We start from the raw sequence: 144,179 nt of genomic DNA on the forward strand, positions 1-144,179 counted from the left end.
CTCAGTAACCTCAGATTTGCTGATGACGTTGCCTTGCTAAGTAACACGGGGGACGAATTGCAAAGCATGCTTTCCGCACTGGGCGAACAGAGTAGAACCGTGGGCCTGAAAATTAATATGCAGAAAACTAAAGTAATGATCAATAACCTCGGGAAAGCACAGCAGTTTGAGATAGGTTGCGAGGCAGTGGAAGTGGTAAGCGAATATATCTACTTAGGCCAAGTTGTGACCCCAGATCCCAACCATGAGGCAGAGATAATTAGAAGGATCAGAATGGGGTGGGGTGCATATGGCAGACATTCTCAGATAATGAATAGCAGCCTACCATTGTCGCTGAAGAAGAAAGTGTATGACAGCTGCATCTTACCGGTACTCACCTACGGGGCAGAAACTTGGAGGCTCACTGAGAGGGTTCAACTTAAATTGAGAACGACTAAGCGGGCAATGGAGCGGAAAATGATAGGTGTAACATTAAGGGACAAGAAGAGAGCGGAGTGGGTCAGGGAGCAAACTGGTGTTAAAGACACATTAGTAGAAATTAAGAAGAAGAAATGGACGTGGGCAGGGCATGTAATTTGAAGGCAAGATAACCGCTGGTCATTAAGGGTAACAGAGTGGATCCCTAGAGAAGGCAAGCGTTGCAGGGGGCGGCAGAAAGTTAGATGGCCAGATGAGATCAAGAAGTTTGCGGGGATAAATTGGTCACAGTTGGCACAGGACCGAGGTAATTGGAGAATAATGGGAGAGGCCTTTGCCCTGCAGTGGGCGTAGATAGGCTGGTGATGATGATGATGATGACCATAAGTGCGCGATATCATACGTAGACCGGAGAACGGCAGATCACACAGTACGGTAAGAATACAAGATTAAACGCATGCGATTTTCTTTAATAAACATCGTGTTATCGCATAATTATAAAAAATCTTCCCCAGATTTTCTAACAGAGCCGGAGTCGCAAACTGAACGTCACGTTTCTGTAGGCGGCGTCACAGACCCGAAACGAGGCTTAAGCACAAAATATGCATGAGGTTCGCAGCCAAAGCTGCCACATATGTTCATTGAAATTAAACTCGATTTATGGTTTTGAGCATTTTTTTTCCACAGATCCGCGCCTGCATTGTCCTGGCTCTCGCCACCAGCGCCTTCGCTGGCTACACCGGCTTCGGTGGTTACGGCCTTGGCTACGGCCTTGGCTATGGTGGCCTCGCCTACGGTGGCCTCGGCTATGCCGGATACGGCCTGTCCCACTACGGGCTGGCCCACGGTGTCGGATACTCTGGTCTCGGCCTCGGCTACAGCTACGCCCCAGCTGTCTCCAAGACCGTGTCCACCTACCACGCTGCTCCAGCCGTAACGGCCGTCCACCACGCCCCAGCCGTGGCCACCGTCGCTCACGCTGCCCCAGTCGCCACCTACGCCGCTGCCCCAGTCGCCACCTACGCCGCTGCCCCAGTTGTCAGCCGTGTCGCCACCTACCACGCTGCTCCCGCCGTGACCAGCGTTGTGCGTGCCGCCCCAGTCGTGGCTGCTGCCCCAGTCGCCACCTACCCCGCTGCCCCAGCCGTGACTCGCGTCGCCACTTACCACGCCGCCCCAGTCGCCACCGCTGTCGCTGCCCCTGTCGCCACCTACGCCACTGCCGTCCACGCCGCCCCAGCTGTCGCCACCACCACCGTCCACCACGCCCCAGCTGTGGCCACCGTCGCCCACGCTGCCCCAGTCGTCGCCTCCTACGGCGTCGCCCACGCTGCTCCAGTCTACGGTTACGGTGTTGGCTCCCTCGGCTACGGTGTCGGCCACTACGGTTTCGGCCACGGTCTCGGTTCCTACGGCCTGAACTACGGCTACGGCCTTGGCTCTCCCTTCGACTACACCACCCTCCTCCGCAAGAAGAAGTGTGAGTAATTTGTGCCTTCTCTTACCTGCTGGTAGAACAAGCGCGTCAATGGAAACAGTACCGTGGATGTTATGGCAGCCCCTCATGATTGGTAGTTTTTAATTTTTCCTGATTTTACTGAAGCTTATTCAGGAGATTTACTATTCATAGTCGGGTATTTCGTGAAGGCGGTTTAATATTGCTTATTGCTATCAGCTTGTGTGTGAACTTGCTGTGAAAAGAGCCCATCAGAACAAAACAATTCGGCATTTCTCCTCGAGTCGAACGCAGGGGTAAAAGTAACGGCGTCTGATGTCACATAACCGTTCTCCTTCACATTAGCGTACCAAAGAGCACGGCAAAAGTCCGTATTTTGATGTCAGTTCTGTTATTGTGAGACTTGATTACTGCGCTGTCCTTGATTCTTTCTTCAATTGTTTTCCTAAAGAATCTGTCTTCAAAATTAAGTCGGGCATTCTCAGAAACAATTGGCTCACTTTTTACTTATAAGGATTAGCGGCTTTTTTAAGCAAGTAAACATAAAGGGAAATGATTGAACTCTGTTAAAAAACAAGGAGTAACCCTTATATTCACGTTCTTTTTTCAGAAACACCTTTTCCAAGAATCACCACCATAATCCCCTAGGATCAACACGTTCAACAAATCTAGACGGATGCATCTTCACGCATGCAGCGATTGCGGCGTGCCAGAAGAAATGCGTCAATAAAGTATACGAATTCGCTATGGTGCCCATTGTTTTCAACCTGGCTGATGTTGTACGTGGCTGATTCAATTTGAACTCGGCATTTTCCTTGAACCTGCCTTTCCGTGAAAATAGAAAAAATTGTTTATAAGCTACCCATTTGCTCACCAACTTAATTTATGAAATATTGAGCGAAGTAGTAGCGAGGTAGTTAAATTTTTTTATGTGTGAAACAACTAACACACGATAAATATCATTTGGTATACCCACAAAGAACAAATTTATTCCTCCATACTACTATCCAGCCATTCTTTATATTAAACCTCCTCCCCCGCCAGCGTGGTTGGTCTGACATTTCTATGTAGAAATACCGGGAGACAACTTCGCGGGGCAAGCGTCTAAAGTGGCCTTAAGACGTGGTTCAGAATGTTGCCGAAACATTCGTATGAACTTTAACTAATGACGTCACTTCTTGTCGCAGGCATTCGAACTGCGTGACACGCCGTTCTTTCACATCCATTGATCACGATATGGCTTTTGCGTTGGTTATCTGAACATAGCATAACTTATGGCTGTGTGGCACGATTACTGTAGCAAAAAGAACAAAGGAGGCATGTCGGCAAAATTTTGTCAGCTCTATCTTTAATATGGCGCCTCTTTGTAACCCGATAGAGAACTATCGAGGAATAGACGACAAAAAAAAACGCTTCAAGAGCCCTGGTAACGCTGGCCATGTTGCCATTGTTAAACACTGCAAGCGCAGACAGGCAGCTTACATTTCCTTTGCGGGTCTGCCAAACCACGATGTAAACAAAAAAGATTTTCACCCAATGGCGAAAATCCACAACTTGAGGTTCAAGTAATTGTTTATAAGAAGCTGGATAGCCACCCACAGGTAGTTTCAATGCATGCCACTTTATAGTTAGTGTCGTCATCAGTATGAAGGTGCGTGGCCACTGTCTGTGTCATAATAATAATGGCTTCCACAAAAATGCGCGTTACCAAATAGCAACTTTATTGCGAACTGTTGTGAAAAGCTATGAGGTGAAACTACTTGCGGTGTGGTTGCAGCAAAGGTGAAAAAAATTTGAATAGCTGTCCGTACAAAAACCTGCTCGTTATAAAAGGTTCGAGTGGACCGATGTATGAGGCTGTGCCTTAAGTGAACGCTGACCTCAATGAGTCACAGTACTGTGTATCGTTCTGAGAGGAAATAACCCACCACCACGCAGTTGCTGCTTCTGGCTTGGATGCCTCATAGCATCCTCTGCGTAGAGTTTACCCCTTGAACCAAAGGTTTAGAACGAAATGTCGAACCGGAGCCGGAACCGAACCTAGAACCGCGCCAGAATTTTTGCCCGGAAGCGGAACCGAAAGGAACCCACTTTTTCCCGCCATTTTAGAACTGAACCCGAACCGGAGCCAATCGAAGGAACCGATCCAAATTGGTTCCGGGATCAATTAGTGAATACGTTATGTGAATGGTTAGACTGAACGTAAAAATATCGAGTTGGTTGTACAGCCTGAATAGTTTTAGGGTACTTAGATTGTAAAATTCTGTAGTGCTTTCCCTTTCAAAGGAAAAAAAATTACTTTCACACAAAAAATCCAGAAAGATTTTGGGCGAGGACACTATAAATAATATACAAGATCTTTCTTTATACACGTATTGCGTTGTTTTGCGGTTTATAGCGTAACATTGACATCTCACATTGAAGATAGCCAACATTGCCTAATGGATGTTTTGTATTCATCCAGGTGTTTTCGAAACATATATTTATATAAGCTTACAGTGTAGGAAACAACTAAACTGAAAGAAAAAATCGATCAGCTGGTTTGATGCGAAGGAAATTCCATAGCGTTTTTCAATACCTTCTCTCGTTCTGGGCTACCGTTTTACCGCCTGGAAGTACGAACGGCCAGAACCTCTGCATGTGAATTTACTAATGCCCAATTGCTGTTACCAGTCGCCGAAGTGCCATTAGCAAGTTTATATTTCCGGTGTTTATTAGAGTCCGTGAGTCATTATGGCCGTTCCTTCTTTCTATCCCGTCTGTCAGCACGTGGAAGGTGGGGAGAATGTTGAAATTTTTCTGACGCCACGTGCCACACTTGACAGGTGGAGACTGACACCGGTGCCGGACAATTTTCAACTTCTAGCAACTGCTAACATTCCTGTGTTAAGGATAGAACGCCATTCAAACTTGAGGTAGTGAAAAAGCGTAGCAAACCAACCCATTTCCTTTTTAAGGCAAAATCATTACTTCCCTCATTGAGCAAAAGTGCCTATTGTGCGTGCGCGTGTGTGTGTGTTCGTGTGTGTGCGTGCTTGTGTGTGTGCGCGTGTGTGTTTGTGTGTGTGCGTGTTCGTGTGCGAGCGCATGCGTGCGCGTGCGTGCGTGCGCGTGTGTGGGTGTCAGTGTGTATGTGTGTGTGCAACGTGTGTGTGCTTGTGTGTGTGTGCGTTCGTGCGTGCGCATGGGTGTGTGCGTGTGTGCGTGTGTGTGTGTGTGGGAGAGAGAGAGATAGCGTGTGTGTGCGTGTGTGAGCATGTATGTGCATGTGTGTGCATCTGCGTGTGCGCATGCGTGCGCATGTGTGCGTGTGCGTGTGAGAGAGATATAGCGTGTTTGTGTGCGCGCCCGTGTGTCTGTGCGTGTGTGTGTGGGTGTGGGTGTGGGTGTGTGTGAGCGTGTGTGTGCGTGTGAGCGTGTGTGTGTCTGTTCGTGTGAGTGTGTGTGTTTGAGTGCGTGTGAGTGTGATCGTGTGTGCGTGTGTGTGTGAGCGTGTTTGTGCGTGTGTGTGTGCATGTGTGTGTGTGCGTGTGTGTGTTTGTGTAAGTGTGTGCGCGCGTGCGTGCGTGCGTGCACGCGCGCGTTATGTTGCCGAGATACCACTCCGGAATTTGGATGATTCCGGGTTTATTCCACTTGTCGGCGACCCCGGAGTTGAATAGGAATTGAATGCCGACAAGGCTTCGAGATATGGAATGGGAATGGCTCTAATCGCATTTTGCCAGGAAGGCAATGGGCTGCACCAAGATGGCAAGCTGGGCGAGTTGGTATTGGTTCATGGTGATAGAAAATAGCCAGCGCAAGGAAGACGAGGACGAGGAAGGTAACAACAGACACAGCGCGGCTGTGTCTGTGTCTGTGCCGCGCTGTGTCTGTTGTTACCTTGCTCGTCCTCGTCTTCCTTGCGCTGGCTATTTTCTATCACCATGAAGGCAATGGGAAATACATGTGGTTAGTTTTTAAACTAGCGGTGTCGGTCTTAAGCTGCGACCCACAGCCATGCAGAATCACTGCCACACAGGCGTCCAATTTCTGTCTTTAGTGTTTCGGTGGCTGCGGTGAACTCGTGAATGAAAGTAGTGACTCCCAGTGTTCCTGCCAAGGGAGAACCTCCAGACAGGGAAAATGTTTCTGGAACCAAAGGTGAGCTAAAATGACTGCTCCGCGCGGCTACCATCACCCTTTTCAGCCGCGCAATAGTCAATACTCAGAGCAGCTAGCGCGGCCACCATCCCCCGGCATAAACATTCCAACCTCTGCTCTCGTAACTTCGGCTTACTGGGTAGCCAAAAGGAGCAATTTTCTAAATTCGGATTGCCAGCGTCAGATAAAACAAACGTAAAATGCAGAAATGTATTACGACATTTCAAAAAAATTGGGAGAGATTGATATTGTAACACCCTCAAATTCCTGGGCGGCCACATAATTTTTAAACAATGACAAAACATGCCGTGCTAGCATTTGTCACCCCTTCGCGCTCTAACATTGCAGTTCAGGATTTCGCTTTCAATTCAACGCTGGCAAGTTTTACTTCGCGCACAGAAGGTGCGCTATCAGGTGTGTGAAGAGGACTGGTGACAGCCGGTGTAGTGGGAAGGGTGGCACGCATGGGGAATATGTTAAAGAGTGATACTCGCTGACCCATTACGTGGCTCTGCTGGCGAAAAACGCGATTTTACCTAATGTGCATGACACCAGAAACGCGGCCTCTAAATGTAAATTTGCTTCGACTGTCGGCCTGCATTAGCGCCGAAAGCGGGTATGTGTCACCCAGCGGGTATGCTTTGGCCGAACGTCTTTATCGGCTTCGAACGCGAGTACGCGCTGGTTTGAAGACCCTACTTGCCGGTAGACGAGATGTGGTTGAATAGAAATCTCCTGATGTATGAAGATCATTTTGGGGCAAGGAGTGTCCGGTGCCCTAGAAAAGATGTAAAAATGTCGAAATGTAACCAGCCGAACGGCTGGCGAGGAGGAGGTGGACCCGGGTACGACACGGCCCGACGTCAGTCCTAACGTGCACACTTTGAGGTCAAACGTTTTGAACCGAAACTCGCAGCTTGACGTACAATGAGTTTGGCGTTGCTTGGTACGTAGTTGAGCTGAACGATAGCGTTTGCTGACGTTAAGCCTGAACATAGGTCTCTACACATAGGTTACGCGTGAACATAGGAGCGATTGGCTAAGGCTCTTGACCATAACCGCGAATAGAAGATAGAAAATCTTAAAGAAGAAACTGGAAACAACGAAAAGATGAAAATATTGTCTGTTAGTGGTATCGCATGTTTCGCGACATCATACACCTGGCAACGCTAAACTCAACGAGCACAAAACTCTGCGACAATACATTTAGCGACACAACTACGTGATCTTACTCAAAGAGCACTCATGTTCATTATCACACCACAAGAGAAAACACCGATACCACGATATTTTGTTATATATTTATTTCTGCACGAGATGTCAGCAAGCTGCGGCCAGACCTCAAGGTTGGCGACGTGAATGCACATTTATGCACTTCTCAACACATTCGATAAACTTCATTGTTATATGTTGCGTTGGTAATCCGATACAACCACCAAAAAGTAAATTCTACGTAATGAACTTCCCAGCCATTCCAGAAGAGGGAATGGGCAAAATTTCGGATTCTGAGGAATCTAATGAAATCAAATCGCTGAAAGTTTTATTTCGTCCGCATGAAATTGAAATGGAATGGGCTGCGCATTGCGCAACACAGGTGTGTGCTTGTGCGTGCGCCTGTGGGTGTCTCTGTGTGTGCGAGCGTGTCTATAGGTGTGTGCGTGTGCGTAAGTGTCTGCGAGTGTACGTGTGCGCGTGTGTGGTGACATTTGATCGAACCAAAAAGTATGGCGGACGGGCAGGATCTGTGCTTAAAAAAATTGGCTCCAATCCACTTTGCGAAGGTTGTTGGAAAGGAAAGCCTTGAACGACACCCACAACAATCACCCATGAGACTTCACGTGAATTCCAAACCGTGGCTCTAAAAAGAGTGAAACCAGACATTTTGCCAGCCGTTACGTGGAATTCGCTGGGGTGGCGTGCCGAACGCGGCAGCAGCGTCAACCACGGCCAGGCTAGCGCGGCGGACGCCGCCGCTGTATCCCGGCCGTGAGTCGGGAGAAAGAAAATGGAGAGGAGCGTCTTTCAGTAGGCTGAGACAGCGGAACCTAGCCATCCTGATATGCTAGCTCGGGGCTACACCACAGCGCGACATAAGCGGAAAAACCGAAATAATTCGCATGGGAGCTTAGTGATTCCCATTTATGCCCATTTAAACTAGTTAGTTTAGTAAGTTTGAGAATTGCGATAAAGCTTAGGAAACTTTTATAATCGCTGTTTATCAGAACCCGTTGCTCCTTAAGCCGTCTGTAATACCTCTTCAAACACAACCGAAGTGGTATTCACAAATTTAGAAAACGAGTCCCATTCCTGGCAAGCATTGCCCAAAAATTGGCGTATCTCGAGCATCCAGATGTCTGTCAGTGGTTTGTACATTTTGTCTGCTCGCCGTGCAAACCATTCCTTCACGTATCTTTGCCGTGCGACCACTCAGTTCCGTTTGGCAATGGTTACCCATGAGGTGCTGGCGAAGAAGTTAAGCCGTGGGAAGGAAGCGAGCAATGGACGCGAAACTGCGCCAAAACAGGCCCAAAACAAGCGACGCTAATGCAGACGACAAAGCAGTCCTACTGACTCACCCGGTGCTGTCAGAACGCATCTGCGCGCGGGGAACGCTTGCTAACCATTCGCCCCGCCATCTGCACTGTGCTCCGTGAGTGTAAAACAGCCCTCTTCTTCCCCCTGCTGCGTTGGGAGTTTCTTGTCGCGCACGCCACGAAGGAACCGTTGGCTGGTAGAGGTAGACAGTTTTGGTTTAAAAAAATGCGTGCCCCCCAAAGTGGCTGCACCAGACTGCATTATTTGGAGACAACGCGGGGCCAGTCACTGGTAGGCGATGAAAGTGGAGCAGAAGGCGACACCGAGGCGGCTACGTAGAGCCGTTCTTGTTGTTTTCCTAAAAATAGCAACTGCGGTTTATGAAGCTCCGAATTTATGAGCCAAGAATAAAATTAAGCTTAATTGTATAATTAAACTAAAAGCAAATTATAAAAAATCCTGAACCACTAACGTAAGACTTCGGGAGGGGCGAAGCATACATTGTATAAATGTATTCTTGGCGCCTAGCGTTTTGGCCAAAGGAGATGAAACCTTTGGGGTGTAGATTGTTGTTGTCGCTCCTGATAAAAACGTAATGCCATAAAGAGTACTGCTTTTGCACTCACGCACGTGAGGCACCTCAAATGTTCATGCAACCTTTTGTTTCGCCTTGTGATGTAGTTGTTGGCCTCCCATGGGAAAACTTTTGCAGCTGATTGTACAGTCACTTTGGCCAAATCTTCGTTTACAAAAAGTAACCTACATTATGCACTTGTTTTTATACCGATCTGACAGAGAGACGAGGAAATTGCTTCTCGGGACACGTTTGAACCCCTTTGAACCTGCTCTAACCGTTCTGAACAGGAACAGTATGGCGATCAGAAACCGAACCCGGAACCGAACCGAAAACCTAACCCGAAAATTTCAGGCTCGACAACCTTGGTATGAACTCCCAGAGCTTGACTTCACTGTGTGCATAACTGTCAGTTAGGCAAGTTAGTGCTGCCTCATGTTGTTGAAACAGTGCAAAGAAGACGGACGTAAACAAAGCGCAAGAAAGGATTTGTGTAATAGGCAAAAATTTATAACACAGGTAATAAACATGTAAAAAGAAAGAAATGGTAATTCACCCGGAGGTTTGTTTTGGGACATAGTGGAAGTATATAAAAATTAAGGGTCTGATGCAAGGAGCTTCAAAGGTTTCTGGATGCAATGCTACTACCGGGCAGACGGACGCTGCAGAGTATATGCTCTCATGAATACCATGAAAGCTGTGGTCAGCACAGGCCGCGCACGTGTTTAATAAAATTGTTACTTTTCATGCGAGTTAATCATGTGTTCAGTTTTATAGAAATGTGCAAAATGCCAATTCCGGCAACGAAATACTTCGAAAGAATCAGCACCGGCGCCCCTGCCATGAGGTCACCCCCGAAGTAGTCAGTGCGACAATGAATAACGGGAAGATAAGGGATCCGAAATGTATGCCCGGTGTACTCAGCGACACTGTGTGATTTCAAGTAAATTTCTGTCGTGGCATAGCTACAGGTGCCGTTACAAGTAATTGGAGCACGGGAATTGTGGCCGATCCGCATGGGAGCGCCGTGTAGCTCCACCGGCGGTAAACGAAATGACGAGAACACGCCTGTTCGCCTGGCGACTACGATAGCCCCTCTATACATCTCAAAACACTTCTTTTAACCTGTACTCAAGAATTATTCTAACCATACTGGACTCGGCCATGGCGCTGATAGCATACACACCTAAAAATATTTAAAGAAAAAAAACTGTCACTGCATATCTCCGTGAGAGCTCCGCTTCTCAGGCAGCTCGCGTGCGCTGGAAGTGTACCAAATACGTTGTCAGATGTGTATCTACTAACAGCGCCATCGCCGAGACCATTATGCTGCGAAAAATGCTCGCAGCCAGGTTAAAAGAAGTGGTTTGAGATGTATAGGTGGGCTATCGTCGTCGGCAGGTGCGCATGCATGTTCTCGTCCTTTCGTTCGCCGCCGATGCACATACACGGTGCTCCCATGCGGTCCGGCCACAGCTCCCGTGCTCCAATTACTTCTGACGGCACCTGTACAACTTCTTTCCAACAGCGACTTCCAGGCAAAGTGGTGGCATGACATTGCTGTCGCTGTTGCACAAATAAATACAACCATTTAAGCTAAGTGCAGCGGAGAGTTCGATACACTGCGATCTTAATTCAGCTGGTGGGTGGTCCATGTTGGTCTAAATCCTTGTACGCTACGCTATCGTTGAAACGGTTGCATCACGTTGGAACCGACACTGGAAAAAAGCAGAATACAAAATATCGGTAATTCGATGCATAGGAGCCACCACGCTGTCTGACCAGTACCTGCCCTTCTCAGCCATCTGGCAGTAAGTCAACTCCATGCGCCACAGGAGCCATTTCTTCTTGCGAAGTGCGCATGCACCTCACAAACGTCCTTGACTTGTCCACCGAGCGAGCGGCTCCACCCCATATTTAGCTATCGGAGTGCGTAACCCGCTGGCTTTCTACAGACGAAGGCGAACGCGGCCGTCTTCTCTAGTGCGGCATCGTGACGCAAGCTATATTGCATCTTTAAAACCGACAAAGTTACTGGGATCAGTGTAGGGAACATCAGTTTACATTGAAACTGGAAAAGTGAGCTATAATACGCTTTGTGCCGTTGTTAGAACCCCCTTACGACCGGCTCATCGTCTTTATTGAGTTCGGCAATAAAGGCAATGACTATGCGCAGGCAAGCAGCGCGTTCTGTTGAAGAATGCCATAAAATAATGGGCGTGCCCTTTGTGCTGACGCTGCTCCGGGCTTTATAAATACTACCGGAGCGTATTGCCGCCTTACTCTTTAAAATGTCATAGATGTCGTCCCTGCAGCATCGAGAACACTGCAGATAAAAGAAGACAATTCTATGCTAGTGGCGTTAGGGCGGAAAATTCTACGTATCAAATGAGATAATGCGTGCGCCATAACAAAGATAGAAAGAATGACACATGCGCTCTATTCATGACACAGATAACACAGCCCGGCGCGGCCTGCCCGAAAAAGCAAAAGCAAAACCAATGCATGGAAAACCAAAAACAAAACCAAGAACAAATCCAATTCATGGTTCGCGGCAATATGACCAATAAATCAGAACGAGGGCTGACAAGGGCAGCCCTTGTTGTGATGGTGATGTTTACGATGATTAGTTGATGTTATTTTGTATCGGTACGTCGGTTGTCAATGCCGGACTTGTCTGTTGGACCACCTCTAACAAAGATTATCGAATTGCATCCCCTCGCATACTCCACACAGTTCTAAACTTCATTCTCTTCTAATCGCGGTTCTAATCTTCTCCTGCAGAAATTATGAAACTCCGTTCACTATCACCGAAACCCCGAACATAGGCGCAATGAGAAATCGCACATCATTGTTCCCTGTCAATTACGCCACGAAAGCTGCGCCCTCTCTCCCGGACAGGGGAGCGGCTCGGGAGTTCTCTTCGGCGGCCTTCCACATATCACAGGCCAGGAAGTTTTCTTCTTTTCTCCGATGCGTGTAGAGGTCTATTACCGATCTGTTGTCACAAAAAAACAAGCATGGCTGCCTGCTTGCAAGCAAGTGCTCAGACTGGTAGGGCGTTTTTGAATCAATAAAAGTTTGTTGTTGAGTGGTCTCGTTGAAAGGGGAGTATTGAGTTCGTTGTTCAAACTTCGCGGGCATATAAAACACAAAAGAAACGCCAAAACTGTGCGCACAGGTTCACGCATTGAAGAGGTCGGTGCACAGCGCGGACGACGGCGGATCGTCACAGGAATTGCCAGAAACAAGCCGCCCAGTTGACTAGTGACTGCCAATAGGGCACCCCAAGGAGGTTAAAAAAAATTTCTGGAATGGAAGGGGTGCCCGTAAAGTGAAGCCGCCGCGTCCCCATCTTGCTAGGGGGGAAGACGCGTAGTTGTTGCAGCGCGCGTTCCTTGCGTGCACGAAAAAGTGTTGTTGATTCGTGTGCGCGCCATGTAACGAGATCAAAACAAGTACGGTTGGTTCGTGTGTGGCTTACGGTTGTACAAACAGTGTGAACACAGCCCCTGGAGTCGCATTGCGCACGTAACTTGCACGCGTGCAAGTTTATTCCAAACTGCGGTCATGCTCGTTGCATTGTGTCGCGTAGTATGGGCCTTCAATGTTTAATTTCTTTGCTACTAGGCTTCCGAAAGATGTTGAGTCACTGTCCTTAGTCAGTGTCTTTTGTTTGCATTTGATAGTATGTTTTAGCAGTTTAACTGACGTCTGGTATCATAAATCTGTCTTCTTTCAAAAAATAAACACTTTGTTTCCAAAAATACAAATTGGTTCATCTTTTTTCGGTATTTCATATTACTGGCAATGTAACCTCATGATGTGATTTACCAGAAAGATTGTTTTTTTTTGCAGTTTAGTTGTGTGTTAGGTTGGGCAGCAATGCAATGAACGTAATAGCATTGGTTGCTATCATACACTCATGAAAGTTTTCTGTATCGGTTTTTTGTCACTCCATTATGTCTATTATCACAATAATTCTGGGTGTTTCCTGTTGTTTTTCGGAAAATGCTGCATTTTCTGGTCATGACTGCTGTTTTTTCTCATTAGAGTTGTAACTCTATTGCTTTTTTTTTGTTCTTAGAACTTTCACGATCAATTTCTGCATTTGAACAGTTTAGAATAAAGAAGATAAACGAGTTCTTATGTATTTTTTACATTGTGGCAGCTGCATATCCGAGCCATAAGGTGAAAAAAACAATGTCCCTGTACTCGGAGATCTGACTTTTAACGAAATTTCTGTGGTAGAAATCAATACGAAAACGTCGGACATGGCTCGCCGTGTTGAATTAGAGCATGAGCATCCGTTACGTAATTTAAAACCGCTGGGAAAGTCGGCAAATACTGCTGCAAAGCAATCGCCATATGGTTTCTTTCCCCGAGCAAGATGGCCGCCGGCGGCTTCAGCCAAGCCCATTGGTCTGTATAGGTGACTTCCAATCCAGCAATTTTTTTTAACCTCCTTGGGGCACCCATACCTGCAATGACGTCGTTTAGGCCATGCCGGGGTTGCATATCGGGGAAATTGAAGAGAGCGCAGTTGGTTCTACCGCGTGTTTCAGAGCGATTTGCGCGCTCACTCCTTCACATGCACGTGTAATATTTGGCTAAGGAATTCCTGGCAGTGTATTCTAAACGTCCCGCAGGTTTACATTCACTGCTAAAATTGTGTTGCAGGCTCCTTTTAAGTCTTTCCCGGAGAAACAAGCCTAATTTTTGAAATAATGAAGTGAGGTAGGCCGCAGTGTAAGTGAAATCAGCCGTAGATTTACCGTCTTAATTATCTGGGCAGCCGTGAATTAAATGCAGAAATTTTGTTGGTTTCTTCTGTTTTCGCATTTCTGCGTGATCGAATTCTATACGAAAACTTCTGTAGTTTCTTCTGGCAGTGAAAGTTTTTCTTATTAAATCCAAACTCTTTTTCCTAGGTGTTTGCCTTTTTAAGAATTTTAACCTGAAGCGGATCAATTATTAAAGAAATGCTCTACAAATTGGTGTAACGGCCTGGTAGACTTCCCCGTTCTGCCTACAATGTGAACTGTCTGCAGGGTGCACTATTTTCAGTGTGAACCGCATTGTCTACAGTGTGAACTGTATATTGAAGTGTTAAGTGTGCATTTTGGTGCCACTGACGAACTTTATTGAGTTCATTTTGCGATTAGGACCCCAAGACTGCAACTGTGTGCATTGTGATTGTTGTGACCTCCCCTTTTTCTTCTCATCCTTGCTTCCCCCAGGCCCCCATGGCCTCTCGTTTAATAAAGTGTTTCCCTCACTCACAAGCACATACCCGTTGCATTTCCCCAGTTAACCCAAGGAAGATTCTTTGCGATCAAATTACGCGATTTCTCATCTTCTCTGTGCTCTTAAATTACCGTCTTAAGGCAGAATATTGTTACGGGGCATTAATAAAGTTTCCCGCATGGAGGACGCTAGATGTACTGCGCTAGCCGGGATTATCATGAAGGAGGGAGATGAAAAAGACGCTGACTGTGAAGCGCGTGACATTCGTTTTCTGGCTTGCGCGGTGCTCTCTTCCACCGTGCATTTTGTAATAACTAGCCTCTAAATAAGTATTGTAAATACACCATTGTAAATACCACTTTAACTTCTATCATTTGGCGGAGGTCCCTGCCGCGATGGCTTAGTGGCTAAGACGTTGTGCTTCTTTGCACCAGGACGCCGGTTGAATTCTCGGCTGCGGCGGCCAATTTTCTGGAGGGTAAAAGCAAAAACGCCCGCGTGTACAGCCGTGAGCTGAAGTAAACGGACCACGGGAGCGGTGGCCAAAACTAATCGCTGCACCGTCTGTTTGCGCGGCGTCTGCTGTCGAGACCGCGCACAGCGCAGGCGCAACCTAGCAGTACAGCACACATGCCGCTATCGCTCGCTCCTTCGCGACTGCTTCTTGCTTCCATAAACAGAGCCAGGGGAATCACGCCGCGCTGTTAGAGGAACACTGCCGGGCACCGCCCTATCATTGAAAACGATGCGACTCACCTGATATGCGGCAGTGGTGCTTCGCTGCCACACACAGCGTACTGTGTCTGCGTTGGGCTCGTAGCCTTTTTTTTTTGCACTTTATAAGCGACCCCAAACCATCCACCGCCGGCGGCGGCGGCGGCGGCGGCGTCCGCAGTGCTCCTCTATATTTAAAAAAAGAAACAGCATCCGGCGCCAGGTTTCGATCCGAGGACTTTGCGGCCGCAGCGCGACGCTCTACCGATCAAGCCACGGACACTTTTTTTTTTTCTTTATTGCCTGCTTGGCGACAACACAACACGCACTGTACAGTACACAAATTACTAGCTCCAGCCACCAATCGGCTGAAGGGAGTGGCTTAAAACATCTTAAATTGCGCTAGAACATCCAGAATGGGTAACCACTCGGGCTCTTCCGGCATCACTCGATAAACTTCTCTTATATAAGCAACGCTTTCAATGAAGTACTCTCGCACTGTGCGAGCATCCTCTTCGGCATTTTGAACCGCCATGCGAGTTTTCCACATAGAAGGCAGACTAAGTGCCATGAACATATCATAGGGCACGCCTCCATCGTTGTTTACGGGCAAAAAGCGAATGCCATGAGGCGTTAATGGTAAGTCTTTTTTCAGGGTTCGTTGGAGGATGTCCCAGTGAAACACCGCATCCCAACAGTCCAGAAAGATGTGCTCAATTGTTTCCAGCTTTTGGCATAGTCTACAGTTAAGTGCCCATGGGTGTACATATAGTCCTTTTTCCTGCAGCCAGGGTTTTACTGGAAGCGTGCCGCTATGAAGTTTAAAGAAGAAAGATTTAACAGATGAACGTACTGGCATTCGTTTCACTCTTTTTAGAACATCTTTTCCTGAACCCACTGCATATAACTGACGATAAACCGGAACAGGCAGACACACATCAATCATATCTTTGTACAAACGTTTTCGCGGTACACTACTCAAATACTCCAAGGAAAACCTAACCCTTAAAATCCTAAAGACGGTGATATCAGTGTTAGTGACGCGCCTTATATCTTTAACGCATTCAAACTGCGTCGTCAGCGGCGTGCGTTGGCGACTCAGCGGCGTTATAGCGGCTTGATAACTGCGTGGTGTACACGTGATACTACAAACCCGATGGAAGAGATGGAAGAGAAGGCGGCGAGGCGGTGGGCTGCGGGGGCCGAGCGCAAGCGCCGCAAGCGGGCCGACAACCGTGCATTCGCACTTTCACATTCTCCCCCTCGGGGAAATGCGGGGGAATTTTTATTTTTCGGTATCACAAGGTCGCAGCGGGAAAGCATTGCAGTAAATACATCCGAAAAAAACTGGCCAACCAACGTGGGTGCTTTCTCTTAGCTCAAGATGGTGTACCGACTATTTTGCTTGTTTTCATATATTTGCGGAGTGAGTGATGGCGCTTTTGTAATGCGTGTTCAGCCGGTCTTCGTAGAATACTAGCGCCCGCAATCAAAGAAGGTAATCTTCTGCGCAGAGCTTAATTTTAGGCGTGCATTGCATGACTGGGGATTTATACGGAGCACCCGAGGTTTTTTTGTTAAGTAATGGAGTTTCTCAGTTGAGATTTGTTGTCTTGTTGTTTGTTCGGTAGCGTGATATTGATAAACGCCTTCAAATTTCCGCATAAGAGAGACAGAGTTGGGTCCCATGGCTATTTGTGTACACCCTAATTTACTCCCTTTGTGGCCGCTCAGCAGCCTAGTATGGACTAATTGATGTGTCCTCGTCACTCCTTGCTGTGACGTGTCTTTGGGAGGGGGGACTTTTGTAATTAAATTTAAGGTTATGGCGTTGAAGGAAATAGGGCTAGCTGCCCGAAGGACTAGGGATTTGTGACCTCTGATTTTTTATGCTAGTGGTGCTCGGCCGGTAGCGCGCCGAAGACTCCTTCTGGGCTTGTAAAAGTGGTGGGGGACCCCACGATGAAATACTGTGATACGTGTCCTATTGTCCCACAAGTAACCCTTGCAGCCAAAGTAGCTCATACACATATCTCCATGCCCGCCTTTTGAGTGTGGCTTTTCTGCATAATTGATACGGTGTTAAAAAAGTCAGCTTTAAAGTTTGTTATGTGCGGAGGCATTATTCAAACACGTCATGCGGCAAATCCGGTTATTTTAGTTCGCGGCAGGGTTTGGGAAAAAAAATCGAATTTGGGAGTATTGCGGAGGGACCCACGGAGTGCGAAGTGTCTTCACGTTCCTCTTTTTGTCTGCGGACCCCCATCTGAGAACGACGGCCCTCCCTGTGCAATGCTTTGTAAGATAATACGTGTAAATAAACTTGGCTGTTTCGAAGTGTACTGTCGTTTGTTTGCCGCATACCGTACACCATAAGCTAGTAATTTTTTATCTTCAATCATCGACGAAACGATCACCCTTTGGATCAAATCCTTCAATTTCAACTCGTGTCACAGAAGTGCCCAAGAATTGTCAATGACGTTTTCAAGTGCAAATAAGTCTAATAGTTAAATGTAGTTTGCATGCGCTTCGATAGTCGCTGGGCATGCAAGGCGTGGTTCAATAGGTATCTCGAATCGCAATGTAGTTTTTGAACATAAATGTATGTGTCGGTGCCTCGAGCTTGAAAAAATGTCAGTCTGGATTTTCCCGAGCAATTGCGAAATGGCAGATATGCCGCATACGGCAAGCCAAGTTTCATAAAGCAATGCAGTACATACCTAAACACCGCAGTATTTGTCAAAACCTTAGCATGTAAGGTTAGCATCAATAATTTTTCGAGTTCGCTACATTCTCGGGACGCTATAATTTATCATCTATCCTCAAAACCGACAAAGATGGTGTTTAGTTTTATTTTCTTCGACTGGCCAGTGATTTTTTTTTCTGCCTCATTTTTTGCTTCAATATACGACGCGGGGGTGGGGTGGGATGAAAAAAAACATCTTCAAGCACGAGGTAATCACTAACTCTGCCAGCGGAGCCGCGTTGGCGCCAATTGCGCCAGCATGCCATTTCCACAGCGTGCCATTTCCACCAGCAGACAGCAAAAAGGCAGCGCGGTTCCCCTGGCGTCATTTTATCGGAGCGTGAGACAATTGCGAAGAAGCGAGTGATAGCGGCATGCGTACTGTACTGCTAGGCCGCGCCCGCGCTGTACGTTGGCTCGACAGCAGACACCGCGTAACTAGTCGGCGCAGCGATTAGTTTGGGAGCGGTCCGTTTACTTCAGCTCACGGCTGTACGTGATTTCGGCGCACGTTAGAGATCCCCAGGTGGTCCAAATGTTTCCGGCGCCCTGCACTACGGCGCGAATCATCGCCTGCGTTGCGTCCGCGCGTTAAATTCTAAAATCACTTAAAATCAATGAATCATTTGGTCACGGTGCCGGGTAGCTCACGTGCAGACTGGTTGCACGCCCATGCTCACAGTTTTGTCGCAAAACAACAGCTTGTAATCTCTAGATCACCTGAAGATTCGCAACAGCTATGGAGTGGTGGCCAGTGACTAGTGTCATCGCCACGATCTGGCGGCGAACAATGCGTGTAACTGCACAGTAGTCGCCAAGGATGGTTGGCGAGAAGGAGCCAACGATGCTTCTCACGAAGGAATGGCGGCAGTATTAGGAAGGCGATTGACCTGATTTGTACTTCCACGGCGTTTAGCCTGCTCGAAACGCTCGCATTCGCTCAAAATGGAGTTCACGGTAGAGCCGTCCTTGCACTCGAGCAGGTGAAAGGCATCATTACCTTTGCCTTTCAGGAAGTGGCCGACTTTATCTTGCTCGCGCATCTGGTCATCAACTTCGTGGTAAAGGGCCAGGACGTCTTGGATGTAGCTGACGTACGACTCGGTTGACGTCTGCGCTCGCGACGCATGCTCCTTTTTCGCCGTGAGCTGGAGACCGGTCGGCTTGCCAAAAATGGTAATAATCTCCGCCTTGCTGCTATCCCAGCTAGTAAATTTGGTTTCGCTCGTGTCACACCACGTCTACGCCGAACCTTTCAGGTGGAACACAAGGTGCGCCAGCAAAACCGGGGATCCCAGCGATCGTATGCACTCACACGCTCGTAGAGGCTGATCCAGTCCTCCACGTCGACATCGTCGGTTCCGTAGAAGAAGCCAGTATCTCGAGCCTGGCTCACGATGACCAGTGGCGTAGCGGCGCTCGATGGTTCGGAAAGCGGGGTCATTGTGGGGCTTCGGAGGTCACGTCCGCTTCGGAGATCCGTAATCAGCACCTCCGAGTCATCGGTGTCCACGGCTCACTTGGACCAAGGAATAGGTGGATGTAGCGCAGGACGGGGCCGATGCAGCGCTCTCCACCAAATGATGCAAGGTCCAATACCAATTACTACACCAGAGAGAAAACGTTTATGGCGCTGCGTTACTGCCACTGACCGCAGATTGGGAAGACTGAATCTTGCACTAAACACTTCAATGTGGCCTGCACCTACTGCACCTACTGGGAAATAAGTCACGTCTCCTCATTCTTGTTATTGCAGCCTTCGATTCCGTTCATGCTCGACAACACGAACCAATTCTGATCATTCAAAATGTCAGGCTTTTGTCGAAAGGCAGAAGCCAAAACAGCCACGACAGTGTAGAGAGTTCGTGGTTTTACTGGTAAATTTGCAGCTAACGTGAGGCGCTGAGTGGAACACCACAGGTGAAGGAAAATTTTCTTTTGACTTCGCCCAAAGTAGACAAATTGTATTCTCGTCTTGCCTGCAGCAGTGCATGACCAGACAAAGTAGGTAATTTGAGCATGTGTCATCTTTTAAATCATAAAGATGTTTTGTTCTCCCCCTTATTTCAGAAATAAATTCTCTGAAGGCCACCCAGCGGTCGTTTCCCCATGCCACCCGAGAGGTTCCCTGTCCTATTTTTGATTTATCTGCAATTGGCAGCGATGTAATTAAACACATTTTCAGTTTTCCTATTTCGGATAATTTAAAAGAACTTATCGGGGAAGGTTGAAATCTACTCTTTTGTACGCAGAGCTTGAAAATAGATTTTCCCGATCATTTCTGACTGCACAATCTTCAGGGAAGCGTTTAGCATCAGTCTTTGTTATGGCTGTTGTTATCTGAAGTACCCAAGAAAATATATGCCTCCTACTATATGTTTTCCTTCCCCAAAAACATCTGAAAATTACGGAACGAATAATATTACGAATAACACTCACGGACGAGAAACGAGCTACCTGGACCAGAGAACAAACGCGAGTAGATGATATCATGGTTAAAATTAAGAAAAAGAAATGGACTTCTGCTGGCCATGTAGTAAGACAAACCGGCACCTGGTGGACAATTAGGGTAACTCAGTGGATGCCATGAGATTGGTCCAGAAGTAGTGGAATACCAATAACACGATGAAAGGATGAAATACAAAACTTCCGGGGTAAACTGTGGCGTTGAGCAGCGCAGGACGGGAGCGGTTTCAGGTCAATGGGGAAGGCCTTGGTCCTGCATTGGACCTGAGCGGGCTGCTGCTGCTGATGATGAAAAAGAAGAATGTGCAGCCAACTGCGTGCTATAATCATACGCGAAGAAGTACAGAACATCAAAAGCGCGCTTTGGATCACGTTGTGAACGCGAAAACACTAGCATTCAACTGTAAAGCTCGACTGGTCGAGGGGGCCGTCTGGCTGTCAAAGCATGGCAATAAAAAGAAATCGAGGGTTATCGGAGTTTTGTATTCGCGTCTAGTCGGAAAACCAAGGTTTACACCACATCTAGCGCGAAATTTACCGAATGATCTTCTCAAATCATTGTTCCCGTTGTTTATACATGCTGCTTTAAGAAATTTGGAGTTATTCCAAGTATTCATTGACAAGTTAGACCTATGTGTAGTAGGCCATTTTTTGCATATCCTGCTTTGGCATTTTGAGTGCCATGTACCGGCCATACTTTGTGGGCCGTGTACATCGGGTTTGTGACGAGCAGCGCTGGTGTCAAAATTATTGCAGAAACGGCGACCGTTTCATGCTAATTCCCAGGAGTTCGCTGCGAAAATTCTGTGAAAATCTCGCTGCCATTCAGGAGACATACGAATCGGGACATTTTCTTATAATTCAGAAGCGATTACGCCATGCAACTATTCCCATCTATCAAACATGAGGCTAAACGACGGATTACGTTGCCTCTTCAAACTAGCTGCCTCTTCAAAGATAAGTACACGTAACTTTGTGTTTACGCATAAAACGTTCCTCTCCGTTTTTCCCGCCGCTAAATACATGTATATTCAAGCAAATCGACGTGCCCATACTCACACAGTTGGGATAAGATGTAGAATTTCATTGGTGTGTGCGATATTTGTATGCCTGAAGAGGTTGTTCTTTTGACCAGGAGGATAAGTGACCCGGCGGACAAGAACGAGGTTTGTTGGCAACGCACAAGAAAGACAACAACGATATATGGTAATGTTGGGCAGGGAAACGAACCATTTACAAGTTATGTACTTGAGAATTATCTATTGGCAAATGATTTACAAGGCAGTTCCAGGCACGGTCGCCTAGGTCGTTTGAATAGTGCGGTGGTGGTTGTGGTTTGCGACAGGAAAATGAAAGGAAATGTACTGGGGATATTTTGAGATCGGCAGGATGCTCACCTACATACAACCCAGTGCAGGGGAAGGGAAGTAGAGGGGGAGTGATAGGATAAAGAAGAGAGCGAGAGAGAGAAATAACGGTATAAATAGAGCTGTCTCTCCTAGAAAGCTGTCAGTCCGGGCACATCAGTCAATCACTGCACTCCGGGCTACAGCCGCTGCGCAAGGCCGGTCGTGACCAGGAAATGAATCAGATAAGCGACGACTTCCGGTTGGGTTGCCGCAGGCCCCTTCGCGAACAGAAGGTCCTCCATGCCGGCGCTGGGAAGTCCTCGACGCTGGAGCGCTCGGTGGAGCTCTGCTCTCGGCCCCACGTTGGGCGAGGTGGGGGGTGGGGGGCAGGTGCGAGAAAGCATAGTAGGTGTTCCAGCGTCTCAGTTTCCGGGAAGTCCACACATGAAAAGAAGTCCTTGCGCCCGTGTCGGTGCATATGCTCCGCCACATTGCAGCCACCGAACCGCATGTGTAGAAGCTAGCAGCGCGTACCCCTGCTGATGCGAGCCGGCAACGGTCGGGGCGCCAGGCCACTCATGGCCTGAGGGTCGGGGTGCATCGTCTGCAGCATGCGGGCCAGGGCGGTGCCGGTCTCGTCGAAGGCGGTGACGTCTTGGGAAACTAGGGTGCCCTCCTGGTAGGCCTTCCTGGCGCGTTTGTCGGCGTCCTAGTTTCCCTGGATGCCACTGTGGCCCGGCAGCCAGTGGAGCCGCAGGTCGCAGCCTCGGAAGGCCAAAGTGTGCATCTTGGTTACAAGGAAGCGCTACGGGTAGCCGCTGCTGTTGGTGGGCTGATCAGCTCCGTGGAGCCGCAGCAGGGCAGTCCTAGAGTCCGTGAGGATGACCCGCCCGGGGCGTGGCTATGGGGCCTAATCTCGAGGAGGTCAGTGGCCAGGTGCAGCACTGCCAGCTGCCCCCGTGTTGAGGAAGTGGGCATGCGCTAGTCCGCCGGTGTATCGTCCTCTTCGACGGCTGGCTAGGGTAGGTACAGCCCCACACAACTACGGCCCATAACCGTAAGGGGGGATTGCCCCCTTCGCATAAGGATCTCACGACCCGCACCGATGATCTCGTTTTTCTGGTAACTGTTGTCCTAGAGCAATAATAAAAGAACAAGTAAATAACAAGTAAATGAAATAACAAAGTATTTTTGGCAGGCGATCCCTTATAAAAGGCCTCATCCTAAAAACGTTCTGGCTCATGTAGGGTTGGGGGATTGGTCGATGACTTCAGTGCCCTGGAGTAGATGCACTGAGGTGGTAACTTTGCCGTTGCGCTGTCGTGGCCGAGCAATCACGCGGCGCTTCGGATCCTGCGCTCGCCGGTCAGTAAAGAAGGGGCGTTGCGGACGCTGCCAAGTAGTCGGCAGTCTTGCGGGCTAAAAGGAAGAAGCGGTAGGGTCCGTGGTCACTCTGGCGTTGCGTCCAACCCAGAGTTCGCCCATCCCTTCCTTGCTTCTGCCTGCAACTTATTACCTCTCTACATCTTCACTGCCTCTTTTTCTTCTTTTCCTTTTTTCCCGCGTAATTTCTGCCGATATAAGGGCTCACTTCAACCTGTTAACTTCTGTTCGCAGACTGTATTGAAGAACTAGACCCACGCCATGGCTCTGCTGAGAACACCTCTTTAATCCGTCCCTGTAAACAAAGGGACGAGCCACCGAAGACCCCTCCTGATGATTCTTTTAATCCTGTGAACTGATGATGATGATTGTGGGGCACGAGAGGGACATTGCTACTTCTTTTACCACATCCTCCCCCCGCGCGACAAGGAATGAGCAGAGTCCGCAGCCAAAAATTGTTTAGTCCATGGAAAGTTCCTTTCCAGTCCGTGTAAGCCAAAAGAGTCCGGCACCTCGCGCCTTCCATCTCCAACGGTGGTACCGATGTCTTGCCGTTGGTGGACCCACGAACCGAGCACCTGCGGCAACTAGAGGAAGTCTTATGTGGAGACTAGCTGAACTTTTTTTGTCCATCTTGGCAGCAGGTATTACTTGCTGTTTCCGCCTCATATCATTCTTCCTAGTGGCAGCCGGGTACATGTGGGACATATTCGAAGAAGGCTTCGCTTTCCAGGAGATTATGGGTGTTGAATTCCTGGGGGCTAATTCAGCTCTGTGCCTTGACATGAGGCGCACTGTACGCTCTTTCGCTGAACACTGCCGGTGCACACGGATATCCTTCCCTTCCGAAAACTTTAGTTTGCAGCGCCGACTTTTTGGGAATGGTGGGAAAGTACTATCCAACCCAGTTCCCAGCTTCTGTGCCTTCGGACGTTTCCTCTTAGCAGTTTTCACCTTGCTTTGGTTGCACTGTTTCCTCCCTTTTACCATACATGTTAAGTGTGAAAGACAAACTAGGTCGCGCCTTAACAAACATTTCCTTCCGTCTTCTACCGGCGAATTGTCCGAAATCACCTTGGGTTCTCTACTCCTGCACATTTCTTCCGTGGTCACTTGAGGTGCTCGAAGACTATAAGGGGCTCCTTGGGTGTTGCATGTGATGGCAGGTTGTCTATGGTCGATTTGTTGCTGATGTCATTCGCTTGCGCTTGTCCAACCATGGAAGAAATCAGTGCCCCTTGATCTGATACCTTACTGCTAAGGGTAACGTCGTTGGATTCAGTCTCTTCTCGATTAGACACGAAATGGCCGGTTTCCAGCAGCGTTACACCGCACGAATTCATATTCGATTTTGTCGTAAGTTGGCTGTTGTCATCTAACAACGTATGGGTACGAGCTAGTTGGTACTCCATCTAAACACCGTATAGCGCAGTAGGCAAGACACAGGACGAAGGGGACACGGACGAGCGCTAACTTACAACTGAATTTTATTAACACCACGAAAACATATAAATAGGAAAGATTATCACGCTCATGTGATCACGAAAGGTTGCGAAGCCACCTCGTCATGCAGGCATAGTCAGCAGCGCCCATCCAAGAAAGCCAGCTCCTTCGAGGTCAAAGATATGGACGTCGTGCTTACGCAGTCACCAATCTTCTGCATTTCCGCTGCTTCAATAATCTCCCGCGTGCGCTGATCAGAATCTCGAAATAGCACAGTGCATGCATCGAACAAGGGTTCACAATCGCCGCATTCGTGGAAATGAATTGCCAGATTGCCCTCCTTTCCTTTCTGCACTTTGTTGTGGTGCTCCCGCAGGCGCGTGTTGAGGCATCGACCCGTTTGACCAATGTACGCTCTTTTACAGGAGAGGGGTAACTTGTAGACAACACCTTCCGCGCAATGCACGTACTGGTTTTTGTGGTTGACGGAGCACTTAGTCTTTCCCTTCCTCACGGGGCACGTTCTGCTGCAGAGACTGGACAGCTTGTCAGGGGCGGACATGACAACTTTCACGCCGGCCTTACCACCAATCCTTTTCATGTTGTGTGATAAGCCGTGCATGTACGGGATGACCGCTACCTGTTGGTCCTTTTCAGCCACCTGATCACCGTCCTGTCTCAGATCAGTCTGCGCTCGTTTTTCTTTCCTACGGATGGAGTCAGCCACTGCCACGATCAGATTCTCAGGGTAACCTGCTGAGGTGAGGCGACATACTTGCGCGTGAAAACTGCTGTCCGAGAGGTGATGGCATGATTTCTTAGGCGCATTTGTCAGACATGTACTGGCAATGCCTCTCTTTACGAGCTTCGTATGCGCAGACGCAAACGGTAATATGGGTTTTTTGCTTCGGGGTTCGTAACGCCAGCACACATGGGATGGTGAGAATTTCAGGCATAAATCCAAAAACTTCAGGAGGTCCTGTTGAGGCATCTCGTGAGTAACCTCAAGTGGCCTGAGGCATTCTTTAAAAATCCCCAGAGTGCTTGCCACGTCCTGATGAAAGGCTCCCACGTTACTCTTCAGTACCACCAAAAAATGGTCGACATAGCGAAACACTTTTATCACACATGTGCCTTTCAACTTGTCTGCAACAGAAGAAAGGGGTGTGTATTGGATCCTGCGTTGCTCCGGCACTAAGTAACCTCGTCATGGCCCATTTGGACAGGATTGTTGCAGACAAGTTGAAAGGCACATGTGTGATAAAAGTGTTTCGCTATGTCGACGATTTTTTGGTGGTACTGAAGAGTAACGTGGGAGCCTTTCATCAGGACGTGGCAAGCACTCTGGGGATTTTTAAAGAATGCCTCAGGCCACTTGAGGTTACTCACGAGATGCCTCAACAGGACCTCCTGAAGTTTTTGGATTTATGCCTGAAATTCTCACCATCCCATGTGTGCTGGCGTTACGAACCCCGAAGCAAAAAACCCATATTACCGTTTGCGTCTGCGCATACGAAGCTCGTAAAGAGAGGCATTGCCAGTACATGTCTGACAAATGCGCTTAAGAAATCATGCCATCACCTCTCGGACAGCAGTTTTCACGCGCAAGTATGTCGCCTCACCTCAGCAGGTTACCCTGAGAATCTGATCGTGGCAGTGGCTGACTCCATCCGTAGGAAAGAAAAACGAGCGCAGACTGATCTGAGACAGGACGGTGATCAGGTGGCTGAAAAGGACCAACAGGTAGCGGTCATCCCGTACATGCACGGCTTATCACACAACCTGAAAAGGATTGGTGGTAAGGCCGGCGTGAAAGTTGTCATGTCCGCCCCTGACAAGCTGTCCAGTCTCTGCAGCAGAACGTGCCCCGTGAGGAAGGGAAAGACTAAGTGCTCCGTCAACCACAAAAACCAGTACGTGCATTGCGCGGAAGGTGTTGTCTACAAGTTACCCCTCTCCTGTAAAAGAGCGTACATTGGTCAAACGGGTCGATGCCTCAACACGCGCCTGCGGGAGCACCACAACAAAGTGCAGAAAGGAAAGGAGGGCAATCTGGCAATTCATTGCCACGAATGCGGCGATTGTGAACCCTTGTTCGATGCATGCACTGTGCTATTTCGAGACTCTGATCAGCGCACGCGGGAGATTATTGAAGCAGCGGAAATGCAGAAGATTGGTGACTGCGTAAGCACGACGTCCATATCTTTGACCTCGAAGGAGCTGGCTTTCTTGGATGGGCGCTGCTGACTATGCCTGCATGACGAGGTGGCTTCGCAACCTTTCGTGATCACATGAGCGTGATAATCTTTCCTATTTATATGTTTTCGTGGTGTTAATAAAATTCAGTTGTAAGTTAGCGCTCGTCCGTGTCCCCTTCGTCCTGTGTCTTGCCTACTGCGCTATACGGTGTTTAGATGTCATCCACTGCTGCATTACGTTGGTTCGCGTATGAAGTATCGGTACTCTTCCAGTATTCTCTTATGTGATGTCGGTGTTCCTGCAGCTCTGCGTATATTCGACCTCTGTAAGACGCAATTAGGCTTTGTCGGGCTCTCTGTGCGTCGAACATTTTAAACTCAGCCCTTGCCTTTGCCATACAAACTAATTCGTAAACTTTAGCGCATCTTCAACCTCGGCCTCTAATTCCTCGATGTCCACGGTGTCTTGAACGTCTCGGTAAATCACTTTCAGTTTGTGACGATATTCAACCAAATTAAGAAGAAGTTCCTTCACCTCACTTATTGATGGTCTTTCGATTGGGAGGAGGTCTTCAATCTTTCCGATGATGGTCGTGATACCTTGACGGACGATGCGCCGCCTTTCAAGTAGGGCCTCCATAGTCCGGTCCAGCGTCGCAAATTCCGTAAGAGCTGGCGACCGGGCTCAGAGGGCACTAGTCGGCATCGTCTCCGCGTCAGTATCGGCCCCGCATATGATCATCATGTCTTGCATCGTGCAGATATCTCCTAAGGCTCCGCTTGTTCCATCTTCTTCTTATGCTGCTCCGATGTTCCTCGAATCAGCCTCTTACAACTGCGGCTTCATTCTGGCTCCCGAGAGGTGAGAGGGTGGCCGAAGAGAAGCAAAATCCGCTCAGTGTGGCTCACCTCTCGAGGTCTCTTGTCCCGGGTTTCGGCACCAAAAATATTCAGGAACTAGACCCGCGCAATGGCTCTGCTGAGAACACCGCTTTAATCCTCTTCTTTTCTCCTCATGATGATGATCTCTACCTTGGCAAGTGGTCTTCCTTCTTTTCGCAACAGACTGCACGCTCCGCAAAGAGCGCGTTATCGCAGCAACCTCTTTTGTACCGACTTGGTAAATTCCGGACACAAGCACTGATAACTCGCAATTGTGCGGCCTCCCACAGGGGCAGATAATAAACCGAAATCTTCTTTTGTCAACGCGAAGTTAGAAGAACGCAACTTATGTTGACAAATCTCGGCTGTTTTATTTTAGCTTTCGTCACATAACAAGCAGCATAGTTTGAAAACAAGGCTGTAGCAATAATCATGTTCCATGACAAACTACTGTGGTCACACATAACTCATTTAGGGTATTTTGTGGTGATTGGTATGGTGTTGCGTCAGCTAAAAGTTGTCCCTACGAAAAAGAATGTTCTGCGGGGACATTGAAAATGTTTATATTGAATATTTTGAATGTTTACTCTGACAACAGAATGTGTATTCATTGGTACAATTGGAAATCAATGATGTAATGAAAGAATAAAAATGTTCCCATCCGCTCCACAAAAAATGTGAAGTACAAGTTTCAAAGATACTCCTTTAACTAAGATGCTTGCGACCAGCATATGCAAATCTTTAAGCTGAAAAAACTATTATTTCCGTTTATTTATCCCTGCTGAAAGTAGCACTTAAACACCTTGGATTCGAACAGACAAGCTGAAAACAGGTGGTTATATGCATGTTTTCCCTTTCCTAAACCGAAAGTCCCGCATTATTCGTATGCAAGAGACACCCTTTTTTCAACCGCGCGGTAAACCTCTAATAAAACAAAACATTTATCCAATATTCCTATCCCATTACTGCACGTGGAAAAGTAAAACAAACCGGGCTTAGCATTTCAGCTGGTGATATAGAGGTGCTGGGTGTAACAATTTATACTTATAATCTTGATATAGCTATTTCTGCACGTTCATTATATTTCACGCGTATACACCAAACGCTTTTCGCTGAATAATTCATTCCCGCACTTTGCATGTTCTTTGCAAATGAAGTTTCATGCAATAAGTTTTCCCTCACAAATCAACAATATTACATGCACAGATAGGATCTGATATCAGCGAAATTGTCGTTGCCCATCTTTTGAATCACTCGGTAACTCCAAAAAGGCCTACATGTGCATTTTCTAATCACCCATTGTCTGCAAGTACGCGCGCTCTGCAAATCCCTCTCACTGTGAAAAAAGCTCAGCTTCCCTTGGGAACACGTCTCCATCTCATTCACTTCGTCAGTCTCCAAATACAACTTGTTCCTAATAGGTATAACTCTGCAGCGCGCCGTTTACTATGATACGTTGATTTCTAGATATCTGTTTCGATTAAAACGAATAAGAGAGTTTCGCCACAAAAAAACGGAGTTTGCTTGAATTTGCGTGACCGCAAGCGGCCTCAAGCCGGTTTCGTACGTGCCACACTAAAGCATTCATGCCTGCCAAGTCCAATCTCACCCGTTTCTTTATCTACTAGGTTTTAAGGGCTTCATTAAAATAGCTCCTCACACAGGCGATTGGGAGTCATTAGCGGACAAAAGATGTTGCAAGACCACATTTATGGCTCTGAAGGTCAGTCGACGAAGTCCTCCTTTCTCACAGCCACCTGAACCCAACGATCTTTGCGTTGCATTGCCCCTTATTTCTCATGCAGTTCAAGTACAGGGTGGGACTCGCCCTGCGCAGTACTTACACTCAAGACACGCTCACTTGTTTCCCTCTCCCTGCACTTTCTCCAATATCTCGAATAAGAGGGTATTGGGGACGGCGGAGACATTTCGTATATAAAGGAGACAAACCCGTAGCGAAATCAGCAGTTGGACCGACAGCAGCTGAAAGACACCATGGTAAGAACATGTCTTGACGCCCTTTTACCGGTCTATTTCTGCAAAGATCGCCACAGATGTCCTATGCTGCCTTAAGTCTTTTAGTATGAAGTCTGGAAGACAGAGTGAAAATAATATAGGCCAACTTGAATACTTTGAAATTATAGCAGCCCTAAATCGCATAGACACTCTTTTTCTACACTAAGACGCCTTATAAGATATAAAAAATACGTAAGACGCATGTAAAAAATATGTTACAGTAACGCAAAAGATCGCGTGCGCATACCTGCTTGCTAGACGTGATGGTAGAAAGGACATTCAGTTAATGAAAGCGAAGGATTGACGCTCCGTAGATGCGCAAAGTTAAAACACAGGACCATCAAAATACTTCGATGAAGCCCGTAATAAGGACCAATTTTATTATATATAAGGGGTGCGGTTCGCCAGGGATTTATAAAAATCTGCTGAATATGTAAAGCAGCTGTTTACTTTACTAGCTCATTTTGGAAATTTCATTTTATTTTTCTAAATTCAAGGTAGCAATACCGACTGTATGCATAGCCATGGAGTACTACTCAAGACATGGCCGCACCTGGAAAAATGTATCTCATTACGATATCCGCACGATATCAAACGCATACAGAGGAACGCCAGATCACACTATTCAGTAAGAATCCAGGATTAACCGTATACAATTTTGTTTCTTAAATATCGGGATACAGAAAAGCCTAAAAATTCTAGCCCAGATTTACTAACAAGGAAGGAGTCGGAAATCGAACATCTCGTTTTTGTAGGTGACGTGACATGTCCGAAACAAGGCTTAAGCACAAAATGTGCATGAGGTTCGCACCCAAATCTTCCACATATGTTCGTTTAAAATAAAATTTATTTATACTATTCAACATTTTTGCGCAGATCCGCGCCTGCATTGTCCTGGCTCTGGCCACCAGCGCTTTCGCTGGCTACACCGGCTTCGGTGGTTACGGCCTTGGCTACGGCCTTGGCTATGGTGGCCTCGGCTACGCCGGATACGGCCTGTCCAACTACGGCCTGGCCCACGGTGTCGGATACTCTGGTCTCGGCCTCGGATACAGCTACGCCCCAGCCGCTAGCGTCGCCGTCGCCGCCCCTGCTGTCACCAAGACCGTGTCCACCTATCACGCTGCTCCAGCTGTGACCGCTGTCCACCACGCCCCAGCCGTGGCCACCTACGCTGCTGCTCCAGTTGCCACCTACGCCGCTGCCCCAGTCGCTACCTACGCCGCTGCCCCAGTTGTCAGCCGTGTCGCCACCTACCACGCTGCTCCCGCCGTGACCAGCGTTGTGCGTGCCGCCCCAGTCGTGGCTGCTGCCCCCGTCGCCACCTACGCCGCTGCTCCAGCCGTGACCCGCGTCGCCACCTACCACGCCGCCCCAGTCGCCACCGCTGTCGCTGCCCCAGTCGCCACCTACGCCACTGCCGTCCACGCCGCCCCCGCTGTCGCCACCACCACCGTCCACCACGCCCCAGCTGTGGCCACCGTCGCCCACGCTGCCCCAGTCGTCGCCTCGTACGGCGTCGCCCACGCTGCCCCAGTCGTCGCCTCCTACGGCGTCGCCCACGCTGCTCCAGTCTACGGATATGGTGTTGGCTCCCTCGGCTACGGTGTTGGCCACTACGGTTTCGGCCACGGCCTCGGCTCTTACGGCCTGAACTACGGCTACGGCCTTGGCTCTCCCTTCGACTACACCACCCTCCTCCGCAAGAAGAAGTGTAAGTAATTTGTGCATTCTCGTATTTGCTGGTAGAACAAGCGCGTCAATGGAAACAGTACCGGGGGTATTACAGCGGCCCGTCGGGATTGGTAGTTTTTAAATTTTTCTGATTCCATTGAAGATTTTTTAGGACATCTACTTTTTATAGTCTGGTATTTCTGGAAAGCAGTGTGATATCGCAAAAAACCTTTTGTTTCATTGAGTGTGAACTTGCACTGATAAGAAGCTATCAGAAGAAAACAGCTCTGAGTCTCCTTCTCGAGTGATACAAGGCAGCAGCAGTGGCGTCCGATGTTACATTACCGGAACCCTTCATGTTCGCGTAGCAAAAAAAAGGGCAAATGCCATATTTTGAGGTCAGTTTAGTTAGTCCGAGACCTCATTACTGTGCTGATATTGATTGTTTTTTTACTCGTTTCCTTAAACAAGCTGCCGTTCTAATCAATTTAGAAGTCCTTAAAAACAGTTCGCGCTACTCGCATTTTTAGGGAGATGCACTGTTTGAGGCGAGTAAAAAAACGGGTATATGATTCAACATTGCTAAAATACAAGGAGTAATCATTATATTTACTTTCGTTTTTTCAGAAACACCTCTTCCAAGAATCACCACCATAATCGCCTAGGACCAACATATTCAACAAATCAAGACGGATGCATTTTCTCCCTAGGGGTGATTACTGCGTTCCGAAAGAGATGCGATAATAAAGTATACGATTTCGCTATGGTCTTCATCATTATCAATCTGGCCGCTGTTGTTGGCAGCTCAGTCACTTTCAACTCGGCATTTTTCTTCAACCCGTCTTTCCATCAAAATTAAGAAATTAGTTAAAGAATACCACCTTCTTTACCAACTTACTTTGGCAAATTTGGGCCAGTAGCTATAAGGAAAATAACTCTTTTTTATGTATGAAACAGGTAACGGAGAACAAAACTACACTTTCCATACTCACTAAGAAAGAACAAATTTATTCCTCCACATCGAATAGCTACAACTACTCTCTTTCGCTACTGTATACCATTCCCCCCCCCCCCCCCCCCCGCCATGACGGTTTGTCTGGCATTTCTACGTAGAAAAACCGGGAGACATCTTAGTGGATCTAGCGTCTATAGTGCACTTAGGTTATCGCCGCTTGGCGCAATTACTGTAGCACTAAGAACCAAGAAGGCAAGTCGACACAATTTTTTACAGCACTATGTTCATTATCGCGTCGCTGTGCAACCAGACACAGAGCGATCGAGGAACAGAAAATGACAAACAGGACTCACCGCTTTAAGAGCCCTGGGAACGCCAGCCATGTTGCAATTGAGACAATTTGTAGTGCAGACAGGCACCTTTCGCCGCCTTGGCGGGTGTGGCAACTCACTCGACCACATTACACACGTTTAAAACCACATTTGTAACCTTCGTAGGTGGCAAAAGGGAAATGATTGATTCAAAGGCGTGCACAAGTGGGCATGAAAATGAACGACAGTTAGCCGATGCTGCTGCTAAAGCGAGCACGAGTGAGTACTGCTACGATTAGAAGGATAAGCACAGTTGGCACGGTACAAGGGAAGGGTGAGAAACGCTTTGTTGGACCTTCCGAATTCGGAACAAGGCGTGCACGGAAGGGGAGCCTCAAATGCACAAGTTAAGAGGATAAACGTTTCATGCAATCATAGAAATCCACCAATTGAGGTTCACGTAATTGTTTATAGGTAGCCACATAGCTACACATGCGTATTTTCAGCGCATGGCACTTTATGTACAGTTCGTGGCGCTCTCATTATAAGCCTGCGTGACCACTGTCTGTGTCATCCCAATATTGATGTCAAGATGTTCATAAAAATGTACATGTCATCAAATAGCCACTTTATTGCCAATTGGTGTGGTAAAACTACTTGTGGCCTTGTTGCAGCGCCAGTCAGAACATTTTGAATAGCTGTCTGAACGTACACCTTCTCGTTATAAGTGGATCGAGTCGACGGATGTATGAGCCTGTATCTTGCACAAATTAGCGGAAACACAAGGGCAACCATTTCTGATAGCGTTTTACACGCCATTCTAGCACAATGGTAGATCCACACTAAGGTGTGATTTGGTATTTAAAAAGTCCTCATTTTGTGCTTTCTTCTCTCACCGTCAAACGTCAGTTCGTAGGGCTTCTCCCAGACGGTCCCTCACTACTCTGTGTCCTCTTCGTCTGCTAACTTTTGCCCTGCAGTTTTAGAAAAAGGCGGCCGTCTTTCCCCGCTTCCATCACCAAGGAAAAATTCTTTGGCTCTTATTGACCGTCGTCCTTAGTACTAAGCACACCTGTGTTTAGGGAGATAATAGGAGGCTAGTAAATTAAAGCAAGGCCCAAATGCATCAGCACAAAATCATTGACACTTATTGATAAAGAGATGCAATTCTTAGACGGGTTTCTGTAATCAAAAACATGTGTATGATTGTTTTTTGCCGTCCGTATATTCATGTCTTAGAAGCTTGTTCTGTTTTGGTGTAAATTTGCTTGCTTGCGCGCTCGAAACCTAAACAACTCGTAATCAACTCCTGTTTGTATACTACGTCTTTCTATTCCTTATTGGAGTTTAGTTCGTGCTGTTCCGTCTCTTATTGCACCTGTTTCCGCCTTGTCATTAGCACCTCTTATGTTGCGTACGAACCGGTAAACCTTTACCACGCGGTAGGAATAGTGCACAGGTATTGCCAGTGCAAGCAATAAAATTTCCGCGCAAATAAGCTTCGCGGAAAATTTTAAACCTAACACTTGCAGTACACTCTAAAAAAAGTTAGAGGCATTTACTAGCACAAGAAAAACCAGTTTCTTGTCACAGTATCCACAACGTACTTCGTGCTTTTAATAACCGCCCATGCATAACCTGGTAACATGCTACGCGTGACAATGCTGATCGGCTGAGCTCGAAGCACGACAAATAGACACACTGGACAAGCAGATATCACACTGAAAAAAAAAACAACAAACAAGTTGAGCAAGCACACCAACGGTGTCCACGGAGAGAGCAAGTTTAACGTAGTTACCTTAGAAATCCATCTGCTCTTGCTTCTCTAGCCAGCAACAGAAAATCCTCTGAAAGTGTCAGTGGTCCTGTAGCAAAATAAAAAAAAAGATTTTAGCGAATACTTCGGATTTACGCATTTTAATGTGAGCTTTTCCAAGTAAGCATTCGGATTGTCGAAAACGTTTACATCAATATTTGCAATAGTAAGGGTGCTGTAGTAATTATGTTCATTTATTCATACAATTTTGTTACTACCAGCGGATGTAAGTATCAAACAAGCAGCAGTTACTGAGTGCGCACACTAGTAACGATAGCATTAAAGTTCCATACTTAGTAGCACGACCTACGTAACGTTGTATAGGTATTGACGGCCCTATTTCGTAGAGAGTTAGTAAATACAACCTATTACTACTATTTACTAACATTCATTTTAGGAGTGCAGATTTCACTTATTTCAACCTTACATGTAATCCTGATCACATTTCGGCTCTCCAAGCCGTGCCTTCTCCGCTTCATCTTTACATGACCTATATTATCAATATTATGATTGTTATCACCTGTATATGATCAATATTATCGTAGGTTTCCCGTTCGGCTGTTTGTGCGTTGGCTGAAATAAAGGCTGCTATCTCTAGCGCTGTACAAGGCACCAACGACGGTCACTCAAGACGCCATACACTATTTTAAAACCTGATAATTTTATCACCCGATATGTGTGCGCAGTTGCAGCAAACCAATATGGCTGCACGTACTTGCGTACGTGCGTGCATAACAATGATCCTACCTTGAAACCTCTTACGCTTACATTCTCTACCTATTAAGGTATGGCTAGACGTAGCACGTTGAGAAGTATCGTGCTCCTGCTCATGTATTTCCTGAATATCGGTGATGCCGCTTCTGTACACAATTTAGTGACTATAGTTATATCGGAACACACTCGGTTGTATTACTAATTTTAATACAAGAGGAATTAACCTCGACAATGTCCCTTGTGCCACGCGCAGGAAGTTTGACTTCAGCTTTTCATGGAGTTTTCTTTCACCCAGTTCTACATGCCGATGGTTACATAAACCATACATGTTTTTTTTTTTAATTTTCACACTAAGTGACGGAACTCACAATTTGAGTTGTATCTTGTATCCCCAGAATATCTCACTGCAGATAAACACTCATTCCATCTGCCACCGTGTGAAGCGGTTCATTACAGTAGAATTGCAATTCCTTTCATCCCTTATCCCCTAGAGGGCCTAGTGGTCTACACCATGGAAAACACCTAGAAACACGCTGCTTCGTGGTATTTCGAGTCGCCGCCGGACAAATCGTAAAGATAAAAAACAACAAATTCCTAAAAAATTTGTCAATGCACTACGTGCTAATGGTTAACCGGCGAAGCTGCAACGTGCTGCCTATGCTCTCCCGTGTATCAGTCTCTATTGTTTATTAAATTAAATCGTTTTGCACGGGCTGCAGGATCGACACAGTGTAGACGAACCCGTTCCAGCTTACGGCGTCGCTGATGGTAAGCTGCCTACTTTTCAGGCGTACGAATGTAGCCCACTATTTTATCAGCCGAGCTGTTGTTACTGGCCGCACGTTCGGGGTTCGTGCACGGCGAAAACTACACGCGAGGAACGTTATCGCGTAGGCGTCGCGCAGATGGCGCATTACCCACTCTACAACGGAAATACGCGTGATAGCGGACGCCGCAACATTCGAGAGGAGCGTGCGTATGCGCTCAGCATCGTACAAGAGACCTCGCGCGCAACGTCTTCGCAGTTCTCGGCATGGCCCGGCCCGGATAATACGCATGGCCGAGGAAGAGGCCGCGAACCGAAGGCAGGGCGTGCTACTGAAACTATGTGTCCATCAATGCTCACCTACGACAGCTTGGCGATTCAAGCCTTGCACATGAGTGCACGCTTTCCTAGAGTTTTTTTTTAAGTAACATATATGGCCGGTGTTTGCCATGGCCAAGTTCACGCTGCTTCACCCTCACCACCGCAGCCCCTACATTTCCTTATTGTTTTATTAGCGCCTCACTCAGTAGCTCACTGCGCGGGGGAGTCTGTTTATTTGTCCCTGTGAACTCCCTATTTTTATATCCCCTCCAACTTATTTTTCTCGCGCATGCGCATGAGGTTTCCCCCGATGACTTTTCTTCATACACCGGACCACTAGTGTTTAGGGGCAGAGCCCCTTACGGTCCCAGGCAGTTGGCGTCTCCTGTCGTCGTCGCCGCAGTCGTCCGATATAGTCACGGTACCAAAACTCCGGGACACGCGTTTACGCCTCGCGCTAAAACGTAACGGGTATTAAAAAAGCACCGGGACGCCCGTTTACGCCTCGCGCCGGAACGCTTGGTAATGGTAACTAAAGAAACAGCGGGACACTCATTTACGCCTCGCATTATAAAATTTCCTTCCTCACATACACGAGGCATTTACAGCAAAGCTCTCTACCTCTACGACAACGCTTTCATCTCCGTTGGCAAAAACGCTAAGGCGATAAGAGTACACTCATACATTGGATTCTTCGCGCTCCCCGAGTTTCACGTTTGTGAAGATGGCCCGGGATTTTTTTCTCGCTCCTAGACACGTAAATCTTCGTTTTAAAAGCGGCAAACAAAAATAACTTTGTTCAAAATGTTCGAAAACTGGGTCATACTTCAGTTGAGCTGTTCCAAGTATACGGGAGTTTAGTTATTGAAAGAAATATATGACAATAACTTGGCGTCTTTCCTAAAATGCTGCGGCAAAGCAGCACGACATCCCCGGAGCAACCGATAAGGAAAAGGAATTTTTTTCAGCAACTCAATGGGGCTTAAGCAGCTTAATTCTTCTGCCTCAGCGCAGGTTTTCACCAAGGTAACTAAAGACAGAAGTTCTGTTGTCTTTTATGCACTACAACGCTGTTGTAGATGGAGGTTTTGTTTGCTGTCTGATTATGAGGGTTAACGCGCCGACGGTACGCAGGCGATGAGGCGCGCTGTAGTGGAGGCCTCCGGAAGAATTTTGACGACCTGGGGATCTGAAATGTACGCCGAAATCTCCAACAGGCTGGCGTTTTCGCTTTTTGCCTCCATCAGAAAAGCGGCCGCCACGGCCGATGTTTACCTCACTTTCTGACTTTTAGCCGCGTGTCGTTCAATGCGAAAACAGAGAAAATGGTGAACTGAGTCACCATTTTGATAAACCGCAAACCTAATGATAATTGACAGATAAAAAATGCAATACATCACTAAAACTTTCCTGTGCATCATAAAGTTAACCACATGACTCGATTCCGGCAATTATAAAATATCGCTGAAAGGCGGCTCACATTCGTGAACATCGAACATGTTAGGATGCGGTACTGCGGAAATAGGCTATTCCGAGGCAATGAACTCTTTGCGAATTTTCTGAACTTGCAGCTATGATTCCAGGTACGGATACAATTCTTGTAGTCGACTTGTGGCGCTTAATATATAAGTATTTGATTTATTTATTTATTCATTGAGTTCTTTGTGCATACCACAGTACGTAGCCTTTGTGGCTGCATTTGGGGCAGCGTAAGCAGTTGTAATAAATAGTTCTGCTTTTAAATCGTTTTTCACTACACCAGTGAAGTTATTGGATGCTCAGCGAATATGTATTAGTTTGCTGGAACAGTAGCAGCTAACTTCGGGTATTTGGCCGTGCTCAGGCTCAACAGTAATATTTTACTTTGAAGTCTTACAGCACCAAACGTTCTTCAGAGCTTGGCGTACGAAGAATAAAACGAGTAATTTCTGATATGGGAAGGGGTTGGCGAGTTTAAACCTGAAAGCGTGACCTTAGGCCAGCTACGTTTTAAACAATGACGTGGAGCTTCGAGACATGCCAGGCAACGCTACGCGCATTCTACGTCGGCATGCAATACCTGAAGAAATGATGTAAGGCTTATCCCCCGACCGGCGGGCGCTTGCATCGCCCTGCCTCTGCTGCTGAGCAATCTGTACCAACGTTCATCTACACTGGAAAGATCACTATAGCTTCACTGAGCCAACGACGCCCTTCAGTAGCAAAGGCAGAGAAATAGGGTCCTGGTGCGCTAACACAAGAACAAATCATTATAAAAATACTAACCTGGTCTCACAAATATTGCGAAAGCATTTTTCACTTGAAATCATGCCCCCAGTGGGGCAGTTTCCTAAAAGTGACCTGGGAAGCTTTTCTAAGAGAGACAGAGAGAGAAATAACTTTTTTGCATGGGAGCCAGTTATCCTAGACGTCGGTCAAGAGCCCTTGGGCTCTGGCAGCGTCTTCGGACAGCTGAATAGCCCAGACTTGATCCGCTGGGTCCGAGCTAAGCAATACGGTCTCCCATTGCTCTACACTAGCGATTTCGCGACCTAACGAGAAACCTTTGTTTTGGTGCTCTTTGACCTAGAAGCCCTTGCACCATTTAACATAATCATCATCATCATTATCCTAAAAGAAACCTTATTGGAAAATATAAATTACGTCTTCGTCACTGTGACAGCATAAACTGACGCAGTACTACCATCTCACCATCAAATGACGGCCAAGCTGGTTGTCCCAACCCCGACATTGGCCGCGTCGACAAGATACGCCCAAACGTAATGGCTCACACAGTCTTTGTTCTTACCGACGACACCACTGATGACGTGGCATTCCCTACCGCGAACACTAAATAGTATTGCTCACTTGATTGCAAGCTCTCCGTGCGTGCGTGAGGGCGTGCGCGCATGCCATAAACGTTCCCTCGCCATAAACGTTCCATTAACGTTGCAAGCTCTGCTGCCATGGATCTCATCTTACTGGGTAGCATAAAGGAGCAATTTTCTATATTGCGGTTGTTGGGCTCAGATAAAAGATAACGTAAAGTGCTGAAATATAATATTTTTCAGCGAATTGGCAGCCATTATGACATTGTAACGCTCTCCAGTCTCTGTGCAGCCATATAACGTCTAAACATTGACACACCCGTACCATTATGGCATTTGTCACCCCTTCACGCCCCACATTGCAGTTAAGGAGTTTGCTTTCAATTTAAAGCTTACAAGCTTTACTTCGCGCACAGAACGTGCGCTATCAGGCGTGGGACGCTGACTGGTGACAGGCGGTATAGTGGGAAGAGACAGAGAGTAAACGTGTTTATTGCCAAAAGCCATGGGGCGGAGTTCTCAGTCCAAGACCCCTTCAGCTTTCCCAGCCTCAACAGCTCTAAACACCAACAGGCGCTGGTATTTAAGGTCGGAGCTGGCCAGGGCTCTGTCCCAAAGCTCGTGAGAAGAAATGGAGGGATTTCGTGAATGTGGTGGGGCGTGGGCGCAGCCCCCTAGAATATGAAAGAGCGAGGGTGGAACGCATGGGGAACCTGTTGAAGGGTGAACTTCGCTGGCCCATTACTTGACTCAAGTGGCGAAAAACCCGCCTTTACCGTATATGCGTGTCGCCAGAAACGTGGGCGCAGATTTTCAACTAGCTGCGACTGGTGGCCGGCATTAGAACTTAAAGCGAGTATGTGTCAGCTGGCGGGTATGCGTTGGCCTGACGTCTGTATTGGCTGCGAAATCGACTCGTGCACGCGGCGGTCTGACGTCCCCACTGGCTTGTACGGCAGATGTGGTTGAACAAAAAATCTTATGATGTATTTAAAATCGTTGTAAAGCAAGGGGTGGCCAGTGGCGCAAGAAAAAGTGTAAAATTTCTAAATGTACCTAGCCGAACGGCTGCTGAGGCAGAAGTGGGGCATGGGTGGGCCATCCCATGGCCCAACATTAACCCTAACACCTTCAACTGGAACTCGCAGACGTACAATAAGTTTGGCGTTGTTTGATACGCAGTTAGAATGAACAATAAGGTTTGCTGACGTTAAGCCTGAACACAAGTCTCTAAACATAGGTTAGGCCTTACTACAGGAGCAATTGGCAAAGGCTCTAGGTCAAAACAACGAATAGAAGATGGAAAACCTCAAGAAAGAAACTGGTAACAATAAAATTCCCCGCATTTCCCCGAGGGGAAGAATGTGAAAGTGCGAATGCACGAGTTGAATTTGCGCGGTTCGGTAATGTTCGCGAAAGAGAGATCACACACACACACACACACAATTACAAAGAAAGAAAGATGCATTTATTTTTGTGTTGTCGTTGTACTTGATTGCTAGAGCGGATCTCAGCTTTGAAATTTCGTGTCAGTACTCCTTTAAGCAGGTGCATTAGCCCTTCTCACGCCCGATTCTTGGCCAATCCCCCACGTGGGTATGTGCCATGTCAGCGGCCAGGCAGCGCGCGCCCATCTCCCCCCGTTGCCAAGGAAGACGAGGAGATTCCTGGCCAATCCCCCACGTGGGTATGTGCTATGTCAGCGGCCAGGCTGCGCGCGCCCATCTCCACGTGCGCGGACATCGCCGGTGGACGCAGGTTCAGGGTCGCTTAAGAAGTGCATTGCACTTAAAAAGACCAACATATAGTCTGCAAGTGGCGTGCCATGTTTCACGGTATAATGCACTTAGCAACGCTAAAGTCAGCCAGCACGAAACTTAGCAACATCATATTTAGGGGCATAACTCCGTGACATAACTCAAAGAGCACTCGTGCGCATTCTCACACCACAAGAGAGAGCATCGTTATCGCGAGAGTTTTTTAAATATATTTCTCCGCACGACATCTCAGCACGCTGCGGCTACCCCCGACCTCGGCGACTTGCCTGCATATTTTAAGTGCAGATCACTTTAGGGGCTTGCCTTGTTGTCGTAGCTCGCTAGCTGGACCCAAGTAGAGCCCCGCGGCGTTCTTTCGTAGCTTTTGTCATCTCGGGGTCCTACAGAGGCTTCGAAAGCCAAGCGTTTAATATAGTCGTACGCGTTCGAAACTCATCAAACGCGCGCGTTTGTCATACATCTCCCCGTTGTTTAGCGCAAAAAAAAAAAAAACTGCGGCTACATTTCAGGCAAAATAGACGTAATTAACCGGCAGCGCTCGCGGTCATTTAGTTAGGGGCGCTCTTTGGTTGGTTTTTACGTAGTAAGCGAGAAAAACTGGCAGTGCAATGCCGTCACGTGCGGGAAGAACAGCGAGCACAAAAACAACAGAACTCCACCTGGCGCAGTTTCATATAAAGGGCACGTGAACACTGCACAGGCGCGAAATTTGAAATGCGTTGGACAAACTTTTGTTCAATTTATCAAGAGAGGAATGAGACAGGGCGGCGAATCGCCTGATGGGTGGTAAGAGTGAGCGGACAACGGAACCACAGACAATTATGACGAATGATTGCTCTGCACTTCCGACGTCTTGCACATTGAGCGGAGCCGTTTTATTTTTTTGCGCTTCTCAACACGTCTGATAAAAGCCAGCGTTATGTTGCGTTCGTAAACCTATACAACCACCTAGAACGAAGTTGTGCGTATGGAGCTTCCCAGCCATTCCAGGTGTGCGAATTGGCAAGAGAGAGAGAGAACAACATCTTTACTGGCCAGCTAAATTAGTCGCAGATACCAGCCTCCTGTAGGGGAGGCAGCATCAATGACTGCTGGCGTTGGAGCGCCTCCATCGCGAACTGGACGGCTCCCCGTTGAGAGTCTAAGTCTTCCTTGCCCACCACACGAGCAAGATGGGGTGGAAGCACGTCTGTTGGGTCCGGAGTCACAGCACATGTCCATAGCATGTGCGCCATAGTAGCGCGACTAGCACTGCACAGCACACACACATCACACGGCTGTAGTTTGGGGTTGGACGTGTTTCTCCCATACAGGGGTCCACGTCGCACGCATTTGCAATTGTCTGAACAGTACTGCCTCTGGAAGAATTGGCAAAATTTTGACGTTCCGAGGTATTGAGGGAAATGGAATTGCAGGAAGTTTTAATTCATCCGCATGAAATTGGAATAAAATGGGGCTACCTATTTCATCACACTGGTGTGTGCTTGTGCGTGCGTGCGTGCGTGCGTGCGTGTGTGCGTGTCTCTGTGTGCGTGTGTCTGTGTGTGCGTGCGAGCGTGCGTGCGTGCGTGGGGATGCGTGTGGGCGCACCGTGCGTGTGCGCGCGTGCGTGTCCGCGTGTGTGGCGACATTTAAGGGTACCAAAAAACATGGCGGACGGGCATGCTCTGTGCTGCCAAAAAAGTTGCCTCCCGCCAAATAGGCTGCCCAGCAATGCATTATTTGGAGACATGTCGCAGTCCGTCACTGGTCGGCGATGGCAGGGGAGCACACGGTGACACCGAGGCGGCTACGTAGAGCCATTGTTGTTGTTTTTCTCAGAAAAGCAAGTGCGGTTTATGAAACTCCGAGTTTATGAGCCAAGAATGAAACGAAACTTAATCGTAATATTGAAATAAATCAAATAATAAATAAAAACCTAAGGTCATAAAGCTTAATGCTTTTGCACTCACACACGTAAGCCACCTTAAATGTCCATGCAAAGGTTTTGTTTCGCACCCTGCTGTAATCTTTGGCCTCGTATGCAAGAGTTCTTCCAGTGGATTGTACTATCAAGTTGGCCAAGTTATCATTTACAAAAGAAGAACCTACATGATGAATTTCTTTTTATACCGAGCTGACAGAGAAAACGAGATTTTTTTTCCCTCAACCCGTTTGAACCGAATTGAACTGTTTCCAACCGGAACGGAATGATGCACAGAGACCGAACACGGAACCGAAGAGGAAAGGCTGGATACCGAATCCAAACTGAACCCGAAAAATTCAGGTTCGACAACCTGGTTTCGAAGCCACGAGCTTGATTTCACTGTGCGCGTAACTGTCAATTAAGCGATTGGTGCTGCCTTATTCTGTTTAAGCAGTGCCAACAAGACGGACGTAAACAAAGCAAAACACTGGATGTGTGGTAATAGCGGGAAATTGAAAACAACGGGAATACCTGTATAAGAAACAAGGAATGACAATTCACAAGGAGAGTTTTTTCTGGGTATAGCGGCAGTACATAAAAATCAAGTGTCTTGTGAACGGAGTTTGAGAGGTTTAGGGGTGCAATGCCTCTAAAGGGCACACCAACATTGCTGCGCATACGTTTACAGTAATAGTGGTCACCACAAGCTGCGTGCGTATTTCGTGTGCTTGATTTTTGATGCGAGTACAACGTGCGTTAAGGTTTATAAAAAATGGACGCATTGAAGAAAGCCAGATATGGCAGAGGTTCACGACTTCATGCGTGGTCACCGCAAGATTAACCCAAGTGACAGGGATGTCATGCGCAGTAAAAAAAAGTATCTTTTGATTTTGCGCATTTCTGCTCCACAAAGTGCTGGGTAATAATCTAGAAACGCAAATGCTTGCGGAGTTGTTAACAAACTGACTGACTGACTGACTGACTGACTGATTGCAACGGCTTACTTGCACGAATGCTTTGCTCTGTGGACAGCCAATGCACTCGCCATTTGTACAAGTGCGGCACGCACACACACAGCTGGCTGGCGCCGCATCTTTTCAAAGTGCTACGAGTTGTGCCGCGCCTCCGCCAGATGGCGCCACGGGTCCCATGACCGAGAGAAGACGCAGTGAAACATCTCCCTCGCGAGGGGCACTATCAAATGCAGAGCATTTCCGGGGGCGCACGACGTTAAGTAGTTTGCGTTACGTTAATGTTGTTGCACTTGTGGCAACTGCTGACGAGAGAGCGCTCGTCAGTACTAATTTGAATGAGTCAACGATATAAGGCGCTTTCGCAGCGTCCCATTCTGTGTCGGCTTTGTGGCGCAGTGGGTAGAGCACCATGTACATTGCGTTCCACCCGCAGGGTTGAGGGATCGAATCCGGGCGCCGGATAGTATTTTTTTTTAAATGCAGAGCATTTCAGTAACTCACGATGTCACCCGCGTTGACGTCCGTAGTCCGCACCATCGTTGTCCCTACTATATAAAAAAAAATACTATCCGGCGCCCGGATTCGATCCTTCGACCCTGCTTGCGGAACGCAATGTACATGGTGCTCTACCCACTGCTCCACAAAGCCGACACAGACTGGGACGCTACGAACGCACCTTATATCGTTGACCCATTCAAATTACTGCTGACGAGCGCTCTCTCGTCAGCAGTTGCCACAAGTGCAACAACATTAACGTAACGCAAACTACTTAACGTCGTGCGCCCCCGGAAATTCTCTGCATTTGATCGTGCCCCTCGCGAGGGAGATGTTTCACTGCGTCTTCTCTCGGTCGCGGGACCCGTGGCGCAATCTGGCGGAGGCGCGGCACAACTCGTAGCACTTTGAAAAGATGCGGCGCCAGCCAGCTGTGTGTGTGCGTGCCGCACTTGTACAAATGGCGAGTGCATTGGCTGTCCACAGAGCAAAGCATTCGTGCAAGTAAGCCGTTGCAGTCAGTCAGTTAGTCAGTCAGTCAGTTAGTTAGTTAGTTAGTTAGTTAACAACTCCGCAAGCATTTGCGTTTCTAGATTATTACCCAGCACTTTGTGGAGCAGAAATGCGCAAAATCAAAAAAGATATTTTTTTTACTGCGCATGACATCCCTGTCACTTGGGTTAATCTTGCGGTGACCACGCACGAAGTCGTGAACCTTTGCCATATCTGGCTTTCTTCAATGCGCCCATTTTTTATAAACCTTAACGCACGTTGTACTCGCATCAAGAATCAAGCACACGAAATACGCACGCAGCTTGTGGTGACCACTATTACTGTAAAAGTATGCGCTGCAATGTTGGTGCGCCCTTTACAGGCATTGCACCCCTAAACCTCTCAAACTCCGTTCACAAGACACTTGATTTTTATATACTGCCCTATACCCAGAAAAAAACCCTCCTTGTGAATTGTCATTCCTTGTTTCTTATACAGGTATTCCCGTTGTTTTAAATTTCCCGCTATTGCCGCACATCCAGTGTTTTCCTTTGTTTACGTCCGTCTTGTTGGCACTGCTTAAACAGAATAAGGCAGCACCAGTCGCCTAATTGACAGTTACGCGCACAGTGAAATCAAGCTCGTGGCTTCGAAACCACGTTGTCGAACCTGATTTTTTTATATAGTAGGGACAACGACGGTGCGGACTACGGACGTCAACGCGGGTGACATTGTGAGTTACTGAAATGCTCTGCATTTAAAATGTGAAAAATTCCAAGTCGGGACGCGAAAATCTTCCAAGGAAACTGCGCCAGCGCCCCTGCCATGGGGCCATCCCGGAAGAGGTCAGTGGGGAATAGAAACGGGTACTAAATATACGCCACGTATTACAAGCAACACTATATGATTTGTAGTAAACGTCTGTCGTGGGACACGTAAAACTTTTTTCAAACAACTGTTTGCCTCCGTTGTACAATTAAATACAACCGTTAAGGCAGGTGTCAGTTAAGATCTGCGCAGACCAGAATACAATGCAATATTCACTGAGTGGGCGGGTGATACATCTTGGTCTTTAGACTTGCACGTCACACTATCGTTGAAACAGTTCCTTTACGTTTGAAGACACCGGGAAAAGCGAGAGTATAAGCTACCGGTAATGCGATGCAGAGAGCCACCACGCAGTCTGGCCAACACCTGGCCTTCTGGCTTATCTGGCAGTAAGTCAACTGTATGCGCCGCAGGAGCCATTTTTTCGTGCACAATGCTTATGCACCTCACGTTTGTCCTTCACTTCTCCAGCGAGCGAGTGTCTGGCCCCAGATTTAGCTATCGGAGCGCGTAACCGGCTGACCTCCAACAAAGATACCCACGGCGAAGGCGAACGCCGCCGTATTCTCTAGTGAGACGGTGCTATGCAATCTATATTGCACCACCCTAAAACCAACAAAGTTACATGGATCAGTGTAGGGAGCGTCAGTTTATATTGTCACTGAAAAAATAAACTATGCTGCGCTCATTGCAGTTGTTAGGAACCTCTTCCAACACGCGCATCAGCTTTATTGAATTCGGCTATAAAGACGATGATGGCGCGCATGCTAGCGGCGCATTCTGTTGAAGAGTTCCATGTAGTAATGGGCGTCCCCCTTGTGCGCACGCTACTCCTGGTTTCATAAATACGACAGCAGCGTATTCCCGCATTAAACTTGAACATGTCATAGTTGTCGTCCCTGCAGCACAGCGCCAAACACCACCCGATCCTGTTTTTTGCATTTTGTTTTGTTTCTCTGTCTCCTGAACAAAATGTATTATTTAAATTTAAGAAATTTAGAGGAGCCATGAAGACAAAATACAAGTTGGATTTATTAGAAAGACTGCTTAGTTCCGATAACAATGATACCAATATAATCGGAATCCCCGAACAAATAACGGAGATATTGAAGAAAACGTGTGAAGCAGTCGCGACCCCTAGCCAATTTCCCGCAACTTTTCTATGACGTCACGGAACCTTGTTCGTGCAATTTTCGGCCGCCTAACTGACCTGTCGCGACGACACATGACTGGACGTCTGTAATAGTCCTCTATTTCCATTTGCACGTATCACTTGAATGCTAACGCGCAGTTTCCGCACTGAAAATTGTTTTATTGTTGGCCCGTATGACGTCATTCTTGCTTATAACACGTCACTCTGGAGCAAAATTTGAAAGCTTTTAAATACTTCTTGCTTTATTTGCGTTCACAAACATCTTTTGTGGCTGTAGTGGAGCTGAGTGAGATACTGAATCCTAGTTCTTTCAAATTGAACGAAGTTGTATTATCTCTTCATGGCTCCTTTAGGGCATCTTGTTTCTGACTAGAGTAGCGAGAAAATTACTCTTTACACGTTGTTCTAAATCCTATCACGTAAAAATCATTTGTAGTTTAGGGCGTAACGAGCACCGCTTGCGTCTATGCGCACGCAAAGTGCGCACTTTAATTGTGGTAATTTCTAGCGGCCGATATGGCAGAACCAGGGAAGGGATGAAATATTTGTCCTTCATTGATGCGGACTACTTGAATAAAACACACATCATAAGGAGGAATTGGAACACGCCTAGTGTTTCTTGGACGTCTTCTGGAAGCAATTATAAATCGCCCGGGTTTACCTGACCTACCAATCACAACGAGGGTTGAGAACGGCACCCCTCGTTGTTACGATGATGGTTATTAGATGATGTTCTTTTTTATCGGGACGTCGGTTGTCAACAACGGATTTGCTTGTTTTTAGCAAGATATATGTCCCACCACTAACGAACTTTATAGGTTTGCTTCCCCTCACACACTCCGTGTGGTTTTAAACTTAAATCGCTCCTTCCCACTTTTCCGTGTCCTTGCACGGAATAGTGGGAAGGAGCGATTTTCTTTCAATACACCCCCGACCCCTGCTTTTACAAATACACATCGGTTAGATTCCTGCCTCCTGCGTCGTCATCTGTCCCTAATTTTCTTCCACCAACATTTCCGCCGCTTCTCCGTCCTCTCTATTGCCCTGAAGTTCACCCGAAACCCCGAAGCCTCGGTTTACGTCGTGTCCTCATCGTCCCGTCGTGGTTGTATTTCTGTGCACCGAAGGACAGTATTTCGGAGACCCACGTATGTCCGTGTTCTCAGGCAATGCGTCCAAGCTTCAGAGTAATGCACAGCCCCGCGTGTTTGCGTAGAAACCTTCCCTCCAGATTTCAATTTCTTGGTCCTGTAGGTCTTCCCAGTTTTTTTACGTTCCTATTTCCTGTAGTCACTCCATTGTCTACATCCTCTTTACCTGTTTTTAACCTGTTACGCATACTGAATTTGCAGTTACCGCCTTTCCCTAACGTTTGGTCAGCTGCCTGGTTCTCGGTGCCTCCACGAGTCCATGCTCTTAGTGCCCAAAGACTCTCCTGGCGAATATTTCTTAGTAAGCGCGTTCCCCATACTTAGAAATGAAACCATATAAAATGTCTTGCCGGTTGAGTATGATACCAGTTCCGATTCTCCACTTGAATTCTTGTGAAGATAGAAAAGGTAACTGCATGCGATGGGAAGGAATTCTATTCCCCTATGAAGACTCCAGCTAATGATTTCTCAGCGCGAGATTTCCTTCAATACAATAGCTAAAAGGTGACTTATGTGAAGAGCAGAACACGCGCAGAGGTCGCTTAGTGGCAATGGCGTTGTGCTGCTGAGCCCTAGGACGCGGATTAGATTCCCGGCTGCGGTGGGTGCTTTGCTGATGGAGACGAAGGCGAAAATACCCTTTTGTTCGAGATTTCGGCGCACGTTAAAGATCCCCAGTTTGCCTAAATTAATCCAGAGACCTTTAGGACGGCGTGCCTCATCCCCGTTAACGCACATCATGGCGTCGGCGCGTTAAACCTCAAAATAAAATCAAGAGCAGAAGGCGAAAGTGACGAAGGCTGGAAGGATAGAGCACCTTCCCATTCACAGCTATTTTACTTCTTGTGGTCTCGCCGCCCTTCGAAACAGAAATATGCCCTCCCTTTTTGTTTTAACACAGATTGAAATACAAGCTGAGTAGTATCATGTTTGATGCGAGAGTCATATTCAAGATAGCTAGGTAAAAGTTGTTTTTATTTCGACGGGGTGTACCCAAACCCTTCTGGAAATATTTTATACGGTGCTGTTTAGGCTCATTGAGGTCATTCGACGGAGCTTACCATTTCACTTTAACGGCTTCCGGTCCCAGTTGGAAAGAATTTACCCCTACACGCCTGGTAACTCTCTTCCCTCTGGGGAAGATTTCATAAGACCTAAAATAAGCCTCATTTTTGGAATATTGAAGTCAGGTCGGCCGCAATGTAAATAAAATCTGCTGTAGATTTACCGTCCTTATTAGAGAGTTTTAGCATAGCGGCTCCCGTACGCTACGCTAAGGTTAGCGGGTAGCGGGACCGGACTGCGCATGCGCGTGCGGGGAGTGCGAGGAGGTTGCCCCTCAGCGGAGGGAAAGAGCGGGCATGGCGAAGGCAGGCCGCGCGGAACTAATCCACCCCATCGTGACGAATTTGCTCTCCCCAGTCCGGCCCCGCTACCCGCCGCCGTAGCGTTAGCCGATGGAGCGCGCTATGCTAAAACTCTCTATTATCTCGGCAGCCGTGAATACAATGTAGAAAATTGGTGGCTAAGTTTTTTTTCGCATCACTCTGTGATCAAATTCTCGACAAGAACGTGTGTAGTTTCTGATGGAAATGCAAGTTTTTCGCATTTTTTGTATTCACCCAAACACTTTTACCTAAGTGTTTGCCTTTTGTGTCCTTTCAATCTGCAGCGGAACATGAATTTAAGGAAATGCTAGCGCACGTCAGTTTCATCTCCCTAGTTTGACAGGAAAACTTCTTCGCGAACAAATTACGCGTATTCTCATCTTCGTTGTGCTCCGTAATAACAGTCTAAACCCACAATATGTTAAACATCATTTACTACGCCTTTAAACGGTTGCCAAATGGCCGACGTTTATGGCGCTGCGTTACTGTGACTGACGGCAGATCGGCAAGACTGAATCTAGCACTGCACCTCTCAATGTGGCGAGGACTTACTACACATACAGTGAGGTATGTCACGTCTCCACATTCTTTTTATTCGAGCCTTCGGTCGCGTTAATGTTCCGTAACATGGCCCAATGGTATTGAGTTAAGAGGCCCCCATGGTGGGGGAATCTGCCAGGCTTTTTAGATGTGGAGCATCTCATTCGCGGGGCTGCGTCCGTCCCTCCCCTGTCGTCCGCCTTCCTCATTCTACTGCGCATGCGCGTCTCTTCAGCCCTGTCAGCGTTTGAGCTGACGTCAGCGCAGTCCACCATAAAAAGAAATAGTTAGGCGGCGCCCGGTTTCGATCCCAAGACTCTCTGGCTGCAACGGGAGGTACGCGGCGCTCTTCCTACTGCGCTACAAACCGAGGCCGGTGCATGTGCTACTAACGTGCCTTATGTCCTTCACTCATTCGAACTACGTCAAACAGCTATTGATACAACGAAGGTACGCTAAGCTGAACGTCAACGGAAACGATGAACTGCAAACTAATGGGAACTTCTGTCGACCCCATGGCTGCTTCGCATACTACTCAGGGTTCCCCTACAGGAAGATGGTGTAATTTGTTTTCAAAAGGTACAAGCAAGAACTGCTGCAACAACGTGGAGAGTTCATGGATTTACTGGCAAATTTGCAGCTGATGTCAAGCATCGCACCTGAAGAACTTGCAGCGAGTGGAACAGCACAGGTGAGGAGAAGCTTTGTTTTCAACTCGCCAAAAGGAGGCCAGTTGAATTCGTATTCTCGTGTTGCCTGCAGCAGTACTTGTTCATAAAACGTAGCAAGATTGAGAAGGTGTAATCTTTGAAACCAGAGATAGTTATTTCTCGCCCTGATATCAGAAACAAGTCCTCAGAGGGTGGCACCACGGTCAATTTCTCTCGCCACCGAAGATGTTACTTATCCGCTTTTTCATTTATCTGCCTTCGACAGCGACATAATTAAACACATTTTCAGTTTCCTTGTTACGGATAATTTAAAAGAACCTTTCGGTGAAGAATAAAATCATCAATTCTTTATTACAGAGTGCTTGACAATGGTTTCTTCCGATCACTTCTGTCTGCACAATCCTCAGGAAAGCCTTTGCCACGAATCTTACCCTTGGCTGTTGTTATCTGAAGTACTCAAGAAGATATATGCATCCTACTATTGGTTTCCTTTACCGAAGAATGTGGGAGAACGATGGAATAAATAATGCTAAGAATAACACTCATGGACAGCAAAAGAGCTACCTGGATCAGAGAAAAAAAAATTGCACCATCTTCCCGTAGGAGAACCCTGAGTAATATGCGAAGCAGCCATGGGGGTCGACTCAAGTTCCCATTACTTCAGCTGCGCGAGCTCTCGTTGCATCAGTAGCTGCTTCTTGGCGGCGTTGACGTTTCCTTTCGGCTTCGCGAGCCCGAAGTTCGGGATCGGCCTGTCGCCGCTGCCGTTTCGTGGCAGCGGCTCGAGCCCTCTTCTCCGCTGCGAGGTCCGCTGCGCTGACAGTGGCGTTGACGCTGACTCATCGCGGCGTTTCGGGAGGAGAATGAGGGATCGGAATGAGTCATTCATACCGCTGAGGTACAGTGGCGCCCCCAGTGGAGTATGCAGCGGCTACCGCAAGTGTTGCCATTCGTTGCGCGATCCCGGAGAGGAGAAGCTTTGTAGAGGAGAGTGGGAGTGCCAAGCTTACTACTCAGGGTTCCCCTACGAGAAGATGACGACGGTGGTTGAATGCGAAGCTATCTCGCGATGGATTCCAATCCCTAGGGGCATCCTGCCACAATCATCATCAACGGGAACTACTCAGGGTTCCCCTACGGGAAGATGACGACGGTGGTTGAACGCGAAGCTATCCCGTGATGAATTCTTTGTTTGGCCAATCCTTAGGGGCATCCTGCCACAATCATCATCGGCGGTGACTGGCCAGGCATGCGCAGTGGGGGTGTGGTACTCAGGGTTCCCCTACGGGAAGATGACGATGGTGCTTGAACGCGAAGCTATCTCGTCATGGATTCGTTGATTGGTCAATCCCTAGGAGCATCCTTCCACAATCACCATCAGCGGTGACTGGCCAGGCATGCGCAGTGGGGGTGTGGTACTTAGGGTTCCCGTACCGAATGATGACGATGGTGATTGAACGCGAAGCTATCTCGTGATGGATTCTTTGGTTGGCCAATCCCTAGGGGCATCCTGCCATAATAATCATCAGCGGTGCCTGGCCAGGCATGTGCAGTGGGGGTGTGGACGCCGCACGACGGAGGGAGGGACATAGCCCCGACCATGAGATGCTCTACATCTAAAAACAAGAATTGACGATAGCATCATTTAAGCCAAGAAAAAGAAATGCACATGGGCTGGCCATGTGCTGAGACGAATCGGCAGCTGGTGGAAAATTAGGGTAACAGAGTAGATACGAATAGATGGGTCTAGGAGAAGGGGAAGGCCAATACCACGATGAAGGGTAAAATACGGAACTTCGGGGGTAAACTCTGGATTCGAGCAGCACAGGACGGGTGCGGCTGAACGTCAATTGGAGATGCCTTCGTCCTGCAGTGGACCTGAGCCAGCTGATGGTGATGTTGACGGTGCTGATGGGGATGATGATAATTATGATTATGATGATGCTAGTGGTGGTGATGATGAATCTGCGGTCGATTTTGTACTATAATCATAATCGATTGATTTATTGTGATTGATTGCGGGGTTTAACGCGACGGCGCTACGCAGGCGATGAGGCGCGCCGTAATGGAGGGCTCCGGGTTAATTTTGACCACCTGGGGATCTTTAACGTGCGCCGAAATCCCGTACACACGGGCGTTTTTGCTTTTCGCCTCCATCAGAAAAGCGGCCGCCGTGGCCGGCAATCGAACCCGTGACCTTCAACGCTTTAGCCACTGAGCCACCGCGCGGGTCAATAATCATAACCAAAAACCCACCGCGGTGCCTTCAACGTGTACCCAATCGAAAACGTGCAGAACATCAAGGAGAGAGAGAGAGAAATCGACTTTATTGGATCAAAAATCCTACGGAGGCTGCAGGCGGACCACGCAAGATAGCCCACAGCCCGACTATTCTAGGCCTGTCGTCAAGGCGCGGTGTCCCCCCGACCTCCACTCAATCCGGCCGAACCGCGGGTGGTCCCGAGGGCTCGCATCCCTTGGTCCCGCGCGGCATCAGCCCGCCCTCGGGATTGCCGGGCGAGAGCCGCCTCGACCCGCTGGACTACCTGCAACTGCACTTCATAGTCTCTTGACTGCATAGCATAGAACATCAAGGAAACGCCTTGAATCATGTCGTGCTGCCAAACGCAATAGTGTTGAATTGTCCAGCTCGACTGATCGAGGGGCCATTTGGCTGTCAAAGCCCGGCAATAAAAAAAAACAGTATCGGGGTTCCATATTCGCGTTAATTACTGAGGTCGACGGTTTAAACCAAACCATCGTAAGTTTTGCCCAATCTTCTTGTCAACTCAATCCTTTCCGTTGTTTATACAAGCTGCCCTAACAACTTTGGGCTTATTCAAGCATCGATTGTCTCGTTAGTCCTATGTGCAGTGGACTATTTTTTGCGTGCCCAGCTTCCGCATTTTGTGTGCCATCTGCCGGCCATACCTCATGCGCCTTGTACACCGGGTTTGGACCAGCAGCGCTGGCATCGAAATTATTTTAAAAAATGTGACAGTTCCATGGTAATTTCCAAGCGTTCGCTGCGAACACTCTGTGACAATATCGCGGCCATTGAGCAGACATACGAATCGGGACATTTTGCTATAATACAGAAGCGATTACGGCATGCTACTCTTCCATGCAACCAAACATGAGGCTAAATGACGGATTAAGTTGCCTCTACAAATTATCAAAGAAAACTACACACAACTTTGCGTTTACGAATAAAACACTCCTCTCCGTGTTTCTCGGCCCTAAATACACGTATATTCAAGCAAATGGACGTGCTGATACTCGTACAGTTATTAAAGATGCAGAATTTCGTTTGTGTTGGCGATCAAGGCATGTGTAAAGCAGGTTGCTCTTTTTTGACGAGGATGATAGGCGAGCTAGCGGAGAAGGATCAGGCTCGTTGGCTTCGCACACACAAAAAAAACAATATATCTTGTTGTCGAACAGGTAAAATACCTATTGGAAAGTGATGTGCTCGAGAATAATTTATAATAATCTACAATAATTTACACTGCAGTTCCAGGCAGAGGCACCTAGGTCGTTCGAATAGTTCCAGCGTTAGTCCTCCGGTGCATCTTCATCTGTTACGACTGGTGGGAAGCGCGGGTACATTCCCACACAACTATCGTATATCCCCACAAGGGGGGGGGGCGGCGATTGCCCCCTTCGCATGGGGTCTCACGGCACTGAGCGATGATCTTCTTTTTAGATGTGACGCTTAGAGCATCTCCTGTCGGCGGCCCTGTCCTTCCTGCGTGCGTCCGTTGTTGTTGCCCGCACCGCTGCGCCCCTCCTCCTCTCGCCGTGATAGCGCACCCTCTCCCCCAACATCTGTGGCGCGTGCAGTGCGGCGCGCTCTCTCACTCCGTCGGTGGGCGGCGCTGCGCGCGGCGAAAGCGCGCTGTGCGCATGTGCAGCGCCCTCTCTCTCCGCGGTCTCCTCTCCTTCGGGCGCGATGCGCATATGAGTGCCGCGCTCCGGCCGGTCTCTCAGTCGACGGTCGTCCGCGCTATGCTTGCTCTCTCTCTCTCTCTCTCTCTCTCTCTCTCTCTCTCTCTCTCTCTCTCTCTCTCTCTCTCTCTCTCTCTCTCTCTCTCTCTCTCTCTCTCTCTCTCTCTCTCTCTCTGTCGCATTACCCGACGATTGCTCGCGCAATTCGAGTAACCGACCCAACGGAAACGCACAATGGAACCCTCTTCAGCGTCGCATCACACTAGGGTTCCCGCGAGGGGAGGTGGGCGTAATTTTTCTGGTAATCGGTGCCCTGTAGCAACAATAATGAAAACCGATATTTAGCAAAATACGGAAATGAAATAACAGTATTCTGGACAGTCGAGTCCCACTAAAACGTCTTATCTTCCAAATGTTCGGTCTCCCGTGAAGAGAAGGAGGACGGGGTGGTCTGGTCGATATCTTCGGTGCCCTGGAGTAGATGCACTGGCCTGGTACTCTTGCCGTGCCGCTGTCGTGGCCGAGCTATGGCGGGACGCTTTGGCCCGGCTGCTCGCCGGTCAGTAAATAAGGCTGCCTTGCGGATGCTCCCACATCGTCGGCAGTCTTGCGGACCAGGAGGCGGTAACGAACGGCTCCGAGGTGCCTCTAACGTTGGCATCCAACCCGAAGCTGAACGATCCTCTCGCTTCTTCTGCCTCCGACTTACAACCTCTCTACAGCTTCGAGGCCCACACATCAGCCTCAAAAAAATATTCTCTCTCTCCTGCTCTCTCTCGCTATCTCTGTATCTGCCTCTTCTTTTCCTTTTCCCCCATGATTTCTGCGGATATCAGCACGCGCACTTCATCATCTTAACTTTTATTCGCCGACAGCAAGTGCCATGAATAGCGTGTCCTCACAGCATCCTTTTTTCTGGTATACACTTGGAAGTTTACGGACACAAGCACTGAAAATTCGATATTGGGAAACCTCCCACCGCGCAGAAAATAAACCGAATTCTTCTTTCGTGCTCGCGAGGTTACAGGAACGTATGTTTACGTTACCAAATCTCGGCTGTTTTATTTTAGCTTTCCTCACATAACAGGTGGCATAGCTTGACAACAAGGCTGTTGCAGCAATCATCTTCTGTACCAATCTAGGTTGTTTACGAAACTGTGTCGTTTAGGCCGGTGATTGGTATGATATTGATACGTAGCCAAAGACGACGCACTCGTTTTGAAGAAAAAACAAGTTTATTGGAGCGAACTTGTGCTCCCCTAACAACTAAAAAAAAATACATAGGCTGCCAAGCAGCAATCCACGAAGTGACGTGTGCAGGCGAGTGTCGGCGAATGGAATGCCGCACCGTCTGCTCCGCCGGCATTTATCTTTGGCCGCGGGTGTTTCTCGAACCATCCCATACATCGAGAACATTGTACCTAAAAGAAGGCTATTTTATGCTAGTGGCGTTAGGGCGCACATTCTCCCCATCAAATAATATAATCCGTTCGGCATAAGAAAGAAATAAATGCAGGATGCGGTCCACGCGGGTCAGAGATAACACAGCCCGACACAGCCGGGCGGTAAAATGAAAAAAAAACATCAACAAATCCAATGCACGGTTCACGGCGATATTTTATAAGCTAAAGTTTGCCGCTACGGACCACAATGAGCATAATTAATCACGTTTAATCACGTGTACAATAGGCAATATTATTTGTAATGAAAAAATACAAATGTTACCAGCCGCGCCCCAAGAAATGTTTAGTACAGCTTTCCGAGATATCCCCAAATTACGACGTTTGCGACGAGCATAAGTAGGTCTTTTAATGCCAACTGCGCCCAGATTTGTGACAACGTAAAAATAATGTCACCTCTGGTAGTAAACGTAAAAAGAGAGCGAAATACAAAATACTAGGTTTCAAACACGAACTCGAGCGACGCAACGGCTTACGACATTGGCGTTTTCGGAGCCGAACCTGAATAGAAAAGCCGGCAATTACCGACGCCCGGACGTAACGTACGTGATGGAACGGAAGTGGTTGCGCTAAAACCGGCGGCCGCTCAGAGCCGCCTTCAAGTGCGCCTGGTAGCGTCGCGTTTTGCACTGTTATTTTTATAGAAGAACTCCCACTAACGTTTTCCCAGGTCAATGGACTTAAGCGCAATTCTGACATCACGTTGCTATCAATCAAAATGAAATAGACTGCACGGCAGTTCTTTTTCCATCAGAATAACTGCCGTTATAGCTATAGTTGGCGTTGTGAGTAAAAAAGTGGGCCCTGATTTACAAAGCTAGTTGCTTGGATGATACCGAAAAGTGGCTTTGGTTAGCCGGCGCCTCTGCTGTAACATCGCTATGTATGAAAGGAATAAACCGCAAGCGAGAGGAGATCAATCTGTACATTTACTATACATTACGTGCGAACAGCTTCGTAAATATCAGCGCAGTATTTTTAGCCTTGCTGAACTTCGAGAAACGAATTATAAAGGGATCGAAAACTATCAGCCAGCTTCCAGAGGAAAACAATGTCCTAAAACACGAAAAAAGGTTACCTATCTACCAGTGTTTTCTACTTGTACCACAGACATGTGCTGTTGAAAACATTTTACAAGTAAACTAAATACACCGCTCTAGAAAAGTAAATACTCTGAGAATTGAAAAATATCGTTTGTTGTTTATGAGAGGAGCAGTTTTGTTAGCTTTCGCACCTCCCGATGACGATGGCTGCAATTTGTGTGGATGTGTTTGTTACCACGACCAAGGCTGATTTTGGCTCACTTGGCGAGTAAGGCAAAAGTCGCACAAATGTGTATACCCGCGTGTACAACAACTCCAGTTAGGTCATGAAACATTTAAAAAGGTCTAACGGATAGAGGTGACGTTAGGCAAGCCAAAATATGGCAAATATTACACGGGAAAGTGCAAGTGGGCAAGAATTCAAAAGAGATGCCATTTTTTTCTTATTGATGTAATAGGAATGGCATATGTAAGGCAATTGTGCATGTCGCACTATTTTTTGTGGAAATATTATCAAGTAAAAATCGCTTTGCTAGCTCCAGAACGTTCGCAGGCTGTGAATAGTTTCTAGGCTTCTAATCTCTTTTCTTGAACTGAAAAAAATGGCGGATACTGCTACCTATGCGGTTAGTTGGAAACATGTGAGGGCTTCGAGAGTACAGCGTGGGGGTGTAGCAGAGAATCCCCGGGAGAACGGGTTTCTGACGGGACTGCACGGAGCTGCTTTGAACTACGGCACCTAGTGTGCTGTGTGCATACTAAGCTTAAGATTGCACCATTGTGATTTGAAGAGCATAGACTACTTAATTCAATTAAATTTTGACAAAAAAAATTTGAGTGCAGTTGGCGTTTAAGCCTAAATATCACTTATTTCCCGTTTATTTATACCTGCTGAATGTAGCACCTCAAGATCTTGGCTTCGAACCTACCAGCTTAGAACAGGCGCTTACAATCGTGTTCTTAGCGACACAAACCGATGGTCAACTATTAATGGTATGCATAAGACAGCATTTTGATTCACGCGGAAATCTTCTCGTGAAGAAAGGTTTATCCAACATTCTAATCTCATTACTGCTTGTCTAAAAGTAAAACAAATGTGGCTTAGCCTTTCAGCTGATGATAAAGAGGTTCTGGGTGACACAATTAACATTTTACAATGTTGATATAGCTATTTCTGAGTGTTCCGTATATTTCACGTATGCACACCGAACGCTTTTCACTTAGTCATTCATTCCAACGCTTCGTATGCGCTTTAAAAATGATGTTTTGAGAATGCATTTCCCCTCCACAAATTAATGTTATTTTTGCGAAGTTAGGATATAATATCACCGATAATGTTGTTTCCATTCTTTGCCGCTAACTGCTGAAACGTCTGCATATATATTTCTAATGACACATTGTCTGCAAGTACGCGCTCTCTGCAAAATAGCGTCACTATGAAAAAATCCCAGGCTATCTCCACTAACGTGAATCCAGGAGAGGAAGCGAAGCATTCAGTGTCTAGGTGTATTATTGGCACCTTGGCGCTTTTGTTCCCGGAGATCAAAACATTGGAGGGTAGAGGTGTCCCGCTTTGTTGCAAGTTTCCTATCTTTGAAGAATGAAGCGCTCTAGCCCGAGGCGTTGACAAACAAGTGCTCCGGTATTTTATACCGTGTCTACATAGTACTAGGACGACATGAGACCCCGACAACATGAGATGCAGACATCCCGATCCCCTAAGGGGCTTCGCATCTAAAACCTCAGCTTTCATCGGGAGCGCGCTCGCTCTCATCCATTTCGTCAGTCGCCAAATACAACTAGTTCCTTAGAGCTATTGCTTCCAACGAGTTGTTATCCAACGTTAAGTTTATCCCATAGATCAACGCTGGGGTGAAAAGGGATGAGATAGGTTTGCAACAAAAGAACTACCCCGCTGAGTTTGCTTGAATTGGCGCTAGGACAATCGGCCTGAAGCCGGTTTCATACATGCCGTAATAAAGCATTCGTGCCTGCGAAGTGCAATTTCCCCCGTTTATTTACGAGTTATGTTTTATTCATGGGCTTCATTAAAATAGGTCCTTACAAAGGTGATTGGGTGTCAACTGGGAACAAAATATGTTGCGAGACAACATTTTGCTATCTCAAGGACAGACAACGCAGTAGTCCCTTCTCGCAGCCACCTGAAACCACAACGATCTTTTCGTTGCCCTACTACTTATTTCTCATGCAGTTCCAGTACAGGGTGGGGCTCGTTTTGCGCAGTAGTTGCACTCCAGACACGCACACTTGTTCCCCTTTCCCTGTCCTTTCTCTAATCACTAGGAAGGAAAAGCTCCTAGGAATGGAGGAGAGATTTCGTATATAAAGAAGACCAACCCGTAGCGAAATCAGCAGTTGTACCGACAGCAGCTGAAAGACACCATGGTAAGAACATCTCTTGACGCCCTTTCAGGGGTCTGTACTTCTGCCGCAGATGTCCTATGCTGCCTTGACGTCTTTTATTTTCAACTTTGGAAGACACAGGGAAAAGCTTTCTATAACTATACCCTAGTTTTGAAAAGTCACCTTGAAAGCTATCAAATCATTAGCAGCCCTAAATTGCCACTGTGTAGTGAACAGTATAGTGTTACCGCACTTTTATTATAAGGCGTCTGCTAAGATATACAAAAAATCGGTAAGACATATATATGTCGAAAATATAATAAAGTAACTCAAAAGAAAGCGTGCCCCCTACGTTTTTGGCATAGGTAACTGCCGGGAGCATACCCAGTTAGTGACAGCCAAGAGTGGACGCTCCATACAGGCGCAAAGACAAAAGATCAGATCATACAAAAGGCTTAGATGAAGCCCGTTGTAAGGACGAATTTTGTAATTTATAGGATGCAAAGGTTGCCAAGAATTTATAAAAACCTATTCAATATCTAAAGCGGCTGTTCATGATACTGGCCTATCTAAGAATTTAGTGTGTTTATTTCTAAATTAAAGGTAGAAATACCGACAGTACGCTTGGTAATGGAACGGCTACTCAAGACATGGCCGCCTTTGGTAAAAAGTATCTCGCTGCTATATGCGTGCCGAAGAAGGGCGGAGCACACTGTACGATTAGAATACGGGATAAAACATATACACTTTTTTCATAAACAACGGCATAAACCTACAAAATCTAGCCGTGATTTCACAACAGAGCAAGAGGTCGGAAATCAAACATCACGTTTGTAGGCGATGTCACAGGTCCTAAACTAAGCATACACACAATATGCGCGAAAGGGTAGGAGCTGAGGATCAACAATTGTTCGTCAATATTTAACCTAGTAAGTGTATTGAATATTTTTCTTCGCAGATCCGCGCCTGCATTGTCCTGGCTCTGGCCACCAGCGCTTTCGCTGGCTACACCGGCTTCGGTGGTTACGGCCTTGGCTACGGCCTTGGCTACGGTGGCCTCGGCTACGCCGGATACGGCCTGTCCAACTACGGCCTGGCCCATGGTGTCGGATACTCTGGTCTCGGCCTCGGATACAGCTACGCCCCAGCTGTCGCCAAGACCGTGTCCACCTACCACGCTGCTCCAGCTGTGACCGCCGTCCACCACGCCCCAGCCGTGGCCACCTACGCTGCTGCCCCAGTCGCCACCTACGCTGCTGCCCCAGTTGTTAGCCGTGTCGCCACCTACCACGCTACTCCAGCCGTGACCAGCTTCGTCCGCCCCGCCCCAGTCGCTGTCGCTGCCCCAGTCGCCACCTACGCTGCTGCTCCAGCCGTGACCCGCGTCGCCACCTACCACGCCGCCCCAGTCGCCACCGCTGTCGCTGCCCCAGTCGCCACCTACGCCACTGCCGTCCACGCCGCCCCAGCTGTCGCCACCACCACCGTCCACCACGCCCCAGCTGTCGCCACTGTTGCCCACGCTGCCCCAGTCGTCGCCTCCTACGGCGTCGCCCACGCTGCTCCAGTCTACGGCTACGGTGTCGGCACCCTCGGCTACGGTGTTGGCCACTACGGTTTCGGCCACGGCCTCGGCTCTTACGGCCTGAACTACGGCTACGGCCTTGGCTCTCCCTTCGACTACACCACCCTCCTCCGCAAGAAGAAGTGTAAGTAATTTGTGCATTTACGTACCTACTGGTAGAAGAAGCGCGTCAAGGGAAACAGTCGTGTTGGTACTAGAGCGGCGGTAGTTTTTAAGTTTTTCTGATTCCACTGAAGCTTTTTGAGTACATCTATTCTTTATAGTGGAGTATTTCCGGAAAGCAGTGTAATATCGTAAAAACCTAATATTACATTCAGTGCAAACTTCCATTGAAAAGAAGCCATCAAAGAAGACAGCTCTGCGTTTTTTCCTCGAGTGAGGGGCGAGGGCAACGGCGTCCGATGCTACATTAGCGGACTCCTTCCCGTTAGCATCCCCAAAGAGGGCAAACGGCCGTATTTTGAGGCCATTTTGGGTAGGGTTAGATCTCATTACTGTCATGTCCTTGATGGTTACTTCACCAGAACTCGCACGTTCTTAGAAACTGTTCCCGCACTTTGCATTTATAGGGAGACGCGCTGTTTTTGAGGTAGTAAAATAACGGGGCTAGGATTGAACATTGATCAAAAACCACGAGTAACCGTTGTATCCCTTTCCTTTTTTTTTCAGAAACACCATTTCCAAGTTTCAGCAGCACAATCACCTAGGACCAACACATTCAACAAATTTAGGCGGATGCATTTTCTCCCTGGGTACGTTGACTGCACTCCGGAAGAGATGCATAAATAAAGTGTACAAATTCGCTATGGTGTCTCTAGTTACCAATCTGACCGATGTTGTTGGTGACTGATTACCCTTCAACTGAGCATTTTTTGATCTAGTCTTACTGTTAAAAGTAAACAAAATAATTAAATGCTACCAAACTTTTTTGTCTAATTCGGAAAATATTGAGCCAAGTAGTTACAATGTAACTTAATTCTTTTCTACGTATGAAAGAGGTAGCAGATAGTATTATTGCATTTTGCATACGCACAAAGAAAAAAAAACAAATTTATTCCTCCACATAAAAAAACAACTACTCTCTAGCGCGGGGAGGGCAGGTAAAGCAGTCCCTCCTTCCCCCCCCCCCCCCGACCAACTTGCCAGGACGGTTTGTCTGATATTTCTACATAGAGAACCCGGGCGACAACTTACTGGATCAAGCAAGTCTAAATTGCACTTCGGTTATCGCTGCAAGACGCGATTAATGTAGCATAAAAAACAAAGGAGGCATGTCGACAAATATTTTTACAGCCTAGAGAACGATCAAGGAAGAAAAAATGACAGAAGGTACATAACGCTTCAAGAGCCCTGGGAAAGCTGGTCTTCTTGCAATTGAGACTAGAAACGCAGACCGGCAGGTTAATTTGCCTTCGCGTGTCTGGCAACTCATTCGAGCAATTTTGCGCGACTTTAAAACGACGTTTCAAATCTTCACGGGCAGTAAAAGGGAAGCGATTGAAGGGATGTCGGGGAAAGGCGCGCACTTGTGGGCAAGAAAGAGAACGACAGGCAGCCGATGTTGCTGCTAAAGCGAGCAAGTGTGGCTACTGATACGGTAGGAACTCTAATGACGATAGACACGGTGTACAAGGGAAGCGTGAAAAAAAAAATTTTTGGGACGTTCTGAATTCAAAACAAGGAGTGCGCACAAGTGGAGCGCAAGTTGACAAGGTAAAGGGATAAGGCTTTCATGAATTCGTAAAAGTAATCCAATTGAGGTTCGAGTATTTGTTTACAAGCATCCACATAGCTACCTGCATGCACTTTAAACGCATAACACTTGATTTATAGTTGGCGGCCTCGTCATTATGAAGGTGCGTGGCCACTGTCTGTGTCATCGCAATGATGATACCCATAAAATGTGCGTGCTACCAAATAGCCACTTTATTCCCCACTGGTGCAAAAAAAAACTATGTGGTAACACGTCTTGCACCGTGGTTGCAGCGGCAGTGACAAAAAACGTTTAATATCTGTCCGAGCCCAAAACCTGCTCGTTATAAGAGGTTCGAGCCGACCGATGTAGCAGCCGGTATTTTGTAAAGACTAGCGGGAAATACGACAGCAAGATTCCCGAGACGGTGCTACACGCCATCCTGGCACAATCACTGATCCACACTTAATTAGGATTTGTTTTTCAAAATTTCCTTATTTTCTGCTTTCATCTTTCACCGCAAACGTCAATAAGTGGGCTCCCCCCAGACGCTCCCTCCTTACTGTTTTGTTTCTTGCTCGTATCTCTCTTGCCCTCAAGATTCACAAAAAGGCGGTCGTCTTTCCCCCGTCTCCATCACCAAGAACAAAATCGTTGGCTGATATTCACCGTCGTCCCTAGTACTAAACGCACCTGTGTTTAGGGAGAAAATATAAGCCTATTACATTAAAAAAATGACAAATGCACAAGCACTTCATCCCTGTAAATCTGTTATAAAGAGATGCAATTATTAGATGCGTTCCTGTAATTAAAACGTTTTTTATCCGTTTTGTTGGCCGTCCGTAACTTCTTATCTTAGTAACTTGTTGTGTTTTTGGAGTGAATTTGATTGTACGCTGGAAATATAAACAGTTGATAGTCAGCGCCGGTGTGTGTTCTACGCGTTTTTATTCCTCGGTCCTGTTTCGTCCGCGCTGTTCGCTGTTTCCGCCTCATCATTACCACCGCTTATATTGCTTATGAACCGGTTCAAACCTTGACAACGTGATAGCAATAGGACGCAACTATTGCCAGTGTAAGCACTAAAATATTCGCCGCAGCGGGGAGAGCGAGTATAACATGAATACATTAGAAATACACCTGCACTTCTTCCTTTTATAGCCAGCAGCGGAAAGTGGTCCGAAAGAGTCAGTGGGCTTGTAGCAAAAACAAAATATTTTAGCGATAAGTTCGGAATTATGCATTTTAGTGTGAGCATATACAAGTAAGCATGTGGATTTGCAAAACGTTTTTAATCATAAATTGGAGTAGGAAAAGTGCTGTAGTTATTATGTTCAATAATTCCTAGAATATTGTTACTATGAGTGACTGGAAGTATCAACAAGCAGCAGTTACTGAGAGCATGGTCTACACTAGTAACGATACAATTTAGGCTTCATACCCAGTGGCAGGACCTTCGTACCATTATGGGTGGTAAAGTTCGTAAGGAGTTAGTAAATACATCCCGTTACTACCTTTTTACAAACATTTTTTGTGGAAGGTGTAGATCTTACTTTTTTCCACCTTACATAAAGCCATGATCACCTTTCACCTCTATAAAGCAGCGCTTTATCCATTTCATTTGTACATCATTGTTATCGTAGGTTGCCCGTTCGGCCGTTTGTGCGTTGGCTAAAAAAAAGGCTGGTGTCTCTAGCGTTGCACTAGCCCACAACATCTGTTACTGAAGGCCTCTTAAACTACTCTTACAGCTGATAATTTTATGACAAGATATGTGTGCGCATTTCGGGCAAACCAATATGGCTGCACGTACTTACGTACGTGCGTCCTTAACAATGATCCTACCCTTGAAATGCTTACGCTTAAAATTATCTACCCATTAGGGGGTGACAAGACATAGCACAGTTAGGAAATATCATGCTTCTGCTCAAGTATCTCGTGAATCTGGGTGATACCGCTTGTGTGAAACCTCTAGTTCCTACAAATTTGTCATGGCACCCTTGGTTGTATCACAAATTTCAGTGCAAGAGGAATTAACCTTGAAAATGACCCTTTTGTCACGCACAGGAATTTGACTTCGGCTTTTCCTGAGGTTTCCTTTCATCCACTACTACATGGCAACGATCACATAAAACATACACTTTTTTAAATTCAACCATAAGTCACGGGAACTCGAAATGTGAATTATATTTTGCATCCCCAGAATATTTTATGCAGGTTAATACTCCTTCACTCTGCTACCACGTAAAGGGTTTTATTGTGCCCCAAGCATTGCAATTCTTTTCATTCATTGTCACCTAGAGTGACTGGAGCGGGGGGACAACACCTAGAAACAGGCTGCTTCCGGGTATTCAGATTCGCAGCCAGATGAAACGTAAAGGCGAAAAAAAACAGACTCGTAAAAAAATTCGCCCATACAGTCCGTGCTAACGGTCAACCAGTGAAGCGTTGCTCATATTCACCTGTGTATTACTCTGTATTGTTAATTTGAAGCAGTTGTGTCCGGGCTGCCGCATCGGCACGGGGTACACGAGCTCGTTCCCCTTCCAGCTGGCGGCGTCGCTGATTGTAAGCGGCCTACTCCCCAGGAATACGAATGATGCGGAGCCCACTATTTTAAAGACGATAGTCTATCTTGGGCTACTTTAAACACAGAAATATTGGTCTGTCCGTCTGTCTGTCTGTCTGTGACTCGATTCAGCCACCCGGCCAAAGTGAAATTGATATTGCGCAATAGTCTTATATCCTCACAGCCGAATGTAAACGTCTAAGCCCGGTTTAAATATTCATACTTGTCAACTTTGTTGAACAAGAACAAGACATTACGCAAATATAAGACAGGAAATTTGTACACAAGGGATATTTACAGTGTTCCTTTATTGAAAAATTTATGGATGCTTGGTTTTTCGAAAGCAAATGATATTATACATCTACTGCAGAAAACCGCCGCCTCCTAGCGGCATATGAAAAATTACGCCGCAACAGCAACGGAAGGTTCTACTAGCTAGGTTCCACGTTCGGCTTGGAACGCACGTGGAGCACGGCCACGTGATTCTATAAACCTTGTAGTAGGGCGCCTCCATTCACGCGCGTCTCCGCCGTACTGCAGCGCTGTAATCGAGGAACCCGGACTTTGATAGTGGAAAGCGGTAAATTCAAATGACCTTGCGCAAAACTGTAGTGTGTTTATCTTGGGATTAGCGCGACGGTACAGGAGCAGCCTGAGAGGTGAGCCGGAAAGCAAAAGGGGGCATTTCCTTGGCAAATGTATACAAAGACTATCGTCTTTTGACGATAGGAGCAGATCAGCGCAGATAGGAGCAGATAGGAGCAGATAAGCGGCCAATTTTTTTAGGTAAATCATATGGCGGGTGTTTGCCATTGCCTTGTTCATGTTGCTTCACCCGCACCACATAGCCCGCGCATTCCGTTATCATTTTATCAGCGCCTTTCCCACTAGAACGCTGCGCGATGGGGTGGGGGGGGGAAACATTTTATCGTTGCCTGCTCCATACTTTATCTCGTCTCCAACTTGTTTTTTCGCTCATGCGCATGGGGATTCACCCGAAGGGAATTTTACATACACGGAAGCACAAGTATTTAGGGGCAAGGCATCGGGGAGGGGCTTGGGTTGTTGGCCTCTCCTGTCGTCGTCACCGCCATCGTCCCATGTAGTCAGAGTACTAAAACACGGGGACACTCGCTTACGCCTCGCGCTGGAACGTAACGCCCAGTAAAAAACACCGGCACACTCGTTTACGCCTCGCGCTGGAACGCTTCGTGCTTCAAACACACGAGACGTTTACAGCAAAGCTCTATACCTCTACCCCAACGGTTTAATCTCCATTAGCAAAAACACGAAGGCGCCAAGAATACACTTATGCACTGAGTGCTTCGCCCCTCCCTTGGTCTCACGTTAGCGGAGAGGGGCCAGGATTTTTTTCTTTCTCCTTGCCGGGAAAGGGTTCGCTTTAAAAACTGCAAACAGAAATTACTTCGCTCAAGAACTACAAAAATTGGCTCATGCGTCAGTTGAGCTGTTGCAGGTATACGGGAGTTTAGTTATTGAACGAAAAATATGAGAGTAAAAGATCATCCTCATAAAAGCCGAGACAAAGCAGCGCGAGATCGCAGGAGCAACCGATAAGGAAAATAAATTTATTGAAGGCTACGAAAAGGCAAAATACGTATAAGAAGCTAGGGTGGGCTAGAGACAGTTAACTTTAAATAAACAACGTTGCGCTCCTCATTCTCAAAATAATATTGTTGTCTTACGAAATTTCACCCTCAAAGATCTTTCCGAACACGAACACTAATTTACCAAAAAATCACCAGGTTCAACCCGGGTGTGGAACCACGTAAGAGCCTTTGTGTGGAACTCTCAGGAAAGCTTAAGCGGCATCATTGTTCTGCCTCTGCGCAGGGTTTCACCACCGTAAGTGATGCAAGAAGTTCTGTTTTCCTTTATGCACTACATCGCTGTTGTAGATTAATGTTTCGTTTGCTGTCTGATTATGATGTTTGATGCGCCGACGCCAGACAGGCGATCAGGCGCACCATGGCTCCGGATTAATTTTGACGACCTCGGATATCTTTAACGTGCGCCGAAATCTCGAACACAGGAGCGTTTTCGCCTTCGCCTCCATACGAAAAGCGCCACCGCGGCCATATTTCTTTTACATTTTGACTTTCAGCCATGTGCCGTTCAATCATGAAACAGAATAAATGGTCAACTGGGTAATCATTCACAGAAACTGGAAACTTAACCATATTTGACAAAATAACGAACTCAATACACAAATAAAATTGTCATGTGCATCAGAAAATTTGACATATTATTATTCGATTCCAACAATAACAAAATATCGGCCAAAGGCAGCTCGCATACCTGATTACCAAGCGCGCTACAATGCCCTACTGCGGAAATAGGCTACTTTGATGTCATAAAACTCTTGTGAAACTTCTAAATATCGAGCAAGACTTCAAGGTACGGATACCCTTCTTGTAGACGAATTCCTGGTTCTTGATATATATAAGCATTTTATTTATTTATTTATTTATTTATTTATTTATTTATTTATTTATTTATTTATTTATTTATTTATTTATTTATTTATTTATTTATTTATTGTTGCATTCCACAGTAAGCAGCCTGTGTGGCTGCGTTTGGAGCAACGTGAGCAGTTGGAATAAATATTTCTGCTTTTGAAGCGTTTTTCAGCACACCAGTTTGGTTATTGGCTGCTCATCGTTTAAGTACTACTTTGCTACAAAAGCAGCAGCAACATTTTGGTAATTTGTGGTGATCAGGTTCAATATAATATTTTACTTTACAGTCTTACGGCATCAAACATTATTTCGAACTTGGCGAGCGAAGAATACAATGAGTAATTTCTCCTATCAGCACCGCTTGGCGACTCTAAACCTTAAAGCGTGACATTAGGCCTAGCTGCGTTGATAACATTGATATGGATCTTATGCCAGGCAACGCTACACGCATTGTACGTCTCCATGCAGTACCTGAGCGCGTGTACTAGCGCAGTATCAGCGCATGCCTTAGCCTCGCTCTCATCGAGCCTTGACATTGTCCACGTCAACAAGACATGCCCATACGTCATGGGTCGCGCAGTCTTTCTTCTTACTTCATTGAGCTGTCCACGACACCACTGCTGTCGTGGCCATTTTCCGCCGGGACCATTCAATACTATCGCTCACAACATTGCAAGCTATCTTCCCTAATTGAACTAGTTATTCAGTAAGCCACAAAGTCCCATCCAGGCCACATTAGTCATACTGGGTACCTAACGTTTCTTCTTAGGCAACGTCAAGACGCCAACGTGGCATGAGGACCCGGTGCACAATGCATGTCTTCAGTCCCTGTTCCCCGATGGTGTACTCCACCTCTTAGCGCACGGATAACGGAAACCTCTTCGAAGGGATCCTTTCCACGACCGGCCCTAAGGTCCAAAATGCAGCAAACTTCATACCTACACGCTGCGTCCATGGCGATCCCGGTGCACCCGAGTGGCCTTCAGTGAGCGATCACGTCAGTCAGTCACAGTACTTTGTATCGTTAAGAGACGAACTAACCAACCACCACGCAGCTGTTACTTCTGGCTGGGCTGCCGCATAGCACCAGCTGCGTAGTGTTTAATCCTTGAACCAAAGGTTTAGACTATATTTTCAACCGGAACTAGAACCATACCGAAAACCCAGCCCGAAATTGTGCCCGCAACTAGAACCGAAACGAGCCCATATTTTTCCCGCCATTTTTTAGCTGAACCCGAACCAAAACGAATCAGAGTAACCGCTCCAAACCGGTTCCGGGAACGATTAGTGAAACGGCTCTAGGAACGGCTAGAGTGAACGGAAATATTACGACTCGGTCGTACCAACCTCGATAGTTTTAGGGTCCTTGGATTTGCAAATTTTTCTGTGCTCTACCTCTCAACGAATAAGAAAAATTAGCAGTGGCTTAGCTCGGCTATGCGAGGATAAACGTAGCGTGAGCTAAGTTTGAGCTGGTTAGCTGGTTACTCCAAGGTTTCCTGGTTGTCTAGGATTAGCTCATTATCATGCTTAGTGCTGCTAAAACGATTATCAATCCAATCCAATCCAATCCAACTCAGTCCAGTCCAGTCCAGTCCGGCCACTGCTCCTCCGTATGCGCAGCACGGCTCTCCAAGAGCCACGCGAAGCGGCTATCAAGCGGCTCAGACGCAGCGTCAGACGTGGCTACTGCGCAACGGAGACGCACAGCTGGGCACGCGTCGGCGCCAGTGCATCTGCCGCGGCTATGACGTAACTCCTCTGGAATGCGCAGACCGGAGAATCTGCAGGGCCGATTCTCTACACACCCATCCTCCAAATGAATTGGATTTCCAATCCAATTCAATACAATGCAGTTTAATCCAATCCAATCCAAATCCAACACAATGCTTCTCGCGCTTGCGCAGCACGGCCCTTCAAGGTCCACGCGAAACGGCTCAACCTCGGCCAGTGTAGCTTACGCTCAAAATTTAGTTGTACACAACAGTCCAGAAAGAGTTTGGGGGAAGAAAACCTAAACGCTATAAAATATCCTTCTTTATGCACGTATTGCGTTGTTCTGTTTCTAGACCAAAATTTTTATCTCGCACTGCAGATAGTAAACAGTTGCCAAATGGGTATTTTGTGGTCATCCATGGATTTTCAGAACATATAACTTATACGAGGTAAGATGGTAGGAAATAAACTAAACTGAAAGAAAAATGTGGATCAACTGGTGCGATCCGAAAGAAATTCGATAGCGTTTATCAATACCTTTTCTCCCTTTGGCCTACCGTCTTGTAGCCTTGGAGTACAGACGACCGCTGCCGTTACTTGCGAATGCACAAAGATACTCTCTTTACAGAATCAAATCGCTGCCGCCTGTCGCTGCAGTGCCCTTATCAAATGCATTGCAGGAAGCGCGGATTAACACGAGGACAGCGTAGAGAACAACAACATAGACAAGACGAAACGCTCTTCTGTCTTGTTATTCTCTTCTTTGTCCCCGTGTTAATTAGCGCTTCCCGCCTATGCAATGTATTACCACCTCGCCTAAGCTTTCGCCCTTATCAAGTTTCTATTTCCAGTGTGTCTCTATACACACTGAGTCATTATAGACCTTACCAAAAAACTTGGGCCCTCTTGCGGGAACCGCGTGCGCTTCCGCCATATTGGGGTATTCCCGGATACCGCAGTATACATAATAGCCCGGGGTTAGCGACACGCACGTCGGCATTTATCGTTGTCCAAGATGCATAAACACTGCCCCGTAACTTGCTGTGCACAAAGATGATACGAGGACGACCACGGAAATAGCGTACACATCTTTTTTTTATTTATCAACGGAAGCATGATTGGAGCCCAGCGTGAAGTAACTTGCAGGTGTCGACTTCCTTTCGCGCAGTAATATTATAGCTACATCGCATGCATTGACACGAAACGAATAATATGTGCCGGACTAAAAAGGTCCCAAATTTAGCTATTTTCTATCCCTGTATTTGCCGCTGAGCACTCCTGCCTGCTGGTAGTTAAGGCGCACTGCATCTGTCAGCTCGTACTTTATCGTGTGAGCTGAGTTTTGAGTCTGACCTTCGTGCTTTGCGCGCCCGTGTTTTGTTTTTATTCTGGACGCTCGGTGGGATTTTATGGAAGCACTGCGCATTCTTGCCTTAACCAAACGTTACAGGAAATAAGGGATCCGCCATAGTTGCAACCTTCACGTTGCGCCATGAGTAGCGCAAGTGACGTACGTAGTAACCCGTGTATCGGTCATTCACCGCTCGTCGCCTGCTGTTCGAGCGTAGCCTATTTTCCCAAGGTCACATTTTTCGAGCAGATTTTTCGAAGTGGTAGTGTGCACCCAGTTTTGTTGTCCAGAGCGCGAGCAGGGGACGCTCAGCGGTCGCCGCGAGGCACGCGCTCACGAGCGCTCGACATTTTCCCGCTCTTTAAGGTTTTCGCAGTTTTTTTTTTTTTGCTAACGTCTTTGCGTGTGCTGGGGACGCTCGGCGATCGCTGCGAGGCATGCGCTCACGAGTGCAGGGTAATTTATTGGTAATTTAATTATTAATTGGCAATTTATTCATAATATATTGGCAATGTTTAGCGCGTTGCACGCCACACGCGTTACGCGCGTACACATTACGGCCAACTACAACAGCACAGCTGTTAAACAATTCCTGGTATGCAATTTATTTTATTAAGTGTTTTTTTTTTGTTTTGTTTTGCAGGTTTCCTCCGTGTCCCAGAGGATCCTTAGCGTATATCGCGGAGTGCCTCCCCCCTCCCCCATTTCAACCTCAGGGCAGCCCGCATCGGCTCGAAGCGTTTCATGAATGACCTCTTGAGAAACCCGAAGGATGCGAACAAACACAGATGCACTTTCAATGTTTGCGTTCCCAAAGCCAAAAAAAAGGAGCAGAAACGCGACCGCCTTCAAAATCTTCCCTGCCGGTGCCTCCTTGACTACTTTTTCGATGCAAAATGCGTATTTAAGAAGTCGCTCGTAAATGTGGACAACAGAGAAAGATCCATAGATCACTCATGGCTCATTTTGTTGCGCTTAAATCTGAATATAAAAGCATCGCCAAGCCCATAAAGCCCCTCACACGATCCGTACCAAGCAATCCCCGACTATACGCCTCGAGCGCGGCCTGTAGGGGCGCCACTGAAATCCCCCTAGCGGCCCGTTTCGAAAGCAGGCGCGGGAGTCCCCGGCCCGCTCCCCCCTGTCGCCGTTGCTTTTGGGGCTCGTTCAAGACAGCGATTTACCGTTTGTCCGCGTTCTAAATACCGAATAACGTGGAGCAGGCACTCTGTTTGCAAGCGTGGTGTGTTCACGGGAGTATAAACGTTTATGACGCGATCTTAGTGAGATGTATATGAGCGCCGGGCGTGTGTCACAGGCCGGCGTCCCGAAGCCAGCATTTGCATGCAGCTGATTGCAATTCCGCTGCCCTGAAATTTAGTGGCAGTGTCTCCGTAAGCAGTGTTTCCTCCGATGGTCATGTAGCGGCCATACACACTATGATGTAAATTGACTTTGTGCACTTAGAAAATCCAGCGGAGCACTCATACGTGACAGCACGCAAGTTACGCCTGCCAATATCACAAATCAGATATTCATCAGTACCATGAACAAGCCAATGCGGCATAAATTTCACAAACATTGTACCAAAGAAGTACGATGGATAATGCAAAATTACACTCCGGAGTCAGTACACGACGACAAATTTAATGCTGTGTCGTCTTGTCCCGAGGTGAGCGCTCGCAACGATTCATCTGTTACATTTATCCTCCGCAGAAGCGTGAAGATGGGCTTATAGAGTAATCCGCGTCCGTGACCGAACTCTTCTTCGAAACATCGTCGTATGACACAGGGAGACTGCAGAATCTAGCATAAACCGAGACTCTTATCAGATACGACACTCTTCCAACGAGCCCGTGTGTACGAGATTTCGGCGCACGTTAAAGATCCCCAGGTGGTCAAAATTAATCCGGAGCCCTCCACTACGGCGCGCCTCATCGCCTGCGCTGCGTCGGCGCGTTAAACCCTGCAATCAATCACTCAAGTCTTCCAACGACACCTCGTATCGCTTGTGAACTGCATACCCTGTATTCTTCAAAAAATGCGTCCGCCGAGTGATCAGCCGTTCGTTGAAGGCGAAAAACAAACGAAAAGTGAACACGCAGCTTGTGTGTGTGATTACTAAAACGTTCATTCGTTGATTTTGTTCCGCATTTGTAAACAACGATAGTTCAGCGTCCTCCTCCTCACCCCCCCCCCCCCCCATGTCTAGCGAAATAGTGCATTTCGCATCTAGTTGGTCTGATGAATACTACCTTGCTCAAACAAACGTCTTTAACATTTCAGAGGCTCGGTTTTTTTTTTATTTCATTCCCGTACGACTATTCTATTTATTCCTGACTTGCAGACCATTCATTTTCCCGTGGTTTCATTAACTTATACCTTGGTGCTTGCTATAAAGCTTGATTGGGCACATATTTGACAACGCACGGCCTTCGAGTGTACTTAACATTTTCGCGTGGCTTATACTCCCATAAAAGGCACAAGTTTTTGTCAGCTATTGGGTTATCACATCCCCGAAACATATTTTTCTACGACGTACATATTCGAAGCAAAGCCGCATTTGTTGTCTGCGCTGCAAAACGAATCAACCTCTTACAGTGCCAATATTAGGTCTAAACGAGGCGACAATAAATAGAATTCACTTGTGCTGACGTGTTCGAAGGTGACAGCGGTGATATGCTGCTGCCGTCGCCGACGCCCGCAAGAGCGGCCAAGAAGCGCGCAGAACCGCCTCCCCGGGCAGCTCTTGTTGGCGTTGGAGCGTTCTACCAAGACGCAGCTGTTTTTTTTTAAGTGCCCTAACGTGCAGTTTGCTTACAGACGTCACCATAACAAGTTGTTTAGTGCGCGGAAAGGCAAAGAGAAGCGAAAAAGAACCAAAACACTGCATGACCACCTATCAGCCACGCAGCGCTAATCCCGCAAACGCCGCGGAGAAGCGGCGGCAGGCGGCGCAGCGATCGCGAATCTCGAGGCGTATAGTGCCAGTATATTCTAGGTACTATACCCCGACCGCCATCCCCCAACATGGCGTCGCGTGGTCGTTTCGTCTTTCTTCCAGTAGATGGCGGCACTTTTGCATAAGGTTTATTGCCGCTCCTTCCTTCTAGCCCCTTCTGTCAGCCTGTGAAATATGCAGGGAATGATGAAAACCCTCTTAACGCCCCTCGTCGCGCTTCACAGCTGGAGGCTAACGCCGACGCCGGACACTTTCCTACTTTTAGCAATCGTTAATGTTCCCCCGTTAAGGGTGAAACGTCGTTGAAACTATAGGTAAAGAAAAAGCGTACGAGACCAACCAATTTTCTTTTCAATGCAAAAGCATTACTTCCCTAATTGAGCCAGAATAAGTGCGTCCGCGTATGCATGCGTGTGTATGCCTGTGCGTGCGCGCGTGCGTGTAAGTGTGCGTGTGTGCGCGTGTGTTTGTGTAATGTGACGGAGTTACCACTTCAAAATTAGGATGAATCCGGATTTATTCCACTTTTTGGTGACCCCGGAAAGGCATAAGAATGGAATGCGGACAAGTCTTGGAGGAATGGATTAAGAAGGGCCTTTTCCTAGGAATAGAATGGGAATTGGATGGGCTTAGTTTTTAGACTAGCTCTGCCGATCTTGAGCTGCGACCCACAGCCACGTGGAACCAGCATCACTGCAACACAAGTGGCCAATTGCTCTGTTTAATTTTTCGGCGGGTGCCGTGAACTTGTGAATGAAGGTGGTGATTCCCAGTGATCCCGCCAAAAGAGAACATCCGGACAGGCAAAATGTTTCGTGCACCCAAGGTGAGCCAAAGTGACTGCTCCGCGCTACTATCGTCGCACTCCGCAGCCCCGCAACAGTCAACAGCCAGTGCAGCAAGCGCGGTCGCCATCCCCCGCCGTAAACGTTCCAACCTCTGCTGCCGTGGCGAGAAAATTTTAAATAGCTGCGCGAACACCAACCTGCTCGTTATAAGAGGTTCGAGTCGACGGGTGTATGAGCCTGTCAAAAATTTCCCAGTCGGTGTCCCCCGTCAGTCTGCTACAATCAGATACACACTTAGGTAGGAATGGTTTTCAAAAAGTCCTTATTTTCTGCTTTCTTCTCTCACCATCAAACGTCAGTGCATGGGCTGGCCCCAGACAGGACCTCCCTACTCTGTCTTCTCTTCCTCTGCTCGCTCTTGGCCTCCAGTTTCTCAAAAAGGCGGCCGTCTTTCACCCGTTCCCATTACCAAGAAAACATTCGTTGGCCCTTATTCAGCGTCGTCCTCAGTACTAAACACACCTGTGCTTTGGGAGATAATAGACGCTTATTACAATAAAAAGCCAATAACAAATGCAAAAGCAAGCACACCATCCTTGTAACTCTTTTATAAAGAGATGCAATTCTTGGATGCGTTCCTGTAATGAGTTTTTATCATTTTTCGCCGTCCGTATCTTCTCATCTTTGTAACTTGTTGTTGCGTTTTTGGGGTAAATTTGTTCGTAAGCTCGAAATATAAACAGTTGGTAGTCAGCGCCTGTTTGTGTTCTAAGTGTTTCTTTTCCTCGGTGCTGTTTCGTTCGCGCTGTTCCGTCTCTTCAGCCTTAAGTCTCCATGCAAACCTTTTGTTTCGCACCGTGCTGTAATCGTCAGCCTCCCATAGAAGACTTTTTGCAGGGGATTGTACAATCAACTTGGCTAAGTAACCATTTACAAAAAAGAACCAACGTTATGAATTTGTTTTAATACCGACCTGACAGAGAAACAGACTTTTTTTTTTTCTACGACACTGTTTGAAGTAGTTTGAACAGAAACGGAATAGTGCTCATGAACCGAACCAGGAACCGAACCCGTATGGCTTGAACCCGAACCCAAACCAAACCCGACAAATTCAGGTTCAACACCCTGGTTTAGAAGCCAGGAGCTCGACTTCATTGTGTGCGTAACTTTACATTAGGCAAGTTTGTACTGCCGTATTTTGTTTAACAGCACAAAGAGAACGTACGGATACAAAGCGAAAGAGATGATATGCGGTAATAGCCAGAAATATAAAACAAAGGGAATACATGTTAAGAAACAAGAAATGACAATTCGTACGGAGGGTTGTTTTGGTACAACGGCAGTACATACAAATCAACTGTCTTGTGCATGCAGTTTCAGAGATTTATAGGTGCAATGTCACTACCGGGCGCATACCCGCTGCAGAATACGCTTACATTAATAGTGGTCACCACAAGCTGCGCGCGTATTTCGTACAATTGTCTTTTTTATACCGGTACATGGAGCGATCGGTTTTACTAAAATGTTCAATAAAATAAAATTGACAGTTGGGCTAGTTGGTTTTGATTCATCGTAAGTAGCACTAGAGACGGGACACAGAAGAGGAGCGCCGTCGTGTGTGTCTCCTCTTCTGTGTCCCGTCTCTAGCGCTACTTACGATGAATTACTAAAATGTGAAAAATGCCAAGTATGGCCACGATGAGCTTTGAAGGAAACTGCGCCAGTGCCCCTGCCATGCGGTCATCCCGAAAGTGTCATGGCTAAAGGGGTGAGCACGGATCCTAAATTATGGCCGGTATCATCAGCGACACAATGTGATTTGTAGTTAGAGTCTGTCGTAGCAATCCTAGAACTTTTCAGAGCAGAGCACTTTAGGCGCTCGCTTTGTCGGCGCAGCTCGCTCGCTGGACCCAAGTGGAGAAAAAGGCCATTCCATTGCACCGCTGTCGCCACGGCGTACCCTAAAGGCTTCGATAGCCAAGCGGTTTCTATAGTGTCTATCGAACGAAAAAAAAAACTAAAAAATACTACATGCAGCATTTAACAAGATTACTCCCCCAACACCCGTCTGATACACAAACGACTGATCGAATTTGGCAAAGCCCAGTCCCGACCCTATAAGCTCGCATACCGCAAATTAACCATCGATGAGGTGACTTACATTTTTGACCCGACTACACAAACCGTGCTCCAACGTGGAACATAGCTACCCACTAAAGCCCATGTTCAATCAAAAAACTTTCTTTCCGTTATTTGTACTAACATTAGGAGCCTATTGCCTAAACGCGACTCCCTGCACAGTCTCATCCAGGCTACCGAATGTAAATTAGTAGTACTAACCGAAACATGGCTGAATTCATCTATCTTCGAGTCAGAGTTGCTTCCTATGTTTACTGATTTTGATATTTTCGGCTGTGATCGCGAAAACAAACGGGGGGGTGGGGTCTTAATTGCTGCTCACCACAGTTTGCAATGCTGCGCGGTAGACATTTCTTCTTGCCTTGAAATTACCTTCATCCCCTGCAAAGCTGCAGCCCCACCCATTACAATTGGCGTCTTCTACCGCCCCCCTGACTCCGATTCCTCTTTTATTGGCAACTTTTATGATGCTCTCCAATTGGCAACTTCAGATTCGGACGGTTCCCCTCTCCTGCTATTCGGAGACTTCAACTTGCCCTCAATAAATTGGTCCAACTTAGCATTAACAACTTCAAAAAATAATATTGAAAGTGACTTTGTAGATACTTGCCTAACGCTCAATTTATCCCAAGTGATAACATTCCGTACACGAACAACCCATAATTCAACAAGCTTGCTAGATTTACTACTAACGTCTGAACCAGATAAAATTTCTTCGGTTTCTAATCTAACCAGCCTAAGTGATCACTCTTTCATTCATGCGAGTTTCCAATACAACTTACCGAACCCCCCAAAAAATTAAGAAAAGAATAACCCTATACGACAAAGCCGATTATGAAAGTATGAATAACGAACTTTCCTCTTTCTGCGATTGGGTTCTTATAGATTTCTGGAAACGGTCTGTTGACGAAAACTGGGAGCTTTTTAAAGTGAAAATGCAGCAATTAATAAACACCTATATTCCTACCATCACCATTACAGAACGTCCTACTTCTCCGTGGTACAACAACGCATTAAAACGCCTTAACAACAAAAAAAGAGACATTTCCGCTCGGCTAAGGCGTAGAATTCGAAGCAAGCATGGGAAAAATATTGTATTACTGAAAAACTTTACGAATCCATGATTTCAAATGCTAAACGAACGTTCTTCTCGTCTACCCTCCCAGACATGATACGCACTAACCCCAAACAGTTCTGGAAGGCCATTAACCAAGCTCATATGAAACCTATCTCGTTATGCGATCCACAAAATGTTACAATACCGGAGCCCTATGTCGCAGAAACACTAAATTCTACATTTTGTTCTGTCTTTACCGATGAACCCGAAGATATACTTTCTTGTGCTTCCACCCATGATTTCCCTGTTATGCCTGACGTCATCTTCGCAACTCACGGTATCATTAAAGTAATCGAGTCATTAAAAGTGACGTCATCAGCTGGTATTGACTATATAAATTCTAAAGTTCTGATAAACACTAAACATTTTTCTGCTGTTATATTGTCTCATATCTTTCAGCAATCACTGTCATCTGGAGTGGTGCCAGGAGACTGGAAGGTCGGCAAGATCATTCCAATCCCCAAGAAAGGTCCGTCATCCTCACCTTCCAGCTACCATCCAATATCACTAATATGCATATGCTGTAAACTTATGGAACATATTATCTACTCTGAAACCGTCAAATTTCTTTCGTCTGTAAATTGTTTCCACTCCAGTCAGCACGGTTTTCAGAAAGGCCTCTCATGTGACACCCAACTCGCGCTTTATATTAACGATATCAGCTCATGTCTTGATTATAATATTCCTGTTGACGCTCTGTTTCTAGATTTCGTAAAAACTTTTGATAAGGTACCCCATAAACGTCTCTTTCTAAAACGTCCGCGCTTAAACCTTGACCCTGCCGATTTAAACTGGATCCAACATTTTCTTTCAAACCGTGAACAGTTCGTTTGTGCCAACCAGGCATCATCATCCCGTTGTCAAGTAGTCTCAGGTGTGCCCCAGGGTACGGTCCTCGGTCCCCTCCTGTTCTTAATTTATATAAACGACCTGCCTAATAATACATCGTCAAGTATCCGTTTATTCGCAGATGACTGCGTGATTTATCGCCTTATTAATGACCCTAATGACTCCTGCATTCTCCAAAACGATCTATTAACAATTGAAACATGGTGCAGAAATTGGCTAATGACTCTAAACATTAACAAAACTTCTGTCGTTTCTTTTCATCGTAGGAAACATTACCCGGCTACAACATACTTTATTTTCGGCTCTAAGTTATCCCCCGTGGACTCCTATAGGTATTTAGGTATAAACATAACTCCCGATCTTAATTGGACACCCCACGTAATAAATATCTGTAACGAAGCAACTAAAGTTCTTGGCTACCTCAGGCGAAACTTACGCCTTAACCCCTCCTCCTGTAAAACGTTTAGCCTACCTAACTTTAGTACGCCCGAAACTCGAATACGCTCGCGCCGTCTGGGACCCGCACCAATCTAATCTATCTAAAATGTTCGAATCTATTCGAAATAGGGCAGCAAGGTTTATTTACTCTGATTATTCATATTATTCAGGTGTCTCTAATCTGAAAAGCAAAGCCCAACTTCAGAATCTAGAATTGCGACGCAAGGCCACTAGACTAACCCTTTCTCGTCTGACGCATCCAGTATCATGCCCGCACATCGAATCTCTTCTCGTACTAGCCACGGCAACTCTGTTTATCCCGCGCATGCCCGTACAACTGCCCACCTTCGCTCGTTTTTTGTTCAAACAGCAAAGGATTGGAATGATCTTCCACCCGACGTCGTGCACCACTCAAGCCCGGTTCTGTTCAAAACCCACATTGAAAGAAATTTGTACCACAGCCCACCCCTCATGTAACACCCCGTACTGGGGGATTTGAGGTATAATAAATAAATAAATAAATAAATAAATAAATAAATAAATAAATAAATAAATAAATAAATAAATAAATAAATAAATAAATAAATAAAAATAAATAAATAAATAAATAAATAAATAAATAAATAAATAAATAAATAGTCATAGGCGTTCGAAACTCGCGAACCGCCGGCGCTGGTCCTATACATTTCCCCGTTGTTACCCGCAAAAAAAAACTATAGGTACATTTGAGGCAAAATACACGAAGTTAACCGGCAGCGCCCGTGTTCATTTGGTTAGGAACGCTCGTTGGGTTGGTTTTGACCATAGTAAGCGAAACCCCGACCACGCAAGAAACAAATGGCTCATTCGAGATCACGCAAAAAGGCTGTACGCGCAAGAAGTAAATGGCACTTTGGAAATGACGTACAAAGGCTCCAGCCGCGCAAGAAACAAATTACGGGTTCGAAATGGCGCAAAACAGCTCGAGCGTAGGAAATTAAAGCAAGCACAAAAAGAAGAGAACTCTAGCTGGCGCACTTCCAGGCAGGGGGCGCGCGAGCACTGCGAAGGCGGGAAATTCGAATTGCATGGGGTGATAGCAGTGAGCGGAAAACGGCGGTACAGCCCATTATGGCGAATCACTTCTCTGCACTTCCGCAAGATTTCACAATGAGTGAAACGGCTTCAACTTTATAAGCCAAAGCTTTCTAGCTCTACCAGCCAACGGCTCTTTCGTGGCGCGCGGTACAACAAACTCCCAACGTGTCATAGGCGGCGGCGAAGGGTGGGACGAGGGACGGCGAGTTTCACTCACGGACCGCACTAGAGATATATCGCAGCGAATTTAGAAAACACCTTTTTCTAAATTGGTGATTGTTAGTTCGGTTGGGTTTTAAGAGGTATTACAAAAGGCGAAAGTAGCAACTAGTTCTGATAAATAGCGATTATAATATTTCAGTCAGCTTTTTTAGCAATTCTCCTACTTACAAAATTAACTGGTTTAAATCGGTATAAATTGGAATAACTAAGCTCACATGCCGAATTGATTCGGTGTCTTTGCTTGTGTCGCGCGGTGTTGTAGCCCTAAGGTAGCACATCAGGACGGCTGGGTTCCGCTGTTTCACACATCGAAAGAGGCTCCTCTCCGTTTTCTCTCTCCCGGCTCACGGCCGGGCTACAGCGGCGGCGTCCGCCGCTCTAGTATTGCCGTGGCCGACGCTGCTGCCGCGTTCGGGACGCCGCCCCAGCGAATTCAGGGTAACGGCTGGCAGAAACTCCGGTTTCACTCTTTGTATAGAGCCACGTGTGTGAATTCAACTGACGGCGCATGGGCAATTGTTGTGGGTGTCGTTTAAAGCTTTGCTTTCCAACCACGTTCACAGCGTGGATTGGAGCCAATTTGTTTCCAACAGCGACCTCTAGTTGAAAAAATCATTGGTGTCTCCGTTGTACCGATAAATACAACCGTTTAAGCTAAGTGCAGCACAAAGTATAAAACAACACAATCTTCATCGAGTTGGAAAGTGACCTTTGTGATTCTATAAACTTGTTGCATCACGTTTGAACAGACACAGGCAAAAACGAGAATATAAAATATCGGTAATTCGATACAGAGAAGCCACCACTCCGTCTGACCAGCACCCGCCCTTCTGGGTGATCTGGCAGTACAACAACGGTATGCGCCACAGCAGCCATTTCTTTTTGCACAACGCGCATGCACCTCACGTAAGTCCTTGACCTCTCCACCGAGCGAGCGACTGCACCCCACATTTAGCTCTCGCAGTCCGTAACCTGCTGTCCTCTCAGAGAGGATATCCACGGCAAAGGCGAACGCTGCCGTCTATTCTAGTGAGACGTCGCGACGCGATCTGTATTTCGTCACTCTAAAACCAACAAAGTTACTGGGATAAGTGTAGGAAATATCAGTTTACACTGAAACTGGAAAAATAAACTAAACTGCGCTTTTTGTGGTTGTTAGAACCCCCTTATGACAGGCCCATCGTTTTTTATCAAGTTCGGCATTAAACAATTGACTATACGCATGCAAGCAGCGCATTCTGTTGAAGAGCTCCATGGAGGAATGGGCGGAGCCCCAGTGCTCATGCTACTCCTGGTTTCATAAATACTACAGGCGCATATTGCCACATTACTCCCTTTTTAAAAAGTAACCCCGCAATTACTAATTGCCATAATTGCCATAATTGTCATAATTGTCCTTCCTGCAGCACAACGCCAAACATCACCCAATCCTGTTTTTTTTTATTTTGTATTGTTTCTCTGGCTACTGCTTCTTATTTAGGAAAGCAATTTAAAGCGTCTTGTTTCTGTGTGTAGAGTAACCAGCAAATGGCCGTTTAGATGTCCTAAGTCATCATCATCATCATCATCACCAGCCTATCTACGCCCACTGCAGAGCAAAGGCCTCTCCCATTATTCTCCAATTACCTCGGTCCTGTGCCAACTGTGACCAATTTATCCCCGCAAAATTTTTGATCTCATCTGCCCATCTAACTTTCTGCCGCCCCCTGCAACGCTTGCCTCCTCTAGGGATCCACTCTGTTACCCTTAATGTCCAGCGGTTATCTTGCCTTCGCATTACATGCCCTGCCCACGTCCATTTCTTCTTCTTAATTTCTACTAATATGTCTTTAACACCAGTTTGCTCCCTGACCCACTCCGCTCTCTTCTTGCCCCTTAATGTTACACATATCATTTTCCGCTCCATTGCCCGCTGAGTCGTTCTCAATTTAAGTTGAACCCTCTTGTGAGCCTCCAAGTTTCTGCCCCGTAGGCGAGTACCGGTAAGATGCAGCTGTCATACACTTTCTTCTTCAGCGTCAATGGTAGGCCGCTATTCATTATCTGAGAATGCCTGCCATATGCACCCCATTCTGATCCTTCTAATTATCTCTGCCTAATGGTTGGGATCTGGGGTCACAACTTGGCCTAAGTAGACATATTCGCTTACCACTTCCACTGCCTCGCCACCTATCTTAAACTGCTGTGCTGTCCCGAGGTTATTGATCATTACATTAGTTTTCTGCATATTAATTTTCAGGCCCACGGTTCTACTCTGTTCGCCCAGTGCGGAAAGCATGCTTTGCAATTCGTCCCCCGAGTTACTTAGCAAGGCAATGTCATCAGCAAATCTGAGTTTACTAAGGTATTCTCGATTAACCCTTACTCCCACCTGTTCCCAATCCAACGCTCTGAATACTTCTTGTAAGCATGCTGTGAATAACATTGGAGAGATTGTGTCTCCTTGTCTACAACCCTTCCTTATAGGTATTTTACTGCTCTCCCTATGGAGGATGATGGTAGCTGTAGACCCATTGTAGATATCCTTTAGTATTCTTACATAATGCTCATCTACCCCCTGGTTCCGTAATGCCTGAATGACTACTAGGGTTTCGACCGAGTTAAATGCTTTCTCATAATCTATGACGGCTAAGTATAGGAGTTCAGTATACTCAGCGCACTTCTCTATCACCTGATTGATCGTGTGAATATGGTCCATTGTTGAATAACCTTTTCGGAACCCTGCTTGTTCTTTAGGTTGACTGAAATTTAAGGTTGCAGAGATTCGGTTAGCGATTACCTTGGTAAATACCTTGTAGACGACTGACAGTAAGCCGATCGGCCTGTAATGTTTCAAGTCCTTCATGTCGCCTTTCTTATGGATTAGGATGATGTTCGCGTTCTTCCAAGATTCCGGTACCGTTGCGGTCATTAGGCATTGCGTATACAGGTTTGCCAGTTTTTCAAGTACAATTTCTCCGCCATCCTTCAAGAGGTCTGCTGTTATCTGATCCTCACCAGGTGCTTTGCCCCCTTTCATTTCTTTCAAAGCCTTCCTTACTTCTTCGATCGTTACTGGTGGGATGTCTATCTCCTCTGAACTACTGTCTCGTTCGGCATTATCCTGTATATCCCGTCTACTGTACAGATCCCTATAGAACTCCTCGGCCTATAGGGATCTGTACAGTCCTAAGTACTGTACAGTACTAAGTAAGTAAGTACTTAGGGGATGTCCTAAGTACTATCACGTAAAAGTTATTTGAAGGTCAGGGGGTAACGGGCACTCCTTGCGTGTATGCGCATGCAAGCTCCGCAATTCAGTTGTAGTACTTTTCAGCGCCGGATACGGCAGAGCAAGGGTACGGTGAATTATTTCTCCTTCAGGGATATCGACTACCTCAATAAAACACACAAATAGAAACGAATGGGAACCCGCGTAGTGCTTCTTGGCCGTCCTTCGGAAGGCGTTATGAAGCGCCCTGGGTTTATATGACCAACCAGTCAGAACGAATGCTTACATGATGTTCTTTTGTGTCGGGACGACGGTTGCCAACAACGTACTCGCCTGTTGTTACCAAGATACACGTTCGAACACTAACAAACTTTATCGATTTACTCCCCCAAATACGTTCAGCATGTTAAGAGACCCACGTATGTCCGTGTTTTCAGGCACTGCGCCCGTCATTCAAAAAGTAATGCACTGCCTCCTGTGGTTGCATAAAAATCTTCCTTCCTGATTTCTTTTTCGCGGTCCTGTAGGTCTTCCGAGACTTTTTTTCGTTCCCATTCACGGTGTCATATCATCGTCTACGTCGCTTTTACCTGCTTTTCAACTGTAACACATACTGAATTTCCAGCTACCGACTTTGCGTGACGTTTGGTCAACACCTGGCCCTTCGTCTCTTCAACGAGTGAACGCTCTCTGTGTATAGCTGCCCAAAGACTCTCGGGGCGCGTTTGCCTCAGTAAGCGCGTTCCCCATGCTTAGGAACGAAAGCATATAAAATTTCTTCGGGGTTCAGTAAGAGACCAGTTCAGATTATCGACATGAAGGTTTACGGAGATAATCAAAACAACTGCTGTGGGATCGCACTCCATTCGTTCATGAAGACGCCAGTCAAAGACCTCTCATCACAACTTTTCCGTGTATGAGATAACTATATACTGACGTGTGCGAAGAGCAGAACACCCGCCGCTGTGGCTTAGTGGCTATGGCGTTGTGCTGCTGACCCGTAGGACGCGGTTACGATTCCCCGCCGCGGCTGGCATGGTTCTGGTGGAGACGAAAAGCGAAAACTCCCGTGTATCCGAGATTTCGGCGCACGGTAATGATCCTGAGATGGTCAAAATGTATCCGTAGCCGTCCGCGACGGCGCGCCTCATAGCATCGGCGAGTTAAACCTCATAATCAAATAAACAACAGAAGGAGAACGGAGTGCCCAAGTCGGAACAGTTTAGCACCTTATCAAGTACGGCTATTTCAACGTTTTTTTCTCTCGCCGCCATCTAAACTGCAAATTGCCTTCCCTTTTTCGTTTTAATAGATATATAAATACAAGCTGAGTACGTCTCACGTTTGGGGCGAGAGTAATAGTTAAAGTAGCAGGAGAGTTTTTACTACTTCGACAGGGCTCACACAAACCATTCAAGAGTTATTGGATACAGGGCTGTTTAGGGTCACTGAGGGCATGTGATGCTGCTTGTCATTCCGCCCTAACGGCTTCCGGGCCCAGTGAGGAAGAATTTCCCCCTACGCGCCTAGTAAGTCTGTTTCCTTTGGGGGAGCTTTCACAAGACTTAAGTCTTATCGGACGCAACAATGCACATTTTTTAAATACTGAAGTCAAGTCGGCCGCAGTGTAGATCACATCTGCCTAGATTTACCGTAATTATTATTGCGGCAACAGTGAATACAATGTAGATCTTTGGTAGATTAGTTTTGTAAGTACGAAAGTGTTTTATTCCCGGATACACGAAGATTTCGCTGACGCCATATCCGTCACGGAAGTGACGCCAGTACAACGAATCAAGCGGCCTGTAAAGGGTGCACCCCTTCACACAGGGTCTTCTTGCAGGGAAGCGACCTTTAGTAATTAAGAGCAGGTTTTGAGGCTAGAGCAGGTTGCCTGCGAACTAAGAGTTTTGTGGGGAAGTATTCACAAAATGATGACGTATGCGTGGTCTGCGGAAAAGAAACAGAAACTATGCGGCACATAGTGTTAGAATGTGAGGGTATCCATCCAAATCTACATGAAGGGAATATTGGGCTTTCAGAAGCCCTAGGATTTAGGGTATCAGAGAGGAAGTTAACTTCAAGGCTGTCGAGGGGACGAAAAGAAGATTAGAATACTGGTGGACGAAAAGCAGAGAGGGTAATATTGCCTAGGACAGTTACCACCTGTAACAGGGGAAAAAAGTATTTCGGGCCTAATAAGCGTTAGTGCCTGCCCTAAGCAGAGCTAGTATTAAACCAAGAGTGTGAAACATGGTTATATTACTCCTTTTTGGTAAGATGACATGTCATCACCCCGCCTCAAAGGGGAAACCAATAGGAATCATCATCATCATCAGCTTGTTATACCTACGGTTGTTCTTTTTCGGGTTCTCTATTTTAACACGAAAGTGGTTTATGCTGCGATACACCACGATTTCACTATCATCATATTCGTAACGGAAACGACGCCAGTACACCATTGCCAAAGCGACCCGCGAGCAGGACGTCGCTCTCCAACACACCCACAACACAACCGCTGACCCGGAAATTGTTCTCAGCTGCAGATTTCGCTGCAAATTTGACTTTCGTGTTCGGCTGATTCCTCTGATACAAGAATCAACCACAGTTTTTAGCATTACTGCGCGATCAATGTCGTGAGAAAGAACGCGATGGAGGTAAGAATGAAGCAAATCTTTATTAAAAACAACAGGTGCAGTTGTTAGGGGGGTCCCTAACAACTGCACCTGTTGTTCTTAACAAACATTCGTTTCATTCATCCCCCCATCGCGTTATTGGCATTCCACTTCTTGTTGGTAACCCCTATGTTACCCTAGTTGTCCACTGGTTGTCGGTTCGTATCACTAGGTGACCAACCCAAGAAATGTTTGAAATACGGAACTTCGGAGTTTACTGTGGCCTCGACCAACGCAGCACAAAAGCGGTTGGAGGTCAGTTAGAGAGGCCTTCGTCTGGAGTGTACCTGAGCAGGCTGGTTATGCTGAAGAAGAAGAAGAATAGGAAGAAAAAAAGAAAAAAAAAGAAAAAGAAGAAGAAGAAGAAGAGGAGGAGGAGGAAGAAGAAGAAGCAGAAGAAGAAGAAGAAGAAGAAGAAGAAGAAGAATGTGCGGTCAGTTGCGTACTATGATTATAAGCGAAAAAGTTGAGAAAATAACGAAAGTGCTTTGGATGATGTACCAAATGCCAAAGCAATAGTGTTGAATCGTCAAGCTCGGCTGGTCGAGAGGCCCGTGTTACTGCCAGAGCCCGATTATAAAAAGAAGTCGAGTGATATCAGAGTTTTGTACTCGCGTCTACTCTGAGGACCCAGGTTTAAACCAGGCCCAACGCTAAATTTACCCAATGTTCTTCGTACGTCATCATTTCTGGTGTTAATACGAGCAGCCCGAAGACGTTTGGGGTCATTTTAAGCATTTATTATCCTGTTTGTCTTGTGAGCAGTAGGCCATTGTTTTCTGTGCCCTGCTTCGGCATTTTGTGTGCCTTGGACACTGGGTTTGCGACCAGCCTAGCTGGCATCAAAATTATTCCAGTAACGGCGACTGTTTTATGCTAATTCCCAAGTGTGCCTTAGTCGTTAGAAATGGTGCAAGCGGCGTGGTGTGAAAATCTTCACAACATTGTGAAAATCTCTCCGCCACTGAGCAGACATACGAATCGGGACATTTGCTATGTTTCAGAGGCGGTTACGCCCAGTGACGATTGCCAAGAACTCAACAGTAGGCTAAACGGGGGATGTGGTTGCCTCTACAAATTATAAAAGCAGCATACATGTTAAATGACGTTTTAGGATAACACATTCCTCTCCGTTTTCCCCGGCGCTAAATACACGTATATTTAAGCAAATGGACGTGCTGATACTCGCACAGCTACGACAAGATGTGGAATTTCTTTTGTGTGGCGATATACGCATGTAAAAAGCAGGTGTTTTTTTGTGACAAGGAGCATTTGGGATCCGGCAGAGAAGAACGGAGCTTGTTGGCTTTGGACAAGAAAAGCAAGAACGATATATGTTGTTTCTGAGCAGGGAAAAGACCTAGTTACAAGAAACGTAGTTGGTAATGGCCTATTATACTAATAGTTTACAAGACAGTTCTAGGCAGCGGAGCTAGGTCGTTTGGAGAGTGCACGCGCTAGTCCGCCGGTACATCTTCTCCATCTTCTTCAACGGTTGCCTAACGCTGGTACAGTCCTACACAACCTTGCCACAAACCCACGAGAAGGGGGATCGCATTCTCCTCATAGGAGAATCGCAATAATGAGAAATGCTCTCGTTTTTCTGGTAACGGGTACCCTGCAGCAATATTAAAGCACAAATATTTAAAAAAAAATACGCAGATGTAATAACAAGGTATTCTTGACAGTAGAGTCTCTATAAATGGTCTTATACTGCAAAAGTTCTGGCTCACTTGGGGGCGGGGGGAGAGGGGCTTCTCGATGGCTTCGGTGCGCTGGAACAGATGCACTGGCATTGAATCTTTGCCGTTGCCGCTGTAGTGGCCCAGGGATGAGGCGCCGCTTTGGCCCGTGCGCTCGCCGGTCAGTAAAAACAGCTACGTTACGGACGATGCGCCGTCGCCGGCAGTTTTGCGGGCCAGAAGAAACAAGCGCTGGGCTCCTATATCGCTCTGGTGTTGGCGCACAACGCAGAGCTCGCCCATCCACTAGTTCTTTCTGGCTCCGCCTTATAAACTCTCAGACGCTTCCTTGCTCTTCTTCTTCATTCTTTTTTTCCCTGTGATTTGGTTGGTTGGTTGGAACCAATATCAGTAAGCGCACTTCCTCCTCTAAACTGCTATTCGCCGACAGCAAGCTCCGTGAAGAGCGTGTCGTCACAGCATGCTTTTTTGTGCCTTCTTGAACATTTTCGGACACAACCACTTAAAATTCGCAATAATGCAGCCTCTCACCGGGCAGATAATAAACCAAATTTGTGTTTTGGCCTCGTGATGTTACAGGAACACAAGTTTACGTCACGAAAACTCTTCTTTTTTCTTTTAGCTTTTTTCACATAACAGTTCGAATAGTTTTACAACAATACTGATGCAATAAACATTGCCCGTAACAAACTACGGTGGTCGCAGCTAATTTAGTCGTTTAGAGTATTTTCAGGTGCGTGATATGATAATGCATTACCAAAGCTTGCCCCTACGGAACAGAATGAGCATAGGTTTATTCACAGGTACAAGAAGTAATTTTCTACGTAATTAAAATTCAAGCGTTCCCAGACGCGCCACCAAAAATGTGGAGCAAGAGATATTCCCTAAATTACGATGTCTCCGACAATAATATATAAGTGTTTAAGCTTATATAACTATTATTTCCCGTTTATTTATCCCTGCTCAATGTAGCACGTAAACATCTTGACTTCGAAACGACTAGCTTAAAACAGGTGCTTAGAAGCACGTTTTGACTGACCCAAACCGAGTGTCAACTGTTATTGGTATGAATGAGACAGGATTTTCTTGTAATAAAAAAAACATCTATCCAAACTTACAATCCCCCTACTGCATGTTTAAAAGTAAAGCAAACCGCGCTTAGCCTTTCAGCTGATGATATAGAGGTTGTGGGTGACACTATTCATACTTACAATGTTGGTAAGTAGGTATTTGTGTGGGTTAAGTATATTGCACTTGTACACGCTGAACGCTTTTCACTTAGTCATTCCTTTTCTCTCTTTGAAAGTTCATAATAAAGTTTCATGCAAAACATTTTCCCTCCCCAAATTAATTTGATTGTACGCAGAGATAGGATATGATATCACCAAAATTGTCGTTACCCATCTTTTTAATTATTCCGAAACTGCTTATAGGGCTACATCTGCATGTATTAATGACCCGGTGTCTCGAAGTACGCGCTCTCAGCAAAACAGCTCAGCTTTCACTTGGGAGACATCTCAGCCTCATTCATTTGGTTAGTCCCCAAATGCACTAGTTCCAAAATAGCTATTATTCTGCGGTGAGCAGTTATCCTATGATAACTTTGATCCATAGATATGCCCTGCGATAAAAAAGAATAAGAGCGCTTTGCCACAAAACAACCATGCCGCTGAGTTTGCTTGAATTGGTGTGAAGACAATTGGCCAGAAGCCGCTTTTGTACGTGACATAATAAAGCGTTCATGCCTGCCAAGTGCTATCTAGCTCGCCCATTTTTAATCTGTTATGTTTTATTCAAGTGCTTCATTGGAATAGGTCCTCACACATGCAACTGGGCGTCGATAGCGAACAAAAGATGTCGCAAGACGACAATTTACGCTCTCAAGGTCGCATGAAGAAGTCCTCCTTTCTCGCAGCCGCCGAACCCACAACGATCGTTACGTTGCATTACTCCTTATTTCTGATGCAGTTCAAGTGCAGAATGGGACTCGCCCTGCGCAGTACTTATACAAGAAACACGCTCACTTTTCCCTTTCCCTCCTCTTCCTCCAATCGCTCGAAAAAAACGCTCTTGGGAACGGAGGAGACATTTCGTATATAAAGGAGACCAATCCGTAGCGAAATGAGCAGTTGGACTGACAGCAGCTGAAAGACACCATGGTAAGAACATCTCTTGACGAGCTTTCTTGGGTATATATTTCTGCGACGAGCGCCCCAGATGTCTTATGCTGCCTTGATGTTTTCTAGATTGAACTCTGGAAGACACAGCGAAAAGCTTTCTGTAACTATAGCCTCGTTTGATTGGTCAAGTTCAAAGCTTCGAATTTATTATCAGCACTAAATTCTCATTCTGTAGTGAGTAATATGACGTACGACGCTTTTTTTTCTACTATTACCCGCCTACTAATATCTATAAAAAAATAGGTAAGACGTATTTCCAAAAATATGTCACAGTAACGCAAAAGAAGACATGCCGCTTACGTACTTGGTCGAGGAAATTGCAGAAAACACACTCCGCGACAGCCAAGGATTGACGCTCCATAGAACCGTGAATACTTGGCCTGTAATAAGCCCGCAAGAAGCAGCAATTTCATAATTTAAAGGATGCAAGCGTCACCAAGAATTTATCAGAACCTGTTCGATATCTAAAGCAGTTCTTTAATTGTGCTCCAGTATTTGAGGAATTATTCACTTAGTTTTTTTTTAATTCAGGAAGTAATACCAACAGTATGCATGATCTTGCAAAGGCTACTCAAGACATGGCCTCAGCTGGAAAAAAATGTCTCAGTGCGATATGCGCACGATATCATACGGGGACCGAATAATGGCGGAGCACACTCTACGGTTAGAATACGAGATTAAACATATACGATTTCCTTTCATAAACATCGGGATATGGCATAGGCCTACAGAATCTAGCCCTGATGTCTTAACAGGGGAGTCGGAAAGGGAAAATCACGTTTTTATATGCAACGTCACAGGTCAGAAACAAGGCAAAATCACGTTAAGTGCATTAAGTTCGCAGGCAAAGCAGCAATAAGTGGTCATTAAAATATCTTTCTGCGCAGATCCGCGCCTGCATTGTCCTGGCTCTGGCCACCAGCGCTTTCGCTGGCTACACCGGCTTCGGTGGTTACGGTCTTGGCTACGGCCTTGGCTACGGTGGCCTCGGCTACGGTGGCCTCGGCTACGCCGGATACGGCCTGTCCAACTACGGTCTTGCCCACGGTGTCGGATACTCCGGTCTCGGCCTCGGATACAGCTACGCCCCAGCTGTCGCCAAGACCGTGTCCACTTACCACGCTGCTCCAGCTGTGACCGCCGTCCACCACGCCCCAGCTGTGGCTACCTACGCTGCTGCCCCAGTTGCCACCTACGCCGCTGCCCCAGTTGTCAGTCGTGTCGCCACCTACCACGCTGCTCCCGCCGTGACCAGCGTTGTGCGTGCCGCCCCAGTTGTGGCTGCTGCCCCAGCCGCCACCTACGCCGCTGCTCCAGCCGTGACCCGCGTCGCCACCTACCACGCCGCCCCAGTCGCCACTTACCACGCCGCCCCAGTCGCCACCGCTGTCGCTGCCCCAGTGGCCACCTACGCCACTGCCGTCCACGCCGCCCCAGCTGTCTCCACCACCACCGTCCACCACGCCCCAGCTGTGGCCACCGTCGCCCACGCTGCCCCAGTCGTCGCCTCCTACGGCGTCGCCCACGCTGCTCCAGTCTACGGCTACGGTGTCGGCACCCTCGGCTACGGTGTTGGCCACTACGGTTTCGGCCACGGTCTCGGCTCTTACGGCCTGAACTACGGCTACGGCCTTGGTTCTCCCTTCGACTACACCACCCTCCTCCGCAAGAAGAAGTGTGAGTAATTTCTGCATTTACGCACCTGCTGGTTGAAGAAGCGCGTCGAGTGAAACAGTAGCGCGGGTATTACAGCAGCCCTTGGGAATTGGGTAAAATTTAAATTTCTCTGGTGCCATAAAGCTTTTTGAGGACATCTAGACTTCATAGTCAGATATTTCCGGAAGGCAGTGTAATATCGCAAAAATTAGTATTACATTGGGTGCGAACTTGCATTGAAAAGAAGGCATCAGAGGACAGCTCTGTTTTTCCTTATCGAGTGAGACGCATTCGCAGCAGCAACGTTGTCCGATGTTATATTACCAGAATCCTTCATGCTAGCATTCATAAAAGAAGGGCAAGCGCCCGTATTTTGAGGTGAGTTTAGTTAGTGTGAGACCTGATTACTTTGCTGATATTGACTGTCTTTTCACTTGTTTCCTTAACCAAGGTGCCTTTAAAATCAACTCAAACGTGCTTGAAAACAGTTCTCGCAATTTGCATTTTTAGGGAGCCACACTGTTTTTAAGCGAGTAAACAAAAAAACACAGCAGCATGATTGAATATTGCTAAAAAACACGGAGTAACCATTATATCCGCTTTCTTTTTTTCAGAAACACCTTTTCCAATATTCGCCACCATCGTCGCCTAGGATCAACACGTTCAACCAATCTAGACGGATGCATTTTCCCACTCGGGGCAATTACTGCGCTCCGAAAGAGATGCAATAAAATGTATACAAATTCGCTATGGTGTTCATCGCTATCAATCTGGCCGATGTTGTTGGCGGCTGTGTCACTTCGAACTCTGCATTTTTCTTCAACCAGTCTTTCCACCAAAAGGAAGAAATTTTTTAAAGGATACCAATTTCTTTACCAACTTTTTTTGGGGAAATTTTTGGGCAAGTAGTTACGAGTTAATTTGTCTTTTTTACGCATGAAACAGGTCACAGAGAATAAAAATGCGCTTCGAATACCCACAAAGAAAGAACAAATTTGTTCCTCCACGTCGAACAACTACAACTACTCTCTATCGCTACGGTCTACCAGCCCCCACCTGCCAGTACAGTTTGTCTGGCACTTCTATGTAGAAAAACCGGGAGACACTTTAGTGGGTCAACCGTTTAAAGTGCACTTAGGTTATCGCTGCTTGGCGTGATTACTGTAGCATAAATAACAAAAAAAGCATGTCGACACAATTTTTACAGCACTATGTTCATTATCGCGTCGCTCTGTAACCAGACAAAGAGCGATCGGGGAACAGAAAACGACAAACAGGGCACAGTGCTTCCAGAGCCCTGGGAACGCTGGCCATGTTGCCATGGAGTCAACTAGAAGCGCAGACCGGAAGCTCACTTCACCTTCGCGGGTCAGGCAACTCATTCGACCACGTTACATGCGTTTAAACACTAAATTACAACCTTCGCAGGTGGCAAAAGGGAATTGATTGAAAGTACGGCGACGAAATGCGCGCACATGTGGGCAAGAAGGAGAACGACAGGACGCTGACGCTGCTGCTAAAGCGATCAAGGTTGACTACCAGTAGGCTTCGAACGTTAATCACTGTTGGCATGATGTAGGAGGGACATGCGGGAAACGTTTCGTTGGGACCTTTTGAACTGCAAACAAGGCGTGCGCTCAAGTTGAGCGTGAAGTTCACGAGGTAAAGGGATACGATTTTCATGCATTCATAAATAACCATCAATTGAGCTTGATGTAATCGTTACGCACATAGCTACCCACGCGTATTTTGACGCTGACACTTTATTCATAGTTGGTGGCACCGTCATTCTTAGCCTGCGTGACCACTGTTTGTGTCATCATAATAATGATGTTCATAAAATGTACATGTTATCAAATGGCTACTTTATTGCCATGTGGAGTGCAAAACTACGTGGCAAAACTATTTGGGGCGTGGTATCGGTGCAGGTGAGATAAGTTTGAATAGCTTTCCGAACACAAACCTCTGAGGTTATGAGACGTTCAATTTGAGGGATGTATGAGCCTGTATCTTGTAAATACTAGCCGTAAACACGAGAGAAATAATTCCCAAGACAGTTTCACAGGCCATTCCAGCAGAATTGTACATCCACACTTAGGGTGAATTTGCTTTTCAAAAAGTACCTATTTTCTGCTTTCCTCGTTCGCCATCAAACATCAGTGCACGGACTCCCACTAGACGGTCCCTCCCTGCTGTGTCATCCCTTCCTCTGCTTGTTCTTGCCCTCCGGTTTCACAAAAAAGGTGGCCGTCTTTCGCCATTTACATCACCAAGAAAAAATTCCTTGGCCCTTTCTCACCGTCTTCCTCAGTAATAAACAGACCTGTTTCTACCTCCTCGTAATCACCGCTTATATTGCATACGAACAGGTACAAACCTTTACAACATGTAAGCAGTAGGACACAGCTATTGCCAGTGAAAGCACTAGAATTGTCGGCGCAGCTTAGTTACGCGGACAAGTTTAGTACTAACACTTGCAGAATATCTTACTTATTACAAACTTACATATCATCGTGATAATATTTCGCATCCTAAGCAATGTTTCATCCACCTAAATTGATCTGTATATGACCGTTACTATTGTAGGTTTCCCGTTCGGCTGTTTGTGCGTTGGCTGAGAAAAAAATTGCTGTTCCTAGCTCTTCACAAGCGAACGTCTGTTACTGAAGGCCTCTTACGCTATTTTTACAGCTGATAATTCTATTGCATGATATTTGTGCACAGTTTCGTCAAAGGTATATGGCTGCACGTGCTTACGTACGTGCGTGCATAACAATGATCGTGTCCTTGAAACGTCTTGCGCCTAAAATTCTCCACCCATTAGGGAACGGAAAGATGGAGTGCGTTTGGGCAGTATCGTGCTCCTGCTCACGTGTTTCGTAAATATTGGTGATGCCGCTTCTGTACACTGTTTAGCCACTACAACTTTATTTTTTGCCACACTTTATATTTTGATGGCACACTCGGCAGTACTACCGATTTCAATGCAAGGGGAATTAACCACGGCAATTTCCCTTTTGTGGCACAAAGGAAGTCGAATCCCGCTTTTCCGAAGTTTTCTTTCACCCAGTTCCACATGCTGATGACCACATAAAGCATACACTTTTTAATTTAGAACGTAAGTCACGGGAACTCAAAATTTGGCTCATGTTTTCTATCCCCAGAACGTTTTGATGCAGCTGCTATATACTCATTCATTCTGATACCGTGTAAACAGTTTTATTGTAGTGCAAGAATTTTAATTCCTTTCATCCATTACCCCCTAGCGGGCCTGGAGCACTACACCTGGGACAACGTCTAAAAACAGGCTGCTTCCGGGTATTCTGATTCGCAGCCAGATAAAAACGTAAACACACACAAAAAGAAATTCCTAAAGCAAATCTTGTTGTGCCCGGGCTGCAGCATCGATGCGCGGAGACGAACTCGCTCCCGTTGCAGTTATCGGTGTCGACGATGGTGAGCTGCCTACTCCTCAGGAATACGGGTAACGCGTAGCCCACTATTTTTAACTAACTTGTATAGCCCGCGTTTGCAATTGCCTTATTCACGTTTCTTCACCTACACCAGCGCAGCCCCTGCATTCCGTTATTGCTTTTTCAGTACCAGGCTCAACAGCTTATTGCGCGAGGGAGTTTCTTTATTCCTGCCGGCTCCATAGTTTTATCTCAACTCCAGCTTGGTTTTGTCGCGCATGCACTTGGGGTTTCACCTGAGGAAGTGGCTGCATACACGGAACTACCAGCCGTTTCTTTCTCCTACCCATGTAAAGTTTCTCTTTATTAAAGGCACAAAAAAATTACTTCGCTCAAAAACTTCGAAAACTGGCCTATGTGTCAGTTTAGCTGCTCTAAGAATTCGAGAGTTTAGTTATTCAACGAAAACCATATGTGTAAAGGGGCTTCCTCTTTAGAAAGCCTGCGACGAAGCGGCACGACATGCCCGGAACAACCGATATGGAAAATGAATTTATTAAAGGCTACGACCAGGAAAAATGCGTGTAAAAAAGGAGGGTGGGCATGAGAGAGTTACACACCTTTCAGCAAACAACATCGCCTCCTCATACTTTGTCTAACTAAATTTCACCCTCAAAGAGCTTTTTAAATTTTTAAACACCGACCCTTATTTACAATAAAATAACCATGTCTAATACGGGTGTGGAACCCCGTATTAGACCGGGTGTGGAACTCTCAAGAGTACCTAAACGGCCCAATTTTTCTGCTTCCGCGCAGGGTTTCCCCACGGTAGCTAACAGAAGTTCTGCTTTGCTTCATACACTTCAGCGCTGTTGTAGATGGATGTTTCGATTACGCTTTGACTTTCAGTCATTTGTCATTCAATGTCAAAACCGAGAAAATGGTAAAAAAAGTCCCCATTTTGAGAAATGGGAAACATAATCATAATTGAGAAAATAATGGATGCAATGAGTAAGTGAAAATGCCCTGTTAATCAGAAAGTTTTGCCGCGAACGTTGCATTGGGTTTGTTTGTTAATGTTTTGTTTTTACTGCTCGGCTGCGCTGGTCTGTGGTATCTGTGTGCCAAGTGAAGGGCTTGTTCCATTCTTTATTTTTATGCCGCACGTGTTATCTGCTTTGATAGGGAAGAGTTTCGAACTACCTTCAACAGCCTAGAATAATCTTCTTTGATCTACTGTGTCCTTGATGTAATTCGACGGTTAGAGAAACACTCGCACTTAAAGATAAATTCCCGCAGAGCAGACGCCGCGGTATTTCGACTCGACGACGCTCGCTCGCGCTCGTCACTTTATTGACTGCCGTTTCTCCGTCTGTGCATTGTTTGAGCTGTTAAGGGAGCACAAGTTCGCTCCAATAAACTTGTTTTCCTTGAAGACAACTGCATCGTGTTTTTCTTCGTGACAATACGACACACAATTCGATTCCGCAATCATAAAATATCGCTCAAAGACAGCTCAAATTTCTGAACATCAAGCGTGTTACAACGCCCTACTGGGGAAATAGGCTATTTTGAGGTCATGAAACTATTTGGGAAGCTTCTAAATATGCAGCCGGAATTCAAAGCACGGATGCGTTTCTTGTGGACGACTTCATGGTGCGGGATATCTTTATTCATTGATTCCTTTTTGCATGCCACTGCAAGCAGCCTGTGCGGTGGTGTTTGGGGCAGCATGAGCAGTTGGAATTTATATTTCTTCTTTTAAAGCTTTTTATGTACACCAGTGCGGTTATCTGTTTCTCTGCGGTTACGTATCACTTTGCTATAGCAGCAGCAGTGACTGTCGGGTATTTGCCGGTGCTCAGGCTCAGTAGTAAAATTTTACTTTGAAGTCTTACGGCATCAAACTTTATTCCGAACTTGGTGTGCGAAGAACCGAATGACTAGTTTCTCCAGAGGGAACCGGTTTGCGGCGTTAAACCTGAAAGCATGATCTTAGGCCTAGCTATGCTGGTAATAAGGGTGTAGCGCTTCGAGACGTGCGAGGCAACGTCAGACGCGTTGTATGTCTGCATGCAGTAAAGCAAGGATGATATGAAGCTTAACATGGGACCGGCGCGAGCTTGCATCCCCCTCCCTCTGCTGTTCAGCAATCTGTGCAGACGCTCATCTAATCTGGGGAAAATACCATTGCTTCATTGAGCCAACGGTGTCCTTCAGAAGCAAAGGAGACGGACATAGGGCCCTGGTACGTTCACACCACAAAAAACCGTTATAACAAAATAAGGGAAGCTCACACTAACCCGTAAAACTTGAAGGTAGCGAAGCTGTGCGGAACCCTAGCCCCTACAGACCATCACGAAAGGTAGAGTCCACGATTCCAGGTGATTTGCTTTTTATTCGCTCCTGCAACGACCTTTACTCCATCATGGTTGCTATAATGTGAGCTCCTTTATATTTATTAGGTGATAATTATAGGACATCAGTTAGCAAGGTTACAACGTGTCTCTCGTTCCGCGAAAGTGTTGCCACGAGTGCTGCGAACGCTGGAGTTTTTCTCACCAATCTCCATAAGTGGGTATTCTTCGCTTGAGAAACGTGAACTGGGGACGCTGAATGACGCCGGGAGGTACGCACAGATTAGCGGTCGGCATTTTATGGGTTTTGTTTAACGGTTGGGTGCTAGCCTCAATTTTGGCGAATCTCCTAAGTAGGCATGCTTAGCTTGATAAACGTGCGCAGGGTAGGCAGGCCGGTCATCGTGAATCACGCACACAACATCGTTAGGGACTTTCTTAGTTTTGTTTACTACCAGGCGGTCACCGCGAGACCCCCCCCTCACGTGTGAACGTTTGGCAATTCCGTGGTATTTTTAACTGCGGACACAAAAAATTACCTAACAGCTTAGCTGGTAAAATACCCACCTCGTGTAAAAAATATTACAAAATATTTTGTTCTCTTGAAAGCGTGACCCCAGTGGGGCAGTTCCCTAAGAGAAACCTCATTAGAAGATAAAAATTATGACCGCGTCTTGATAACTACATGGCTCACACAGTACTGCCAGCTCACCATCAACTGACTGCCAAGCTGGTTGTTGTATCACCAGCGCATGCCTTAGCCTCGCTCTCGTCGAACCCCGACATTGGCCACGTCGACAAGGCATGCGCGCACGTCATGCACGACATGCTGGCGTAGTCTTTCTTTTTACTCCATCGAGCTGCCCACGACACCACTAGTGTCGTGGCCATTCTCCACCGGGACCATTCAATACTATCGCTCACATCATTGCAAGCTATCTTCTCCAATTGAACTCGTTATTCAGTCAGCCAAAAAGCCCCACCCAGGCCACATTAGTGATACTGGGGGGCCTGACGTTTCTTATTATGCAACGTCAAGACACCAACGTGGCATTACGTCCCGGTGCACAATGCATGTCTTCCGTCCCGGTTCCCCGATGTTCACTGCCACCTCTTGGCGCGCAGATAACGGCAACCTCTTCGAATGGATCCTTGCCACTCCCGGCCCCAAGTGCGAAAATGCAGAAATCTTCGCACCTACAGGCGGTGTCCATGACCAGCCCGGTGCACCCAAGTGGCTTTCTGTGCAAGCTAACTTCAGTGAGTCACAGGACTGTGTATCGTTCAGGAACGAATATACCAACCACCGCGCAGGTGCTACTTCTGGCTGGGATGCCACCTAGCACCAGCTGCGTAGCGTTTACCCGCATAGACCGAAGGCTCGGAACGTCGGAGCTTGACTTCATTGTGTGCGTCACTGTCAATTAGGCAAGTTTGCACTGCCTTATTTCATTTAAACAGTGCCAAGGGAACGGACGTAAACAAAGCGAAAGACAGCATGTGCGGTAATAGCGAAAAATGTATAACAAAGGGAATAAATATATGAAAAGCAAGCAATGACACTTCACGGGGAGGGTTGTTTTGTGGCATAGTGGCAGTACATAAGCATCAAATGTCTTGTGCACGGAGTTTCAAAGACCTATATGGACAATGCCACTACTGGGCACACGGACGCTTCCGACTACGCTCGCATGAATATGACGACAGCTGTGGGCACCACATGCACTCACCACATTGCCAGTACCACCCTTGCTAGCATGCAGTCAGAGCAGCCTTTGCTCTTGCCACTATCCACACTTCGGCGTATACAGTCATCACTGACTCTGAAGCATCATGTCGGGGTGTTCCTTTCGCATGCGTGTGAACATAGACTACGAAAATCTCTTTTCAACTGCCTCCTCCCTAGAATAGGTTTGGTCGGCGTCATTGCCCACTCGCCCTTTGGCTGCTGTGTCATAGGCCTGCGACAGACCAAGAATTAGTCACCCGGGTACCAAGAGCCGCCTGGCTGCGGGAGTCCGATTCGCAGTTACATATCGGAGCATCACACTACACTACACGTTCGGAACGCTGTACTCTGATTCTGCTTACTCGTCACTGATCACCAAGTGCGTAGAGTGAGGCTCCGGAAAAGGAAAATATTCCCCTGCCTGTGTCTACATCGCGTCAGGTTCCCCACATTCCTAGCCCCTCCAACCACCACTGCAGTGCGATATCCGCTTTCTACAATACTGCTGGCGCTTCCACAGAAAGTCAGAACATAACTCAACCCGCCATTACTCACATGAACAGTGGGAGAGAGAACTGGCAACACCAGTAGCGAAACGCCGCCGCAACGGGTGGAATGGGTGGAGAAGAAATCAAGCAACGACAGGATGCTGAAAGGAGAAATGTGACAACGTATAGACTTTTTTTACACCATGACGCTCATTCCTCTATTTTTTCTCACTAAGTCGTGGTACCCCCGTGTTTTAAAGGCACCTGCAACACTGTTGTGCAGACAACCAGGGGAATATTCCCTTTTTTCTCGCTCTTCAGACATGATGCGGCATGCGCCCTTGATAATATTTTGCATTATACTACAAGTCAGCGTACGGGTGCACCGGTTTATGAAATAGCCAAACACACCTCTACAAGTGCACCAGCTCATCCGCTTGTCTGCGTTCGAATGACGACAGCACCCGGAGCATCATCACCAATTATCCTAGCACGAGTCAAACGTGCACGATCGATTTGCTTGTATGGCTTTCGGGTCAGACCGTACACAAGGTCTCTTGAAAAAGCTTGTGACCAACGGCCGCGGCCAATGCTAAGTACTAAACGACAGAAATCTCTGTTGGAATGACACTACCCACAATAAAAACAACAGACACGAACTTACCAGGCCGGGAATACTAAACGGTAGCGGGACGGGACGCCAAAAAATCCACAGCAATTGCTTATTCGCAACTGGTCATCATGAGAAAGCATTAAATGCAACATTAAGCAGAACAATAGCGTCTGCCGTCGCTATGACCTAAAAATGGTTTCGAAAATGGACGTCTGGAATAAACACAAAGCCAAGATAAGGTGATAAAGGGGGTCTAGAATGCGACCATGGTTTGAACCAATGCGAGTGCAATGTAGATCAACTGCGTCGTTGCCTAGCATTTTTTTCCGTGGCTTAAAAAAAAGGTGAACCTAGAGAACGTGTTAAAGCTTTTCACCACGAGACGTGTATTATCGACATGTATTGAGGCTGCAGGAGTACTGTGAACATAATGATTACTGAAATAGCTAAGAACGTTTAAGGTAAGAGTGGATAGAAGGGCTTACAGGACCAAGAAAGAAATAAAGGAGAAACACGCAGTCTCCTTTCGTCGGTACGCATTATTACGCAGAAAGAGAAGAAGAATAAAGCGAAGAAAACATGAAAACATTAAATACCGCAAAACAAAAAGACATATGACAATAAAATCAGGCCGCACATTCATACCAATGGAGGCCTACAGACGTATTCTTGGGGCGAAGCACCTTAGGACCTCGCTTTGTCCGTGGCTTGTCCCTTGGCGTCCGTGTACACAGTGTTGCGCATGCGCGAGGGGCATTGGATCAGATTGGATTGAATTGGATTTGGATTGTATTGGATTGGAAAAAATTGAATTGTTTCGGATTGGATGGGATTGGAGTGGAATTGTATATACCGTACACATGCTCGTTTACATGCACGAGTGGGCAATGCCACCGGTGATTTACCGTAAGAACGATCCCTAGTGCTTCGCCCACTCGTCATGGTTCACTTGGGGAGATGCGGGAATTTTTTACATGCTAACTAAGGAGGTAGCAAAGTATGTTTGCTCTAGGAGCGTTTAAACAATTCGGACCATTACGATTCGTCGAGCCTTTCAGAGAATAAGAAAACGACATCCTCTGCTTTCGTATTCCGCCTAGTCGTCTATTCCGCGGGTTTTTTTAAGATTCATCACGAACTCTTCTCACTTCCAAATCGTGGAACGGATAAAGGATCATTCTAGTCATAATAGTAGGATGCGATCCCAATGCTGGAGACCTATTTAATGATTTCAGGATGCTAATTCCAAATGGCAGAAAGACACGTGAAGCCTAGTAGCGTATAAGTGTCTGAAGACGGCGATTAGACGAACCTCTTCATCAAAGCAAAACATGGAGGAAACGACTCAATCGATAGAGGATAATGACGATGGCAATGAAAGGGAAATCTCACCAGCAAAGAGGTGCCTGTTTGTCGGTGTTGCACCTACGGCATTTGTCTGTGAAGCGTAACAGCTCCTCGGAAGCTGTGAAGCTTCTTCGTTCACTGAAGCAAGTCTCAGACGAAGATGCGAGGAAACACAATAGGGCCGCTCGCGAAGCAAAGAAGCCGGTACTCTCTGCAAATAAAATTACCACCCCTTACACACCGCAGCCTCTTTGGACTTCACGCGGCATTGGAATCTTTGAAGCCCCTGTAATTAATACACCATAAGAATAGACGAAGGTAAATTACGGCATTCAGTCCTGTCGTCAGCAGCGCACGTAGTACTGAATGGGATTAGAAATGAAATCACCCAGAATAACAGTTAAAAAAAGCGCAAAAATACACAGAAATTCAGAGAATTGTCTAAAAGGGCATAGCATTCTTATGCTGCTGGTGTTGAGTGCGATTTTTTTACAGGAAAGTTTTTTAGTTTTTCAATCCTGTCCGACCAATTTTCTCCATTTACGCTTTCATAAAGATTGCAGGTGTAGCTGTCACGAAATCTGCATTATTGTGGAAACGCCGGGTGTTCCACGGTTAGACATTTTCCTAATTTTCTAGGTTTTCAAAAATTTGTGTGACAAACTATCTCCATTTACGCTATTATAACGATAACATTTGGAACATTCGCGGAATCTGCATTATTGTGGAAATGACGGCCATTACACGATTCGCCGTGTTCCATAATTTTTTTACATTTTCTTTTTTTAGTGTTTCAAAATTTCTTTCTAACAATTACCTCATTTACGCTAATATCACGATTACAGGTTGAACTTCCGCAAAATCTGCATTATTCTGGGAATGTAGGGCGTTGTACGATTTATCATTTTTCCTATTTTTTCATACTTTTGATGTTTATTGTAATTTCAAAACTTCGTCCGACCAAGTATCTTGATTTATGGTGTTACAACGGTTAAATTTCTAAATTTCACGAAATCTACAATAATGTGGAAATCCAAGGCGCTACTGGGTTTCCATTATCCGTAAGTTTTTATATTTTCGCATTTTTTTGTTTTCAAAAATTTAGTTCGACCATCTATCTTTATTTACGCTATTATAACGATTACAGGCGAAACTTTTGCGAAATATGCATTATTGTATAAATGCCATGCGTTATACGTTTCGCCCTTTTATGTAACTTTTCTATATTTTTCCTATTTTTTTAGTTTTGCAAAATTTCGTTCCGCCAAATATTTCCATGTACACCATCATAGCGATTACACGGGCAACTTTTGCGTTATCCGCCTTTTTGTGGATATGCAGGGCGTTACACGGTGCTGGCTGTGAGGGTACTCGGCAAAGAATGCTATGCATAAAGAAATGTGAAGTGGCGCCTTACGTTCTTAAGATAATTTACACATAGGGCGGTTATAGGTTGCGGTGGCCCTCCCGGCACTTGTCGAGCTTGCGGGATGTGTTTCTGCATTTGAAGGAGCAATATGCGGTAATGGTACTGAAATAAGCACAGAATTTCGTTCGTAGGTGGCTGTGTTGTCGTTGTGTGCTCAATTTCCCTTTCACACGGCAAAACTCACGTATGACAGATCGCAAGATGTGCAAATGTGCGAATGCGGGAGCATTAACTTTCTATAATGAACCACCCAAGCGGTCATCCCCCTCTGCGTTGCATGGCGCCCACGGCTAAGCCGGTCCTCCAAGAATTAATGAAACTTTGCCGGTGCCAGTAGAGCTGGGCGAGAGAGATATGCCAGGAAAGCGGTATCAGAAAAAAATGAAGATATGTGTGTAATTATACATTGATGAGACTGTGCAAGTGCGAGATGATGTTTGTTGAAGACCGTGAATTTCTTCACCACACACTATTGCATTTTGTTGCGCTTCGTTATTCGTATGCATCTCGTCTGTGGGCATGTGTTCCTTTGCGTGGAATAAACAGTGGTTGCCATCTACGCCTTTCGCCATGATCCACATTGTGTGGTGTTAGTATTAGATTTATGCCTGTAATTACCTCTATTTCATGTCAATCTGTTCGAAATGGGCACTTCGTGATAATACCACTTATGGTTGCTTTACGTGTGTGCAATGCGGTCTGCGCAAAAAACGTATCTTGGGCTGAGTGGGCAGATGCATATTCACCAAGGTCGAAACAAATAATCGGCGTTGTTTTAACAATAGGAAGCATTCATGACACCAATATAATACGAAGTTCAGGAAAACAACCTTTGGAGGCGAAGCAGCCATTGACGAAGAGAGAAAAAAAACGACATGTGCAGTCGGCAAGCCGAAAGTGTTAGCAGTTTATTACTTTTCACCTAATTAAAGTCATTAACAGACTGATGTAACAATTCCTTTTAAATCCGGATAACTGTATTGCGAGATTTTGTGCGCTTTGTTGGTCATTTGAGATGCATAAATATTGTGTTATCCCTCACCTTCATGTCCGACATACTTAAAACTTCTCATTGCATTTAGTTATTCTGTCAGTTCAAAAGCTACAAGACACAAGAACAAAATGGTCAGAACGTGCATTCAGCAAATACAAGACTAAGTGTAGAACGGCACTGGGGTAGAACGACACTGCGCTCTACATCCAGTACCAGTAAAAGCTTTTCCAATACGGAGATCGCGCCATTCACAGCGCCAACGTTAGCAAAAATGGCGCCGAAAAGTGAACTGGAAGATATTAAAGGGAGTTAGTTATTTAACTCTGCAAGTCACGGTAGGGTCATCATTATCATCACCAGCCTGTCTGCGCCCTCAGCAGGGCACGGGCATTTCCCATAGATCTCCAATCATCCCGGTCCTTTGCTAACTGCGACCAATTTATTCCCGCAATCTTCTTGATTTCATCTGCCCATCTTACTTTCTGCCTTTCCATGGCACGCTTGCCTTCACTAGGGATCCACTCCGGTACCCTTAATGACCAACGGTTATATTGCCTTCGCATTACATGCCCTGGGAACACCCATTCCTTCTTTTTAATTTCTACGAATATGTCCTACACACCCCATTGTGTTAATATCGGCAGTGCGTTACAGTGTTAATAGGTGCACCTGCCACCTTGCAAGTCAACAGAGATTGCAAAACTCTTGGCTGAATCACTTTTCGTAGACGTTTGGCCTATTCTAACTCCAAAGGAAGTTTCGTAGACTCACTTTCTTTTGCTAATTTTTTTTCTGCGCATAGAAGCGTCTGCACTATTTGAATGAATAGGGTATTGGTTCCAATGGATAGGTTGCTCCCGCAAAAAGTGCAAACGTGTGCGATTGCCCCATATAGTCGGCAAAAATATAATTTAATTGGCACAAAAAAGTCCCACAGGTATATAAGCTCAGAGTTCACCGCGTGCATTACTCCAGAAAATCTGCTAGACGAGATTCCCCTTCAATCTCTTTCCCTTGAAACGACCACTTAGGATTAATCCAGTCCGAACACGAACGTTGTGATGAGTTGGAGAAAACTGAGACAAATATACAGTTACGGGGGATGCACTGCTCCTGCGTATCAGATATTACGTAAGGCTGAATACCCTGAAGCTAGTTTCGTGTATGGCATATGGCAGCATCCAGGCAGTTTTCCCAGCTTCTGTTGTTTATATCCATCAGAAATTAGGCTGCTAGAGCTGGGACTGCGCCAGCGTGATCGTGCTCGGCAGCACAAAGCCTCTCCTACGGGCCACCGCTGCAGGTCAGAATTCGTGCGTTCAAGGTCGCAGTACACCACTTGCATTTCTTGGGGCAGCCTGAACCCAAAACTTTTCCTTCAAACCTTGCACCTTATTTCTCATGCTGTAGAAGCACGGGGGTACTCTCTCTTTCCAGTAATTTCTGGAAGGTCTTTTAATCTATATTTATGCTCCGTTTTCTCATTCACCGAATTTATTATCCAATTACTAAGCAATGACTGCAGCGTCATCCAAGAAAATTCGGTATATAAAGGCCCATGACAGTAGCAACATCAGCAGTTGGACTACAGCAGCTGAAAGAGACCATGGTAAGCCAACGTCATGAAACTTTTTCGTTAATTCCGGCACTCCTGAGCGTAAACCAACCATCTTGCTTTGTTGTGTGATTCAACTCTACCTGAAACGTTCCTCCTAATATGCTTATCCCATACAGTGGCAAAATTAAACCTTTTCATTTTAATTCCCCTAAAAGGAGCCTCTCCGTGCTCAACTTCTCCAGATAACCCCCTTACTTTTTGCTAGTTTTCTCAACCCTAAAATGGCCCTTCGCTAGTACGACGTTCAGAAAACAATCAAAACGATCGTTTCTGTACATAAAGTGAGACATAGAAACACTTCTAAAAAACAGCCACGCCGAAAAGAAAACACCTAAATAATATTCAGGCTTGATAGAAAATTTCAAGCAAAAGTGTTGTAGCCGGAATTAAATAATTACAAAAAACACGAGCAAGCACCACATTTTTTTGAGACAACTCGAATTCGATGCTAGCTAGGCAAATCTAGCCCTGCAATATCTAACAAAACCCACCTTAAAAGTACAACGTAATTTTTGTTTACCTTAGGTGATGCCCGAAATAGAGTATCAAGGCACCAGCACGCTATATTAGCACGGCTTAGTACAACGTAGCACTACGGTTACTTCAGTTCTGTTACAGCATTGGACCATTCCCTCCACAGATCCGCACCTGCATTGTCCTGGCTCTGGCCACCAGCGCTTTCGCTGGCTACACCGGCTTCGGTGGTTACGGTCTGGGTTACGGCCTTGGCTACGGTGGCCTCGGCTACGCCGGATACGGCCTGTCCAACTACGGCCTGGCCCACGGTGTCGGATACTCTGGTCTCGGCCTGGGCTACAGCTACGCCCCAGCTGTTGCCAAGACCGTGTCCACCTACCACGCCCCAGCCGTGACCACCGTTGCTCACGCTGCCCCAGTCGCCACTTACGCCGCTGCCCCTGTTGCCACCTACGCTGCTGCCCCTGTCGCCACCTACGCCGCTGCCCCAGTCGTCAGCCGTGTCGCCACCTACCACGCTGCTCCAGCCGTGACCAGCTTTGTCCGCCCCGCCCCAGTCGCTGTTGCTGCCCCAGTCGCCACCTACGCCACTGCCCCAGCTGTGGCCACCACCACTGTCCACCACGCTCCAGTGACCACCGCTGTCGCTGCCCCAGTCGCCACTTACGCTGCTGCCCCAGCTGTGGCCACCACCACCGTCCACCACGCCCCAGCTGTGGCCACCGTCGCCCACGCTGCCCCCGTCGTCGCCTCCTACGGCGTCGCCCACGCTGCTCCAGTCTACGGCTACGGTGTCGGCACACTCGGATACGGTGTTGGCCACTATGGTTTCGGTCACGGTCTCGGCGCCTACGGCCTGAACTACGGCTACGGCCTTGGCTCTCCCTTCGATTACACCACCCTCCTCCGCAAGAAGAAGTGTGAGTACTTGATAAACATATATAAATTGGGCTCTTACACGGGAAGATTTTAAAGCAGTGCTGTTTTGGCTTTTAAAGGCAGCAGCGAGGAATCGATTGCTGTGCAAATGATTCCCGTAAATTAAAGCATTGTGGGAATGGCCAGAACAGTAGCTAGGTCATTTGAAGTGACTTTCCACAGTTTTGGTGAGGATATATGCGATTGTCATTGACGTGCTTTAACAGAATGCACGAAAATACAGGTGATCACTTTTTATCTCTGACCTTTATGCAACAGGGCCAGCAACATCTCAGAGGCATCTGTAAATGATACCATGTCATTAACACAACGGACATGTGGGCAAATGCTTTTCTTTTTGCCTATTTCTTATACCGCCATTTGAAACTTTCCCAAAATAAAGCTATGTTCCTGTTCATAGTTCTACATTCTAGAATATCGTCTATACGTGTAGTAAAACCACGCAATGCTGAATTGAACACAAACTTTGATAAAACGATATTCAAGCTTCACTGGCATTACTGTTTCAGAAAACGATGAGTAAACCTTATTTGCTTTCTTCTTTTTTTCAGAAACACCGTTGTCAGGAGTCATCAGAATAATCCACAATTACTAGGAGGTTTACCAAATCTCCTTGAATGTATTTTCCTTCTCGGTGGCACTACAGCGAGCTTAAGAAAATGCGACAATAAAGTATGCGGATTCGCTATGCTACACTGCACTGTCTTTACTCTTGGAAAGGAGGATGCTGCAGATTTACCCTGCGCTCAGCTCTTTTGGTGTCCCTGCTGCTTCACCATTTTGTCCTGTACATAGAACACACATGAAGGGTGGTGCAGTTCTCTCAGTGCAGAGGAAGATGTTAACTGGTTTTTAGTGACAGATAGGCTGCAGTAAGCTACAATTCCATTTGGAGGGAAAAAGTTTAAAACAGTGACAAAAAACATTCCAGACCAATTATTCTGCCCTTTCATTCCTTAGGAGGGGTCTGTTACCGCTACTTAGATATAAAAGTTTCCAGGTTATTTTCGAAACCGACCCGGCCCGAAGGGCGGAATAGTGATATTATTAAAGCAAAGCTTTACTGTCCTCACTGACATTGTATGCCAACACGCCGTGCAAGAAAGCCGATTGTGTCTTACGATGATGCATGATGGTGGGTGAAGTTAAAGAAAAAACGTTCCCCGTGGCTGTAATCGAACCCGGGTTCCTGGCGTTATGAAGCTGGCGTCTTTTAATTGCTCCATTTCGACATGGTCGAAGCGGTTCGCAAACCTCAGACGCTAACCAAGGAATCCGTCCCGAGAATAATAGCATTGCTTTGCTTGCTGTAACGCTGTTAGCCACACCACCTTCGGCCTCACTTTCCATTTTGAGATTTAGGACGTTAGGCGTAGCGTCACATCTTGGGGTTTAACACCACAAACGGGCACACACTCAAAAAATTGCTCACTGAATGCCAAGCAGCAGGCACCGATTCGTGTCGTATACATACTGAACCCAAACGTTAGGCCTACCGAGTGCACGCCCGAGAGTTACCGTGAGTATCCTAGAAAATGGAGCGTACTTCCAGAGTAGCACACACCCGCAGTGTGGGATTGGCCAAACAAAGAACCCATGACGAGCAAGCTTCGCGTTTATCCATCGCCATCGTGAGAGGGAGGGGTGGGTGATTTTTGTTATACAATGACTTGTTTCTCGGCAAAAATCCCTGAAGTCGCTATCCATCAATATATATACCTGTTGCGGCATTGGGCCTATTCGTAGACAATGCGTCGACTACGTTGATTGGGAACAAGATTTTTATCATCAATCGCTTCTGGACTTCATTCGTGTAGCAAACGCGTTCATGTTCACTGATCACTTCCATCGTCATTGTGTGTGATCATATTCTTCCAAACCACAGCCTCCACCCCCACCACCAAGACGGAGCAAACCACATCGTTCCTGCACCACTCCCTACTCCTCACGTCCTACTCCCTCCTGAGACCCTTTTCACCGCACTGCATAAACGGATGTGTAATAAAAATAGGCATTTCAAACAACGAAAACAAATGCTTGGAAACTTGACACATTTTTTGTAACCGTAATGTGCTATCATGGTGACCGTGACGTTGCCTCTACATATGTTGAATGATGTCTTCAGAAACGCTCTATACGTTCTCAATGTGGGAATTTAGCAGGACTACTAGGCTAAACGTTCACCTGACTCTTCGTCTTGTGTGGTGGTACACTTTCGAACGCAACGTATACGTAAAGCAGCGAGTTATACCAAGTGAAGATGACTGCTCTGTCTCAGTGACAGGCTGCATATCAACTAAACATTGCGTGCAACCGCGTATGGTCTTCGATACACGTCCCCAAGTTGCCCACCCGCTCCGGTTTGTTTTTCACAGTGTCTCGGCCCCAGAAGCGATACCACTAGAAGCCCAAACGCGTAATTTGCGTAATGCTGAGTGCAATTTCTTTACTCAAATTACCGCTTCGTGCTTGCAGGCTTCACTGGTTGGGAACCTTTCCAGGTGCGGAAAACTGGTGGTACAACGATCCCGTGGCATTTACCAGCTCTCTTCAGCAGCGACACTTTATGCGTCCTTGCCGTGAACGTGCGAGGTTTTCGAACAGACGTCATGATTAGAACGGCAGCGTGATCATGATTTTTACGTGGACGAATTATCAGTATTTGTATAAAAAGCATGGTCTGCTCAGTTAGACAAGCGGACACTCGAAACCGGTGCCGGAATAAGGTGGGGTCTGAGGGGGCTGCAGCACCAGGGCCACAACTTTCGAGGGCCCATTTCGGCCATTAAAAAAATGTTTCTGAGCGTGCTGGCTGCCCAAGCACGCATCGAAAACCGACGGCCAGGGGCATCAACGTAAACTGCGTACCCGGGATGCTAATTTCCAGCTTTGACAAAATGTTACAAAGCGCATATGCTGCGTATATCCCCCACAAAAAATGGCTACGAAACGACTCAAAAAAGACGCAGGCCGTCGCGAGAACATCTTATATCTCTGCTAATGTCCGCCTGGCTCAATCTTTTCTAAACGATGTAAAACCGGTTTTGTAAAAGCAAAACAATCTTGTTTAGAATAGGAATAAAGCAATACCAGTAAAATTCGTTTTGGGTATACAGTCAAACCAGACTATAACCAACCTGGATAGAGCTAATTATGCTGTATATCAAACACAAATAAATCAGTTACGGAAATACACGTGAAACATATTCCTTATAACAAACTTGACATCTGATTTATCGAACTCGGCGTGCCTAGAATGATCGCAAATGTGGATGGTTTCAGAGCGGCCATTGAGAGGTTGATTGGCCGCGATCACTGAGCAAAAGCCGCGACTGAGACACTATGCCTCGTATGGAGTGGCTTGACGCCCGACACTTTCCGTAACTCCTTCCGACGCGCGGAATTCACTACGGAACCCGCCCAGTCTGCGAGTCCAGACCAAGACGCCAGCTCGCCATTCTTCCCGATGCTGTGCCGAAAGGAGTGCCCTTTGAAGATTTCCTGAGTGTCGACAACGACGTTGCCGTCACTGTAAGCCCCTCGAACGCGGGCACTGTCAGCAGCACCGTCGTAATGCTGATGAAAAGCACTGAGGAAGCAGAGGATGCCACGAGTGAGAGCCGTCCGACGCTTAATGAAGTGTTTTCGGCAGTCGCTTGTCTTCAACCAATATTTCTTCAATATTGAAGGACACGGACTCCAACTGGTGCAATGTCCAGCGTAAGCAATGCTGTGCTAGTTGACGCTGCCAAAATAAAATTTGGTAGTAGGCCGTTAAGGCGTTAAGGTGGAAAGTAGCTTTATTATTTGCAATGAATCGATTGCTTTGTGTATGGTAATTATATACTTTATTTTGTTCGTTTCTACATGCGGGGATGGCAAGGGGATTGCCGCGTATTGCGAACTCATAACAATAAAGTCGTTATAGGTAGGTTCAGCTATATCGAACTATTGGATATATCGAACTAATCGTGGTGCATATTGCAGTTCGCTATAACCAAGTTTGAATGATTGATTGATTGTAGGGTTTAACGCGCCGATGCAACGCAGGCGATGAGGCGCGCTGTAGTGGAGGGCACCGGATTAATTTAGACCACCTGGGGATCTTTAAGGTACGCCGAAATCTCGTACACACGGCCGGTTTCTTTTCGCCTCCATCAGAAAAGCGGCCGCCACGGCCGGGATTCAAACCCGCGACCTCGTGCTCAGTAGCAGAACGCCTTAGCCATGTAGCCAACGCGGTGGGTAATAACCCAGTTTCACTGTACAGACAAATCTGGATATAACGAACCACGCGGTACCACCGTATATCGGTAGTTAGTTTGAAATGCCATTGTAATGAAAAACCGGCAGTTATAAGCCAGTGCTCAAATCTAGCAGTGAAAATGACTTACGTTAGCAGTAGACGCGTGTGCGGGCAGGCAAACTCTCAAATAAATTTGTTGCGCTCACTTCAAAGCTACTTTATTTGAAGAAATCAGTTTTTTTCTTCTCGCGCTTCCAGCACGCATGACCGATTAGGAATGCTTCTACATATGCCACCTTGCACAACACCTCGTCGGCTACGTCATTGCACCGAGCAATGAAAGTGCGAAATTTGTTATTGCGCGCTAAAAAGTAAATGTTCGACACGATTTCATCTTCCATGTTCCGTGAACCAATGTCGTCTTCTTTTGCGTCGCCATCGTCACTAAAGATGATGACTGCTCTGTCGATTGCTTTGTCGATTGCTGCATTCATCTTTAGATCTCGCACGGCCTTCGGGGCAAAATCACCCACAACAAAATCACCCACAACCTGCCCACGCTCGTGATTAGCGTGAAGAACAATCGACCGGCTACCGCCACCCAACACAATAACGAGAGAGAAAAGACGCGAACGTGGCAAGGCCTGCTAGGCTACTGCACATTAAACCATAGCTTTGCGGCGGTGGTAGCTGTTGGCATCCGACATGTTGATGATAGCTTTTACAGCATCCGACATGGTGATAATAGCTTTTACAGTCAGGGAATACACAGAGAAATGGCGCTTTCTATTCCACGCGGGAGTTGTGACACTTATTTTTAGCCAAATTGGTAATACTATAATGTTCCTCGATTGTAATGTACAAAATAAATTATGTGCGCTATTATGAAATATGCGCTATACCGAAGTTCACCGTTCTCAGATCTTTTTATATTGAAAATATAGGCAATATGGAGGTAATCCTTAAAATATTCGTAAGTTGAGAAACTCGTTAATGTGTGGGTTCGTAGTAACAAGATTTGAGTATAGTACTGGATCGGCGTATAAGACGTCTTGTAAACACCTGCAAAGTGGTTTATATCTGGTCGCTGGGATACCACTAATATCTCTCTGTTATCCTATTGCAGGCATACATGTGGCATGATAAATGACGATCACGGCCATTTTGTTCTCGCTCTACACACCATTAACGCAAGAAAAAAACGAAAAAGTGGAGTGCGCGTCAAAATACAACGCACCGCACTCCATTCGTGTGTTACACAATATTCGGAATAATAGAAACACAGTCACTCTAAACATTTTATTAAATTCACTGCAACACACTAGCGAACACAGGAGTATATGATTTACGGTTTGCTTCTGATTTAAATTATTAGGGTGAAAAGACTATAAATTTCTTCAGAAAATTCCGGGCTTTCTCGCATAGGTCTGTCGCTGGCGTGACAGCGGTGACTATTTCATGGGACGTTTTTTTTTTTTTTTTGAAAAGGGGAAACGTTAAAAAAAACAAGAATCAGCTCCCTGGGGTGTGCCGACAAGAGAACTCGATTTACGAAACAACCTCCAACCATACCAAGAGAAGAGGAATGGTCCCTGCAAATCCAACCGCTAAACGTTGCATAGGACACAGCGGCTTTCAAATCAAGGTCAATAAACACATCCAGATCATCCCCACTAACTCCGAAAAACACAAAATTTCCCGCAAGCCCGCTCCGGGACGCATGAGCAGTAGGTATTCCGCACGCTCCGCCTTCACAAACTAAAGTGCATGATGGTTCGTTGGCGCAACGAACGAAAACATTTGAGGCGGCAGCATGACGTCATTCATCCAGCCTTCGCAAGCCCACGTCCGTTGACACCGCCCTCTCACTGTTCCTCTCTACCGAGCCGCCGGAGTCAACCCTAGCACTTGACTCATAATATTTGGATTTTCTTGTATCTTCATGTCGGCATTGGTTCGGTTAAAGGAACCGCGCTCTCACACGGCGGCGTCACGTGGCCCAGTGACGCCAGAAGCCCATTTAGGTGTTACATTTTACGACTAAGCTTCACGCTTCTCTGGCGTGGCCGTCTCTTAACGTTTGTATTCCTCCATGGTTGGCGCACCGGCGTCTGCGGTGCATGGCTGCTCGCTCTCTCCTGCCAGTATTGGTCGAGACATACACCAGCGATACGCCCCCGCTGCGTCTGAAGAGTGCAGTGCTTTCTTTGACTGCTCGAGCAAACGGGATCCATCGCAGTTTATTAAACATGGACGTACAGTACGTTCTTTGCCCCTGCAGGCGTTTGCACCAAATAAAATGCTCGGCGTTTATATAACATGGTGTTATAAGGAAAAGATGATCATAAAATCCTTCAAGAGACAGTTGAGTGATCAAGGCTAGGATTGGTAAAGTTGCCAGCAAGGGTGCTAGTTCACCTAAATATTCACGTTAAGGCGCGACTCTTGCACAAGCTCTGACCGTAATACTTTAAGCGAGTCTCGAGAACCTCGCGTTGGTTGGAATCAAACTTCAATTGTAGTACCCAATGTTATGCAACGCATAAAGCCAACTCGTCATGCAAGCTTCTTTTCTAAAAGGAGAGCCGCACAAATCCAGCAAATTGAATAGCGCGAAAAAAGAGCTTCAAAAATACTTGCACATAATACAAACAAACGGCGCCTCACACCGGAACACCTGCGAAATACGACACGATTAGCACTGATAACGCAGATACCTTGCCAAACCACAAATAAAGCACGTCAACACAGAAGAGACGAACGGATTTATGTTGCTTCGGTCGGGTTCAGACTGTGGCCGCATCTGTTGCACAAGGGTTCTGAAGAATGGTGCCATTTCACGCCATAGCCAACCGAATTGCGTGACACGCCGTTTTTTACGTCCATGGATCATGAAAGGGCTATTGCGTATACGGTGGTCTGCACATAGAATTCCTGTGAAGCAACAGATACTAGCGAGGCTCTTCCCGAACTTTTGTGTCCGAAGCGACAATTACATTTATGACCTGCCGCAGAAAAACTGAATTATAGCCGTTACATATCAGCATGGCAAAGAATGCGCATGCAAATATAAGAGGCAAAGCGGCAACAACTTCAAGCACGGAACATTTTTTGTGTCCTAAGTTCTTGAAGTGCGCGTTGCAGTGTGGCATGTTGCACATCAGTGTTTACCTCAACAAAAGACAACTATACCATTCATTTAAAAGCGAAAGCCCTGTATAAATATTACGCACCGACCTAAAACCGAAAAAGACAACACACCACATGGGTTTTGTACCTACCTGTACAAATAAAGCGAATGTCAGTAAGCCGTCACCAAAAAGCGTCGATGCCGGCGTGGTATCTTCTGGCCGGACCTTGCCCTGATGCGCCGCTTGTAAAGCGGTCGCGCGAAATGGTCGGCCGGTTACATGACTGGTTTTCCCTTGTCCCTAGAAGTGATCTGCGCCTGCGCAGATCTGTCCACACCCTTCCCACGACATGCGGCTAACACCACTGATTCCCTTTCAGAGCTGTAACGCGCCGTTGGCGCGTACTCGAGAAAGGTCTTTTCGGCGGATCATCAGGACTGACAAAGCTGAACCGCTTCCTACGACGAGAACACGTCGAGGAAAAGACTACAACAGCGCTCAGATAAAACAGGAATTCCAAAGTGCGCCTGTGCGGAGAATTGCGAGGCCAAGCATGGCCTCCGAGATTCCCCCACGCGCGTTTTGCTCCGGCCGTCCCAATCGCGGCGCGCCCCAGCCAAATTTTGTAAGCGCACTAGATCCCCCGCTCACCGCCAGGCGGCAGAGCGCACCTATGCATCGCATGCACCGTTCAGCGCGTTGGGCCGCTGTTTATGCGGCATTTCGCGGCATGCCAACGCTGCAGTTTTTCTGGCCTTGGCACGAGTGTATTTGCGAATCTATTGGCCGCATTTCTGCTCACCTCCTGCCGAAGATTCTTACACAGAACGTCTGTAATGGATGTGTCCATCATTGGAACAGGCGAGAACTCGAAACATTCGAGGCAAAGGCCTCCGCCCTTGCAGGTCGAGTCCCCCGATCTTCATTTATTCATGAAGGGACCCCACCACTGCTTCCTGGCGCTCTTCCGCGGAGCGAAAGTCAACATATAACTATAATATACGTTTTACGTTTTATGCCATGAGGCATGCAATCGCATTCAGAAAAAGAGCAGACTTTCGTTGTTGGCTGATTCTAGAGCGAAGGTATACACAACCTTCAAGTACCCCACGTACGGCACCAAATGTGCAGCCCTGAATTTCCACGGAAATATAAATTGGTGGAGTTAATATAATTGATGGCTACAAAGCTTGGATAAAGTCGAACGTAATTTAGAAAAAAAAACAAGAAAACAGAAAGGAGCAAAATACGAAATATAAAAGTGATATTAACAAATTCAAAAATATAAATCTTATACATATAGATCCCCCAAAAACAAATAAATATAAAGGAGCAGCGAAAATAGTGACGAAAACGCGAGGAAAAAAATCTCTCGCACAGACTAACCTTGTAACGCCCCGCATTTGCTCAGAAATGAATGATAATTGAATGGTAACGCCCCATTCAGAAATGAATGGTAACGCCCCGCATTTGCTCAGAAATGAATAGAGATAATTGATCATACGTAAACCTAAAAACAAAAATACAAAACCGAGAACAAAATTATGAAAGTGAACTTACGAATTCAAAAATATGAGTTCGATACATCTCCCGCGCAAAGCGAAGAAAATAATAAAAAGCTATGACAAAAATTAGCGACGGAAGCAAGAATAAAAAGAAATCATGAAAACTAACCAAAGTGTAACGCTCTGCCTTTACGCAAAAATGTATAATTGGCGGAGTTAACACCTGTAATTAATCGTTATAATCGTTATAACACGTGTAATTAATCGTTATAATCTTAAAAGAGCCAAAAGCAGGAAATAATTATTTATAAAAGCTAGCTTACAAAATAGAAAAATCCGCATTCATGCGCCTCCTCCAAAAAAAGAAGACAAAAATAAAAAAAGCTCTGAAAAGAACTACGGAAACACGTACAGAAATGTCGTGAGAACGACCAACCGTGTAAACCCCTGCCTTTGCATAGAAGTGCATAATTCGCATGATAAGATGTTTAATATATTCAATACAACGTAAATGGAGCTAATTAATTAAATGGAACTTGAAAATATAAGAGACAACAAAAATTAAAAATAACAGTTTTTGAAAGTGATCTTACAAAATAAAAAAATAGCGGAGTTAGCCCATGTAATTTTTTAATTTAAATGGAACTACCAATCTAGCTGAGCCATCTGCCCGCGAAGGTATACAGGAAAAAAGCATTCTCAATTGCAAACAGAGACAAATAATAAGTAGTACATCCAACGATAATTATATGCTGTGATACATCGTGTAGTTTTTACAGACTATGATGTGCTTTTCTTAACTGCCGCGCAAATGAACTATATTAGTGCACAAAGCACTTATTAAAACCTCGCTCAGTGGCACTCAATGGCACTGCATTGCAATGGACGATGGTGTCTGAATGTATCCCCGTTGGATTGTGTCGGACTTGCACGCTTACCATTTTCTAAGCCTGCGTTAAAAAGCCGCGGCAACAAATCTATCGTAACATGCGTACCAATAAGAAACAATCTTAATATTGCATTTATGCGACACATGCTTATGCAAGTCGCCACTCTTATAATGTTGGGTGAGGACGGGAGGGGTTTTTCAAGGGCGCCGCGTGTAAATACACATCGACAAATCTAAAAAAAATCAAATTAGGGACGCGAAACCGCACTATAGAGCACCAGAACCGAGTGCATTTCGCTCGTACGATTGCGGCTTAACCTTTGTAATCGCTGGCCACATATTATTCAGTTAACCATAACACATTTGTTGGTTATTGTCTTGTACCTGTCATTTTAAAGCTGGTTGCTCGACTCAATTTGACTGCACGCTGCGAAAACGCGCGTTTTCTCACTTGCGCCAAGCTACCGTGGACTAGTTGATGCATAGGTAGCGAGCGCCGAGGTACGGCCAAACTCTCTCCGGCCGATTGGGACGGCCGGAGCAAAACGTGCGCGAAGTGATCGCGGAGGCCATGGGCCAAGATAAATCCGTCTCCACGCAATCGTTTAAGTGCGTCTACCTTGGTCGAAAATCCGTTTTGACCAATGTAACCCCCAAATTGACGTTCTAAAGACATTTTGCGTTACCTGGGCCGACGCGGATGGGGATGACTGCACACCCCCTAGTCTTATATCCGAGACAAAAGTCCGCGCATTTATTGCGTCGAAAGCCCCGACTCGGCTCCGGCTTTTGTACACAAACCATCCAGCAAGCAGAACATTTGGTACAAAAGAAAAAGTTCAGACTTTGGAGTATTTCTTCGTTTTCTGAAGAACATTCTTAACCGTTAAAGACCTGGAACATTCAAGGCATTCACCAGTCGCCGCACAAAATTTCAGTGCATAGCGCCATTCATGAAGCTTAATTTTGAAGCCCAATCTGTCAGTCAAGCTAGTGAGTTACTGGAAGCGTACAAAAGACATCTCGATTGAAGTGTTTTTCGCTTAACTGCGTGGACAGTTGGAGTTGCCAATACAGGAGCGCAAACATCGGTTTATACTTATAGAGCACAAGGATATTGCAAAAGTTTTTCGAGGTATCACCATTGCTATAAGGTTTATACCCCAGCCCCTCGATCAAGCGCACGCAAGGACCTAGCTGTTTCACCTGTAACCGTTATAACTGCCCAAAAGGGGATAACTGGTTGAACAAAAGTTGAAAAACAAAAAATAAGGAAATATAAAATAATTACAGAAAATTGCTGAACCATGTAACGCCCTCCATTTCCACAATATTGTAGATTTCGCGAAAGTTCCAACTGTTACCGTTAGAATAATGTAAATGGAGATGATTGCGAGAGCGAAATTTTGAAAACTAAGAATAACAAAAATGTAAAAAAAAACGTAAAATGATAAAAACGTAAACCGCATGGCATTTCCAAAATGATATAGATTTCGCGGAAGTTTCACCTGTAATCGTTAAAATTGCGTACCGTAATTACCCGATTCTAACGCGCACTTTTTTTTCGGAAAAATAGGTCGAAAAATCGCATGCGCGTTAGAATCGGATACGAAACCGAAACTGCCGAAACAACGGAAATTTCGTTCCACCCATTTCCATCGCCATCTCAAGCAGGCGCCAAAGCTTTTAGCAACGATTTTTCAGACGCAGGAAGCATAGGTATAGTGCCTAGAATATTCTAGGCACTATAGCATAGGCGCCTAGGCTTTTCTATCGGCGTTCACACAAATCGTCAAATCGTTCCACTTGCGCGCTTGATAACAGCAATGGCAGCAGCGGCTCTCACGCGTTCAAAACGAGCGGTCGGCTGAAGCGTGCGCCTCTGGAGAAGCTCGCAGGATGGGCGTGCGAGGCATGGGCCACGATCCCATCGATCATGGTTGAACGTTCGTTATGAAGTTTGGCATCGCGAACGCGCTTGATGGCACCAAGAACGAGATGTTGTGGTCAGCGGAGAGCGACGAGGAGTGAGATGAGTGAGGTTATTTCGAGAAATAAATCGCCCGTTTCTCTCGCATTCGTTTTTCTTGCTCACAAAGTTCCGTGCGCGTTACAATCGGAGGTGCAAATTTTTTCGGTTTTTTTGCCAGGAAAATCGGGTACGCGTTAGAATCGGGGGCGCGTTAGAATCGGGTAATTACGCTAAATGGAGATAATTGCTTGAACAAAAATATGAAAAACTAAAAACATAAGAGAAATAAAAAATAATTACGAAAAATGAGGAACCGTGTAACGCCCTGCATTTCCACAATAATGCATATTTCGCGAAAGTTCTAAATGAAATCGTTAGAATAACGCAAATGGAGATCATTAGTGGAGCGGAATTTTGAAAAACTAAAGAATAAAAAAAATATTAAGCAATTACGGAAAACGTCAGAACTTATTCCGCATGGTTGCGAAGTGGTTGTGATATCAACAATAAAAAAAATTAAAGCCCTTCCATTCAACGCGAAAGCTTTCGAAAGTACGCAGCAGTGATTCGCCATATTGAGCTGTGGCCCCGTTATCCGCTCACTGCTACCACCTTTCACCCTCTTCACCTCCCGGTCTCAGTCCTCTCTTGTTGAATTAAACATTGGTTTCTCCAACGCAATTCCATTTTTACGCCTTCGTAGTGGTTGGTCTCAAGCCCCCTGCCAAAAAACAGCACGAGAGGGAGTGCTGTTCTTTTTGGGCTTGCTTTCATCTCGCACATGCTCTGGCCCTACTGCACCATTCTGAATGTGTCGTTTTTTTTCTTTCTTGGGCGGCCACTTCTGTTCGCTTACTATCGTAAAAACCAACCCAACGAGCATTCTTAACTAAATGAACGCAGGTTCCGCCGGTTAAGTGAACTTATTTTGCCTCAAACAAACCTACGTTTTTTTGAGCTAACTAACTAGGACATGTAAGACCAGTCCCAGCGATTTCAGGAGTTTGGAACAGTTCTGCTTTCATAATCATCATATTATTGTATCTCCTTAACTGTTGGCCGGAGAGCTGAATCGCGGGGCAAGTGGGTATCTTTCCGAAGCCTCTGTTTTGGTGCACGATGCCACAGCGCTCTGTTTGGGCCCGTTGCGCCGCTTGACTGCGGTGGCTGGATAGCGTTACAGACGATGGGCTACGACGAAACGCCTGGCACCTAAAGTGGGCTACACCTAAAACAGAATAGCAGGCACGGCGCGCCGAATAAGTAGTTTTACGTGAGAGGTAGCTTACGTGGTAGCGGCTTATACTTCGGTTGCCATTAAAAGTGGTGAAGAAATTGCTCTAGATGAGCCCTCGGACCCTTATTCCTAAACGCTAAAACGTCGCAATGATTAAGGCATCCTGGGATGTGACATTTACAAGATATTTGGTGCGTCTGTTGCGCGTTGTTATACAAAAGATGAAAGCACAATAATGCCATTTTAACTGGGCTACTTGGAGTGAAAAAAGCAGCTACTTTCAGGAGGAGGGACCGATTGAACGTTGGGTTCAGGCTTGCTGTCTCACTTGGCGTGGACACTGCAATAATTAGAAAGAGAAAAAAACATAGAAAAGCTGCCAAATGTTACGCTACGCAACGGCAGAAGTGACGTAATAGGGTACATAATAAAAGAGAATTGTCAGTATGAGGACTACTGGCTGGCATTCTGATTGATTGTAGGGTTTAACGCGCCGCCGCAATGCAGGCGATGAGGCGCGCTGTAGTGGAGGGCTCCGGGTTAATTTTGACCACCTGGGGATCTCTAACGTGCGCCGAAATCTCGTACACACGGGCGTCTTTTGCTATTCGCCTCCATTAGAACAGCGGCCACCGCTGCCGGGAATGGAACCCGCGACCTCGTGCTCAGCAGCTCAATTCCTTAGCCACTGAGCCACCGCGGCGGGCCTTTGCTAGCATTGTACCGATGGGATAAAGCAAAAGTAGAGGCACAACTATATAGCTCAGTCACGATTTTTGGTGGTGACCTTCGCTGGCAGCTGCCAGCTACATAAACTAATCGTGACAATACAACGCCTCGACGACGAAGAAATTGGTTGGCGTTCACTACTCCATCAGTTTTGTCTATTATCTAGGGTATTTGTTTATTGTTTACGTTAACACTGCACCTTATCTTTTGGACGGAATACAACTTCATCGAATAACCCAAATCTGTATTTGTCCTCTTGACAGCTTCGTTGATGTGGCCGCCACGACACTGTGGCATCACGGGCAATGTAATATCTAAACCGGTCGCGCGCGAGCCCCATTCCACGACCTGAACAGCACAACTCTCTTTATCCAAGGAGGACGTCAACGGATTAGTCAACCCTCGGATGGAAGCACGCAATTGCAGCGCGGGCGGAACCTGGACATGCAGTAAGCCCCCTTAACGCTGACAACATGCAGTGTATGTTTTGTATACCACACGGTTTATCTAGACCAACAAAGTGTGCTATACAGTCAAACACGGCAATAACGAACCTGGCTAGAACGAATTATGCTATATATCGAACAAAAATATTTCAGTTACGGAAATACATGTGAAACGAAGAGTTCGATATATAGTTCGAAACGAAGAGTTCGATATATCGGATGTGAACTTGTAACGAAGTTCACATCCGATGTATCGAACTCTGCGCGCCTAGAATGACCGCCGAAATGCATGGTCTCGGATCGACGAATGAGATGTGGATTGGCCGCTACCACGGAGCAAAAGTTGCGGCTGAGACATTGCGCCTCGCACGGAGCGACGTGACGCCCGACACTTTCCGTAACTGTTTCCGACGGGCGGGGCTCATGGCGGAGCCCGCCCAGTCAACGAGTCCGGACCAAGACAGCAGCATTGGTGAACTGTGGGAAGAGCTCGCCAATGTTCCCGCTGATGTCGCGAGTGAAAGCCGTCCAACGCTTACAATGAAGCGCTTTCGGCAGTCCATGTGCTCCGCCAATGCTTCTTCGATTTTGGAGGACGCGGACTCGAACTGGTGCAAACAATGTTTCGAGTAGAGAATGCTATGCTAGTTGAAGCCGCCAAAACGAAAGTGAAAACAAAAATCACCGCTTTTTCTTTTGCAAAGTAGGCAGTTCAGGCGGAAAGTAGCTTTATTACTAGCACTAAATGGATTATTTTGGGTATAGTAATGGCTACTTTACTGTGTTCGTTTCTGCATGCGGGGTTGATGGAGTTGGGGAGGAACAGGGAGGTGGGGGGGGGGGGGGGGAGGAGGGGGGCTCCCGCGGATTGCGAATTTGTAACAATAAGTTAGTTATAGGCGGGTTCGGCTATCTTGAACTATTGGATATATCGAACTAATCGCAGTGCATATTGCAATTCGCTATCAACGGGTTTGACTGTACATCGCCTGCGCCTCAAAGTAGCCTGCACGAAAATCTTTCCTAGCAAAATCGGTCTGGTGATTTCACCTCTGTGTCCCCTTTGCGCTGTATGAGAGGACAATGAACAGCTGTTCTGTGTTTGTCCAAGTTTCTGCTCGTAACGAAAAACGGTGAAACGTTTTCTACACCCGCCGCGGTGGCTCAGTGGCTAAGGCGTTGCGCTGCTGAGCACGAGTTCGCGGGTTCGATTCCCGGCCGCGGCGGCCGCTTTTCTGATGGAGGCGAAAAGCAAAAACACCCGTGTGTACGAGATTTCGGCGCACGTTCAAAATCATCAGGTGGTTAAAATTAATCCGGAGCCCTCCACTACGGCGCGCCTCATCGCCTGATGCGTCGGCGCGTTAAACCCTTAAATCATCGAGAAGTTTACTACGGGCGAAATACTCATGAATGACTATTGAGGCCCTTGAAACCACAAGGAAAGTACGTTGCGGAGTTTTAAAGCTCTTGTGCGTTCCCTAAGAGAATCTGGGCAACCTTTCGCCTGTGACTGTCTCTTTCGCTATTTTTTATGTGTGTGAGCGTGGGTCCGTCTGGTGAATTTTCTTTTGTGTTTCCAATTATAATTTCTGTTATTTATTTTAGCCTTTAACCCTCAGTACATGTGCACCAACCATCTGAAATAGCAAGCCAAGCATTATGCAGGGCTCACCTCCCTGTCTTATTAAAGAATTGTCTATCACTAAAGGTGTGTACTTTTTAAGGACTCCCATTCCTTGCCGAGTTACGCTACATACAGGACTGTATAACGCCCTGAAATCGCGGAAAAATGCATAACTGGCGGAAGTAACAAATTTAATGTTACGATATCGCCGACGGAAATAATAGGTCAAACAAAATTTAAAATACCTCCGAATAAAAAATATCAAAATTTTTCAAATATGCTTTGGCGAATTCAAAATTATACAACTTATACACCTTCTGCAAAAACGGTAGAATAAAAAAAGGCCTGCAAAAGGACGTTTCACATGTGAATAGGAAATAACAAAATTGAGCAAATCGTTCAACACCGTACATCTCCACAAAAATGCTTAACTGCTTGAAGCAACATACTTGTATGTTGTAATATTGTAGCTAGAAATAATTGGTCGAACAGTACTTTCAAAACAAACAACAAGAGAAAGATTAAAAAATGGTACAAAAATGGTCTCACGAAATCAAAAATATGCATCTTACACATCTTCTCCGAAAACCTAAGACTAAAAAGCCCGAAAATAAACCTTGGTAATAGGACTAAAAAATACCGAAAATGAGCAGACTGTCTAAGACCTTGCAATTACAGAAAAATTCATGACTGGCGGACGAAACACATTTAATCGTTGTAATGTGGCAAATGGAGATACGTTTTCGAGGAGAAGTTTGAAGAGCCGAGATTGTAAGATAGAAGAAAAATTTAACAAGAATCAGCTGATGAAATAAAAATATACACGTTATGCATGTCTTCCAAACTACGAAAAGTAAACTAAAAATCAAGGGAAAAAACATTGCACAAATCAATAAAAAATAGCTAGAATCGACAAATCATGGACCACGCCACGCATTTGCTGAAAGGTACATGATGGCGAGGTAAATGCACTGAGTCAATGGAATAGTATAAATATAAATATTAGGCGAAGCGAAACCAAAAACATCTAAACAATTACTGCAACCTACTGTCTTTGGCAACTTATAGCTGAATCCGCTGTAAAGAACTCGTACTCTAGGCAAACGGCATAAGAATGCTAGGCATTACTAGACAAATGCCTGAATTTCTGCCGAGTTTCTTGGCTTTTGGTTCAAAATTTATATCAGTGAACGGGTTTTTCAGCCGACAGCGGACGTGATTTAGGGGAACCCGAACTGCACAGGGACAAAAGTACATCTTGAATATCAAAATCGTAACTCAACTAGTATTCACAAACACTGCATCAGCCTGAGTCCCAAAGTCATGATAATTGATACTAGAAAGGGGAAAGCCGAGTTAGAGGATAACAGGATAACAATAGTGATAATATAGCCTATAAAATGTTCATTGGAAGATAAATTGTGAGTGAAATACGGGAAGTGCCTTTCCCGCCTTTATGGTTTGTATCCTTTTGTTTCTTTATACCCAAAACTGGGTTTCATAAAAACCAATTTGCAGCACTACAACGTATATCCCTCAGAGACATCAAAAAAGTTTACGAAAATATCTTCACTTTGGCTTATTTGAATGGCCCTATCTGGAAAGTTCTTAGATGCTAGAATGTTAGAATGTTGTCTGCCAATTACCCGCCTTCGATTAAAAAGTAACTCATTGGAATATATGCTCGGAGTCGCCCGTGTAAATCCTTTCACAGCACAAGTCGCCCAACCGCAAGACGTGATTCCTTTCCGGTAATATTTTCCTTCAAATCCAGCGCCCACGAATACTCCATGACCATCTACAACGTTGCTAATATTAGAGCAGAAAAAAGTTACACAATTTTAATTACGATACGAGCATTGCGCCATTTTTCCTTCGGAGCTAGTGCACTGAAACCATTTTCCTGGGTGCCATATCGAAGCATTCACCAAGGGCACAAGGCTAGCCTTCTTCCTTCTATTGTTTTTTTTCCCTTTTTGTTCGAGTCTTTATTTAACGTTCATGAGGCATCGATAGCAGCGACAACTTTCTTCAAGAGTGCACGTCACGCCGTCAAGGTGAGCCCAGAGAATCGAAAGCTTCAACCACCGAGGTTTGGCGCCCTCTTTCCCGTTATTTTTCATGCACTTCGAGCGCTGGGTCATGCTCACGGTCCGCTTGAGCTGCATCAGAACATTCTTCTTCTTCTTCTTTGGAAAGTCTAAGCATTCTCGGTTTTTCCCCTCTGCGTCCGATCTTATCTATTCCTTCAGAAATTATTGCAGCGCAATCTTAGAGAAATTCCCTATATAAAGGTCCCCCAACCACGCAGAAACCAGCAGTTGGACCTACAGCAGCTGAAAGAGACCATGGTAAGCACATCTCTCGAAGCTCTTCCCCTGGTACCCAATACTCCCACGGGTTAACAAATGTTTGGATATCTACGCCGTTCTATTCAGTTGTATGTCAGGAATATTGTCCTTCTCAGCACCGCTAGAATAAGCGTGGATCTTTGGTGAGCTGCGAATGGTATTTTAAAGCTTTTTCGGCGCAATGTTTTTATCAGCATTTCAATTAGGCTGTCATATTTTTTACAGTTTCATCTGGCAGACGAGCGTAATGTTAGGCCTACTGTTACTGAGAACTCTATTGCCGCTCACTGCATAATGGATCACTGATTCGCTCCTTGAGGTCAGAGCGTTACGTGCCTTGGGACGCGTTGATTCCAGTAGACGCCGAACCTCCGTCACAGCCACCACATCGATCAACCGTTTTCGCTTGTCTCCGCGTATTTCCCCACATTGCCTGGCATTACGAATTCATCTTTGTTTTTGATGATGTGAAGTAGGCATTACAAAATGCCTCGTACTAACAGAAGTTTAGAAGGAATTTCACTTATGCAGACGATTCCGGTGCCTACACCGGCTCCATGTGGCTGAATGGGTCGTTTACGATTGCCAAAATAATTGGTTCTACAGTGCTAAGTTATCTTAAGGGAGCCTAGATTTACCTCCATGGTGTATCCAAATTCTATTCCCTTGTTGTCGAAAAAACTTATATTCTTAAACTTCTTGTTTACCAAAGTTTGTCAGTTCGTGGTATAGGACTTAATGCTTAAACACTAGCGCCTGCATGTATTGTGAGGTGTGTATAATATCAAGAAGTAAGCATGACTGAAAAAAAAGAAGATAATCGAAGATAAGCCAGCCACTTATGCACGAAGCTACGCTGCCATCTAGTAATCCTAAAAACACCTGCTAGCGCCTCAAAGCAATTCAAGCTAGTTAAATGCTCAGAGCTACAAGACAAACAGATGAACTGACTTCAACACCATTCTTCAGGCATCTTATGTTGATGCTATACGGGGTTGCTTTTAGCGATGCAGTAAACGACTTATAATAACTACGGGGTTCAAATTAAAGGCCTTTTCTCCGTGCTGCCAACATCTCTGAGAGAGATGTTGAATGATTTGATTTGAATTGAAGTCAGTGCGGCACATAGCTGCAACTAAGGATATATGTGCACAATGCAATTGGTTGGCAGAAATTCTGCAGAACACCGTATGGTTAGAGCAAAAACAGAAAGTTATACCCTATTTATAACACCTGAGCATCTTGTTAGTCTAGCAAATTGCGGCTAAATATCTCTTTCACAGCAGGAGCTAGATTGTCATACTGCAAATGTTAGAGCAGGCTACACCTAAACAACAAAGCGTTGGAAAACCCTGAGTACGACTTTTGCAGACAAAGTACAGAGATATTTACAGTTAAATCTGGATATAACGAAGTTGGAAAAAATTTGTAATTTTTCGTTACATGCAGGTTTTCGTTACATGAAGGTTTCCATATAAACTCGCCTGAATCAAACATCAACCAGACGCAAAATGCTAGACTTCAGTGATACAAACTCACCCTTAAAGGAGAGTAAAAAACTGCGTGACTTAAGCCTGCTCCTTTCTCGGGAACTTAGTCACTACACGGCCCTCCCAAAAAGCAAGGTCACTTACCTCCAGAACTTACAAACGTAGCATAAGTATAACATTTACCGGTTTTTCGGTTCCTTAACCAGTTTTGAGGAACAAAATATGTTGAAAGGGCGCCTTTTCGCGACCTTGGTGACTTTTGCAGCACTTAAAATGGTTGAGAGGGTGCTAGTTGAGATAATGTACAGGGCAGCGAAGATCCTGTTTCTTGCCGGCAGAAACGGCATTTAAAATTGCGAGCTTGCCTTGAAAAGGCAAAACTTTTTCTTCTCTGGCAGCAGATCTCACCACCGACGGACCGACACCACAGATAGCAGTGAGGACTCGCGACTACACGCCGACAGGCAGGCCTGGCACCTTAACGACACCGCACTGACACTGGAAACGCACGGTAGTTTTCGGTGCGGGCGAAGTCGCATTTCTCGACATTATTTTTCAGAAAAGTGCAAAAAACAATAGATCATCAGTACAGTGAATACGTTACACCAAGGTTAACCGTCGCCACGCCTTCGGGACATAGAGGTTGCAAACACATGGGTTTCAACGGGGCTAGCAATGGAAAATTGTAAATCTTCGTTAAATCCAGGATTTTGTTACATAAGGGTCCGGTACACACACGTTAAACTGAATATACAAAGCTTACTCTAACCACTACGTTTATATTGCATTTTTGACAATCAGAAATTGTGGCGGTGCTGATGCAAAAGGCCACTGTAAAACTTTCCCGACTAAGCTCATTGCAACATAATGCTGAAGCGCCAGGGAATAAAGCAACCATGCCTCAAAAATACACATATACAAATACAAATATACGTACATTCTTTTACCGTAACAAGAACTCTAGAAATACTAGCCGCTACAAAAAACATATAACTGAATATCGATACACGTTTTTTGAATAATAAAATAATGAATAGCAACAGAAAAACCAGAATTACATTCGTACAATCACTTCACTTTTGCAAATAAAAAAATAGCGTACACATACACGCAGCAATAATAAGCAAAGAAAAATTGCAACACTTTATGTAGAACATAAATTTTTGTTTTCCGTTTAAACGCGGCTATCTAGGAAATGTGTTCACTCATATCAAACAGTACACGATGATTGTGTAAGGGATTAGCAATTTGCCATTTAGGTATTTGTCTGCTGTAATTCGTTGGAGTTCACTTATTTATGTTTTTTGTTGGATATTATATGTCACTTCAGAGTTTATGTAATTGAAAAGAAAAAAAATCTGGGTCTGCGTTCAATTCCACAATAATCATTTCAGTCAATCGTTGATTGTACATGACTGAACATCTATATGAAATCTGGCTTGAAAGTATGGAAGTGTATTGCATAGTTTGAGAGACAGGGATGTACCGCAGACCATTGTTCCGCATGCAATGCAAGCCTACCATGAACGATTGTGACGCAATTGACCAACAATGTGACAATGCCCTCCACAGATTCGCGCCTGCATTGTCCTGGCTCTGGCCACCAGCACCTTCGCTGGATACACCGGCTTCGGTGGTTATGGCCTCGGCTACGGCCTTGGCTATGGTGGCCTCGGCTACGCCGGATACGGCCTGTCCCACTACGGCCTGGCCCACGGTGTCGGATACTCTGGCCTCGGGCTCGGCTACAGCTACGCCCCAGCTGTTGCCAAGACCGTGTCCACCTACCACGCTGCTCCAGCTGTGACCGCCGTACACCACGCCCCAGCCGTGGCCACCTACGCTGCTGCCCCAGTTGCCACCTACGCCGCTGCCCCAGTTGCAACCTACGCTGCTGCCCCAGTTGTGAGCCATGTCGCCACCTACCACGCTGCTCCAGCCGTGACCAGCTTCGTCCGCCCCGCCCCAGTCGCTGTCGCTGCCCCAGTCGCCACCTACGCCGCTGCCCCAGCTGTTGCCACCACCACCGTGCACCACGCTCCAGTGGCCACCGCTGTTGCTGCCCCAGTGGCCACCTACGCCGCTGCCCCAGTGGCCACCTACGCCACTGCCGTCCACGCCGCCCCAGCTGTCTCCACCACCACCGTCCACCACGCCCCAGCTGTGGCCACCGTCGCCCACGCTGCCCCAGTCGTCGCCTCCTACGGCGTCGCCCACGCTGCTCCAGTTTACGGCTATGGTGTCGGCACCCTCGGATACGGTGTTGGCCACTACGGTTTCGGCCACGGTCTCGGCGCCTATGGCCTGAACTACGGCTACGGCCTTGGCTCTCCCTTCGACTACACCACCCTCCTCCGCAAGAAGAAGTGTGAGTACCTGATATATGTCCGTCCAGGCTCGAAGGCTAACACTACAAGGAAATAGCGTAGTCGTGGCTACATCGCCGTTGACCATTGATTGATTAACAAATACATATCAGGAAGTATAACTTCGCAAACTCTTGCAGTAGCACTATATCATCGGTGGGGGCCAAGCCTGGGGCTACAGTGGCTCTTGGATTCTGGGCATTATTACTATAATTCAACATAACACTGACCAAGTACTTACCTCGATAGAATGCTTCTTCAAGAGACCTCAGCTTACTGTTTAGTCGAGTGAAATGCGACGTCATCCACGACTGCGTCTCAGGGTTGTTTCTAAATGATAATTTGTTTCTACAATAACAAGAGCTGGGCAATCTCCTTGTAATTAAGTGAGTTCTCTAAGCATGAAACTTGATGATGTGAAGCTTTTGTGTAGCCTCGCTTTTAAATGCAGAGCATTTCAGTAACTCACGATGTTACCCGCGTTAAAGTCCGTAGTCCGCACCGCACCCCTCCCTACTATATAAAAAAATACTATCCGGCACCCGGTTTCGATCCCTCGACCCTGCGGGCGGAACGAAATGTACATGATGCTCTACCCACTGCGCCACTAAGCCGACACAGAATGGGACGCTGCGAACGCGCCTTATATCGTTGACTCATTCAAATTACTGCTAATGAGCGCTCTCTCGTCAGCAGTTGCCACGCAAACTATTTAACGTCGTGCGCCCCCGGAAATGCTCTGCATTTCATCGTGCCCCTCGCGAGGGGGATGTTTCACTCCGTCTTCTCTCGGTCGCGGGTCCCATGGCGCCGTCTGGCGAAGGCGCGGCACAACTCGTAGCACTTTCTCTGAAAAAGCACCTCGAAAGCGCGGCAAATATGAAATAGGGATGACGCGCTTTTTTGTGACAATCGTTATACAAAACCCTCTGTAAGCCAATTGCAATAGACTGCGCACTGTGTGTTTTTCGCTGCTTTTTTTTTGGTATCACACAATGTGAGGTTTCATATTTCAGAAAAATCTCTCCACCTATAGAATGTTAAGGCGCGCACAAAGTTCTTTAAACGGGTAACGTACGATAACAAAAACATTCCAGGAAGTTGCGGAAACCAATTATTAATCGACGTTATCTTTTGTTTTTTTCAGAAACACCCTTTCCAAGGGATACCCCTATGAACAACTAACTGAGCAGAGCTTGACCCATCTTCACAAGGGCATTCTTCTTCACGGCGCCGTTACTCCAACTCGAAAAAAATGCGGCAATAAAGTGTACGAACGCCTTAAGGTCTCATTATTTGTGACTCTCTTACAGCGTGTCGGCTGCTGAATTGCACAAAACAGAGCCGTTTGTTGCAGCAGTGGGCATACCAGCTCTGTCATGTTGTGACGCATACTCGTGCACAGAAACGATCACACGGGACGAAAGTGCTGCACCCCCTCATCCTGCTTTTTTCCAATGCTATGGGTATACAGCGTGATTTTTTTTTTAGTTTTGAAAAACACAGATGCGGCATAATTTGTTGCAACTATACGCACAGGAAAAAAATTCACGTTCAAAAGCACTTATCAAAGATGCGCTGCAGCGTCACTCTCTATTGCACCGCCGCCACTCAATTGGCCTGTCACTAATTTTTTGCAGAAAACCTGGGATTGCATAATTGGCGAGGCAAGCGAGCCTGACGTAATCTTGACATTGTGGTCATTATTGAAGTCTTCGGCCTCTGTATATATCTAGGCGCACACCTTAGGCTGGGAAAAAGCAGAACCCTATAGTCCTCTCCGAAACCATCCTCTGTGGCTGGCGCCCTACCTTTTTTTTCGCATAGCTTCCCCATAGAAATCCTCAAAGGAAACTGAAAGTGATCAAAAGTTACGCCCTGTATGTGACGTGTAGTGTTACGTAGTTTTAGGATTACGAACAAACTAAATGAAGGTCAATGTGGAAGTGGTGGCGACTTTCGTACGGTGAATTCAAAACTGTTATGTTGTTCTGCTTGGCCCCTTTGCCAGGTGTCCTCCTCCCTGTACCCATCCAGCTGTCCCTAAGCCACTCCACTTTCAGACATACGTCAGAACCTTCTCATTCCCTTGTCCCACGTAATATGCACCCCAAATTCCCTACATGTCGCCGCCTCGCCAAAGCGGAGCACTTTGAGTAATATTGCCTGCCAACATTTAACCAAATGTATGTAGACGATGCCGCTTATCGGCACTTGAGCGCGTTCTCTCTTCCTGTCGTTGCCACCGGAGAACCCCTCTTGAAAGGGAGAACACCTCTTACCAAGAGGGGTTCTCCCTTTCTCTATTTTGCGGCACTAAGAGGCACAGTAAAGTTACTCATTTAGGCATTTTTTATGCCGAGTGCTCGAACCGCACTATAAATCATTCATTGTGGCTTTCGAGTAAATGCAGATGTGAGCAACGGATGCCCCGTTGCTCACATTGCTCACAACGGATACGTCAACTGAAGGCCCCGTGTGGGGCCTTCAGTTGACGTATCACGCTGCTGTGACATTACGCGAAGCAGACATCGAGAGACCGCAGAACAGGTTGGGCAAGGAAACGAAACAAATCGGGGCCCATTCTGAAGAGAACGCTGGTTAAAATGCGCAGCTTTCGCTCACGCCACCCGAGAGTTTACAGTCCAAACTACCCCGACCGGGTCGGAATGGTGCAGCTGGAGACGCGTCACCTTCATAGCGCCAGGAAACATGGTTCGCTTGCGACCGCGGGAAGCGGTTGTTTCTTCTTTTGATGCGGTTAATAAGCCTTTGTGGTAATCCATCATCGTCACGTGCCATCGCATTGTCCAAAGTTGGCTTCCTTACAGTGTGTGTTTGCGTACGGTCGCGATTAGTGACGCAAAAAAACTTCGCTTTAAAAGCACGACCAGTCATAGCCGCGTCAACGACGTATTCGTAGCTTCGTCTCGTTCTTGGCAAAACAAGCTATTGAAACATGCTGATGATGCGGACACCTCATAGCGAGAATATGGCTCCTTTGTGGGTTAGAAGGGAAGTTATTCTGTATAAGACATGTCACTAAACTCATTCGATCCCTCGACTTCAGTCATGTGTTTTCAGTTGTATTGCGGTTCTTAAGGAGCCTGACAACTCCACTATCATTCTGTGTTCCGCGGAAGCTGAGTACAGCTTAAAAACGGTTTCTACATTGAGCCATTTCATTATAAAAATTTTACTTCGCGGTCATTTCAGGAGTAGGAAAAAAATACATGTTGTCGTTCAGGGAAACTGAAGAAATGGCATTGCCGCCAATTTCTAAAGGTTTGTAATGGAATAGGAATAACATCTAGGCTGCCATTCCGCAAAGATGGTGCTAACCAATTGGTTTGGCGTCGGGCTCTTCGCGCTGTAGCTGTTTCTCGGCTCACTTATAACGCGTAGTGTTCCGGCTTATGACCTATTCTTGGGCAACTAGAAGCAAGTAACAGTCTTTTATCGTACCGTGTTCCCTGCTAGACGTGGGTTTTCCAGGCATACCCGCATCGACGCTGTTTAACAAGCTACCGCGAACCCTCTAACGGAAGAGCGCTATGCGCGGAAGCCCGACAACAACGTTACCTTCGGAGACACAACGCCACTCAGGTCTTTGTGCTTTTACACATTCGAATAAACTGTTGGCATGTCATAGCTGTGAATGCAACCACATCCTGTTCTATGAGGACACGGGTAACACGTCTTGTTGATTAATAATTTTGTTTTCCCCAAAACATCATTTGGGCTCCATCCTGTATGGATTATAAAATTTTACCACGATGTATCGAGATCCGATGAATAACCCAGTGTAACATGATAAACTATGCAGCCTCCGTGATCAATCACCCTCGCTCTATATCCCGCTTGGATTTCTCGGTTGGCCCCTGTACATACACATGCGAGCTCTTGTGCGCAGAAAACATGCATTTAGGATGCAGTGTCGTGTGACGCTGTTTAGGTCAAATGAATGTGACGTGCAGATAAGAGAATACCGCCTCCGTTTCTTTCGTGCTCTCTCTACCACGCACGTCGCGTTGCACAAACCTCGCCTTTGCTCCCTGACAGCCTCATTGCACGTACTGGCCATAACTTTACTCAATACATTATGCATGCAAGCTGTTCGAAATAGCTTCAACACGCAAGGTGTCCTAGTAATTTGCTTGGACGTGCAACGTATGAAAGTAAGGTCCTTATAACTGCCTCACGTCTGGACAAGCATGGTCGAGAAGCCAGTAAAGAGTTTAAATGATTCAGGCCGGATTAATTCTGGTACAAAAAAACTGCTGTTATCCCCTTTGAGCGCCGCCAATTCAATGGCCTATATAATGGCCCTGCCCAGTTCGATGCATATGCGTCTTTCTCTGCATCAGCTACTCCTCCAGGTAGGTGAGAGTGCAGGTGTCTTACAGAGATGCACAGGCTGGTTTGCAGAGCGAATGATCGATAAGCATGCGGCAAAGATTTGTCCGGGCTCAGATTGGTAACTCAGGGGTCGAATTGCAAAACATGAGTAGTGCACTGTACAAGCAGAGTATAATTGTGGACCTGAAAATTAATAGGCAGAAAAATAAAGTAATGCTCAACAGCCTCGGCAGAGCAAAGCCGTTTGAGATAGGTGGCGTAGCAGTGGAAGTGGTCAGCGATTATATGTACTTAGGCTGAGTAGTGACCCCGGATCCCAACCATGAGTCAGAGATTATTACAAGGATACGAAGTGGGTGGAATGTATTTGACACGCATTCTCAGATAATGAGTGGCAGCCTACCACTGTCCCTCAAGAAGAAAATGTATGGCAGCTGAATTTACCGGTTCTTACCTACGGGCCAGAAACTTGGAGGTTCACTAAAAGGGTTCAACTTGAATTTAGCACGACTCAGCGAGCCACGGAACGGGGGATGATAGGTGTAACTTTAAGAGACAAGAATGGAGGGGAGTGGGTGAGGGATGAAACGCGTGTTAAGAACATATAGGTAAAAATTAAGAAGAAGAAATGCGCGTGGGCAAGGCATGTAATGCAAAGGCAAGATAACCGTCGGTCATTAAGGGTAACAGAGTGAACCTCTAGAGAACTCAAGTGTGGCTTGTGGCGGCAAAAAGTTAGGCAGGCAGATGAGATCAAGAAGATGGCAGGAATAATTTTTGTCGCACTTAGCACAGCACCGGAGTAATTGGAGAGCTATGGGAGAGGCCTTTGGCCTGCAGTGGGCGTAGACATGCTGCTGCTGCTGCTGCTGATGATGATGATGATGAGATTGGTCTTTTTAACAGATTTTTACGTCTTGTGGTTAGGCTGATGCGAATGAAACGGGATGGTGGTAAATTTAATTTGCGGGCTCGCTGAAACCAGTTGTGCGGATAGGACAATTTTCACGTTATGTGTTTTTTGTGCTAGAACTGGTGGCGTCCAAATTTTAAAAACACAGCTGTCGAGCATAAAACGACCCTGCTGTGAACTGAGCGATCTTGTCATGTAAAAACTAAAGCAAATCCACTGTTTCCATGATCATTTCGTGGCAGGGTGTTCTATGAAACATACAGAGGCAGTTCCTGTTTTTTGTTTACATTATATTTTGTGCATATCGATGGCTTGAGTAGGGTTTCAAAATACTAGGCTAGCCTCAAACGTAACGAGTGGCAGAACAGACAACGGAATTCCGAATCTGTAATAGCTAAAAAGCCCTTAGCTGGAGTGAACTGTTAACACAAGGAAAGAATTCTCACAGTCTTGTATACTTTGAGTTAAACTATTCTTGAATAAGTAGAACCGGGGAAGTAAGAGTTGTTACATCTCGCGCTACCTGCCTTGTTAAATGTAGCATGGTTTCACCCAAAGTGTGCATTGAGGAATTTGGAGCACAGACCAAAAACCAGATGCAGTAAATGTGCTTGCTACGTTATACAGAGTATGTCTAACCAATGAAGGACACACGAAAACTAACACGCGCGACGATAGGGGCGAAAAAGTACAGACTACCTTATCTAAACTCAGACAATTGTAATTATTTCACGTTATTTGAAACCGGGCGCTGTTTCAAAAACGAACCCCAATCCGAACAAGAACCAAACGGGTACGTTTGCAGGAACTGAACCCGAAACCGAACCATTATTGTTTCAGCCCGCTGAACCCAAATCCTAAAGAAACCGAAAAAAAAACTGCCTGCGTATCTTCTCACTTCTCAAGTAAATGTCTAGAAAGACGACAGTTTTCAGCAATCCTGGACACCTACCTGCCTGTTCACTCTGCCCCGCCTACCACACTCATGCTCTCACCCTCCTGTCTCATTGCTTTCACGACAAGCAAAGGAAACGTTTGCTGAATTGAATTCAATTTTAATACCATCGACCGTTACTAAAAAAATACCAAGACAAAACACCGAGCGCACGTGAGCGTACGCATCGTGAGGAGAGCCCCGTGTTGGCTAGCTCGAACTTCGAGAACACTCTCCCTGGCGTTAGTGGCATGATCTCTCGCATGCTCTTCTACTCGCAAGTTCACGTGCGTTTGCTGCTTAAGGGGGAGCACAGACACCAAATTCGCGAAACCGGTAGCCGTCAGTTTTAGCGCGAGCTAACGCGGTCGATTTTGGAAAAGATGCGAAAGAACGCGGGAAAAACGGTCCGGGCCTGCCGGTCATGGCAAACGTTCAGTGGCATGTTCGGAAATCCATGGGAGGTGCAACAGCCGGGTCTCCAATGAAGGGAGAGGGGCGGCCAGCTCTGCTGTTTCTCCAGTCTGACACCACCAGTGCATGCTGCGCCAATTTTTTTTTCGGCGTTCACCGTTCTGCTGACCAATCTATTGGGACCAATGTTGGCACAAATCTCTGAATACCTTGCACCGACGGGCCTCCGCCTCTCACCTGAGAAGGGCGTTGTCATGGCATTCACCTGCAAGCGGATGGCAAGTACCCATTAATCCTTGGGGGTCGTTGCCTACGTTATGTGCGCACTCAAAGATACCTCGTGATAACCATGGATCGAAACTCTCTTTGGCCCCGCAGTTTTGGAGGCTACGTACTCGCATTTCCGCAGCGGCGCAAGTCATTGGATACCTTGCCGGTATCAATGGGGCAGTGACTGTCGATCGATGGTGCTCCTCTCCAAGGCTTATGTTGATGGCTTGCAGCGTTACAGCTTGCCTTTTTTGCAGCGACTGTCGCCAACAAGCAAAAAACAGCTTTATGGGGCACGAAATATTTGTCTGCGCACGGGCCTTAGCCTTCCGAGGGACTCTTCCTTCGCTGGTACCGTTGCGGAGGCTGGCTGCTTGCAGTTAGATATTCTTCGGCTGCACGAGACATTCCGAATACACTTGCGGTATCGATTGTGCACAACAACGAATCTCTTGACCCGTGTTGGACAGCACAACGACAGCTCCAGGTTCGCAGAGATGATATACTCTATTAACATATCTGTACCATCCCAAGTGCGACCTACCATGCCATCTGATTACCCCCCTCCCTGGACTCTCTCAACCGTGTGCAGAAAACTCAACATACCTGGTGTCAACTCCAAGCAAACTCTCCCTGAATTCTGCCTACTTCACGTTTCGTCAACAGGACAAGCACTCTCCTACCGCATTGTACGTGCAATGTCTTCTACCTCAAAGTGCTGCATGCAATTAAGCAAGTCATCCGCTCCATTCTTCGTCAGCCATCAGCAGAATGGGCTATATTCACGGATTTGAAGACCGGCTGCAAACCCTACGGCACGCCAGTTGCTTCAGCATTCACGACAATGAATCCCGAGATGTCACCTACTTGCATCTAGCCTACGTCGCCGGGCATCGTGTTACCTTACAGTGGATACCCACACATTGAGGCATTCTCAGCAACAACAAAGAAGATGATGCGGCTCACGGAGGGATACAACTGCGCAATGCAAGGAAAATTTTCTTTACAAAGCACGAGGCTGCAGCGCTAGTGAAGCAGCTGGCCTTAGAGGAACGAAACCGCCTCTGGTCTTTTCCTGAAACTCACCACCCTTTTCTGTATAACATAGCCTCTGCCCTGAGAATGAGGCTCCCAGAGCGAATCCCACGTCGACTTGAGAAGTTCTACCATCAGTTGCGCCTCAACGCAGCACTTACGAACTACTACCGAAATTGCCTCGGTCAAACCACAAACCCTTATTGTGAAAACTGTGGTTTGCCAGAACCTGTTCAAGACATTTTATTAAAGTGTCCGGCTTACAACCAGGAAACGAACCACCTCACCAAGAAGATCGAGTGCCTCAACAACGGACTTTTACCATTGAAAGCAATTCTTGGACGATGGTAATCTCCGTCATCCCAACGAAAAGTGTTATATGAACTGTTTGATTATTTACACGAAATCAGAATTGCAGAGACAATAAAGATCTATGCATCGTCATCTTGTGAGACCACCTTGACCTCTACGTGACCCACGGAACGCTTCATGTTACCTTAATGTTTACAACTTTCTTCTATCCCCTATCTTTCGACCTGCTTCCTTTCGGGCCTTTTGATGTTTTTTTCGTGTGCCTCCGTCTCTACTTACCGTATTTTCTCGCGTTCTGCATGAGTTTTTATGTTTCAAAACTATATATATATATATATATATATATATATATATATCAGAAAAGACGCCGGAAGAAGACAAGTCTCTGCCGAAACGTTTGTAATACTGGGGGTTTCTACCTTGTTCGAAGTTTCTTTTTTTTGTGTTCTAAACCATCTTCCAAGTTTTAGTACTCCCTATACATATATATATATATAAATATATATATATATATGTATATATATATATATATATATATATATATATATATATATATATATATATATATATATATATATATATATATATATATATATATATATATATATATATGTGTACAAATTTGACTCACGATGAAAACAAAAACAGTGTTTCACTGACCTTTCGACTCGAGGACCAGTCTTCATGGCAGTGATGAATACTGGTCTTGCAGTCGAAACGCCAGTAAAACTTTTTTTAATTGTGATTCAAATATTTTCTCGAACAATTCTTCTGGCTCCTCGAGAAGTTTTTGGTACTGCTTATATATATATATATATATATATATATATATATATATATATATATATATATAGTATAAGTAAAGAGTCGGATACACAGCAAGAACAATAACAAACAATGTTTACTTACGTAGCGGCAACGGGTCTTGCCTTCATCAGAGTAAAGTTACATGATTTTGCTGTCGCAAACATTTTGAACACATTTCTTATATAGGTTTGCATAAAACTGTGAGAAGGAGCGGAAAATGTTTCGGAAAAGGAGAGTGTGCATACAGTCAGGCTACGCCTATGTTACAACATCAACAAACAAACAAAAAAGAAAAAAATAAATAAATAAAAGGGGGGGGGGGGAGCGAGAGAGAGAAAAAGGGGTCGTGTTAACAATGCAGCGTTCAAGGTTGCACCATGACGGGTCAACGTATGCCGCGCGGGCTGCAAGTTCCGACAATAGGGGAAACTGGACAACCGCGGCTTGAAAATAAAGGGAGGAGTATACAGTAAGGTATTCAGTGGCTGGGGAGACTGGTTCGGGGGGAAGCGAAGATGGGTGTGCCCCCCGCGGATGAAGAGAATAGATAGGGGGCACAAAAGAGCATTTCACAGAAGCTAGCAATTGAACATGAAATAGGTAGGGTCACAAAAGGTTAAACATGAATAGATCACAAAGAGTTAAACATTCTTACGTGGTGGTGGGAACGAGGCCTCCTTCCCCAGGACAAATGGCATTGTTGAGCCGCATTAGGCTAATAAAGCTGCTGTATTAGGAGAGTTTCTGCGAATTCTGATGGCAAACTCGAGGGTAGGAATAATGAACATAGTTATAAAAATAATGAAGCCGCTAATTTTATTCGAGGGATAAGCACGTTAGTTTTCCGTAACTTTCAATAATTCCAAGTGTGGCTGACCCAAACTTATAAATAAGATAAGATTCCCGAACCTCGCGGTCGTGGTCCGTTTTGAAGGCGGATTCTAAAATCGTTGCTTTAAGATGGTCAAATGCATGCCCGGGACTGTTCACATGTCTTGACAGGGGCAAATAAGGGCAGCTTTTTGCATGAGAGCGGTGAATATTGAACCGTATTCGGAAGGGCGTTTCAGTTTGGCAGATATATTGTTGCCTACAAACAGTGCACTCTAGAAGATATACGACATTAGCGGAGTCACAGTAAAAGTTCCCTTTTATATTTACGTAGTAGTCTGAAGCCGTGCTGGTGGCGCGCTGTGTAGTGGTCATGTGTGGGCATACTTTACATTGGGGTTTATTGAAGGGCATGCAGCCAGTAGTAGCCGGTCGGTTGATACGAGAGTTAGTAAGAAAGTCACCTAAATTCTTATTACGCCGGTAGACAACGCGTGGTGGTTCGGGGAATATGCTTTTTAGGCGCCCACTTTGCATTAGGATATTGTGATGTTTTTTTAGCACGGTTGACACTCTTGGAGCGGAGGATGAGTGGGTTAAAACTAAGTTAGTTTGCGGGTTCCCGTTCGGGGCTTTTTTCTTACAGATTTCGTTACGGTCTAATTGGTTGGCTCGCACAATAGCGTCGTCGATTACTTTTTCCGGTATTTTTTATTCAGGAGGGCGGTCTTGAGTTCTCGACAGTTTGAGTCAAAGTCGGCTTGGTTTGAGCAAATTCTCCTAAATCGGTGGGCTTGGCTGTAAGGTATTGCTGTCTTGCAGTGTCTGACATGGCTACTTCGGAAGTGCAAATACTGCCGCGTGTCTGTCGGTTTTCTATACAGTTTAGTTTGAAGCCGACCTTCGAAGGTAGTAACGGTGACGTCCAGAAATATGCATATATAGCGAATCAGAAATGGGAAATGAGGGGCTCGGTGAAATAAGACAGAAGATAAGGGTTGCCAGTCAAGAAAACCTCGGAAAGCAAAAGGGACCTCCAGAATACCGGTGTGGTATTCTGGAGGTCATGGGTTCGGATCCCACCCGGCGGGCATTTTCTCACCACTTTGTTTCTTACTCAAAAAATTCTTCCTCTGTTTCTATGACCCACCACAACCTCCCCTCTGCTTTCCGAGGTTTTCTTTATTGCCAACCTTTATCTTCTGTATTGTATCACCGAGACCCTCATTTCCCATTTCTTATTCGCTACATGCTTAGCAAAGGCCTCTGTTCTGGCAGTCTTGGTGCCAAGGTAGCTTAAGAGGGTTCAACGCTGGTCGACCACTCTCGACATGTCGTAGATACTCGAGGCACGGCCTGGGGGATAGAAAGAAGGTTCCCTTCACCCCGAGTAGTCTAATAGGCGCTGGCTACCACCCCCCAAGTGCAGCAAACAAAAATACCTTAACATAAACACCCGAGAAAGTGGTGAAGAAACAGCCCCGCCAGAAGTGTAGTGGTTATCGCAGCAGAGCGGTATTGTGGAGGTCGTGGGTTCGGATCCCACCCGGCAGGCATTTTTTCACCACTTTCTTTCTGACTCGAAAAATTCTTCCTCTGTTTCTATGACCCACCACAACCTTCCCTTTGCTTTCCGAGGTTTTTTTGACTGCCAACCCTTATCTTCTGTCTTATTTCACCGAGCCCCTCATTTCCCATTTCTGATTCGCTACATGCTTAGCGAGGGCCTCTGTTCTGGCAGTCTTGGTGCCAAAGGTAGCTTAAAGGAGCCATGAAGAGAAAACAAAAGTTTGTTTTATTCGAAAGATTAGGTGTTTCATAGTACCCCAAGCGCTTTCGCGGAAGCAAATGATGCTTTATTCACTAAGAAATAGGGCAATTAAGCCAAAATTTTAAATCTCCGCTAAAATTGCACATTTGGTGACGTGAACAATGGCGTCATACGAGCCGGTCCATGAAACAGATACTTAGTATGTCGACTCCATATAGCACCCGCACGCGGGGTCAGACAGGAAGCGAAACTCGTGCCGAAACCGAGACGGCGGCCATTTTAAAAATACTAGTAAAACCTAGTGCACCCGCAGCCCTCGTCACGGAATCGCCTGATCCGGAGAACAAAACTCTCGCCGAGGAGCTAGGGCTTGCATTTAACAACCTCACACCACTTGAACTCTCAATGCTTCTAAGTACACGAGCGGTAGGAGTTGTGGGATGCGCGGTGGACGGGAAAGCGACCATTCCGCGATAGGCACAACAGACGAACGCCCTGCCGTCGGCACCGCTGCCTCGTCAGCTCCGTCGCGACGGACGAATACAGACTGGTACGTATGTGCCGTATTTTTATTACGGTTAATAATAGTTCAATTTCAGTAGCAGTATCGCCTATGCCAGTTGGCCGGTGTCGTGTATGGAAAGCCGTTCGCGCGAGCTCTCTCCTCCGACCAGAAAGATACGAGCGTCAATGCGCGGTGTGTACGGCATTTGTTTCCCCCAAGATCAGAGCGCTTTGACGGCGATTTGACGAAGTCGGCGACGAGCGCCAGCATGTCCCAGGAGTTAGCTAACGTAAGGGTCCCTGCCGTAATTACTTTGTCGGAAATGAAGCGAGCACACTCGTACTTCCTTTAGCTCCCTTTCTCCTCCGTTTGCAAAGTTCACAAAACGTAGCCACTTGCTTCGCCGCGGTTCGTCGTTAGGCAGCACATGAGAGTAGATCTCTTCACCGGCGGGGATGTCGCACTCCCTCGACGATTTGCCCATACTACATGGGCATTTCAAAACGCTGCAACGAAATTTCATTGTAAAGTACTCGAACAAACTGAAGTTTTCAGGGGTTGTAAACTAGAAACGAGCTCGTAACGACAGCAGCAAGCCAACACCATTCGAAACTTATGCGACGACTGGCACTATCTCGTCGCTTCTTGGTGTTCCTTACTCCCCTCGTTTCTATTTTTACCTTTGCTGGTTTGCGATATGACGGCCAACCTTTTGTCAAGGGATTAAGATACCAAGTAAGGTCGCGGCTGTACGTGCTGGAACGGTTCGTTGGCCCCTAAGAGCCTCGAACCCGAAAATTCGTCTGCGCGACGGCGAGATGTCCAGCTCGGCCGGAGGTAGTTTCGTACGCATTGGCGCACACGCTTGCGTGTTCGTTCAGAACTTCAACCGTTTACTCCACCGTTCTTTGTCATAAAAAGAATGTGCAATATGTTTCACGGGCATATAGCTCGCTATGAAAACTGTAAGCCCTGCCTAACATGCGTTTGCTTTTGCCGGCCTCCGCCAATCGCAGAGTATTCTCAAGTGACACCATAGGTTCTGTTGCGGAAAATGAGCTGGTGGGTTACATGGTCATTTCCTTTTTTCCTAATTATGTAGCTTATTTGAGCAAAGTTTGCGTTATAAGTGGTGTCGTTATGGTTCTAACGAGGCAACCTTTCGAATGAACCAAACTTGTGTTTTCTCTTCATGGCTCCTTTATGAGGCTTCAACGCTGGTCGACCACTCTTGACATGTCGTAGACACTCGAGTCACAGCCTTTCGGTTAAAAAGAAGGTCCCCTTCACCCCGAGTTGTGCGAGTGGTGCTGGCTACAACCCCCAAGTGCAGGAAACAAAAATACCTTAACCTAAATCCCCGAGAAAGTGGTGGAGAAATAGCCCCGCCGGTAGCGTAGTGGTTATCGCACCAGACCGGTATTCTGGAGGTCGTGGGTTCAGATCCCACCCGGCAGGCATTTTTTCACCACTTTCTTTCTGCCTCAAAAAATTCTTCCTCTGTTTCTATGACCCACCACAACCTCCCCTTTGCTTTCCGAGGTTTTCTTGACTGCTTATATATATATATATATATATATATATATATATATATATATATATATATATATATATAGAAGAAACAGTTTCTTGGACAACGGTCAAATTTATGAAAAAAAGGGGACACATGTCGAAAAAGGACTGGTTTTTAACGTTTCAGCCGGAGGACCGGCCTTCCTCCTTCGGCCGGTCCTCCGGCCGAAACTCTAAAAACCATTCCTTTTTCGAAGTGTGCTCCCTTTTTTTGACATGCATATATATATATATAAATATATATATATATATAAAGGAAATGAGGGGCTCGTTGAAAATAAGACAGAAATTAGAATTGGCACTCAAGAAAACCTCGGAAAGCAACGGGGAGGATGTAGTTGGTCAAGATAAAGAATTTGGAAAATAAGAAAGTGGAGAAAAAATGCCCGCCAGGTGGGATCCGAACCCACGGCCTCCAGAATGCCGGTCTGGTGCGATACCCACTACGCTACCGGCGGCCCCACCGGTAGCGTAGTGGTTATCGCACCAGACCGGTATTCTGGAGGTCGTGGGTTCGGATCCCACCTGGCGGGCATTTTTTCTCCACTTTCTTATTTTCAAAATTCTTTATCTTGACCTACTACATCCTCCCCTTTGCTTTCCGAAGTTTTCTTGACTGCCAATTCTTATTTCTGTCTGATACACACACACACACACACACATATATAAATATATATATATATATATATATATATATATATATATATATATATATATATATATATATATATATATGTGTGTGTGTGTGGGTGTGTGGAGGGGGTGTTTGTCAATATCGCGACACAGTTTAACAGTTGCTTTTTAAATTTCTTTTCCTTATTGACATAAAGCCGCTCATTGAATTTTACAGTGTGTCGTGTTTATTTCCAGTCCTAAGCCGTAAAATATTTTTTCTTCGCTGTGGTATTAAGTAGGCTAAAAAATTGGTTCGCGAACCAGTTCGAAAATTCTGAAATATTTCGTGAACCAGTTCGGTACGTGATGTAGTAGAATCCGAACTGGACCAGAGCAAAATGAGTTCACCCGGACTCAAACCGTAACCGAACCAGCATTTTCTTCTGTACGACACCCTGATTTAAAAGGGTCGCAAATACATTAGGACTGCGCTCTCAGAAAGGTGTGGCAGAATAAACCTTAATGCATCTCAAGGTTCATATCTCAGGAAGCTTTGGTTAGTGTTTTCTTGAAATGACCTACATTTTAGTGATGTGCTAGGAATGAAATGACTGAATTTGAATTGGGCATTTTAGCATTATACTACGGCACAAATATTCTATTTTCTATTGGTTTCTTTTTTTTTGTCTACCTTTCTTTTCTTTTCAGTGTCACAAATTGTGCGCGAATGCGAACGTTTTTAACTAAAAATGTCTTTTTGCGCGTGCGAGTAGGTTCTGCTTGTGTTCTGGTGCTCTTTCAGCAGTGGGAGAGCATGTCGTCCAGCTCTAGCCTCGACAACCAGATCATCTTGGTTGACCGAGGGGACAGAGCCGGGACTGCCCGTGGACTTCTGTGTTAGGAAGCCACCCCA

The 144,179-nt window shown here is 46.3% G+C and overlaps 3 protein-coding genes and 1 non-coding gene across 4 annotated transcripts in view; 3 read left to right on the forward strand and 1 right to left on the reverse strand.

The window, feature by feature from the left end:
• Positions 1–2,618, forward strand: part of LOC144147035 (uncharacterized) — a 3,971-nt gene extending 1,353 nt beyond the window's left edge. Inside the window, exons 2-3 of the mRNA XM_077679063.1 lie at positions 1,105–1,897; positions 2,484–2,618. Of these exons, the coding sequence (XP_077535189.1) occupies positions 1,105–1,897; positions 2,484–2,485 (795 nt within the window). The 3' untranslated portion in view covers positions 2,486–2,618. The remainder of the gene's footprint in view (positions 1–1,104; positions 1,898–2,483) is intronic.
• Positions 2,619–29,461: 26,843 nt separating this feature from the next.
• On the forward strand, positions 29,462–92,283 carry LOC144146560 (uncharacterized). The gene is made up of 8 exons (XM_077678504.1): positions 29,462–29,551; positions 30,446–31,283; positions 52,183–52,202; positions 59,125–59,166; positions 60,083–60,833; positions 74,254–74,306; positions 90,767–91,556; positions 92,150–92,283. Coding segments are annotated over exons 1-8 (2,499 nt in total). The 5' UTR covers positions 29,462–29,548; the 3' UTR covers positions 92,152–92,283.
• A 13,211-nt stretch (positions 92,284–105,494) lies between these two features.
• On the forward strand, positions 105,495–130,213 carry LOC144146561 (uncharacterized). The gene is made up of 6 exons (XM_077678505.1): positions 105,495–105,514; positions 106,164–106,920; positions 109,415–109,440; positions 124,974–125,072; positions 128,135–128,930; positions 130,076–130,213. Coding segments are annotated over exons 1-6 (1,683 nt in total). The 5' UTR covers positions 105,495–105,511; the 3' UTR covers positions 130,078–130,213.
• Positions 130,214–143,036: 12,823 nt separating this feature from the next.
• On the reverse strand, positions 143,037–143,109 carry Trnaa-ggc (transfer RNA alanine (anticodon GGC)). The gene has a single exon. It is a non-coding gene; the product is annotated as a tRNA-Ala (tRNA).
• Between the last annotated feature and the right edge of the window lie 1,070 nt (positions 143,110–144,179).

The sequence above is a fragment of the Haemaphysalis longicornis genome, unplaced genomic scaffold (assembly GCF_048455015.1).
Source record: "Haemaphysalis longicornis isolate Haplotype H1 unplaced genomic scaffold, Haemaphysalis longicornis Haplotype H1 scaffold_7, whole genome shotgun sequence".
Lineage (NCBI taxonomy): Eukaryota > Metazoa > Arthropoda > Arachnida > Ixodida > Ixodidae > Haemaphysalis > Haemaphysalis longicornis.

Coding starts and splice junctions, on each gene's coding strand:
- LOC144146560 (XM_077678504.1), top strand. Junction 59,167..60,082: donor AGCAGCTGAAAGACACCATG/GTAAGAACATCT, acceptor TTTTCTTCGCAG/ATCCGCGCCTGCATTGTCCT. Junction 74,307..90,766: donor AAATGTTTCGTGCACCCAAG/GTGAGCCAAAGT, acceptor CTTTCTGCGCAG/ATCCGCGCCTGCATTGTCCT.
- LOC144146561 (XM_077678505.1), top strand. Junction 106,921..109,414: donor CCTCCTCCGCAAGAAGAAGT/GTGAGTACTTGA, acceptor TCGTGCTTGCAG/GCTTCACTGGTTGGGAACCT. Junction 125,073..128,134: donor AGCAGCTGAAAGAGACCATG/GTAAGCACATCT, acceptor TGCCCTCCACAG/ATTCGCGCCTGCATTGTCCT.